This window comes from Eschrichtius robustus, chromosome X (genome assembly GCF_028021215.1).
Source record: "Eschrichtius robustus isolate mEscRob2 chromosome X, mEscRob2.pri, whole genome shotgun sequence".
Lineage (NCBI taxonomy): Eukaryota > Metazoa > Chordata > Mammalia > Artiodactyla > Eschrichtiidae > Eschrichtius > Eschrichtius robustus.
In genome coordinates, this window is record NC_090845.1 from 118,817,759 (window position 1) to 118,961,937 (window position 144,179).

The window sequence follows — 144,179 nt, forward strand, 5'->3', positions numbered from 1 at the left end:
TTTTTAAAAAGAAAAGATAAATGCACCCCAGGTTCACTGCAGCATTATTTACAATAGCCAAAATATGGAAACAACCTAACTGTCCATCAATGGATGAATGGCTAAAGAAAATGTGATTTATATATACAATGGAATATTATTCAGCCATAAAAAGGAATGAAATCTTGCCATTTGCAAAACATGGATGCACCCTGAAGGCATTACACTAAGTGAAATAAGTCAGACAGAGAAAGACAAATACTGTATGATCTCTCTTACATATGGAATCTAAGAAAAAAAACACACAAAAAACAAGCTCATACATAGCACTGATTAGTGGTTGCCAGGGGCAGGGGGATCGAAAGGTAAAAATAAACAAATTAATTTTAATTCATGTTTTTATTTTTGTTGCAGAGAATTATATATAGAGAGCGATCAGAAGCCAACTTATAAGCATAAAATATGTTACATTAGGACAAAATTCTGTGGGAGAAGTGGAATGGAGATATGAGTTTAAGGAGAAAAAAAGGAATGATGTAAAATTTCCAACTGTTAAAGATATTAATCATGTATTTTTAAAATAGCTGATGGTGGGTATGAAACGGCTATTGTATTCAGATTCAATTGGACAGACTCAAAAAGTGATGTAACCATTTTATTTTAGAATGTCAGTATTTACTTTATACCCCCAAATAACTTCCCTTTTAACTATTTAAACATGGGATGAAAAACGTTTAGATATCAACTTCCAATATGTGAGCGGGTAAATAGGTTTTCAAAATTATTTTAGGGAGCATGTGAGTAAAAAATGTTTTACTTAAAAATTTTTTTCTTTGTTTTTAACCTTTTTTTCTTTTTACTATAGTCACCAGAAGAAAGTTTGAAGACACCTGAGTTTATAATGTGCCCTGGGTCGTACAAGCAAGAGGTGGTCAAGCTCTCTAGCTACACAGCAGTGATTACAGCACTTACTTCAAAGAGCTGGAAACTTTATAGGTGAGATAAGCTGTCTTGAGTATATTAAATGCAATCAGAGCAAGAGACATTTATGAAAAATGTTATGAGAAAAGGGAGAGGTTATTTTCAGCTGGGGTATCAGAGAGGAGTCCGAACAGGTTCTGGCATCAGAGAGATGGGTCTTTGTAAAATGGGTACAATTTGGACCAGGGGAGACGTGGGTGAGAGAAGGTATGAAAGATTAACTCACCCATCCATTCATCCAAGAACCATTAACTAGAAACATATCAGCCAAATATAATAAATGAGCCTTGAAAATATCCTGATTGGAATAAACAAAGTGTAAAAAACGTTTGGGAGACATCTGGGAAATTCTGAATCCTGACTGGGTATTTGTTGATATAAAGGGATTTTAGTTAATTGCTTTGAGGTGTAACAATGATATTGCACTTATGTTAAAAAAAGAAAAAAAAGAAAATCTCTATCTTTTAGCAACATATACTGAAGTATTTCTGGATGGAATATGATGTGTTGCATTTGCTTTAAAATAGTACAGTGGGGCTTCCCTGGTGGTGCAGTAGTTAAGAATCCACCTGCCGATGCAGGGGACATGGGTTCGAGCCCTGGTCCAGGAAGATCCCACATGCTGCGGAGCAATTAAGCCCGTGTGCCACAACTACTGAAGCCCAGGCACCTAGAGTCCATGCTCCGCAAAAAGAGAAGCCACCGCAGTGAGAAGCCCGCGCACCGCAACGAAGAGCAGCCCCCGCTCGCCGCAACTAGAGAAAGCCCGCGCGCAGCAACGAAGACCCAGCACAGCCAAAAATAATTAATTAAATTGTAAAAATTCCTTTAAAAAAATAAAATAAAATAGAGTGTGTGTGTGCGTGTTGGAGGAAATGGATAGGGAAATGTAAATGAAATAAATAAAATTGGTGTTGATAATTGTTGAAGATGGATGTTGGGTACATGTTAGTTCATTATACTATTTTCTCTGTTTTGTATATGTTTATATTTTATAATGAAATATTTTTTTAAATGTGAATTTTATTTTAATCTCAATTCCCTTATGCTCTTGCATCTAATTTTTTTTCTTTAATTAATAGTAATCTTTTATTTATTTATTTTTATATTTATTTTTGGCTGTGTTGGGTCTTCGTTTCTGTGCGAGGGCTTTCTCTAGTTGCGGCAAGTGGGGGCCACTCTTCATCGCGGTGCGCGGGCCTCTTCACTATCGCGGCCTCTCTTGTTGCGGAGCACGGGCTCCAGACGCGCAGGCTCAGTAGTTGTGGCTCACGGGCCTAGTTGCTCTGCGGCATGTGGGATCTTCCCAGACCAGGGCTCGAACCCGTGGCCCCTGCATTGGCAGGCGGATTCTCAACCACTGCGCCACCAGGGAAGCCCTATAATGAAATATTTTTAAAAGAAATATTAATTGAATGCCTACCATATTCCAAGTGACTAGAGGTATAAACAGGAAAGACACATTGCCTGCCCTCAAGAAGCCTATGATCTGGTGGGGGAAACAGATCCCCCAAATCAACAGGTCTGTAAATGATCACCTGCTGTACTCACAGTATAAACCAATTGCTTTGGGAGCAACTAATTCTGACTGACTTGGTCAGGGTTTACTCCGAAGACGAGGTAAGGTTTGACTGTTTCACGAGTAGAATTTACAGGACTTGGAGACCTATTATACATGGAAGAAGGAGGAGAAGGAAATGGAAGTTTACCTTGGGCACCTGGGCGGGGGCGGCGCACCATTAGCGAAGACAGGGAATACAGAAAGGGAAATGGGTCGGGGTAGGGGTAGGCATCAGGGGTATACCTTTGAAATGTACAGATGTCCAGGAGGACGTTGAAACTGTGTTCTAGGCAGAAGTAACAAAGGTTTCCAAGGGGGATGTACAGGGTGCGTTTCAAGACCCTCCTAGACCTCAGGCTGATGGCCCATAGGGTCTGAGAGGGAAGAGGTGGGAGGCAAGGCTGGCCGCAGCGGTAATGTGCTCACTGGGAGTTAAGCTGGACTCCACCATTGCCACCATGTGTGATGATCATGAAATGGTGCAACTGTCAGTAGGCTTGAGGCCCCTTGTGGAAGAAGGGGCTTGAACTCTGTGGGTTACATGGATAGAGAAGTCATGAAGATGAAATATTCAGCATCACTTTGTAAAAAGAATCATTTACCAGAAAGAAGCAGCCACTTTGGCTGACCACAGCAAAAGTGATTAACTCTCTTCTTTCATTGTTTTGGAAGTATAGTATACTGATTTGGATTGTGGGCTCTGGAGCCATGCTGCTTGGTTTTAAATCCTGGCTCCAAAGTTTCTTAACCTCTTTGAGCCTCAGTTTTCTCACCTGTACAGCATGGATAATAGTGTCTAATGCAAAGAGTAAATAAAATGAGGAACAAATAAAATGATGCATATAAACTGTCAGGTATGTAATACAGTTTCAATAACTTAGAATCATTGGTCAGAATGCACTTTTTGAAGAGAAGGCAAAGGACTCGACTACTTCATATGCCGATAAATGCTTCATATTTCCTTCCCAGGGTGCTTTAAAATCTAAGACTCTTCTCCTCAGGCCTATTTCATTACTCAAACAGAAATGAAAAAGATCAGATCTGAGATCATACCATCTGATTTCAGTCCGTTTAATTTCTTTTTGCTTCTTGATGCTGAAAACATTACCAGAATGTGGCACACAAGTTCACAAGTTGGGCCGCCTCTTTCCTTTCATCTGTTTTGCTTATTCTGCAACACAGTCTTCCACATATTTTAAGTGGAACATTTTGTTTCCATGACCCACAAAAGTTGAGTTCAAATCCAAGGAGATGAAGTGTTCAGAGGCAGACAGGGCTGGCCTAGGGTGTAGACCAAGCGTGGGCAACGTGGGAGATCTGGGCCTTGCACCTAGTAGGAGCACGTCAGGAATATCTAAAGAAGGGAGGAAGGGAGGAAAGAAGGTGGGGGGCGGAGAGGAGGGGGAAGGAAAGATGGAGAAAGGAAGTGGGGAGGAAGAAAAGGATCTTGTGAGGAATGAACCACAACTAACACTGATGAGTGCCAAAGGATGGCCAGAAGGTTCCCTGGGAGAGGGCCCTTCATAGAGCCCTCCATCTTGGACGTGTCTTGGCTGTTTGGGGGCTGGGCGCTGGGCTGGTACTCTATTCCGGGAGTTGCCTGCAGTGGAGCTAATTGTTCAGAACCTTCTTGGCATCAGGGTCGGGCAGATCGACTTCTTTTTCTAGCAAGCCTGAAGCCACAGCCTCTCCTGCCAGCCAGAAAGACCAAACGTCAGTGCTTCTGAGGGCTCGTTATGAGAAAAGGGAAGGGCCACGCGCCTGGTGCCAGGGGGAGAGAAGGGAACCTTGCAAGGGCTTAGGCTCTTTCATAAGGGAGGCCAGCGCCCAGTTTGTGCACCCCTGGGGAAAATAGGAGTCATCAGACTGGATTTGCTTGGTCTATACTTACGGCTGGCCGCCCTCCACCCAGCCCCCTGATCAGCATCTTTACAGTGGAGAATTCCTTTCAGCAGATGGAGGGCCCGTCCTCCTCGTGGACCCCAGCTCTCATTTCCTCTGGGCTAGGCAGGCTTCTCTCATCAGCAATCCCTCCCTACTGATTATCCCTCCACATGCTCTCATCTCTCAAATGAAAAAGAGAGAAAGGAATCTTCCCTTGTCCCTAATTGTCCCTCCCGTTCCACTCCACTTCTGTGCCCCTTTACAGTGAAATATCTCAAAACAATTGTCTATACTATGCTGTCTCTACTTCAACTCCAATTTCCTCTCCGAACCTCTTCCATCAAATCCTTCCACTTCCCTTCACAGGCACCACCCTAATCGAAACCACCATCCGCTTTGATAGGGACAACTGGGAAAGCATCTTAACTAGTTTCCCTGTTTCCATCTTCAGTCTCCTCTGAATCTTTCTCCACATGGTAGTCAAGGTAGTCTTTTAAACACATGAAAGAATGCTCAACATCACTAATCATTAGAGAAATGCAAATCAAAACTACAATGCGATATCATCTCACACCGGTCAGAATGGCTATCATCAAAAAATCTACAAACAATAAATGCTGGAGAGGGTGTGGACAAAAGGGAACCCTCATACACTGTTGGTGGGAATGTAAATTGATACAGCCACTGTGGAGAACAGTATGGAGGTTCCTTAAAAAACTAAAAATAGAACTACCATACGACCCAGCAATCCCACTACTGGGCATATACCCTGAGAAAACCATAATTCAAAAAGAGTCATGTACCACAATGTTCATTGCAGCTCTATTTACAATAGCCAGGACATGGAAGCAACCTACATGTCCATCGACAGATGAATGGATAAAGAAGATGTGGCACATATATACAATGGAATGTTACTCAGCCATAAAAGGAAACGAAATTGAGTTATTTGTAGTGAGGTGGATGGACCTAGAGTCTGTCATACAGAGTGAAGTAAGTCAGAAAGAGAAAAACAAATACCATATGCTAACACATATATATGGAATGTAAAAAAAAAAAAAAAGGTCATGAAGAACCTAAGGGCAAGATGGGAATAAAGACACAGACCTACTAGAGAATGGACTTGAGGACACGGGGAGGGGGAAGGGTAAGGTGGGACAAAGTGAGAGAGTGGCAGTGTACATATGGACATATATACACTACCAAATGTAAAAGAGATAGCTAGTGGGAAGCAGCCGCATAGCACGGGAGATCAGCTCGGTGCTTTGTGACCAGCTAGAAGGGTGGGATAGGGAGGGAGACGCAAGAGGGAAGAGATATTGGGGATATATGTATATGTATAACTGATTCACTTTGTTATACAGCAGAAACTAACACACCATTGTAAAGCAATTATACTCCAATAAAAATGTTAAAAATAAATAAATAAATAAATAAAAATACAAATAGAACCTAGAATACCACTCGACAATAAAAGAGAGCAAACTATGGATACACACAACTTGAATGACTCTCAAGGGAATTAAGCTGGGTGAAAAAACCAGTCCCCAAAGGTTACAAACTGTATGACTCATTTACATAACATTCTTGACAGGACAACATTGTAGAAATGGAGGACAGATGAATGGTTGCCAATGGCAAGAGACTGGGGGGACTGGGGAGGGGGTTGAGGCTAAAGGAACAACAGGATGGATTCTTGTAATGATGGAACTATTTTGTATCCTGACTGTGGTGGTGGATACATGAGTCTACGCGTGATAAAGTTGGATAGAATTAAATACACACACGAGTACAAGTAAAACCAGGGAAATAATAAGATTCGTAGATCGTACTAATGTCAATATTCTGGTTATGATCTTGTACTATAGTTTTGCATTGGGGGAAACTGGGTAAGGGGTACATAGGATTTCTCTGTATTATTTCTTACAAACGTATGTGAATCTACAATTATCCCAAAAGAAAAAAGAAATAGGAAAGAAATATAAATCAGGTCATGTCATGCCCCAGGGGTGAAGCCATTCATTCACTAGCCTCCCATTGATTTTGGAATAAAACCGTCTGACTATGGACTAGGATGCAGTCCATGATCGGGTCCGTGCCAGCCTGCCCAGGCTTATGCTACCCTCCCCAGCTCTCCTGGTGCCAATCACAACCACCACCTCTTAGTTCTAAAGCAGCAAGATTTGCCCCCTCCTGGCTTTCATACGTCTGCTCCCTCTTCTTGCAAGGCTTTTCCCTGGCTCTTCCTATGGTTGCTTCTTTCATAACTTTCAGGGCTCAGCTTAAATGCCACCTCCTCCTTTCCTAACCACACAATTTGCACCCTCTCCTTTTGCTGCACAGGCCTAATCCCAAATTTGATTATTTTCTCACTTCTTAATCGTCTGTCTCCCCACTAGATTGCAAGCTCCCAGGGCAGGGTGGAGGGTGTCCTGCTCGACTCTGCCATGTATCCTCAGCGCCTGGCACTGTGCCTGGCACACGGTGAGGGCCCAGTAAACCGAAGGTTGAGTGAATGAATGAGTAGCCACGTGCCGCTTTGCCATCAGTGCTTTTTCGAATGATGCAAAGCCCTCTGTATGGTAGCTTTGGGCTCATGATGGGGCTCCTTTCGCTCCCCCGCGGCCGATTACTAAGGGGAAGGGTCGCCGGTGGGTCCTTCGGCGTCGCCCAGAACCACGGGGCTCCTGCAGTCAGGGGCCGAATCGGGGTGCGCTCCGGACGCGGGCCGCTTTGCAGGGGGTGCGCTGGCTAGCGTAGGCCCCCGGTGAGGCCACCTTCGCCCGACTCTCTTTGTTGCTCCCACCTCCCCAGCGCCGGCCGCGGCTGCCTGCAGTGACTCGTGACTCCCCGCCGGCCTCGAGGGCTGCGGCGCGAGGGGCGGGGGTGCCCCGGGCGCCCCCAGCCCGCCCTCCCCTCGGCCTCCGGGGCGGGAGCCGGCCCTCCAGGAAAGCGCTCGCCCCTATCTCCTCGCAGCCACCTTCCCCGCGCGGCCGCGCCTTGCAGTCAGCGGGCCGCCCCCGAGGCGGGGGCACGTGGCCGCGCGGGGTGCGTGGCGCCCCCGCCCCGGCCGGCCCGGCTCCCGCGCGCGCCCCGCACAGCAGCCCCCGCAGGCCGAGCCCCGGCTGGCGCACGCCCCGCCCCGCCCCGGGCCAGCCGCGCCCGCCCCCGCCCCCGCGCGCGCGCACCCTCCCTCCCCGCCTCCCCCGCGTGCCCCTCCCCTCGCGCCCCTCCCGCGCCCTAGATCCAACGCCCGGCCGAGGGGGCTCAGTCCGCAGCGCCACCGCCGCCGCCGCGCCTTGGCCTCGGTGCTGGCAGCGGCCGCCGCCGAGACAGCCGCGCGGGCGAGCATCCCCAGGCAGTAAGCCCGCTTTCTCTCCGCGTGTGCGTGCCTGCGTGTGTGCCTCCCGCCCAGCGGGCCCGCGTCCCGGGAGAGAGGCTGCCTCCTGCCCCGCAGCCGCCGGTCGCGGGCTGGCCCCCGGGGCGGGTATCCGGGGCCTCGGGCCTCGGCCGCCCGGCCGGGGGCGGGGGCTGCGGGATGGCCGGCCGCGGGGTCCCCTCCTCTGCCCTCCCGCCGGTGCGTGCCTCAGCCTCCCTCGGGCTCTCGCCGCAGGGGTGGCGGGCGGAGGGGACCGGGAGCGCCTGGAGGTGGGGGAAGCGGGAGGGAGGAGGGGGCTCTCCCTGGTTTCCTCTGCGGAATGGTGGGGAGTGGAGAGAGAGGGAAGGGGGCCCCTGGGCTTTCTGCCCGAGGATGGCGGGCAGTGGGGGGTTGGGGAGAGGTGGGGGGCACCTCTCGGTTTTCTCAACGAGGATAGCCGGCCGGGTGGGGAGAGCGGGTGAAGATGAAGTGGGGGGCTCCCCTCGGTTTCCTCCTCGAGGACAGGGAGGGAGCGAAGGGGAACCGGCCTCGGTTCGCACGACGAGGCGGGCGGGGGTGGGCGTGGGAGGGAGTGGAGGTGAGGGGCTTCCAAGGTTTGTTCGTCGGGGATGCTGCGGTGGGGAGGAGGAGGGGGAGGATCCGCGCTGGTTCTTCTCTAAGGGGATGGCGAGGGGTTGGCGAATGGGGGTGGGGAGTGGGGGGGTTTCAGCTCCAGCGCGAAACCTAGAGAAGCAGGAGGAAGGTTTTGTAACATGGGTTGAGCCTTAGAAGGTGGATTTTCAAAACTGCAGGGTGTGACCTTTCCGTCTCAAAAAGCGTGAAATCCCTACAAGGTGCCGTCTGTTCTAGGCTCTGGGAGAGAGGTTTCTGCTTTCGAAGTTTCTCTTTCTCTTCCATTCCTCGCGGCCTCTTCTCAGGCGTCCAGGACTAGGTGGAGGTTTGGAAATCAGCAAGGAAAGATTGTGTGTGGTTCGTGTTCGGTGCTGTATTATCTTCTGCGTTTGAGACTGTGCGGGATTCTCAGGTTTGTTTTGATTGCCCTTTACAATAAAAACCCTGTACCAGCGAGACCCCTTGGGAAAAGAAGAGAACAAGGTTTATTAAGGGGACTCCAGGTTTGGTTTTTGAATTTCCTGAAGTGCAAGAGATACGTCGTTGTAGCATTTTGCTTGGCTTTCAGAAGACGTAGAAATAGAATAAACGTATGTCTTTGCTGGAAGTCCCCTATATTCATTTAAATTATTCCATTGGGATTATCTGAGCCCCCTTTGATTTGAATTTGGAATAGATCCAGTTTTCCTAATTGGAGCCATCATTTTGTAATTGCCTGTAATTCGTTCCTGGGTTATCAAATCTGTGGCAAGCTTATAGAGCAGTAGGAATAATTTTTTTTTCGTTATCTTGATTGACAGTTTTAATGTAAATTTTATGTTGTTCTTTGGAAATGTGAACATTTGCAGAATAGCATACATTTAAATTATGAGCCCCTTGGAATTTTGCAAAGCCTTTCCCTCCCCAGCTCATCTCCAGGAACAGAACCCTCCCCGTTCTTTACACTGAGGAAGCAAGGGCTTCTGGGATGGTAGCTTTGCCTTTGGAAACTCATGCTCATATTTGCTTAGGAAGAATACATATTGAAAAGGTTTAGGCCTTTAATGTGGTGACGCTATACGTGCTTTCCCATTTTGGTTACATAAGGTTCCAATCTAGTCTTTACCTTCAGTCTTTAAAAATGCTTATTTAACATTTTTCAGAGCAAATATAATCTTTATGCAACAGGAGATTGGTCAGATACGCCATGATTTGTGTGAACCACCTACCAGTAAGTATATAGTCTAAGACTACCATATGGATTCTGTAACCATGTATGGTTTTTGAAATTCTAGGCTACCATTCCCATATTGAATTTTTGGAGAAGGAAAGCGTTTTTTTGTTTTTTGGGTTTTTTTAACCAAGTCTAGATTTTTGAGTGAAACTTTTAAAAAATGGTGCAAGATTTAAATTGGGAAAATTCTTCATATATGACACCAGGAAATTGAAGCTAATTTAATAGGGATCAAACTAATGGACCACTTAAACATGATAATTTATTTGTGTACTGGAAATGATAAACTGGAAACGTTTTAAGTGGAAATAGAGGTTTTGGTCTCAAAGGTGGACGAGAATGCATTTATTTTTTTTTATAAATTTATTTATTTTATTTACTTATTTTTGGCTGTGTTGGGTCTTAATTGCTGCGCGCGGGCTTCCTCTAGTTGCGGTGAGCGGGGGCTACTCTTCGTTGCGGTGCCCGGGCTTCTCACTGCGGTGGCTTCTCTTGTTGCGGAGCACAGGCTCCAGACGCGCAGGCTCAGTAGTTGTGGCGCACGGGCCTAGTTGCTCCGCGGCATGTGGGATCTTCCCGGACCAGGGCTCGAACCCGTGTCCCCTGCATTGGCAAGCGGATTCTTAACCACTGTGCCACCAGGGAAGCCCCGAGAATGCATTTAAACACTATTATTTGCACCATTTCTAATGTTAATGTGATACCCATTCTATATACTGGGCAATGATCTTAAAATAATACTTTAAAAATACAATTTAAATCTGACTGTTTTTTTCTCTTATGAATAGAATGCTGGGAGTGGTGAAATCTTTTGCAGAGAGAAGCATGTGATGGTGGTGGGCCTTAAGTTTCTCTAGACAAAAGGAGTAAATGGAGTGTCTTTTACGCAGCTTTTTAAGAACCTGTTGTTTGCCCTGCGGGACTGGAGAAGGGGAAAAAAAAGATAAGGAAACTTGAAAAATTAACAAAAATATGATCAGATATCTTTCTAAATATCCTTTAAATTTTTGCTCATATCCATTTGAAAAGTAATTTGTAAGTCAAGGCTTTGCGTAAGACATTGACTTTTACCTCTAACGTTTTGAGGTTAAGACAAAAAACTGTTCACTGAAGGATGGCAGCTAACCTCCTGAGGCTGATCCATCCCTCTTTTCCTGCTTCCCACCTCCCGGTTGCCTGCTTGCCCTCTTGTGCCAGCAACTTTGGCTTTTATAATCTTGTGGGAGTTGAACAAATGTTCGTGCTTGCTTGAACTTTGGGCCTTATCTGTTTGGCTGCTTTCCCCAACTTTTGCCTACAAAATTTTTTTGGTTAATTGAATTTTCCAGTTGTTTAGGTTTGGAGTAAAAGGGAGCAGACTGTAATTATTTTCTCTTAAAAGATCTTTTCTTTCAGCTCCTGTTGGACGAGAGCAAAGAAAGTTTCTTTCTTTCTTTTTTTTTTTTTTTTTTGTCAACAGAGTACTTAATTAAGCAGAATATATGACCATTTATTTATTCAACCAACATTTACTGAGTTACCGCCTCTGTTAGAGGCTCTGTGCTAGGTGCCGGGATGTACAGTGGATATGAAATGGCTCCTGCTTTCTGGTGCAGTTATTAAAATGAAAAGTAGACAGTGAATTCGTTGTGCACAATCAAGAGTTGTCCAGAGTCTTTTGGACTTTAACATAGCACTTTATGTACAGTAAACATGCTTCAGCCATGCAAACAGGGGAGCCGTTTCTTTCCAGGGTATTAGTCACTGCATAAATTCCATCTCACCTTCCCAATGAAGAAGACATACTTTGTCAGTTTGGGTAATAACATGGTTTATAAGTCATCTTAAGGTCAATGGCCTTTTAAAATTTTGTGTAAAGTAATTAGGACATAGCAGATTCCTTGATATTAAAGTTCAGCATTTTGTATGACGGTATAGAGTAGTGAAAAGACAACCAGGCCAGCATTCCTTCCTGTGACGTAAAGCAGCTTCTGACAGCAAATTGGGCCAAAAAATTTATTTTTCTATGGTCACCTTTGAACTACAGGTACTAACGAATGATGGAGCCCAGAGGAGTAGATAAGACTAAATGGGAGGGCGAGTAAACCTTTGTCCTCCTGCTGGGTTGCCTACCGAGGTGGTGGAGAATTCCCATCTGCAGATAGTGCTAGACGAGTGGTTTTTAACTGGGGCAGTTTTGTCCCCTAGGAGACATTGAACAATGTCTGGAGACAGTTTTGGCAGTCACAGCTTGGGGCGTGTCTAGTGGGTAGAGGTCAGGCAAGGGGCTTAAACATTCTAGGATGCCAGGGGCAGTCCCCCGCAACAGAGAATCATGTGACCCAAGTTGGCAATAGTGCTAAGGTTGATGTAATTTCCTCTATGAAATGCAGTAGAACTTAACTTCAGGAGAGTAGAGAACACTAACAGTGTCTTGACGTGACTGAGTTGTTGGCTGAGCTTACTTTACTAGTCTTTAAAGTGACTAGTACCTGAACATCGACCCAAATCACGAAGACCAGTAAAAGCTACCATTTATGGTACTTAGCTCTGTGCCAGGCACTTGTATACATTGTCTAGTCTCTTCATTTTTTAAATTAAGAACCAGGCTCAGAGAGGTACAGTAATTTGCCCTCAGTTGCACAGCTGGTCGCAGTTAGGAGACATCAAAATTAAGATTGTCTTACTCCTCAGAAGTTCATGGTTTTGAGCACAACGTCGTACTGTCTCCCTTGTGGTGTGCTCTATTCAAAGTCTTAACAAAATTAAAATTACTACATGTCCTATATACCATTGAGTTTGCTGGAGAGTAATTAAAACCATGAACATTAAACTTGATCATACTTGAAGTAAGTGGCCAGGAGTAGGGGGCAAAAGGGAACTGGTTACTTGAAGGCCTACTATAGTTCTAGAAAATATGTGAGTTGAATTTACACCCATTATGTAATTTGATCCTCAAAGGAACTCTGCAAAGTGGTTATGATGCACATTTCACAGATGAGGTTAGTTAAGTAACTTGTCTAAGATTGCACAACTAATAAGCGGCAGAGTTGGGATTTGAACTTCAGTCCCGTGACTAAGCCACTGTCCCTTGCTGCTTGGTCTGGAGCTTGGGGTTGCTGAAGGCGAGTGAGGCAAGGAGCCTGCTGCAGAGAGGTGGGTGACTGGTCCTGGGTAAAAAGTCACTTCGGAGGTAATGTGTTGTAGACACAGATCACATCCAGGTGGAGAATGGAGAGGTGAACTCTTATACTCTACCTTCCTCAGCTGAGGAGAATTCAGTTGAACATGAAGTTTGTTCTAGAGATCTACCCGCACTGAGCCTGCCGTTGTCATTTTGGGGAACTTTATTGTCTATCTTCCTTGAAAATTTTACTTTTTATGGTGGTAAAGCTGGAAGTTACCTAATTGCGTTTATATCCTTTCTGCAGCTTACCTTCAACCTTTTTTGGACTGTCGTATAGAACTTAACAATGATAGCATTTAGTTTTGTAGTCTTTGTACACAATTTAAACATTTGTTTTTGCTGTGGACGTTGTTTTTATAACAAGCGTCATCAAATTCATATTTGTGTTTTCCATATGGGGGGTGTGTTTTGTTTTGACAGCTAAATATTTATTTTAACTTTTGATGTGTTGTGTTTTAGAGCATAGCAAGAGGAAAAAAAAAAAAAAACCCAGCCCAATAGCAACCATATTTTGTCTGGAAAGCTTTTTTTTTTTTTTTTTTTTGTGGGTAGAAAAAGTACCTCATGTTTCATTTCATTTACTTTAAACTGGAAAGGAATTTTAACCATGATTCTCAAGGGCCAGGATGCTGGAAAAAAAAAGTTATTTAGATAAAACGTATGTTTTGATTTCCACGTAGGACTGTGAGCCATAGATTCTGATTATAATAATAATGTCCTGATTCTGACTACAGCAGCCAGCCACTTGGGTAATCAACCACTGTGTGCAGACACGCATTGCGATACTGTCTGATTTCGTACCCCCGCCCCATGATTTTAGAGTAGACTTGAGAGATCTGGTAAAACTTGCAAGAATGCACTAATCCTTTTGAAAATCAATTTTTTAAATGATAAGAGTGGTACTTTTTCATTGTAGGGAAATTTAGAAAATACAGACAAGCCTAAAGAAAATAAAAATCAGTTATAATCCACCACCCAGAAGTTAGTGACAATGTTTTGTATTTCTTTTTTAAATGCAGTGATCTTTTTCATGGTGGACTCAAGTCCATTGCAGAATCTCCAACTTATAAGTGTAGTCTAAGGTTTTTTAAAAATTTTACCAAAAGATCCTCTGAATTACTGTTGCATCTCTAGATAGAAGTCATGGTCATGAAGAGTGAAATGGGAACGCCACCTGAGAGTTAGAGAATGATCATGTGGCCTCCTCATGTAAGCTCCTTAAAATTCTTCCTCCTCCAACTTGAGTAGTAGAATTTCAGCGCTAGAAGGGACTGTCAAGACCCACCCCCTGCTTTGTTTTAGAGATGAGAAAACTGAGGCTCAAAGGGGCCAAGCACCTGATCCAAGGTCATATGATGTGTTAATGTCAGAGCTCCAATTAGAAGTTTTAGGTCCTCCATACTAGGTAAGTTTTAATTTCCTAATTAAAAACTTCACAGCCAGAACTTTTTGTTGCCTTGTCCCTCAAAAGAACAAGTTATTATGGTGAAAGTATATTAACTATGTACTGAAGGATACCAAAAAGGCCAATTTTTTCCTAATTTCAGAAAATCATCAAAACAGTTGTTTGCAGAAAATTATCATATTATTTGCTTTACTGAAATTGAACATTAGTGGTGGGGAACCTCTTTTTTGCATCTAACCTTTGATTTCCTCTGGCCTAGGGAGCAAGTACTAGTACCGAGGCCTATCGAATATGCCTAGAGTCACAGAAATTCAGCAATGACTTCGTTAAGAGTCTTTACACATACTAGCCTGAAAGACCCCAATTGGAGCCATCGCTGCGTGAAAGTTTTCTTTTCCTTTATAAAATGAAATGTCTGTTAAAATTGTGGTAAAGTTCAAATTGTGGGAAAGAAATGGTAAAGACTGCATTTGCTTCCAGACTCGGGTAGGAAGTTAAGTTGTAGCACATGCTGGCACAAGCGCATGCGCGCACACCCTCACATGCGATTGTTGTTTTAAATCTGGCGCTGTTAAAAATAAATACGTTCTTCGGCTTCCCGCCCTTTCTTTCTTCGCCCTCTTTGTTCTTTCTGTGGCTGTGTGGGCCCCTCTCTCTTCGTGTCTCCTTTGCCTGGGTGTCTATTTTACCCTCAGGGTGACCTTTTTTCGGTCCAGTGGACTCTGCCCACTTTTCTTTTTCCGGGCTCCAGAGTCATCATCATGTTTACCTGCCGCTGCGTCTTCCCCTTCCCGCATTTGCCAGTATTACAGTTACCCCAACCTGGGCCAGTTCCGTTTTCCAGCCTAGGATGGTCAGGGAAGCTGCTCTCCAGAACAGGTGTCGGGTGAGATCTGGTGTCCCTTGATACAGAAACGTCACTGTTCGAATAGAATTAAACAAAATACATCTGGAGATTACATAGGCTGTGTACACACGTAAACCTGTGAACGCAAAATCATCCCTTTTCTACGGCCAGGGCCCCAGCAAACACTAAAGCTTCGTGAAATAATGAATATGGATACGATTTGAACAAATGAGAAAATTGTACCCTTGCCTAGGGGTGTGTTGTGAAGTAGTTTTTGCTCCTGTTCCTCATTATTGCCTGCTAATGAATATGTGCATTGTCAGTGAGCCGCCAGCTCTTCCCAGCTTCCTGCAGTACACTGTATTTCTCTTCTGAAAATGGGTTTTTCTCTGTATTTAAACCAATGAGATTTGCTTGAGCTTCATTTTGGAACTACTATGGGTGTAAAATACACAGATAGAAGATACATGTGTACTGGCTTTGTAAGTGCAGTGAAACCTAGGAAAAGAAAAGAGCAGTCAAAGTAAGTCTTGGTTGCCAGCACTCTACGTTTTGTGGGATTTATATTTCATTCACGCACCTAAAAACTCTGGTTCTAGGGGCAGGACAGGAATAAAGATGCAGACGTAGAGAATGGGCTTGAGGACACGGGGAGGGGGAAGAGTAAGCTGGGACGAAGTGAGAGAGTGGCATGGACATATATACACTACCAAACGTAAAATAGATAGCTAGTGGGAAGCAGCTGCATAGCACAGGGAGATCAGCTTGGTGCTTTGTGACCACATAGAAGGGGGTGGGATAGGGAGGGAGGGAGGGAGACGCAAGAGGGAAGAGATATGGGAACATATGTATACGTATAACTGATTCACTTCGTTATAAAGCAGAAACTAACACACCATTGTAAAGCAATTATACTCCAATAAAGATGTTAAAAAAATAAAATTAAATTCACAAACCAGAAAAAAAAACAACCCTGGTTCTTACATATATTCAAGGCATAAAATGTTCCATAGACCTTCTAATCACAAGAATTTGCAATATCCACCGAGTTCTAAATGTGCTTTTCAATACTAAGGACGTGATAGGTAGGAATGTAGAGCTGTTACCGTCAAGGTTGTTTTGACGAGGATGGTACAAAAGTAAATTTCTCTACTCGATTAACAAGTTTTGTTATTCACTTTCAGTTTTAGAGTGCGGATAAGGCTGCTTGGCTCCTGTCAGGATAAAAATGTGTGATTTATTAGGAAGAGGTTAAGGACTGGTTTTTCAGTGAATCTCTGCCGGGTCTAGTATTAGACTTTATTCTTGTTTGGGAAGCTGATGGCCAGCATCTGTCTATAAACATAATCAATCATCTGTACTTTCGTGTGACCAGTTGAACTGAAGTAACAGGTGCCCCCCCCCCAGGTTTCTTAGAGACTAAAGAGTACACACACACACACACATAAATTCCAAAAATTTGTGTATCACTAAGCCGTAGTAGTTGATTTAGACATTTGAATTAACAAAATTTTATGTTTTTCAATAGTTTGTAAGAAACACCCTGTAAATAATGGTAGTTTCACATACTTAAAACAATTTTTATAAAAAGTCCTCAGGCAGATGGCTTCTAGAAGCTAAGGAGACACTTTAAGTTCCTTGTCAAAGATTCTATGTCTCCAGATGCCAGGGTCAGTTCAAATTTTCAAATTCTAGGCCCTTCCCTTCTAGGCCATAAGATGCAGAATTTTCCAATGTAGTAAGCACACCTAACCACACTAAGGAAAGAAACCAAGCAGCCAAGCTAATAGGAGGTGAAAATGTATACTTGCATCTACAGATAAAGCAGTCGGCCTTCGTTAGAGACACTTTTTAAATATCAACTCCCCCCCAATTTATTAAAGAATAACTAACAGATATAATCGTATATAGTTAAAGTGTACGGCATGGTACAATAAATAAATCTATTTTAAATAAGTTACAGTAGATAGATTAGTTTGGGATGAACAGATACACACTACTGTATACAAAACAGAGGTTCGGCTGAGGGGAGGGCCGCTTCAGGGAGGGGCTCAGCCTCGGTCAGCAGGCTTGTTGCTTTTCTGGTCGCCACTCCCCCGGCCAGCCCGACAACATGCGCCAGTAGCGGGGCACCGATTCCTCTCGGGCTCGTGGGCGCTGCTCTGAGCCCCGTCACCCTTTATACCAGAAAGCTGGAGGGCACCATGGGGAAAACAAAACAAGAAGAAAGTGGAGGAGGTGCTAGAAGAAGAGGAAGAAGAGGAAGTGGTGGAAAAAGTTCTTGACCGTCGAGTGGTAAAGGGCCAAGTGGAGTACCTCCTAAAGTGGAAGGGGTCCTCAGATGAAGACAGCACAAGGGAACCAGAAGAAAACCTGGATCCCCCTGGCCTCATTGCTGAGTTCCTGCAGTCACAGAAAACAGCCCACGAGACAGATAAATCAGAGGGAGGCAAGCGCAAAGCTGATTCTGATGCGGAAGATAAGGGGGAGGAGAGCAAACCAAAGAAGAAGAAAGAAGAGTCAGAAAAGCCACGAGGCTTTGCCCGGGGTTTGGAACCAGAGCAGATTATTGGAGCTACAGACTCTAGTGGAGAACTCATGTTCCTGATGAAATGGAAAAACTCTGTGATGAGGCTGACCTGGTCCCTGCCAAGGAAGCCAATGTTAAGCGCCCACAGGTTGTCATATCCTTCTGTGAGGAAAGGCTGACGTGGCATTCCTACCCCTCGGAGGATGATGACAAAAAAGTTGACAAGAATTAACTGTCCTGAGTACCAGCCCCTGTCACATCTGACTGTGGGTTTCAAGTGGGGAAAGAAAGAGTTCTACTTGTCTTGACACCATAGAGGTGGCTTGAGAAGATGTCCTTTGAAGAGCCAGTATAGTTTCTGTGCCCTACAGCAGCCCAAGTGCTTTAAAGCTGCTGCATGCTGTATAGTTTGCACACCCATCCCAGTGGAGAGGAAGGAGGGTCAGTGTTTCAAGGCAACCCGTTCTGAACTTTGCTGAGAAAAGCAAAGGACCTTCTATGAAGGACAAAACTTGCAGAATGGGATGTGGGAGAGCTATAAAGATACTGTAGATCTTCAAAGAGCATCTCTGCAACCCACAGCTTTCTTCCCAATAGTGTTAACTCTGCATTTTTACAGCGTAGCATGTGTGTAGTTTTTGGCTATTTCTGGTGTATTATTTGGGGTGGGAGGGATGGGGTGGGAAAGAAGGGAGATGGGTTAGGATCATTTTTGTTAAAATTTGGGGCCTGTTGGGGGGAAATGGTGAAACAAAGGAAAGAACAACTAATGATGATTTGGTTCTGTGTCCAGAATATTTCATCCTTTCAAAAAATGTCATTGGCAACCTAAGTGAGGACTGTGAGAGACTGTTTAAAAGCTGTGAATGCCTGAAACTTAGAAGCCAAGGTGTTCCCTGCCTGAGCTTAATGCTGTTCCCAACAAAGGACCAAGCCAGTTAAGAAGTTACCAAAGCTGCCATTTGGGGGATGGAAACTGGTTGAGGAGGAAAAGTCTTACTGGAGTGGATACACAGGCACATCATTCTGTCTTAGAGGTGATAATTCTTGAAATTGACAAGAAGACCCTTTCTTTTCCAATTATGAAGTTATAAATATCAGCTTCTCCATCCAAGCCACTGGCTGAAGTATTTGGGGAAGGGCAGAGGGTGGTATAGGAGGTGGGAGAGTAGGGAAAGACAAGGGCCAGTGCTCTTAGGGTGGAAAACTCTTGGAGCCTCTGTTTTTTGAACTTTGAAACCATTGGTGGCAGGGTTCAGTCACTGACAGCACGAATTCACTGAATCACTTGAGGAGCTGAATGATTTCTGAAGCCCTGGTCTCAGGAGAAGATTAAACTTTCATACTGGGGCAGTGGTTCACTTTAAAACAAAACAATTTTTTTTAATCCTAAGAATTAACTAAAACCCAAAATGCTGTCTTGAATCATGAGATCCATCAGTTCTTGACATCGTCTAGACCTGCATCTAGAACTCCATTGTAAAATCATTTTAGGCCTGTGTTAGGTTTCTGTGAAAACTTTTGTTTAACTGTTAAACTTCATACCAACACTGTCAGTTTTTGTCTTAATCAAAGTATAGATTTGTAAAAAAAACACAAAAAACAAAATAGATGAACAACAAGGACCTACCGTATAGCACAGGGAACTATATTCCATATCTTGTAATGGAAAGGCATCTGAAAAAGAATAGATATATTCATATATGGATAAGTGAATCACTTTGCTGTGTACCTGAAACTAACACAACATTGTAAATTAACTATACTTCAATTTAAAAAATGGTTTAAAAAATAACAAGAAAAAAGAAAATGAAGTGTACAATGTGATGATTTGATATACATGTACGTTGTGGAATGATTATCAAGATAATTTAATACCCACTGTATGGAGTATCATTTATGTACAGTAAACTGCATCCAGTTAAGGCACACAGCTTGACGAGTTGCGGCAGCGGCATAGAGCTGTGTGGCGCTCAGTCCCCCCACGCTTCCTCGTGCTCCTTTTGCAGTGCATCCTTCCCCAGGGAACCACTGATCTGCTTTTGTGTGAGAGCTGCTTTCTAAACTTAGATTTGAAAGTTTGTGGATCTTTCTCAATCCAAAGACCAGCTACAAATCCAGAACGCTGTTTTCTTCTCTACATTTAAGATCAAATAATATGACAAGGAGATTCCAGGTTTGACTTCGTAGAACCTTTTCCTGGTGGCCTAAAGACGAGTACTTAAGATTTTGCCTGCAAGTAAACCACAGTCTCTTTATTGAATAGCCTCATTACATACTCGGATTGAAGGGAAATCAGAGCCAAGAGAGAAACAATCCTGATAAAACAGAGAGGCAGCTTATGCTCTTCTGAAGTAGATAGGGTGAGATGTCAAATCCCTCAAGGACAGGACAAGTAATGTAATTTGAACTTTGCTTCACACTTATTCATAAATTAAAAATGAAAGCATCAGGATAAATGTTTTACACCTGTAGGTCTATACCTCCAGCTAGTGTGTGTATGTAATCATTATTCAGGAATAACCCTGTCCCTAGAGCCTTCCAAAAGATTTGAAATGGGTTTCAGAGGGAATTTTCAGTGGATGGAAGGTGTACCATCTTTACACACTTACGTGCAAAGCCGGCTTTTAACATGCTGAATGTTGCTTTCCCATTGATATATTCAGTTGAATGAACGATTAGGCAATTTAAGGGCTAGAGTATTGAGACGCAATTTGTCCCTTCCTCACTCACCCCCTCAAAATAATTCACGTCACCGTCCTTTTATGTCTAGCTGGCTCTCCTTTCCATTGCTGCCGCTCTGTCCTGCATCTAGTGTCCATCTGCCACTCCTGATTTCTACTGTTTCTGCCCTTCCCTGCTTTCCTTTCCCAGTTTTCTTCCTCCTCTTTTCTGTCTCCCGATGCTACTTCTCTTATGCTGCTCTGCTTTCTCATGACAAAGCTGTTTTTATAAACATCTCCAGACCAAGTCATCAGCAGACTAATTCCAACATGTCAGATGTCATCTTGGAGACTGTTTTTCTTACTTTTTGTTTTGTGGTCCAAGAATTTCTTCAGACTCCTTTTTTTGGGGGCCATACTGGAGGTCTGAGAGTTGTGAATGGTTGGTTTTCACATAATCAAAGTTGAATATGTTTGCAGGGCTATGTTATAGTCAGTCTTTGAAACCATGAATCATTGAAAAGACATGAATGATGTACATTACAGCGTTCCTGTGAAACTTCCCTTTACAAAGCTACAGCAATTAAAATGGTCTTGAGGTAAGGAGATGTATTGTGCCTCAGAATGTACTGGAAAGGTTTTTTTGGTTTGGTGTTTTTTTTTGTTTTTTGGGGTTTTTTTTGCCACACCATGCGGCTTGTGGGATCTTAGTTCCCTGACCAGGGATCAAACCCGGGCCCTCGGCAGTGAAAGTGTGGGAGTCTTAACCACTGGACTGCCAGGAAATTCCTGGAAAGGGTTGATTTTTTTTGTTTTGTTTTAAAAAACAAAAAAACTTCAACATTTGTCAAAATCTCTAGAATGCACAGCAGAAAGAATGAACCCTAATGTAAACTATTGACATTAGTTAATAATAATATATCAGTGATGGCTCATCAACTGTAAAAAAAAAAATACAGTAATGCAGGATATTAAAGATAGAGGAAACTGGGAAGGAGGTATTGTGGAGGTATGTGGAAACTACTTTCTGCTCAATTGTTCTGTAAATCTAAAACTGCTTTTAAAAAATCTATTATAAATATTATTTTTCACTTGGGATTCAGAAATACAATGACTATATCAGTCACTGTTTATTATTAATTTGTAGATAAAAGCACAGTGTTTGTTTTTAAGTACTAGTAACGTAAGAGAAGTGCCTCTTCGTGAATGCTGTAACTTGTACCATCGGTTCCCTGAATAGTGAAAATGTGAGTTCCCGGGAGAGCTGCCTGGCGCTGTTCACTACTGTCCGGTTGCACAAGAGTTACTGAGCAGGTTAGTGTGAGCACTGTGTTGGGGCTTTGTCTGTCTGCCACCACTGGGGCATCGTGCCATCTTTGTGGTGGAGTGGAGCCCTGGGCTTGACAAATCCCGTGCCCTACAACCCAGTGAGCCCTTTTTTGACCCTTGCATTTGTGGTATCCCTAGCAACAGTGACGATCGGTGAGCTCATGCCAACTCTTGCAGCCAATATCCAGGTCAGAGTTTGATTGCTTTCGGCCAGAGGCTGTTGCTTGGCTTGTCGTAGCATGGACCTGAGACCAGAACCTCTGGGCAATTACTCAGCGTGGCCAGTGTGACAGTAAAGCATGTGAAAAGATGAGGTCTTTTAAGGTCTTATTGCCAATGGTTTCTATATACTGGAACTGGGTGATTCTTTTTTTTTGACCTGGGTGATTCTTATGAGCAACTACAAGCACGTGTTGCTTACTTGAGTTGGCTGTGTAAACAGAACATTCTCTGTAGGTGTTAGTAGGTGCCGGGGGGCGGGGGGGGGTCAGGCCTGAGAATGACATTGAGGCTGAGGGAGACAAGCAAACATTGGGATGGTGTTAAAGTCACTGGAAGAGGAAAAATTGAGAAAGCATCAAGAATTGGAATATAAATGACGGCAGTCACTCAAGGAATCAAGGAATGGATGTCTTGGGGATATGGTTGTTCATGAAATGCGTCCATCAGGTCTGTGATTAGACGCAGGGTCAAAAACTTCATACAGTTAGCTGCAAAAATACTCATGAAGGGGGGAGTTGGTTATAGAGTTCACCTATTTAACTCATTAAATTTTATTGTATATTGGAAGAAAATTTTTAATGTATGGATCTGTTACGTATACTCATTGTTATACCTGTTATTAGAGAAGCTTTCACGTATTTGTTTTCTTGATTCGCTGCTTGACTGGTCGACTGTACATGCGGTCCTACCTCTGTTGGAAGCAGCAGATTTTAATGGGGGGAAGGGGAAAGAGGGGACAGAGAGAACCTCTCCCTTGAGTCAGAGTCCGCGATGGAGGCTGGGGATTCCAGTTTGGCTGCCGAGATCAAGGGTTACTCTGGGCTGGTGGTGAACCAAACGGTGGCACAGCCGCTGCATTCCTTGTGGTCACCTTCACGATTGACACCGGGTTCTGTGAGCTGACTTGATTGTACAGCAGTTCCTGTCCATTGTAGAGGCGGCAGAACTAACCGTCTGGCCGAAGCATCCTGCGTTTGCCCCACAGGTGTAGACAGGCCCGGTCAGTCAGGAGGCCTGCCCCAGTCATGCTCCTCTCGGCCACGCTGCTGGAAATAGCTAGAAGGCCTGTGGAGGTGCAGTGGCGATGGCAGGCAGGGCGGGTATGTCACAGCGTCCTCTTGCCCCCTGTTGCTCACCCAGCCACTGCTCGCTGCCCTTTGGCTCCTCTTCATCTCCCTTTCCCTCTATCTCCTGTTTACCCTTGATTCAGTTACTTGTGGATTTTCTGTTAAGGAACAAGGAAGCAGGACCTCAGCACCAAAAAGTCAGGGCCCCTTGGCTGAAGCAGTCAAGCCCAGACTTCCCCCACTGCCGGGCTGTTACAGCTGCGTGGGCCTGTTGGGTGTCAGGTGGAACTTGGGGTACTTGTAAAAGTTTCTAACATACAACTTGAAAGTTGATTTGTGTCACCTTATAAACTTATCGTTCCTTCCACTTTTAAAACCCTATAATTTTCCTTTATGTGTGTGTTATTGTCCCTATAGCAGACACTGGCTGCGTGCATGCCGATGTGAAGGGTTTATTCTGCGGCTAATTGATTGGAGCAGGGCTGCCCAGTGGCCAGCATGTAAGGAAACAGTTCATAGGGTACCAAAGGCAGCTTCTAGAGTATGAGTCCGAACACTTCCTCACATGAAATCAGCAAACGTTTATTGACTGCTTGCTCTATGTGCTAGATGCTGTGGGGAACGTTAAAAGCAAAAAGGATCTCTTCAAGGAAGGAACATCCATTCTAATTGGAGAAGCTGTTAGAGACGCATTAAGGATGTGGTAGAAAGAGTACTGAACTGAGAGGGAGGAGGAGGGAGTCGGGAGTGTTGAATCCCAGCCCGAGTTCTACCAATAACCATCTGATCCCTTGGGCAAAGTACTTCCCCTTAGTACTTAGTTTATAAAAAGGGAATCGGACTGGATAATCCCTAAGACTTTCTATAGATTGGTTCACAAACAAATGGGTTCAAAAGGTAAACAACAGTACAAGGCAGTAATAGGATTTCAGAAGACGGTACCTTCTCTTTTGCCGAATGGAATATGCATATAATAGTTACTATTATGTGTAAATGATGCATGTATTTATACTGTATAATTATCCTGACTATAGACCAGGATTTCTCAGAGTCGGGTCCTTGGACCAGCAGCATCAGCATTACCTGGGAGCTCGTTAGAAATGCAGACTCAGGGGCCCCATCCCAGACCTACTGACTCAGAAGCACTGGGAATGCAGCTCAACACTTTGTGTTTTAATAATCCCCACCCCCACCCCTGGAGGCTGTCATGCCCACTAAACTTTGACTGTGGGCTCTAGGAATTCGGGGCGGCGGTTCTCAAACTTGGCTGCACATTATATTCCTCTGGGGGAACACGGGGGGGCACCGAGACGTTACTAGTTGCTCTGGCTCCCCAGGTGCAGCCAATTTGAGAACCACTGGTGTAGGGACGGTGGCGTGCACCCGAGCACCTGTTGCTCAGTAGGGGTGACAGAGCTCAGAGGCATGGAGTCAGCCAGAGCCAGAGCTGAGTGTGGGAGAAGGGGAAAAGCGGGCTTGAGCGTGACTGGAAGGCCTTGAATTTCATGCTAGCAATTTGGCCTTTAGATTACAGTGGAGGAAAGTCGGGGGGAAAGGGAGTGATCCGTTCAAGCTGGTACATTTGAAAGGTTATTCTGGCGGTTCTATGAAGACGGGAGTGCGTCCATAGTCAGGAAGTCTGGTGAAGTAGTCTAGGTGTGAAGTAATCATGCACCAAACTAGGAATGTAGAAATGTGATTATAAGGAAGAAAAAGTATGAAAGCTCTCTTGCAGTACAGATGGCTAGGATTTGGTGATAGCTGTGGGGTGAAGGCACAGTTAGAATGAGTCTTTGGCTCAGGAGTTCCTCTCTTCTGGGACAGCCAGTGCTCTCCAGCTGCAGCTTTCAGAATCGTCACGTTTTCTGCATCTGTACTTATCCTTTGTCCCTCATTGCTTTGATTTTGGAGTTCTAATTTGGGGGGTGGGTATTCCCCAGTGACTTATAGAAAGACACAAATTATAGTCGTCCAGAAAGCTACCCATGGTCATCGGGGCGGGGGGGAAAAATCCTATTTCTCTTGACGAAAGAATGCTTGGAGTTGTGGGAAAGTTGTAAACTTGGCAATGACTAATTCAAGCCTATCAGTCAATTAAGTGAATTTTTATTTTATCATTTGTTTTATTTGGGAACTGTTGTTAATAGTCACTGAAAGAACATCAATCTCCGTATTTTTAAAACAAAACAAAACAAAAATACCATTGAACATTAGGGCAAAGGGCAAGAATTTCGAGGTTTTACCTTTTGACTTTAGCAAATATTTGCTGCTCCATTTTTCTTGCTGGATTTTGCCATTTAATTTGTTTTTGGTTTTTGGGTTTCGGATTTTTTCTGCATTGTTCCTACTTGTTCCTCACGCCTGATAATTTTAGTTCCCTTTATTCTGTCATTGATGGCTTTTTTATTCCTAAGTATTCTTAATGTTTTATTATTATTTTTTTTTGTTTTTCTCCTTTTCTTTAGTCTTATAAAGCTCATTAGCCAGCAGTTATGTAAAGACATATGCAGAAAATACGTATAGTCTGGGTTTTTTTAACCTTTTGTCCCCTTCACCCATTTCCCCACCCCCTGCCTCTGGCAGCTACCCATCTGTTCTCTGTACCGGTGAGCTTGTTTTTTGTTTTTTAATTTTGAGATGCTGTGTATAAGAGAGATCATGCAGTATTCGTCTTTCTCGGACTAATTGCACTTAACATAATGCCCCGGAGGTCCATCCATGTTGTTGCAAATGGCAAGATTTCCTTCTTTTTATGTCTGAGTAGCTTTCCATTGCGTATACATGTGCTGCATCTTCTTTATCCATTCATCCATTGATAGGAACGTGGGTTGTTTCCATATCGTGGCTCTTGTAAGTAGTGCTGCAGTGAACATGGGGGTGCAGATATCTTTTTGAGTTAGTTTCTTTGGATAAATACCCAGAAACAGAATTGCTGGATTATATGGTAGTTCTATTTTTAATTTTCAGAGGAACCTCCATACTGTTCTCCATAGTGACTGCACCAATTAACATTCCCACCAACAGTGTAAGAGGGTTCCTTTTTCTCTACATCCCTGTCAACACTTGTTATTTGTGGTGTTTTGATAATAGCCATTGTGACAGGTATGAGATGATATCTCATTGTGGTTTTGATTTGTGTTTCCCTGATGATTAGTGATGTTGAGCATCTTCTCACGTACCTGTTGGCCATGTGTTTGTGTTCTTTGCGAAAATGTCTATTCAGCTCCACTGCCCATTTTTTTAATTGGATTGTTTATTTTGCCATTGAGTTGTATGAGATCTTTGTATATTTTGGATACTAGTTCCTTATCAGATACATGATTTGCAAATATTTTTCTCCCATTCCGTAGGTTGCCTTTTCATTTTGTTCATCATTTCCTTTGCTGTGCAGAAGCTTTTTTATTTTATGTAGTCCCACTTGATTATTTTTGTGTTTGTAGCAAAAGTATTCTTAATGTTTTAGTGTGCCAGTTAAAAAGGAATGCATGTATTTTTATTTCTTATCCCCCCTTTGTGACCACAAATTCTTTAAATTTGCATCCAGAAATGGCCCATCGAAATTGCTCCTTAGAGCTTATGTGGGGCCTGGTGGGCACACTGCTTACCTTTCATCCTTTTGTTAGTTTACAGGTTGTGCCATATCTGGAAGGAAAGACCTTTTCTTACTAGTTGCAAACCTGTAACAGCAAATTTGATATTTTAAAGGGTTCCATATATTCCAATGCAATATTTTAAAATGGTCACCGCTCTAACTTTGGAAAAGTTGTGCACTTTTTAGTTTTCTGAAGGAACTATAAAAATCTAAGGATGAATCTAGAAGGATCACAACTTGAAATGCGTAGTATATCTAGTAGATACCTTTTAAAAATATAACCTCTCTTTTCCCAGACTGAGTAAAGATAAAACCTTTCTCTTTCCGAATTTTGAAGAATATTATAGCATATAAAATAATAAATGTAGAAACTTGTGTGGAATAAATGATCTTCCAGACATAGTATAGAGTATATCATACTCCGTCTAAGGACACAAAATTAGATTTTATTATATTTCTATAACATAATATCTTCTTGGATTTTGTTTATTAAGTTAATGTGCTGGGTAAAGACTCGATGATGTTGCAGATCCTGATTATGTTGAAATTATTAAAATGAGGCATCTTTTATCTGAACCATTTATTTATACCAATTAACTATTTTGCCGGATAAGAGCCACTTTATCAGTTCTTCTGCTAAAGGAAAGAAGCCAGTGGCCATCCTGTTTGTATTTCTTATTGCGTGTTATGGTAACATTTCAAATGTGTTTTTGGATGGTGCAAATGCCGATGTCTCTAACGACCATAGCAGCGTAAGCATTTGAATCGAAGCAGGATAAATGAGAAGTCTAAGCGGCTGCTCAGCACCATCACAACTGTACATAATTAAGAAGGTATTTGGGGTTCACTGCTCTTTGGTTTCTTAGGTAGGAGAGAATATTCTGAAGGACATGATTAAGGAACGGTTACCATGACAATCGCATTCAAAGAATTTAGAGGAGACAATGAATCTGTGGGGCTCATCCATTTTGATTGATTCAACTGGTCTTTTAGATTCATTCAAACAGCTGCTGTCTCTGGATTTTATTTTCCACGTAATTCACCCAATTGATTGGTGATTTGGGGGTCATTTAAGCTTGGCTGTCCATAGTGATAGGATTGCCAGTGTCTGTGACCAAAATACCATTGTTAAACCTGAAGGAGAATGATTGTGTATGTTAAATGTCACTAGAACACAGCTTCTGGCTTCTGGAATAACATAAATGGTTTGTCTAATTTCACTTATTAATTCTGTCAGGGTGGGATAAGATTAACGTGATTTATTTTAAAGCATGACTGACCCCGAAGTGTTTGGGTTTTATTTTGGATTACTTTGCTGTCATCACATTTTACCCAGTGTGTTTGGCTGCTGTTCTGTTTTTACTCTTTGACTTGCGCAATATCATCAACACAATTTGTGTTATGTCTGGTCAGAGCCACAGTTACACACTGCAGATTGAAAAGTGTACCCGACTCTACGGCTCTGAGTGCCTTTATCCCCAACTAAATGTTAAGCGGGACACAGTAAAGTGAACTGACATAGAAATGCTGTTAAAATCTTGCTGTACGTTTTTATCTTTCTTTGTGGGCTAGTTCTTGACGGTGAAACTATGAACCGTGCAACTCAAGACTCCTCTGGCAGGGGCCCAAGTTGGACCCCCATGCGAGAGCTCTGCCTGCTCAGCCTTTGGGCCTTTCTCTCTTCTGCCCTCTGGAGGGCATCAGGGAATATGACATCCAAGGACTTCCTCTGCGAGGGAGAGCCGGCATCTTGGTGCGGTTACTAGATGCCAAGTTCTCTGGCCTCCCCTGGCCCCATCAAAGCCTGAATTTGCAGAGGTAGGGAGCAGACAGAGAGAAGGCAGGGAAGGTACTGGCAGGGTTGGGGTCTCAGGGAGGAAGCTATTCTGGTTCTTTAGAGAACGGGATTCCTTCAAGTAGAGCCCAGCATGTATCAAATCCATCTCTAGGAAAAATTGGTTCTGGAAGGGTGAGTAAAATGGGCTAGTATAATAAGGCTAGAGTGTGATGGATTCAGGTTCAAAGTTTAAGTTGGGTTCGATCTAAGTAGGGGTATATTTGGGGCCAGGTGTCTGAGGCAGCATATGAAATGGTTATCCAGTTTTGATAACCTTTTCACTCTGTGCCTGCTGTAATAGTAGTGATAATTATATATCTGATATTCAGTGAGTACCTTGTATGCGTGAGGCCCTGTTAAGTGCTTTATACGCACTGCCCTGTTGCCACCTTACAGCCTCTCTGTGAGGTCAGCTAACATGAGGTTCACAGAGGTTGTAGTTAATATGAGGTGGGGCCAGTATGTGAACCCAGGCAGTCTGACTCTGGCGCCCTTGCTATGAACAGCTGCGCCATGCTGCATTCTCCCCGCAGCTGCATGAAAGGGTGTGGCACCTTCTAGAAACTGAGTTCTGTGTGAGTGGGGTGTGGGTGGTGGGAGAAGAGACTGAGCGAAACCTTTTGTGTGTACATACCATGCTAAGTCCTGGGAGACAGAAGAGAAGTCAGGGATTTCTGTCCCTGTCACCAAGAAACTTAAAGTCCTGTAAGACAAATGAGGTATAATATAAAACCAATGATGGATTATTCATATGATAGAATAAGAAAATATTATCTCTACTTAAGTATAGGTGGGAAGGGGACTAGAAGGTATTCGGTTGGAGTCAGTCACTTTCAAGCATTTGCTTTTGAAAGTTAGCTCTTCGTCGCTGGCACAGATTTGCCTTCCTCTGGGCTTTTGATCTGGCGGACAAGACCCCTGTCCCTATAGTCAGCAGACTTGTCCATTTCAAGTTTGGAAGAGTTGTCTTCAACTGTGACAGTTGTCATTAAGGTCTCTAAACAGATGAACCCATTAGCCTACTGAGCTAACTGGACCAGGTACTTATTTTCCCATTCATTAACAGTAAAAAAAAAAAAAAAAAAAAAAATCTCTCACCACTGCTTGTCTGATGATCGGCCTGGAACCGGTTGGTCGGGGCGCGGGGGGCAGTTATGAGCCTGGTTATAATCCTTGGTTTATGTTTGCCTTATTTCATTGGGTGGATGCTTCTTGAGCGCCTCCTGTGTGCCAGGCACTGTTCTGGGTGTGGGAATAGAGCAGTGAACAGAGGAGACGGGGCTGGGGGGGCCCTCCTCTCTGGGAGCTGTCTTTTCCTCAGATTTCATTTGCTCGTGTACATTTTACAGTTCATATAGAAGTGCCTTTGGTGTGAGTTTCAGGATTTCACGCGTTGGGGATGACACAGTGATCACACTGCCTTGCTCCTCAGCCCCAGCCAGTCCTTTCTGAATGATGGGGGGCGGCTAAGGGGGTGATGCCAGCGTGCCCGTGGGGAGGCCTCGCGGGTGCGGAGAGGGCAGCGTGTCAGGGTATACCGTCTTTGTGTCGTGATGGGAAAAGCACGGGGCACACCTGTTTCCTAGGCATGCCCACCAGCCTACGTCCTAATCCTGTTGTTGATTGGAGATAACTTCAGCGGTCGCAAGGCACCTCATCTCCATGGCAACACCTCTAAATATTCCTCTGGTGACTTGTGCTCTACATTCTTTCTGGATCTGAGCCCTCCTGTGGCAAAATATTCTAGAGCTGTTAAAAGAGGGGGAAAAAAAGGCTCAACTAATAAATCTATTCTAAAAGACTGAGTCATTTGTTTTGATTACCCGGGTGATTGCCAAGTGTTAATTTAAAACTGAAATAGGCCATGAGCTCACTCCGCTAACAATGCTGAGTGTTTGAGCTAATACAGCTTGATAATGAGGGGGCCAGATCCACTGCCGGTGCGAATGTTATATGATAAACAGACATTTGGGGAAATATGCAGAACATCTTGGCAGTTTTCCTTTAGCTCTAAGGGTTGTAAATACAAAGTAGAACGTGTTACCGTGAGCCATTTCAAAGGAAGTTGATTTTTGTTTTTGTTTTTTAGGAATTTCTAACTTTTCTTCTGAAAAGGTAACTTGACCTCTTGATTCTCATTGCTTCCTAACTTAGGTACGTCGGAGGTTGTTGTCAGCTGCGTCCCACCCTCACTGAATACATCCCGTTCTGCACACATCCAGTGTGAGGTAAGTTTTCCGAATCGCCACCCATTCTTACCACTGATCTCCACCTCCTGATGTGTGTGGTGTTAGGCTCAACGTTGTACAGAGATCTCTGTCTGTACCGTAGACTTTAAGGGGGTTTGTTTTAACTGAGCTGAGCGACATCACCGCTTACCCTAGATGCTGGGTCTCTGGGGAATGCCTTTTCAAGGGCAAACACATCTCATTTGCTTTTCATTTGGGGGCATGGAAAGTGAATGTGGCAAGCACAGCAGAACGGTTAGAGGTCTGCTTGAGGGTATAGATCTGCTCGTGTTGCCCGTGAACAGTAGGGAGCAGGAAAGCTGCATGGAGCAGACCCTGGGCCGGAGCCCGGCAAGGCTGGGCCGCCCGGTCAGCTGTCAGAACTCTCACGCCTGGGGTGAGCCGAGCCTAGGTGTGGAGCTGCCACTGCAGAATCTGGTGATTTGGAGTGTTTCCATGGAGCCACATTAACGTGGGCCGCCAGATCTTTTTCTCACTAGGACTAAAGTTCTAAGCGCAGCCGCGTGGGTGTGAGCAGTGGGGTGCGCCAGGCCTTCCATTTAACATGCCCTGGATAGGCATCCTCCGTCCTCTTCCTTTCGCCTCGGCGGCCTCTGGACACTCTGTGATGACGCCGGCTTACTCATTTCTCTCTCTTGAGAGATGGGGGACGTTCACCTTTGGATGTGGAAAGGGAGGGAGTCTGCAAGACGGTTCCTCCAGGCACAGTGTAAGGGGCCACGGTCTTTCTGCTTTCTGGGCCCCAGTCTCCTTGTGTTTGTAAGAGAGGTGGTGACAACTACTGAAGCCCGCGCGCCTAGAGCCTGTGCTCCGCAACAAGAGAAGCCGCCGCAATGAGGAGCCCGCGCACCGCAATGAAGAGTAGCCCCCGCTCGCCGTAACTAGCAAAAGCCCACGCGCAGCGACGAAGACCCAACGCGGCCAAAAATAAATAAATAAATTAGTTTAAAAAATAAATAAAATACTGTTTAAAAAAAAAAAAAAAGAGAGAGAGGTGGCGACATTTGCTGCACCGGACCACTGAGGATTTCCACTTGCATCCATCGAAAGGTGGCTGCGTTTTTGCCTTCCCCTCCACCCCGCCCCATTCCATGCTCAGTCCCACATTCAATGTAGGGCCTTTTATTTCAGTTAGGGTTGATGCTTCCTCGGAGGTGAGAGTTGCCTTTCTTACATCTACTTGATGCAGGATTCTCCAGAAATTTTAAAATATATATGCAAATATATTAAACCCTAAATACGACTATAAAATATAAACCCTAAAGAGTGAAAAAGTAGGACAGCTTTTTAGAAGTGTTTAATCTGAATTTGATCAATTTCATCCATTACGATGGTAGCTGGCAGTCGTTCCCGGGGCCTGGGGCTTTAAACTGGCCCTGTGACAAAAGCTTCGGCAGTTTCTCTCAGCTGTCAGCCTCAGTCGACTCTTCCATTTTCAGATTTAAGCCCTGGCATTACTATCATGCACAGCCTTTACCTAAAAGGGTTGTTTTCAGACTTTTTTTTAAATGATGAAAGCCCGTCTTCAAATAAAAACATGAGGTCTAAAACCCCAGTAGAGAATACCCAGCCAGAACTGCCTGGGCTCAAGTAGGAGGCTGCGACTCTTCTCCTCCAAGGAGCCCTAGGGCAGTTGAAAAGCAGTGCCCTGTTTAAGGAGCAGAGGTTTTCACTCTGTGCCCTTTCACAGCTCTTACTTTTATTTTTCCACAGCAAGAGAGACTAGACTGTTGAAGGACATACACAGATGAGTCAAAAACACCCTCCCATCAGCTGAGTTGGAAATGCTGGCCAGGTGAGGCTTGGCCATTCACATGCATTGTTTGCCCTTAGGAATTCCACAGCAATCTGCAGCCTTGACAAACTCTGTCAGTAAGAAAACTTTAATAGAAACTATGTGTACAAGACTGTATTCTTAAAATGGAACATTTTAATTTGAAGTCCTTTGAACACACATTTGAAGTGGTTTTGTGATACTAAGAATACCCCAATGACATCTTTAATTTGACCAAAACTTAGCATCTTTGGGTTTTCTTTTAGAGCAGTGAGTTTCTCAAGCGAGCTAATGAAATAGAATCCATTAAGTTCTGTTTCACCGTGACAGAAATCTGTGGGACTGATGTAAAACAGTTCAACAATCACGATGCAGTGGTATCTTATGATCTTTCTTCCTTTCTTTTATTCATTCATTCGTTCAGCCCTCCTGTGGACTAGGCCAGGAATGTAGGAGTGAGCAAAACAAAAAGAATGTGATACATTTTCATCTGATATTCTTCAAGTATAGGACATCCCTAGATTACTTTTCCTTTTGCAGAAGAGGAAACTGAAAATTGATTTTCCTTTTTAAATTAAATTGCCCAGTATTGAGTAGACCAGTATGGGTTCAGGGGTACAAACCAAAGTCCCTGTCTCCAGTCTGCTCCTTGAGCCTGTGAATTATGCCACCTCCATATAAGTGTGTGCAAATAATAAAGGATGCCTTAATTCCTGGGGATGCAGCTGTGCCTGGGACCCAGATGCCCCCAAAATGAAAACAAATGTAAACTGTATATTTCACACTCTAGTTTTTTAAAGTTTATTTGGAAAAATTGGACAGTTTAGGAAAACGGACTCTGCAGTTTCCACATGAGGATATATATATTTTTTAATGGTAATGTGTCCCGTTTTATGTTCAGTACAGTATTTATCACAGGTAAACTTTATAATTCAGGAACTTGAAATTGTTCCATTTGGCTGCCCTTTAGGTATGGAATTACTTGGAACAAAAACTTGAACACAACATAATTCTTAACGCGTACTTGAGCTGGGTACTCTACGTATTTGTTTTTGTAGTAGAGACGATGATGAGACATTTATTTCACATCTAGGAAATATTTGTATCATTGACATATGGTCACTTTCATGATTGATTTGGCAGTTTTTAATATTCACAAAACAAAATTTTTAAAAGCAGTAGTCATAGTTATTTGATTTGTACCATTGATCTTTTTTTTTTTTTTTTAACTTACTGGGTTGACTTTTTTTTTAACATCTTTATTGTAGTATAATTGCTTTACAATGTTGTGTTTATTTCTGCTGTATAACAAAGTGAATCAGTTATACATATACACATGTTCCCATATCTCTTCCCTCTTGCCTCTCCCTCCCTCCCACCCTCCCTACCCCACCCCTCTAGGTGGTCACAAAGCACCGAGCTGATCTCCCCTGTGCTATGTGGCTGCTTCCCACCAGCTATCTATTTGACATTTGGTAGTGTACATATGTCAGTGCCATGTACCACTGATCTTGACGTGACCTCTCTTCTTGGTGCACAGATGGGTCACACAGGCTTAAAGAGTTTGGAAACCGTCCATCTGGAGCCAAGGTCTGAAACTGGTGGGCTGGATCTGGCACACAGAGGGGTTCTTTTAAAATTTTAAGTGAATTGCCAAGCATTTAGGAATTGAGAGATTTCACATTTTTAAAAAAATGCAGATTTTCCTCTTCTCTTGAGATATCAGAAGATCTGGCAGCATGGAGCCTGCATTCCTGTTGGGCAACGCTAGGCTGGAGCCAGTAGCCGCTGGATCTTTAGATAGAGCATGAACTCTGAAACTTGCCGCGGTCGCCAGCGCTGTGTTATCTCCTTGACACTAAGGACAAGGGTCAGGTGCCATTATCTGAATGTCTTACTCATTTGTAAGACCTGCTTGGCTCTTACGTGCATGTGACTTTTCAATTCCAGGTGTGGGTGAAATTGCGACTACAAAGTTAGAGCCATCCTTCCTCTCAAAACCTCAGCATGTGAATTTTCAGGTGCATGATACGCTGGGTGATGTTCATTTGAAGGGGGTACCTTAAAAGGGTTGAGGGTAGACATCTGAGGGGAGGGATCCCTTCTGATGGCGCCTGGTTCAGAGCAGGAGCATCGGCAGAGCTGGGGGGAATCCCGTGGTCTGTGTCGGTGCTTTTCAGCCTTTAACATGTAGATTCTGGTGCAGCAGGTCTGGGGGCAGGCCTGAGGTTCTGCAGCTCCAGCAGGCAGCTGCTCATACCACGGCTGCTCTGAGGACTCGCCTCTTTGAGTGGCGAAGGGGACTCTACCCTAAAGCAGTCCTAAGAAAGAGCAGTCATGCAGTGGTGGTTCTAAATATCTCTTCCTTTGGCCCGAGAAAGAGAAGGAGATCTTAACCAGGCTCTTTGGGGTTGAATCTTCATTAACAAACCTGGGTTCACTTCTGGTTGCAGCAGGATAAATTTTTTTTAATTAATTATTTTTAATACAACATAGCCTGTGTAAAAGAGAAATCCAACTTTTATTTTAAATCTTGTTTTAAATTAAGTGCTTCTGATAAAAAAAGCTGGATATGTTAAAGGTCAAGAATCATGAAGTAGGAATTAGAGCTTTAAATTGTATAATTATAGGAGAATATATTTATGAGAGACTCCTAGAAACTTATTTAAATAAGACCACAGAAAATAGGATAATAATCAAATCCCTGGAAGTATGATAACCTTGTAACTATAAAATGATATAAGTCAGGGGAACTCCCTGGCGGTCCAGTGGACTCCGCACTCTCACTGCTGTGGCCCCAGGTTCAATCCCTGGTCGGGGAACTAAGATCCCGTAAGCCACGCGGTGCAGCCGAAAAAGAAATGGTAGACGTCAGAAAGGAAGAGATCAATGGATTCAAATATACAAAAATGTGCTGAGAGAGTAGATCTTAAGTATTCTCACTACACGTACACAAAATGGTAACTGTGGGGTAATGGCTGTGTTAACTTGATTGCGGTAATCATTTCACAGTGTATGCATATGGCAAGCCATCACGTTGTATACCTTAAATATGTACAGTTGTTGTAATTATACTTCAGTAGAGCTGGGGAAAGCACAGAGTAAGTGAATGCATGAAGAAATGTTCAGCCTCACTGGTGTGCAAAGATGAGCGTATTCAGACAGCAGTGAGGTACATTTTCCATCTGTAAAATCAACAAACACGAAAAGAAAGCCCAATGCTAATATGGTTACCTTGGAACCAGTAAACACTTACTCATTGCTGGTAACGTCGTAAGTTGGTAAAAAGCTTTTTGGAACATCATTTGGCAATATATGGCAAAAGTCACAAAGATTGGTACCCCTTGATCCAGTAATCCTATCTGGGGAAATGTGTTCGAAGAAACAAGCTGTTTGAAGAAAAGAAAAAAGCTGTGTGTTATGGATATTCCTCACAGTGTTATTTGTGAGGACAAAAAATTAGAATTTAAACATCCAACATTAGAGAAATGGTTCATTTATTCAACAGATAGTTTTGGCTAAGTAACTATGATATCTCTATGAAGTGGAATTCCATGAATTTGTTCAAAATTAAAATGTTGATGCCTGCAGAGCAGTATGAAAGAATCTGTATAATACAGCTTTACTAAAAACTGCAGGATGCAAAACGGTATACGTGCTCTGATTATTACCTTGTGAAGTGATGTGTACGTATGGACAAGACCTAGAAGGCACCTGGACAAATGTAAGTAGCACTCTGAGCTTTTGTTCGCATTGTTGTCCTATCGTTTGTACATTTTGGAGGTTGGGAGTCTTCAGCTTTTACCTCCTTAAAGCAACGCCACATCACAAGCGGTGATGTTTCCACTGATCACACAGTAGGTGCTTAGTAAATAGCTGTGAGACATGATGAGGACTCCTGCTCAGGGCCTGAACGCTGAGTTCCAATGGTATTGTTCCTTCTTGATTGCTTTGCTCCACCATCCCGAGCCCCCCTTTTGCTTCCTGTGGTCGGTGGGGAGGCATCTTCGTGTCCCACGTGACAAAGTGTACATGTCTGTCTCGGAGCTTCTCATTGACATGCAGCAGGGCTGGGGCCCGGACCTTCGCGTGCCCGGGTTCCGTGTTTGCTGCAGTAGAGCCTCGGTGGAGCCGCGAGGAAGGGCAACGCCCATTTCAGCTTCTGGTTTCCTTCAGAGAAGCAGCAAAACTCCACCTCAGTGTCCTGAGCCTTCTCCCAGCGCCCCCTCCCCTCCAGTTGTGTCCCCCATGTCCCTGCTCTCAGTATACTTTTCTCCTTTAATTAGGTCAGTTACTTCATGTCTGTTTTTCTTTTTTGACATGGTTTCCTCTGGCTGTAGTGCCACATATTTTCCCCATTTGTCATTGCCTCTGCAGCTTCGTGTTGCAATCGTTTTTCAAGTGGAACAGAGAGCACACTGCTGAGGGGGGCAGCTCTTGACTCTTTGCCTGCCCTTTGCCTGCATGAGTGTTGCTATTTCTTTTGGGCCTAGTTCTGTTTGGTTTTGTAGTCTTCATCGTCAGTTATGTTTGGACTGAAAGATACTTAAGTAAAAATAACGGTAAGTCAGAGAGATGTTTGGCAAAGGTGCAGCACATTTGTTAAGGTTGCTGGTTTATTTATCTCCCCTGTCTCTATGGTGACTAAATCCGGGGCTGGGGTTTAATGGACTTAATTTTGACCTCTTGTACATCTCCTGACTTTCCCAGCCTCTGATATAGAAGGAATTCACTTTCACTATAGGAGAGAAATTGCCTCACTTAGAGAAAGGGTCCTAACTGGACTCTGGAAAAGTGGTATCTCCAGAGTCTTCGATTCTTCTGCTGTCTTTAATCAGAGTTCATGTAGCACTTGTAGAGAAAGCGGAGAAGTCTTCTAGATAAATATGCACGCGCGCGCGCACACACACGCACGTTACCAGTGGCTCCAGTACAGCTCCCAAATGACCATGTGCTCTGCCACAAAGGGAGAAATGAATTCCTAATTTTAGTCACATGGTGTCAGATCATCGGTTCCAAAGGACTAATGGCATATGTTATGGACAACAGCCTTCAGGGGACTCTTTGAGTGGCCCTCACTTGCTTCCAGACACACCACCGTCAGCCTTCCTGGCCAACCCTGGTCCTCTTCATGAACGGTGTTTTCAACACCAAGTGCTCTCTGTCAGTGGGCCATAACTCAGCCTGCCCCCCTGGATAAGAGCAGCATCAGAGTTGGGTACGCCTCTTCTGTAGAGCCGGAAACTTTCTTGCTTTAAATAAAAGGCGTACACTTGAATCATGTGAGGCCACTGCCTGGTTCTGTGCTAGCCCAATTCCTGGAGTTTTAATATTCACGTAGTTGGTTACTGTCCAAAGCAAGCGCCATCCTTTTTTCACCTGAATGAATAGTCTTTCACGTCCTTTAAAGTGATCTCTGGGTGTTTTGTTAATCCTACTATAAGCAGTCTTTTAAGTTACTTGACCTTTTCTGTTTTTTTACTGTTAAGGAAATTGAGGTTCCCTGGGTCTCACATTGAAGAAAATATAGGTATCAATATTATTTCCCAGGGTCATGTCTTTATTGTTTGTTAATGTGGGTGAACTTTCAGTGAGAACTTTTTATAAGAGAATCTTTTCTAAGAATATTAAATCAATGGGAACATTGATTGGATATTACATTTTTTTTTTATTTTTAAAAAGTATCTCCTTTGGGCTTCCCTGGTGGCGCAGTGGTTGAGAATCTGCCTGCCAATGCAGGGGACACGGGTTCGAGCCCTGGTCTGGGAAGATCCCACATGCCGCGGAGCAACTGGGCCCGTGAGCCACAACTACTGAGCCTGCGCGTCTGGAGCCCGTGCTCCGCAGCAAGAGAGGCCGTGATAGTGAGAGGCCCGCGCACCGCGATGAAGAGTGGCCCCCGCTTGCCACAACTAGAGAAAAGCCCTCGCACAGAAACGAAGACCCAACACAGCCAAAAAAATAATAAATAAATAAATAAATAAATAAATAAATAAATAAAAAGGTATCTCCTTTATCCATTACAGGATTCTAAGTCTCCATGCATAGAAATGTTCGAACCATATATCAGAGTTCAAGTGTATTACACTGTGCCCATGGAAGTCCACAGTAAAGGTTAGGTTTGACTAGGATTCGCACGGAAGAAGTCAGGTTTGGACATTGGAATTCAAATCTAGTGTTCTGTCCATACCTAACTGATGTGAAATGAAGACATGGATCTCTGACCTCTAAGGCAGCTAGAGTCAAACCATCTTGAACTTGAGTTGGTTCAAATGATCCTTTAAAACTTTTTCTCCTCTTCCGTATGATGCTTTAAGACTCACAAGGACACTCCAGTTTTAAGAAGTTTAATAATATACCCCAAATCGAGTCAGAGTGCTTTATTTAATGCTAGTGTATACTGTGTTAGTTTACTCATGGATAATTTATCTGTTTGCAAGTCCTTTCATCCTCTCTAGGAACAAATTCACTTGTGTGAATTTTCTTTAAAACCAAAACAAAGGAGTTAGTAAATGATTAATAAGGATTGTACAAAGACTGAGACAAGAGAAGCGACTTAAGTGCCCTTACATTCTTATTCCTCAATAAAATATTAGAGTTCAGATCTGTCATCAAGTTCAGTTCAAGTCCAATAGGAACTTGTGAATACTCAATGTTTTTATTAAGATTTTGTAACATCGTAAGACTCAGTGGATATGGAAGTTGTTTGAAGATTTTCTCCATCATCAACTCTTCTATTAATAGTACAGAGACTTGAGAAGCCAACACCAGATGCTCACTTGTGAAAGAGATCCATACTTGTGGGACGGATGTTGGATACTCGTTAAGTTCTGGGGTTGAAGCCTTGCTCATGTGGCTTATAACCGTGAACTTAGAAAACTTGTGAGGTTAGGGCCATAGCTAAATCATATACATTTTATTATGGTCAGTACAATAAGCATAGCTCAGGTCCAAGCTTTTAGAGAAATCAAAACGTTAAGGCCCAAAGCTGTTAACAGTGCTTGAGGAAGAGCAGCAAGCACTTCTGTTCCCATCACTATCATTGTCATCATCATTATCATCATATCAACCTTGTGTGTTGAAAGCCCAGTGTGGAGAACTGTGCTAATAATAGTTATAATTTATTTCCTCATCTCTTTAAATCTTCATATTTCAGTTTTGTTTAAACAGCTCTAGGGATCGAATCAATTAAATTTAAAAAAGGAGAAAGTATATAAAAATGTACTTGGAATAGTAGCCTCATTCTCCTGTCCTGTCAACCAGATAAGCTTCCCCCTTTGTATAGCATCTCTCACTGAAGGATCTCCATTTACTGGATGAACAGTTAGTTTCTGTAACAGTTCTTCACCGAGGTAGGAAAGCAGTGGTCCTTAGGTAGCTTGGTGAGAATTTGTGGTCTTTGCGGGTCTGTGGACACCTCTTAAACCATGTGATACGTGTGTGTGATATGACCATTTTTATACCTTCTTCAGGGCTATGAATTAATAATTTACTTAAGATATTCCAAGTGTTTCTTTCCCAGAACCAGTGGAGTTTTTTTCTGTGGATTCTGGTGACGGGTTTGTGTACGTAGTTCTCAGTGTACGTGCCTAGGGGATTCATAATCCATAGTGTCTTTTGCTCACTAAAGTGGTTCAAGTGCTAATCGGAGGGGCTGAGTTCCACCCTTGGCATTGGGCTCACGTGATGGGTTTGAACCTGGAAGCAGTACAACATATTCTGTTATTTGTAGCCTGTCCTTTATGCTCCCAGCTGTGTCCTCTGTATCGTCAGTCCTTGTAGACTTTACATAGGATCTTGACCCAACTCCTTTGGTCCTCTCCTGTGCGCTCTTTTTTATTACTAGGACAATCTAAGGCACAAATTGAGTCAAGGATTTGGTTGGGGTTACTGCCCTAAATAGTGCTCTCCTTCCCCAGGAAGCTCCCTGGGAGCAAGAATTACTGATGATTTCTCTGGTGTCCTCCAAGTCATTTATGATTTATGCCAGAGGCATTTACTGGAGATAGTTAATTAAATGAAAGGCATTTTATAAATTACAAACCATAGCATTACCGTAGTGTTACATAGGACACTCTTGGGATCTTTGTTTGACTTCCTGTTCCTCTAATATCAGTATTCCTGACATGGTTGGAGCATATTCTTGAATAGAACAGTCCCTCCTGCCTAATCCCTTATAGCATAGCATCACATTTTCCCAGCACTTTGTTATGAAGTTTTTCAGACAGACAGAAAAGTTGAAGTTACACAGTGAACGCTCCTTGCCCACCACCCGGATCCTATAGGTAAACATTTTGCTAAATTCGCTTTACTACGTACCCCTCCGTCCGTTGGTCCCTCTTCATTTCTTGGCTGCATTTCAGAGCAGCCTGCGGGCATCCATACACTTTACCCCTAAACACTGCAGCATGCGTATCATTGTGTGGTTGCAGTTCTGACATTCTTAGACCTGCTGTCAGATTTGCTAAGATTCTGACATTTATTTTGCTGGTGGCTAGGAAAAGATGGTAAGTTGAATGTGAAATAAGCTCCATTTTCAGACCCGGGAGAGTTTTTGTTTCTAACTACCAGCAAGTGAGCAAACACTTTGTATCACTGCCCTTTTTCTCCCACTTTACACGGTCACATTATTTGTACTGTTGACATTTGGAAGGCCAGTCTAGGAAATAAAGTTGAGAGTCTGGTTTATATGAGTAAAAGCGGAGAATTGGGGTTGAGGATAGCGGGGCAGGAGGTTACCAGCGTGATACCGCTTACTTATACAAGGTCTCGAGAGGGTTTAGTGGCTGTTTATATCACCCAAGGGTGGTAGATTTAATAAACACTAACAGTACAAATAGAGGGTCCTTCTAACCTATTGGTTATATTCCGTGGAGGCCTAGAACTCATAGAAATGTTTCAGAGGTTTCACCAACATTTAAAAATCTAACATGAATTAGATTTCTTTAGAAGTGTATCGAGCTATTTAGGAAGCACTAATAAAAAACGACAGACATACTCAACCGTGTTTTGTAGTAAATTTTAACATACTGGAGAACACTTACTGAATGACTTTAAAATAAGTAAAGGTTATTCATGTCAGCTTAAAATAAAATTTTGAATAACACGTGTCATTCATCAAAGTCAGGATAATATTTCTGTTGTGGGAATAAAGACAAAAGGTCTTCAGTGAGACCATTACACTAAAGCCATGGTGTTAGGGCATCGTCCTGCAAAAGCTGAAGTTACATTTTGGTTTCCAGTTACAGTGAGCACTTATCCATCTGTTATATTTAGATTTTTTTTTCTAGTACCTTTAGGAATCTGGAAACAGACAAGTATATGCTTTCAACTTGAAACCACCATAAAAGGGGAGAGGTAGCGAAGAGGCCCGGAGGCTGGCTCCAGTGTCATCCCTCAGATGGGGCTGTGTGAATGGATTAGGGAACCTTTCGAAAGGTCTCTCTCTTGGCCCATAGCTCAAACCGCTCAACACAGGTCTGAAAATGCATGGGTGCAATAGTACGGTTCGTTATGAGATTTTCAGGGCTTCTTTGATTACGCCCGAAAAGCCTTACAATGGCTCTGGCAGATTTCTTTCACTTGGAGGCCGCCGGTCTCACTTTGGTCCCTTTGTTCTGGGTGGTACCACATTCTGTGCCTGTATCTAGGCCAGTACCTGCTTGTTTGTAGCTGCAGTTGATTTTTAAAATGTTTGCTCATCTATATTTTATTTTCGCTTAACATTTTATTATGAAGATTTTCAAAGTTGAAATGATGTTGCAGTGAACACCTGTATCCCCAGCATCTGGAGTCGTCTACCATTAACATTTTACTCATCAATGCATATGATTTTGGGATGCATTTCAAAGTAAATGTGGTAGATTTCACCAGTCAAATAAGTTCATATATTTTACACACTTTGAGTCTGGCTTTTCGAACATTATACAAATGTGCCTAAATTGGCATCGAGTCCTGTGAAAGACGCTGTCAAATAAATGCCCCCTTTTCACTGGGAAAAAATTCCGGAGCCTTTTTTAAAAGTCACAGATTTTCTGGGGAACTTCCCTGGCGGTCCAGTGGTTAAGACTCCACGCATTCACTGCAGGGGGCACGGGTTTGATCCTTGGTCAGGGAACTAAGATCCCCGCATGCTGGAGCACGGCCAGAGAAAAAAGTCACAGAGTTTCTGGAATTCTGGCATGGAGTTGGAAAAGAATACTGGCTTATTTTGAAATCTGAACTTTTTTGTGACTCAGACGTTGCTGACCTCTGATAGAGAAGGGGGTTATACTTGTAAATTTTGTTTTCATCCTTGAGACAGGAGCCAGATAACTTCCAGTTCTTATAGAGAGGCAGGAAGGATCATCTTTTAAAGTGTTACAAAATACATCGTGTTGGTCACTCCAACAACATCTGTTATATTTGGAAAGCAGGGGAGCAGTTAACTAAGGACTAAATTTGGTCTATGCTGGATCCCATCCCAAACCCTGCTGTCAAGGTGTTAAGTGCAAATTATTAAAAAAAAACACTCTTGTTACAATTGGAACCGTGAGACGGTGATGGAGATGAGAGATTTTAGTGTGTGGCTTTTGCCCCCTTTATGCGGAAAGCACTCCCTCCATCCTTGCAAAGCTGCGTCGTCGTTCCCTTTATTCTCAATCCCCAGAACCTTGTCTAAACACTCTCCCTTGGCCCCGGGGCTTGGCTGGGTGTATTTCCTTCTGGAAGTCTTCCCTCGCACTCCTGAGTTAGCTGGCGGGAGATCCTTTAAAAGCATTTCCCCCTATAGGGGCTAATCCTGCAGTTTCCACTTCAGTTCCAGCTGCTATTGCCTGGGTAGAAGCAGATCTCCGCGATGCTTCCAATCTCTGGACCTTGCAAGAAAATTTAATGTTTAAGAACAGAAAGTTAGGAGAGAAACTCTTTGGGGCAGGGACTAGGTGGCGGGCTGTGGGTGAAGAACTGGGCGGTTAGATACATCGTAAACGTGTCAGTAGGACATGAATTTAAAAATTACCTATAGGGAGTTGTAAAAGCTTAAGCAGCGCCTTCAGACAGACGCACTACTCTTTAAAACCTGTAAAAAGTCCTTGGCACCGTGGAAGGATAATGCCCTTTGGTCTTGGAAGAGACTGTTAGGTTGCAGAGGTTTCAGTTCCTCTACCACCGACTTGCTCTTAGATCTCAGAATGTGACTGACTTGTTCTGTGGTGGTTTCTTTCATAAGCACTGATAATAAAACTGATTTACTGTATATAGTATAATAGGGACATTTAAAACTATATCTAGTTTCCGTTATAGCTCAAGTTTTTGAATGATTAACATTTAGGTATTAACATTACTCCGATTTAATTTTGTTTGAAAACTGTTGTTTCGTATATGAATACATTATATTCTGTCATTCATATGTACAGTACCACCCTTAAGTAAATGATATGTCCACAAATCAGTTTAGGAGGTTCATTTCCTGACTGCAAGACAGATGTCTAAAACACATAGAAATTGATTAGACTCTATACCTGTTGCTGGCAGGAAGGTGGAAAGTTTTCTAGATTTATGATTACGACAGGTGACAGTGTGAGCTTCTATTCTTAGTTTGACCTTGTTCCCCTCTCTTAAGGCAAGACACTTAATCTTCTTAACGTCTCAGTTTATCCATGTGTAACACCTGTACTCTTCTTTCATGAAAACAGTACCTGGTTTATATTTGATAGCATTTGAGGACTTGATATAGAAGGTGGCATCAAGGTTCAAATTACTCTGTAGAAACTATTTGTATGTTGAATGATAATCTTGACAAATTACTAATTACTACATTTAGAAAGTTACAACTCTGGAGGGAATTGATATTTGATATTGTTGTCCTGTGTGTTCTAAGTTACCATCATAACAGTAGGAAAATAAACCCTGTCTTGGCTGTGTTACAAAGGGATAAACTCACTTCTTCAAGTGGTTACTAAATCTCCAGCCCTTTAGACAACAAATAAAAAGTGCTCCTTGTTTTATTTAATTTTTCTGGGAAAAAAGTCTTCTGACTAACCTTGGCTTAATTTTTTCTTTTGCTGAGAGCTTGCCAAGTTGTTCTCTTTGTAAAGAATGAAGGATAAACCATGTCAGTTACTTAAAGCAGCAAAAATTACCCTCTACAAACGGGCAGGGGAGTATGCTTTTGATTTTCAGATCAAAGCAAAGAACCAAGATTATGTGGAGCTAGCTTATAATACATTTGTACCCAGCTACTTGTGCCTTTGCAAAGAATCGAACGTTAACTAAATAGCAAGAGGATTAAATAGCTAGATGCTGAGTAAAACTAAAATACCCATATGACTATTTTTTAAATTCCATATCCTTGGAAGTTTAGGCTAATGTGAGAGAGATCGCCAGTGTTTTCACAATGATCTTGTACTAGATTTTGTGGTGTATGGTGTATAACTGTGTATGTGTTTACTGTGAAAATTTTGTAAGTCGTGTGAAAAATGAAATCCACTCGAAAAATTAGAAGACACTGTCTACTTAGGTACAAAGCCTGATTTTTATATATATTTTTTTCTTTTACAGATATTTTATTTTGACATTACTTTTCAGTTCATACAGTACTTGGACACACATGATTTAATTTGGTTCCCAAAACCAAATTAAATCCTATAGGGAGAGCAGGACAGGTATTCATGTCCGCATTTGATCGATGAGGAAGAAAAAATAACTTGGCTTGTGAGTAGGTCAACAGAGTCAGGGATTCTACCTGGGATTTTTGATTCCATATCTGTTGCTCATTCCTTGAGTTACAAAACAGTGAAGCCAACCAAACGTTCACTGTTCTTTTCATTAAATGCCAGCTTAAAATGAAGTTAACTTTTATAACGTTGTCTCTGATTACTTTGACAGAGTTAACTTGTAATTGATTTTGCACTTGCTAAAACTTTCAGAATTAAATGTCCTGTTTCACAGCTCCTGAATTCGTCTCTTCTCTGTACACTTCCTTGTCCAATATGATCATTGATGTAGCATGTATTTAGCATGTGTTTCTGACATTAAATGAGTAGACAGTTGGAAGGGAATTGAAATGAATTAGCGGTATAATTTTTATTATACCCCTGGTCCTCCACACTGACCTGCTGCAGCACCATGACTGAGGACCCCTATTTTAACACCTAACAAAAACTGCTGGTAGACATACTTTTTAATGATTTACGTATATTATGCTGATTTATAAACATGAACCCCTTTTCCCGAAACCCAAAGAGTTAATTTTTTAAATGTTCACTGTGAGATTGGAGTCGGGGTACAAATGACACTTCTGTTTCTTGTTTGTCGGAGAAACAGGGAGGTACAATCTAAGTTGCGAAATCAGTGACACACAGAGCACGAGTCACCTGGCTTCCGTTAGTTATGCGACCTTTTAAAAACCAAGTGCCCGTTTCAGAAAAGAGTGACTTTTGAGACGACAGACATCAAGCTACTCTTCTTGCAGGGTTCATTTAAAGCTCTGATGCAGACAGAGCTGGAAAATCCCTGACAGGTTTCCATAAGGAAGGTGTGCAGTGTTGCCTTCCAGGCAGGCGAGGTGAAGGTCAGCCTCGTGACTCAGCTGCACCGGCTTGGTGCTGAGCATGGGCACCCGTGCCCAGCCCAGCTGGCTCCAGACCCTGGCTGAGAAGCCACCTTTCATCTTGTTCAATAGATAAAGAAGAGAATGTGAACACTTGAAAGTCAAATACCATAGGTACTTCATAGCTTGTCCACCTAAAGACTTGATGAACGCTAAGCGCCTCCTTAATCTCAAGGGGTAACGTCTCCGTTGTCACCAGTGCATCACGGTGCGCCACAGTGAGCACGTGTGTACGTTGTCAGGATAAGCGTTTGACTCAGTTTATTGTCTTGTAATTCATTGGCCAAGACTTGTGGTTTGGTGCAAAGAGCACTCAACTTGGAATTAAAAGCCACTTCCTGTCTGGGTGGCTTATTAGCTGAGGGTAACCTTAGCATAGTTGGCATGGGATTTCCAGATGGCGTCTTTGCTGCCTGAACGAAAATAATCTACCACTTCAGTAAGCCTTGGTGGGTGCTGCCTGATCCACTTGAGATCCCTTCATCCTTTTCCTTTCTCTGTCTCTCTTTCCTTGTAAATAAATCACAGCTCTGGTTCTTTGAGTGCAGCTGACCCTTGTCAGGTATTAGGGGAAGGCAATCTGGTCAGTACTTTTTTTAGTTGATTCATTCCATCGTTTTAAACTTTGTGTATTTCTTACATCATTGTTTGTAATAACAGGCTGGAAACAACTTAAATGTCTATCAGTAACGAACTGTAAATTGTGGTCCATCTACACAGTTGAATACTATGTACCTGTTACAAAAGTGGAGGCTCTTGATGTACTAACATGGAAACTCTCTAAAATATATTGAATAGAAAAGGCAAGCTGTAGAAGAGTATGTATAGTATATCACTGTTACGTTTTTAAAAAAGGAAAAAGAAAAAAGTGTACATGGCCACCTACTTTTCATATGCCCAGTACCTCTGGAAACATAAGACACCGGTATCATTGGTTCCTGAGGGAGAGGGGGGAAATAGGTGTCTGGGGCCGGCAGGAGAGGAAGACTTTTCACTACCTTTTCATCAATAGATATTTTAAAAATGCAATAAATCCACGTGCAAAAAAGAATGTTCACAGCAGCATTTTTCATAATAGCTAAAAAGTAGAAACAATTCATGTCCATCAACTGGTGAATGAATAAATGGGGTGTGGTATATCCAGACGATGGAATATCATTCAGCAATAAAAAGGAATGAAGTACTTACACATTTACAACATGCATGAGCCTTGAAAACATGCTAAGTGAAAGAAACCAGCCACAAAGCGTCACACATTGTGTGATTCCATTTGTATGAAAATGTCCAGAATAGGCAGATCCCCAGAGACAGAAAGTAGATTAGTGGTTGCCAGGGGCTGGGGGAGGGGGAATAGGGAGTGACTGCTGATGACTATCGGGTTTGCTTTTTGATGATGAAAATGATCTGTAATTAGATAAGGCTGATGGTTGCACAACTTTATGAATGTACTAAAACCCACTGAAGTGTACACTTTAAAGGGATGAATTTTATGTTGTGTAAATTGTATCACATTAAATAAAATAAAAAACAACTTGGTGAAGTCATGAACATGGAAACTTTAAGAATCACTGTGAGCATATTAAACAAGGAACAACTTTCTTAAGTTTCCACCTAAGAAATCTTTCCGTTGTAAAATATTTTACGTAGTATCGCTGATGACGCCGGAAGACTTCGTATCCTTTAGCTACTTTCACTAACACCCACCAGGGATCTTTTTATTTTCTAGGGGAATATTGTTAACCCACATGAAGCCCTGGTTGATTGAATTTTAAGCAAAATAGCCCCAAAAAAGGATTTACAGGTTATATGAGATGGAGAGATTGTGGCTGCAGGCCTTCCCCACTCCCTGCCACGAGGAGAGAAGGTTATGGGAGTTCTTAAAGGAGCCTCAGAATCTTTGGAGCAGCTGCCCTTCCTCTCCCCGCAGCTGATGTCAGAGCAACTCCTGCCCCTAGCCTGCCTCGCCAGTGAGCCGCCCCACACCCTTCCTTGGGTTCTCCTGGGTCAAGCTGAGTCTCGGGGTTTGAGGAGCCATTCCTAATAGGAGGGGGTTAGCCTTAGGGCTCTCGGGTGAGATCGGTGGACCTGACTCTGTGACCTCTCTTCCCCTAGTCACGGAGTGTTCACAGGTGCTGGGCCGTTGCCATCATAGCATCGGCCTGTCCGTAGGTTGGTCAGATAGCAGTCTTCTGTCAGTCTTCCCAACTCCAGGTGCCTAAACCTGAGCTCGTCTTGGGGTTGGGCATGGGGGGTTGAGCACAATGTATCTTTGCTCAGGGGTGGGGTAGACGACGCACATCTCAGTTCTGCCGCCCTGAGACTTTCGGCCTGACTGTGCTCACTCAAGCGAAGTCTCTCCCCAAGCAGCCTTACCTCAGCCGAGCTGCTGAGTTCTCCTTGTAAGTGGCCTAAGAAGATAGCGTCTTCAGATGCGTGTCCTTGGCATTCATTCCGAATGAACTCACGCGATCCAAGACTAACCTGTGTTCTGGCCGGAGCTGTGGCTCCCAGTGATACAGGCAGCCTCTTCTCACTGTTGATCTTCACAGGCCAACTGAAGACCAGAGATGTGAGCCGCAGGGGGCCTACCTCATTAATTAGTCTCATCGAAGCAAGGCCTTATTCATCGTGTACGAAGGTCTGATCATCCATTGGGCTCACTGGGCCCTTACTTGTAGGAGGGATGTAGGGAAGATCCCTCCCCAGCCCAAGACTGAGCAGGAGACCTAGACCTAGTGGGTCTTTTATTTTCACTAGAGGATCGAAAGGGCAGAGTTTTGTTCTCTGTAGGTCTCCGTCATGTGTTCATAAACCCTCCTTGTCCATATGGGAGGTACAGCTCTCCCCTCTGGGCTGATTCCTCTGAGTTCCTAGGACTTTCAGAATTGTTCTTGGGTGCCCCAGTCATTCTCAGGCCCGTAATCCTCGCAGCTGGGCTCTGGGCCAAGATCCTGAGCTCTTGTCTCTTTCCACGTATCCCTTGTGGATTGGTAAACTTGAGGATAAATTCCTCTTTTGCAGGAATCTGCTTCTTGGGACATCCGTAGTTTTAGAGTGAAATGGAATAAATAATAACACATTGTGCTTACTGTGTGCCAGTCACTGTTCTAAATGTTGCCAGTATTTACTATTTCTCATGACAGCCCTGTTAAGGTAGGTACTCTTGTTATCCCCATTTTAAAGATGAGCAAATTGAGTCACAGCGAAGTTAAGTAATACTTACTCGCACACAACCACTAAGTGGTGGAGGCAGGAGTCGATTCTAGACATTCTGGCTCCAGAGTCCATGCCCTTAGCCACTATGCTGTATTCCCTTGAAACTTTATAAAACAACCCCATATTAAACCCAGGGCAAATTCTATGTTATTTGTCTTAGAACAATGTTGGTTGCTCAAACAATCTCATATGAAATTAAGGCTTGAATTTCTTTCGTGGAAGCCTTCAAAAATAGTCATGGTCCAGTCTGAAGCATTTCGCCTGAGTTCCATTGAATGCAGTGATCACCATCACTGTTCACTGGGTTTCCCTACCTCCGACAATCTGGTCTTGTTTACACTCGGTCCGTAGTCACATGCTTGTTCTCTTTGATTATCACACTGCTGGAAAACCAACAAGAAGCGTTGGAGTTTGAGGTGAACGTGATGTAATCTCTCCGAGTGCGTGACCTGTGGTGGCTTCTGCCACTCCAGCCACAGACTCCTTCTTGGGCTGTGTTTGCTGGACCTCGTGTCCCTGTCGTTCTGTTCGTGTGCTGCCCGCCTGGCACGGTGAACGTGCTGCTTGACTTCCAGAGCTTTGAAACGACTCGCTCGTGCTTCTGGAGTGCCAGCTGTTCCAGGGAGACCCTCTGCTCCTCCATCGACCGGGCCCTGCTCTCTCGGCCCCGTATCAGCTGCCGCTTCCCACTGAGCTCGGCTGAAGTGTACGGTCACTTTGACTGGACCCTGGCTGTAGCGTGAGAGAACCTACGAGGTGTTTTCATCCACAGATCGTAGAGCTGTCCCTTAGTCTCGGTGTTGGTGACTCAGGCACCCAGCCTCTGCCGATGATGACCAGAAGTCAAGGGACCGTGACCCCCATTGAGCATAAATAAACCCGCGTGCAGGTTTTCCGGCGACGTGAGTAGAGCCCTTGCTGGCGGCAGCGTGACGTGCCCGGAGCGGCGCCCTGGGGGGCCCGACACCCGGGTTCCAGACCTGAAGCTGCTGCTAATGCAGTGAGGAAGTCACCCCCCGTCTCTGGGCCTTAGTTTCCCGTCCGTAAGATGAGGCCTCTGCGGTCACTTCCGACTCTGTCATCATGCGGTCTTGATGAAGGTGGAGCCCGTGCCCCCGTGCCGCGTCCTCCCCGTGCACAGACGGACGGGGCAGTAACCTCACGGCAGGGCGCACTGGCCTTTACCCCGTCTCGCCACTGAGTTTCCCGGTAATAGTGCCTGTCCTCGCCAACAGGGTAGCTCTTCCCGCAGAAAGATCTTCACGTTTGCTCTCCCAGACATGAGTCACCGTGGGCCAGCACCCTCCTGGGTCAGGCAGACGAATAATGGCCCTCGGGGAAACTTGGCAGATGGGGACCAAGTGAGGCTTTCAATCCTCCAGAAACCCGATTGGCCCTGCTATCAAACAGTCAACCCTGTTGCCTGACAAAATCTAGACTTCCTGAGTGATGCCCAGATCGCGGCTTGACGCCCTTCCTCCCCCTGTGCTCCCACACCCACTTCTGTGCCCCATGACCAACCCCAGAGAACCACTTGTGTTTCCAACCTCTACCCTGAATTCTGGGGCTTTCCCCTGTTTCGGAGTTGAAAGCACCAGTGCATAATGAGGGGATGTAGTAATTCCAGTCCTTTGGTACATGAGCACAGGTTGTATGTTACTAGTTGAGATCTCACACCCCAAAGCAGGGCTCGTGAGTTATTATGATCACACCTCTGGTCAAGGCAGTCGGTCCCAGGTAGCAGAATTAAGAGTAAGGAGATGGAAGCTTATTTGATTTGCTGTTCTGTCCTGTTATGGATATTAATCAGCTGGCTAAATTATAGACTAGGGTCTTGGAATGTTTAGCTCTCAAGCATCTATCAGAGGCTTGAAATGTCCATAACAGGTGGGCTTGGTGAATGCCAGGAGTTAGCATGATTGAAAGGGTGTTTTGAGTCATGGCACATGGCAACGTGGAAATAAAACAGATATATCACAAGTGGGTGGTGGTGGTAGAAATAGACTGGAAGAGAATTTTAACACCTAAAATATGACAAAGATTTATCCCTACAAGCTTCTCCGTTTCATGAAATATTCGTTTTCCTCTGATCTGAAATTCTGTATTTGTATTGTGTATTTCCTTCTAAAACTATTTCTGATTTCTGTTTCGTTTCTCTTATCACTTTCTCTTTATTTCCTCTTTTAAGTGCCACTTCAAATATATATTTTTAAATCTGAGATCATCATAGTGGCTAACTTTGAAAGTCATTTGTTCATGTTGTCCTGATGGTGATTTCTGGTTAGAAGCCCACGGAAATATCTCTCGGGTGCGGTTGGTACAGTTCCTACATCTTGGCAAGAGTCTAGGAGCGGTATAGGAAGGGGCAGGCTTTGGGGACAGGAGACATTTAAAACTGTTACTAATCATGGAATGACATTTTCAAAAATCAAATGGCAGAGGCCACGGCACGTGTTTAAATGCTTAATCTCTGAGTCTTACACGGAGATTTTCTAAGCCTGGGTGAATTGTGAAATGAACAGGCCTTCACTGGAGTGAATTAGCACTTCCAAGGTGCTTGGCCATTTCCAGGGTCTTCTGTTTCATGTATCTTATCTCATTTGTAACAGGTCTTCCCCTTTCATAGCCACCCTTTCTCCTTCGCTCCGAGATTCAGAGGCCCTTTGGGGAGGAAGAATTCCAGGTTTGCTTTCATTCGGGCCTCACCTGATATAATTGCCCCTCGTGTGGTTCGAGGGGGTCCCCTCGTTTTATTCTTTGACTGGTGGTGACACTGAGTTGTGACACTTAAGCGGTGACTATGCAAAATTTGGCTACTCGGTAAGAAAAAGTACCCTTTCCCACTCTGAAGGTTGACAGGAACATGAGATGGCAGAAGCTGTCCTGGGCTTTTTCTGGCAAGAGCACATAGGACAAGAAATACTCTGGAGTGCTCAGCGTGGAATCGCATCGTGTCTCGGTGCATTACTAGGTGCCTTAATCTCGCGGTTGGAGTCGCTCGGGAAAATTGTTGGTGGAGGGACTGGGGAGTCTGACAAAGTTATATTGAGAAAACACTTGCCGTGTGTTAATGCATTAGTAGTAGGCATGGGGAGAAGAGGAAGAATGGAAGAGAAAAATTAAGATGAAACCACTGGTAACATCCACAAAGACTCCATTCCAGCTTGTTATCATTCTCTTGCCTCTGGCGGCGACTCACAGCCAGTAAGTGAACCTGAGTAAGTTTTCAGATTTCTTCGGGAGAAGAAAACTACAGTCAGGGGAGAAGGGTGACCACAAGCCAAGCCGTGAGTGAGGAACTCCCAAGATGTGGGCCAACTAGGTCACTGAATTTGTCATGTTTGACTCTTAGGTTGCACCCCTTTGAACTTTGGAAGTTTGATCCTCCCAGTGGTATTTGCGAGGTAGAGATTCTGAGGTTCGATTGCAGGGCAAGAATCCCCACAAACATGATTCCACTGGGACCTCACCCTCATCCCTGTTTCTCTCTTGGCTTGACAACTTGGACCCTATTAAAGGGGCTTAGTTGTTGACATCTCAGAAGAACCTCCTTATAAAGCCCAAAATAAAGTGCCGTTTTTCCCCACACCGGCTCCGCCTCCCACGTCCCCCATCGCTTCCCCGATCACCCAGAATCACGACCTCAGAGGGGTCACGGCTCCTCCCCCTCTGACATACCTAAGCCGTCCTCTTGGTCCTGCCCCACAGTGTCCCTTCCAGCTCTCCTCTCCGTGCCCACTGCCCTGGGTGCCCTCATTCAGGCTGTTGCCCGCGCCATTCCTTGCCAGGCTGTGCTCTCCCCTTGCATGTGGCTGTGTGTGCCACCGTGCTCTCGTCCTGCGCTCCCGCCTGCAGGGGATTGCATCCTGCCTCTGGAGCGGGCCCTGCTCTGCTCGTACCTTTGCTCACACTGTACCCTTTCTTGGAATGGCCCCTGCCCTTCTCTGCGTGCTGCAGTATCCCCCGTTCTTCAGGGCCCAGGGCACGTACCATCCCAGCCATCTAGTCTTGTCCGATCCCCCAAACCCGATGTGATCTCTGCCTGTGATAAATCTCGGCACCACTTTCCATCTGTCTTGTCATACTCACCGTGCTGTGCCTTGCGTGCTAGTCATCTGTACGTTGATCTTGGTACACTGCAAAGGAAGGACTGTCTCTTATTCTTTGTGACCAGCAAAACATCTTGCACTGCACAGTGGGACATGTGTTCAGCAAGTGTTCTTATAAAATCAACGAATGGGTGGGGTGGTACTATCTACAGGTCGAGCCAAAGGCGGGTTAAATGTAAGTGCAGCGTGGTTGGAGGACAAGAGTGTGTAGATAACCTGAGGCAAGTGGAGTCTCGGGGGTTCTCAGGCGAGAGGGGGCCGAGGAGCTGTGATGCCCGGCGCTCACTGAGAAGTCATCCTGATGTTCGCTGGAGCAGGGGAGGCCAGAAGGCCCGAAATGCGGCCTTCAGACGCTGAAGAGATTTGTTCCTGAAACACCAGCCAGCCCCACCAACAGCATATGAAGGTGCTTTGTAAACAGTACAGTGATTATTAGGGATGCTGGTACACACATAACGTGTGATGTGAAATGAAGGTGGCTCAGACGCTGATGAAACTGGTGCCCGTTCGGGTGTCTGCTGAGGGACCGTCAAAGTTTCTGAACCACTGAGCCCCCGACTCTTCTTGCCGAGAAATTGATTTTCAGCTGACAGAGGGCCTTCTCTGTTTTGGTTTTGTGAAAGTTACAGCTTTGTGACTTGAGGACATGGGCAGTGGGGACAGATGTCAGAGCAGGTGCTGGTCATACCGCATGAAGTTCTTCGGGAGGCCGACTTCACCTGGTTGGTGCAGACTGCAGAGTGAATGCTGTCGTCGTCGTCCGGGCTCCCGGCTCACCCCGGCTGGTCGGAGTGGCTAACTGATGAATGGTCAGAAAGCAGTCCTCTTGTTTTTGTGTTTTTCCTCGTGTTTCGGGCAAAAGAGATTTCAGTTTATTTGCTCATTTTATATGGCTCTCGGTCTGTCCGTAGTCCGTTGTCACCTTTCACTTCGTGGAGGAGAGCCTTGGGCGCGCTGAGCTTATCGTTCGTGGCACGGCGAGAGGGGCGTTTAAAAACACCTCAGCTCTACCTAAAAATACACCTCACTAAAACCGAGAATTTAGTAAAGGTTAATCCTCTAATAAATTAAGAGCGTTTCCTCTGGGTGAAAAGTTTGAGTTTGTTTGAGGGGCGTGGCGTCGTTCAGACTGGCCGGTCTCCCTGCCAGAACGCAATCAGCCGAGATAAGCAAGAGGCTGCGGAGGCGCGCTGGGAGCGCAGTGCCCCTTCCCTTCTTTTCCCAGGCTTTCTCTCCTGTTTTTTTATTTTTATGTTTTTGACATGTAATAAATCTGCCTGTAACGTCCGGGGTTTTACTGTTATATCATTTTCCAGCTAACTAGGAGTTACCGACAGTTTTAGCTATCTTTTAGAATAACTTTTTTTTTTAAGTTGAATGCATACCATACTTTAATAATCCAAGACAGTTCAGCTGTTTCTCTTGAGTATGTTTCATATAACCCGTATATAACAACATTGCTGTGTTTTTAGTCAGTTTTACATTTAAGGGTCCAAAATATATTTAGAATAACTTTTCATTAAACGTTTGAAGAGCATAAGAGCCGTGAAGCGTGTATCGCTTACCTGCTGGTTCTGGGAGCAGGAAGCCAAGTAAAGCATGACCCCGGCCCTCAGCCTGGGGGGAAGATGCATGAAGAGGGTGACACCAGTGACAAGCGCTAGGCGAGACGTGGCCTGACCCGGAGCGCAGGTCGTCCCCTTTCCTTGAAGTTCAACGGCTTGAAGCCACTTTTGGGTTCCAGGTGGGACCACGTTTCCGTTTCACATGTGACTTGATTAACACTTTCCACGTCTTTTAATTCATTTTTTCAACATAGAGTTTTTGCGGGGAACACACTGGGGAAGAGGTGGGGAGAGCGGGGGCGGGGAGCATGTTTGCGATGTTAAACAGGGTGGCCGAAGAAGACGGCACTGCAAAAGCGGCTTGGAGCAAAGCCTTGAAGGAAGCAGAGGAGCAGCCGTGAGAGGCTCCGTGCTGAGGGGATGGCCGCCAGGACCCTGAGGTGGGGCGTGTCTGGAGGGCGCAGGGGCCAGCAAGGCATGAGGGCGAGGGGGGCAGGGATGAGGCTAGAGGAGGACCCGGACGGGGGCTGGTGGGGGGGGACTCACAGGCCCTCCTCAGAACCTCGGCTCGCCTGGAGCTCCATCCCGATGACCAGCCTCCGGCCACTGGATGACCTGTTGAGCCGTTACAGCATGTTAGGGCGCCATGTTTTCGTCCATATTTTTAACATTCATTGTTCCTGACAGTGAAGAGCGAGAGATTTCGTTTGTGGGACAATGTCTCTTCCTTGGTGTACATAGCGGGCGTGTATGTCTCTCCCTCCTGCCCTGCTCTGACACTAAGGAGGTACGAGGCTAGGATTGCTGTCTTCAGTATTCTCCTGATCTCTGGTGCAGACCAAGTAGGACAGAGATAATGCCCTTGATCTGTATATTCATAGTGTCTAATCGCTTTTAATTACACTGGTAGCATAAGTCTGTCTCTTATAGTTACTTTTATCATTAACAGCACAAAAATGAATTCTTCAAAGGACCAAATGCAAGCTCTTTAGGCATATAAAGTGGATTAATGAGGGTGGCTCAGCGTTACGGTATGCCAGAGCCGAGTCCAAATTTTATTCCGGTACAGGGATCACTTTCTATGTGGCCTCTCTGGCTCTGGAGCTAATTTGGATGCTGAGTAGCCCCACAGGTATTTATATGTAGTGTTTGGTATTTTTACTGGGTCCTATTCTTCTCCCTTGGATCACCTAAAATGGTTAAGAATTTTCTAGTGGGATTAAGGTTGTGATCTCTGGGGAGGGGTGGGCCATCTGCTCTTGGTTATTTTTGTGTTAGCCGCTTCCCCTTAAATGTATGTTCACAACTGAGCCACAGCCTTATCAGCTGGGCTTGAGGGAAGACTGGTCTAGGTGCTGCTCCTGAACTTGGTCTCTAAGCCATGGCTTCCCATAGACACTCAGGTAAAAGCTTCATATTCTTTATCTTCTAGGAAGCACAATTTTATTTGGGCGCTGAATCTTATGATTTGTCTAAAAGATACTTTTCGACAAAATGATTTTAGCCTTGTCTAAATAGTAAATCATAGCTCGTCTCTGTTCTGTCCTTGCCTTCTTCGAATGCTGTTTCCAAGACAAAAGATTATCCTTATTCAAGTAAAATCAGCAGTTTGAGTGCCTTATTTTTTTTTTAATGTATAAACATACTACTGTATTGTACATTTTCCAGGACATCTTATGAAGCTGAAAGAGACTGTATGAGGAAGGAGGTTTTCTTTGCTGTTTTAGGAAGTTTTTTTATTATTTATAAGATACAAATCTTCATCTTGACAGTGCTATAAATCGAATTTAAAGTGTTTAGAAAAGGTCAATCGAATATGGAGCTGGAAGGAGGAAGATTTATAACTAAGAAAGTCCATACTGACTTAACCACATCTTCTCCTTTTCTCAGAAAAGGAGAAGAACATCTTTTCCATGTTTTTTCTTCCTGAAGAAATTGCTATGATACTTTTGATATGACACGTAGGTTATTAATTGTTCTGATCAGAAAAAGGGGCGAAGGTTCGGAACTTCTAGACCGTCATTACCGTGAGAGTCTTCCTGACATTGAGGAAGCCCCTGGGCCATGGCCAAGACTCCCCCGGGATGGGGGCCGAAGGACAGCCAGTTTCCCCAGAAAGCCCGGTTCTCCGGAGTCAGCCTGCTGCCGCTCTCTCCTGCGAAGCCAGGAATGTCGCCGTGGCTCTGCTGCCCTCTGCCTAAGTAACAGTCCCCTTTCGTAGCAACCAGGCACTTCGTCCCATCTCCCAGCTTTCAGATTAAGGGGCAAAGTATTATAATTATCAGCGGCAGTCTTTTGGAAAAATTAATTTTGAAAGCTTGTAACTGCTTGTCAATATATATTTATTTTTTGCCTGTCAATACTTACACAATGGAAATACTTTGAGAAATTTCTCTTTCGTTGTTTTAAAACAAATAGGCTGTGATGGAATGCACTGCTTTAATGAATCAGTGTGCAATGTCTTCTCTGTTCCCAAGTGTTCAAGAGCTGTCTGTTTTTCTCCCCACCCCCCAGGAGCCATTTAACAAACATGGCACCACACGCCTGAGATTGTGGTAATCGGCTAACATACATATTCTCTGGGTGTAGACAACAGTCAGCTGTAGCAGTTGTTCCAGTGGACCTTGAACTCACGTTAACTCCCCGTTTTATTTACTAATTAAATGACAGAATAGGGAAATGTATCTCAAAGGTGACATATTTATAACACACCCGACCTTGATTTTTAAAGTGCACCAAATCGTGACATTATTCTTATAGTAAATCTGGAGGCTATAACTGTGACTAGACAGATTACTGACACCTTCTAGATGATTTTTAAAATCAGGAACTATCATCTTGTGTTACATTAGGTTCATAGGTCCGTGAAAGCAGTTGAGAAAGAAGTGCGCACAGAAAGAAGCCCCACAGTACCCTGACATGGACTTTGTGTGGACAAAATAGAGGCTCGGATAATTGGATGGATGAGAACCATTTTTAGGGACCGTCCACATACTTGAGAGGACGTTTCAAGGACAAGAATTGATCCTTTTGTTATTGAACACTTACCATCTGCAGAGTTGTGCAGATTTCATTCCTTTACCCTTTGGCTTTTCAGGTTGAGGACGGGGTGGGTGGGAGGGCAGTGAAGTCACCCAGCATCCTCTCCAGGCAGGGGTGTGACGGGAACGGGTGGGCGAGGGGAGCAGACCCGGTGGACTGACTTCCCGAAATAACTGGAAAGTGGTAGTCAGAAGCCTTGGTCGAGGGTGAAACTGAACGTCTTGTACTTTCAATGACCACCAAACGACCGCCTGCTACTTTGCCACAACTAGAAAAGCTGAAAACACATGTTGTGTTGGCTACCAGGTCAGAAGCCCTTTCTCTGCGGTGCGAGAGGCAGAACGTGCTGCACGTATTGTGTGCGACGTTCAGAAAAGCCCTGTGTCAGGACAGAGTGGCTCTGGCATAGGATCTGCCCGGGGTAAGTTCAGGCGCACGTAATGTTTCGTTTGATCATCTCTATGCAGCCCTCCGGATCCCGGGTGTCATCTAAACCGGGTTACCTGTGACCAGCAAGCCAAAGGAGAGTTGGCGGGGGTTTTCCTAAACGCAGCGTACCGGCGAAGTTGCTAATAACATGGAACTGTTACCTGGTCTGTTTGTAAGGGAAAAACCACTTTCCGATTTTCTGTGCAATTCTCTGAAAGCCCACTTTTCAGTGACTCGTGAGCCCCTCCCTGTCGCAGCTGTGCAGGTGTTTATCCTCCGCGTGGGGCGGCGCCTCCAGGTGCGCAGGCGCGACTGCTGCGCAAGCCTCCCTTTCATCAGCGAAGGCTTCGTTCCGTGTGTTGAATGTTCTCATACGTGGAGTGACTAACGTCCTGGTATGTTGCACTTAGCCATTAACAGACCAGAAATAACCTGCATATTTTCCCATTTGAGTTGCTGTTCATTGTTTATACTGTACATTATACCACTCGGGGAAAGCACATAGTTAGAAAAATGCTACCTAGTCATAATACTCACTTTTCCCCTAAATATTCTTATTTTGAGCCACCTGGGCAGGAGGGGAAAAATGAAGATTAGCAAGAAATCCATGAGAGAATACATATAAAGCAGAAACAAGATTATTAAATACAAATTGGATCTTCTCTAATGAGGTTTATAGTAAAAAAAACAAAAAAAACAAAAAAAAACACAGATGTTGCAATGTTATATTTCTTGTATGTGTACATGATTAAATCGGAAGCCAAAACTTTTTACTGAGATACTGAGGTTTATATAGGCCCCTCTTAGAATGTTGGATGTACTTCAGGAATTTTCTGAAAGAGGAAGCTTGTTTATTAAGTGAAGAATGATGTGTCTTTTGAAGCAGGCATAGCAAGAAAATCAGGCTACCATCTTGGAATAAATACCTAAAATTTGACACATTTCCAACTGCATTCCAACCAGTGAAGTCTTATAAAGGACTGTCAGTTAGACAGCAGCACCTTAGGGTCACAGGCGCTGCCCCCTGATTTTCTAAAACAGAAATCTTTGTTATAAAATGATTAGTCAGAGAGCTTCCCTGGGGCAAACACGTCCTGGACAAAGGCAGGAAGGGAAGTAGTGTCCTACTGGTATGTATCCAGTGTTTCATCTCACGATTGATGACGCCCTTTCCCAGATAACAGCAATAGGTCAAGGCAAACAGATCTGGAAGGTTTGGAAGGTTGAAAGGTTTTGTATTTCACGTACCTACAAATTGCTAAGGGGGTAAAAAATTATTCCCTAAGAGATACACCTAAGTCTATGTCATTCACTAAGATTAAAGAGAGCCCCAAAGAGGACGTGAAAATGCCGCCTTCATTTTTTTTCTCTATTCTTTTATTTCCAACAAGGGGAAAGAAAGGAAAGCGTAGAGCTTTTCTCTCCTCATGAAGTCAGTGCTTAACTGTGACTCATTTGGTGCAGCCCACAAATCAGGGTATTTGCTGTCTTTTAGGAACCTCTGTCAGCGTCGTCATTTATAAGCCGTTTTCTTAGAGTTGTTAACCTCTTAGAGGATAAGTAGTAACGAAATATTTTGCTCTTCTGCACGTTGTCCATATTTTATGCAGAGGTCTGATGTGGTAACTATCTCATCAGCAGGAATGTATTACTCCAGCTTCTTCCTAAGTACACTGTGTGAAGGTTTGAAATAGTTTTGGACCAAATAATCATAAGGTTAGAAAACCACAAGGTAAGCTCATTCCCGTTGCCCAAAGTTCCACTTACTGGATTTATTGCAAAAAAAAGTACTAAAGTTCATGAATTTGACATCGACATTGTTAACATGCTTTAAGTATTTCCAGCCTGTTTACTTATTAGGCAATAAAGCCTGCATTCCTAGAAGTGCCTATTTTATCTTGACAAATAAGTGTTCGCACACACATGAAAGAGGCTCGAGGCAGCTGTGGAAAGCTGTTCTAAAGGGTGTGCCCTTTGAAATCTGTCACTCATCTGGATACACGCTCTCTGGGTTTAAGTATGCATTGGCGGGGAATATGAGATGACCCTGGGCTTTTCATACTGAAGAAAGAAAAAATAATAATGCCTACAGCTAGGACTCAAAAACACCAAGTGGTGGGACCTTCCTTAGTGGTATTCACTGAATTTCCCTTCTGCTTGGTTTTACGACCCTGCACTGTAGGTGTGATAAAGTGGTGAACAGATTCAGTGACTCCATTTTCAACACTCTCTGGTTCTGCCATGTTCATTGCTGAGCCATGGATTAGTTCATCGTGTGGATGCCTAGAAACTCTTGGGCGAGTCGTGTTCTAGAATGATGAAAATAACCAATGAAGAACTTGGCGTTGGTAAAATAATAGTTTGAAAGTATGTGGCTTTAAGGTGGGAAAGGCTTGGCAGGTAAGGTCTCTCTGGTAGTATGAAACCATAGTGGTTTTCCTTCTCTCCAAAAGCTCTAAATGGAATCCACTGTGTCTTCTGGTAGTTTGTTTTTTTGTATGACATAAATACCTGTATTTTTACCATAAAGCTAGGATTCAGAAATACCATGAGACAGAACCATCCCTTAGGTGGGTCTCTGTATGGTACTCTAGTATAGAAATATTTAGAATCCATTTCTTCTTTGAATGACATCAAAAGAGAGTGATATTAAAATGAGTTGGGTTCAGACTTACTCTAAATAGAGACTTCGGTAAGAGAGGAGGGATTTTCAAATGTGGTCCAAGAAGATAGTCTCTAGCCACGCAGGAAGCCAGCGCTGTCTAATCTTACAAATTCTGACTTCCTGCCAAATGGCATTTAGGACCCACTGATAATTTAATTTCCTGGCACTTACTGTTACCGGAGATTTATTTGGTTTCTCTACACAGCTCTAAACAAGAAAGTAAATCTTCGCTGAGTGCACAATTTCAATATGGAAGAGCTAGTAAGACAAGGATTTTATGTGACATGTGAAAGGCCAACAAGAATGAATTAAGGAGAGTGATTTTCAACATTCTATCCCTGTGACAGGCGCTCTTTCCAGCGTACACGGGGGCTAAAGACAGTTTAAAAGCTGCCTTAAGTAAACAGCGCGTAGTTCAAGGAGATAGACCCTGGTTTCATCATGGCTCTACTTTTCCTTTCTAACCCAGTTATGTAAGGGAACACCCCGGTTTTCTTTTGGGGGAAAAGTGCCAGTAAGAACCGTTCTGTAGTCTCAGTAAATCTCTGAGCTGGGACACGACTGTCCCAAGCACCTGTCTTCGCACAAGACTGTCACTCCTTGGCTTCAGTGCTCAGGGGTCTGGAGAGGAGGGTCTGTGTGCGGGAGCAGGAGCTGGCGGGCCTGGGGGTGCTGCCCACCTGCCCTGGTCGGAGGCCGGTCTGAGTGCGAGTCCGCCGCCTCAGCCCAGCCCCGGCGGTGCTCAGACACAGGGTGTGGTTTCCTTAGCTCACTCTGCTGTTTGGTTGCCTACGGCAACAGGAGCCAAACAACTTGGACATGTGTTTGTATTAAAAAAACTGGGAATGGGACCCAAAGTGGGAGTCTGGGGCTGGCCAGTTAGTGGAAGAGCTGTGGTGAGTACCGGGCAACTGCTCGTTTCTTTTCCCTCGTTCTTTCTCTCTAAATTACTCCTGGGGTGTTCGCTTGCACAATAACCACGTTTGTGGGTAGTTGGAGAAATAGTCTCTGTTTTCCTGTTTCCTGGGCAAATTAAATAATTGCTGTCTATTTACCCGTGTAAGTTTCTTTCTCAGGGAGAGAGGAAGAAATTAGCGTCTGCTTACAGAAGTTGGGAGCTAATAGAAACTCACATTCGGTACCTCTTTGGTGGCAGGATTAACAGAGTGCTTTTTAGTCCCTGTGATTCCGGGGGTGGGGGCGGGGTGGGACGGAGTAGTTCATATGAAGGCGATGGAGGGGGTTCTTGGAATAACCATTTTCCCCCAGATTACACTTTAAAATTGCAAATGTCCTAAATCGTATAGTTCATTGACTGTATTGACCCTTAGTTGCTTAAACAAAGGGGGATTTGATTTTGGCGCATCACAAAACCGAATGTCACTGTGACAGATAGTTCACATTTGCAAAACTGGCCGGTATGCGTCAAGAGTGCCTTTTAAATAAGTCCTCTCTTGCCTGATTGCTTGGGCCTCAAAAGTCAGTAAACTATCTTGGAAATAATTCTTTAGGATCTTTTCAGGGATTAAAAAGTGCTCTGGCAGATTTAAAATAAAAGCGGACATTTAAAATAAATTAATAAGCATTGCTTACGTGCCTAGCGTGGTCCAGAGTCAGCAGTAAGTTTCTGTTCAGATGAACTGCATTTTGCAGGGAGGAGGACAGCCGGGCGTCCGGAGGATGCTCTCCCGCTGAGGAAGTTGTAGGCGGGGGTTCCTGGTTCGGCCTCTAGTGAGGGCCTGGGCACCTCCCTCCCTGCCAGCTGGGCTGCCCGCCTGCAGACTCGGCCCAGAGAGCTGTGTCCTTGTCCTTTGGTGTAGGCTCGGCCTCCCCTCCTGCCTGCCCCGTCCCAGCCCTGCCCTCACTCACCCCACCACTTGGGGCCCCGTGCCCACCAGAACCCTTGTCCCCCTCCCCCAGTGTCCTCTGTGAGGCAGCGCTGTGGTGGGATGGCCCAGCGGGACTCTCTCTCCCGGGGCCCCGGGGCCTCACCGCGGGGCGCTTTCATCGCAGGAGTCACGGTGAAGCGCCTGTCACCTGGGTCCCGTGGTGGCCTCCCCAGAGCCCCTCGGGCCACGCTCCGGCCTCCCCGTTGGTCATTTGTCCCACCTGCTCGTCCCCCGCAGGTCCCTCCAGCTACAAGGTGGGCACCATGGCTGAGAAATTCAACTGCCACTACTGCAGGGACGCCCTGCAGGGAAAGAAGTACGTGCAGAAGGACGGCCACCACTGCTGCCTCAAGTGCTTCGACAAGTTCTGCGCCAACACGTGCGTGGAGTGCCGCAAGCCCATCGGCGCCGACGCCAAGGTAGCGGCCGCGGGGGTGGGCGGGGCCGAGGGTGGACCTGGACGGGGCGCCGGCCCTTCCGCTCGGGCTCTGGTGTGAGGGACCGTGTCATCTTGACGGGAGGCCCCGCTCACGGCGTCCGGCCCCCTGCTTGGTTCCCAGGAGGTGCACTACAAGAACCGCTACTGGCACGACACCTGCTTCCGCTGCGCCAAGTGCCTCCGCTCCTTGGCCAATGAGACCTTCGTGGCCAAGGACAACAAGATCCTGTGCAACAAGTGCACCACTCGGGAGGACTCCCCCAAGTGCAAGGGCTGCTTCAAGCCGATCGTGGCAGGTACCGGCCGCACTCAGCCCCAGGGCAGCCAGGGAGGAGGCCCTGAGGGCAGACGTGGCGTGGGGTTGCTTGCGGTGATGGGGCTGGTGCTGCTGGCAGCCGCGGCCGGAGTTCAGCGTATATATGCACGCATATATATACACGTATATATGTGTACACATATATGCTCGCACACACGCACACACTCGGCAACTAAAGAACACTGGAGAGAACTGTCTGTGGCAAGAGAAGGAAGTGAAAAGTATGTAGCGCTTTCTCACTTGGGATAGTAAGTGATCGAAGCATGCTTCTTCCTTAGGGTGTAATTCTGGGTCACGTAGTCCCCCGTTGAATCTTGGAGTCCACGAAGGCCATGGGGGTGGGGGGGTGGGGGTTCAGGCATCTGACCCTAAATCACTACAGCCGGGGTCCCCTCCCTGACAGAGTCTGGGTTGGCATGACCACAGGAGGACGCGGTAGAGAAGCCCCTGCGGGTAGGTGAATGGAAGCGTGAGGCCAAGAACTGCAGGGCCTGCATTTCCTCCCCTCTGGAGGGCCCAGGACGGCGCCAGCGGATGCAGCCCCCTGCAGAGCACTGTCAGTGGGGCTACCCCGTCTCTTCCCCCCGCAGGAGATCAGAACGTGGAGTACAAGGGCACCGTCTGGCACAAAGAGTGCTTCACCTGCAGCAACTGCAAGCAAGTCATCGGGACGGGAAGCTTCTTCCCTAAAGGGGAGGACTTCTACTGCGTGACTTGCCACGAGACCAAGTTTGCCAAGCATTGCGTGAAGTGCAACAAGGTACGTGTCAAGGGAGTTCTGCGCTGACCATTGCTTCTAGAGGCGTTTGACAGTTTGCAGAGCACTTGCACACACACTATCCCATTCCATCCTCACGACAGCCCTGCGACGTAGGAATTACTATTCTCGTTTTACAGATGAGGAGACTGTGGTAGTAGAAAGCCGTGCCCAGGCCCGGGCAGGCTGTCCGTGGGCACACTGGCTCTGGAGGCCGGCCTCCTCCACCCAGTTGCTGTGTAGTAACCTCGCACAGGGGCCTGCCTTCTCTGAACCTCAGTGTCTTCATCTGTAACTGGGGGATAATAATAGCGCCTGCCTCCCATGGCCGTTGTGGCGATTCAATGAGATATTGTAGACCAGAGCGCCCAGCACAGTGCCTGGCACGTAGTAGGCATTCAACAAAATGGTTGTTGAATCTGAATCCGGTGCTACACTCCCTGGTCTAGGCCATCACATCTGGAGGAATCACTTACCAGGATCAGCCCTGGCATGCCGAGTGCTTTGTGTGTGTTACCTGCTCTAAGAAGCTGGCTGGGCAGCGTTTCACCGCTGTGGAGGACCAGTATTACTGCGTGGATTGCTACAAGAACTTTGTGGCCAAGAAGTGTGCTGGATGCAAGAACCCCATCACTGGTAGGCTAAAGAGTCCTTGCTAAGTCTGCCAGGCTAGGTTTTGCGCATGGTAACCATCTCTCATTTTCCTACGTCGTCGGTTTCATCCACAAAGGCCCCAGAGAATGCCCTCTCCCCCTGCCACTGTGGTCCCGAAGGCCCCCAAATAGTTTGGATTCTCCCCCAGGCCAGGTTAGCCTTTGCAACACAGAACACTTCTGACGACTGCCAACTAACTAACGCTGCTGCCGGAGATCACGAGCCTGAGACCCACGGCCACGGGCAGGCACTGCGCGGGGATGCTGGGGGGAGGGGTGGGGGGGGGAGAGGAGCGGGATGGGCTGAGGTGGGGGAGGGGAGGGGAGGGGAGTGGGGGGAGGCCGGAGAGCGAGAAGCTGGGATGAGAACACCCCATAGCGGAAGGCTAGCTCAGAGGTGCCAGTGGGCAGTTCTTTTGCGATCAGGAGCCGAGCTAATCACTTCATTCCTCATCTCGCGGCCGCGGTCCACGTGCCCTGGGCCCTCTCCCCACCTCCAATTTTCCCATCTCCCGGGGAGCCTTGAAATGTACATTTGAGAAGACTTTTGCCATCCTCAGGGAAAAGGACTGTGTCAAGAGTGAGCCACCCAGTCTCTAAAGCTAGGAAGCCCCCAGTGTGCCACGGGAAACGCTTGCCTCTCACCCTGTTTCCCAGCGCCAACCTCCGGGGCAGGCATCCGGGTGGAGAGAGGACTTGTCCCTCGTGGGTGGTGGTTCTTTATAGAAAAAATCGAAGCTTAGCAGCTCCTCGAGGCCCGGTAAGTGCACACCCCACAAACAGCCCAAGTTTGCCTCCTGGTGGCCACTTTGATGCCATGGCCCTGACCTAAATCAAAGAAACTGGTTGTGCTGGGAGGTCGGTGCGCGTCAGTCACAGGGCGATGGCGGTGGCAGGGGATGTGGGTTCTGGAGAGCAGGGGGCCCTCGACTGAGCTCTGGCATCTTCTCAGGTCCCGGCGGCGCGGGGGACGGTGCGCGGTGGAGCGGGGGGCCGGGCTCCGGGCGGACGCTGCCCGCGTGCTTGTCGGCTCCGTGAATGGGCAAGGCGGCGGCCTGGCTGCCACCTGTGTCCACTCAGCTGTCGCTTTTGTTTGCTTTTGTTTCCTCCACAGGGTTTGGTAAAGGCTCCAGTGTGGTGGCCTATGAAGGACAATCCTGGCACGACTACTGCTTCCACTGCAAAAAATGCTCCATGAATCTGGCCAACAAGCGCTTTGTTTTCCATCAGGAGCAAGTGTATTGCCCCGACTGTGCCAAAAAGCTGTAAAGTGACAGGGGCTCCTGTCCTGTAAAATGGAATTTGAGTCTTGTTCCTCGTGTCCTTGCCCTCTGCCCAGCACCACCCATAGGGCGAGAGCGGCCTTTCACCTCTTCAGGGTTGCTCCTTCTGTCTTTCCTCCCATTTTACAGTTACTACTCAAGTAAGGGCACACAGTGATCATATTAGGATTTAGCAAAAAGCAACCCTGCAGCAAAGTTAATTTCTCCATAGCTGCAATTAGCAAACGAACACTTAGCTAGATTGACTCTTCTGCATGTTTATCATAGAGCAGAAAAGTGCTGACCATGTAGCTGCTTAGTGATGTAAGCAAGAAGCCTAAGAGATTAAAGCCCCCCACTGAGATGCCTCTTGTGGCTCAGCTGGGACCCACCGTGTCGGTTACGCGACACATCAGAGTTGCAGCGGCTGCTCCAACTCGGCTGCTCACCCTGTTCTGTGAGCAGAAAGAACTTACGAAATGCATGGTTTAACTTCCTCATCAAGACCTTCCTTCTGTTCTTTTGTGCTTTCAAATGACTAACACGGATTTCCAGAAAATTAACAAACAACATTTGAATTTAGCTGTAATTCTCAACTGACCTTTTCCCTGTACTAACTAACGTTTGATTTCCCCGTGTGGCGTGTTTTCTGAGCGTTCCTACTTTCAAACATGGAACGTGCAGGTGACTTGGAAAGTGTAGGCAGATCTGAGAAAACAAGCCTGTTTCAGAAGAACGTCATCACAGTGAATACTTCTGGAAGCTTAACAAAACTAACCCAGCTGTCCTTTATCTTTTTTTAATTAATAATATTTTCGTTTTAATTAATAGCAATATAGCTTATTGGGTTTGGAGACTTGCATGGAAATATTTTAGCCCCCTCAGACGTTCCTGCAGTTTTGAAAGTCATCCTACAGAAGTAACCATAAAACTCGAGAGGGATAGGTGAGCAGGCGCCAGGACTGTCATTGACACGGATATGACATTTCCCAACAGTGACAAGTGGAATCCCTTGTAACACAGTACTTGTCTGCTCTGTGTCCGTGTGTTAATAAACAGGCCCGCCAAGTCCCTTCTCTTGGGATTCTGAGGACTGTTCCTCAAGAGCTTAGCTGGCTCTCTGGGGGCATGCGGAGGCCACTGTCCCCGCAGGCAGAACCGGATTTCCACGTAGCGCTTACCTGAGATGCAGGATCACCTACTTACTGTATTCTAGCTACATTGTTATATTACATAGTATAACGAGACGATATCAAGAGTACACATGTAATGACAGTGCATATTAACATTCTTGTAGGAGTGCTTAGAGAAGCCGATGCCTCATTTCTACATTTTGTCATTAGCTATGATCATCTGACAGTTCAGTGTATCCTTACAGAAATAAAGCAGCATATAAATAACTTGCCTCCTGACTTCTGATTCTGTCCGGCGCAATTGTTCTAAGGTGATGATACTGCTGATCCAGAAACCGGAATACCTTTTCCTTCCTTCGAGGAGATGCTCAGTTCAGTGCGGTCGAGTGCAACTACACGAATTACAAACAAGATAAAACAAACCTGTAACAGCACTTGGATCCAGTTAAAAACAGTACCAAAAAACCCCATTCTGACCCCAAATAACATTTCCCAGATGTTCATATCCCTTAAAAAGAGCACACTGATTTCCTTTGGCCAGGGGGTTGGGGGTGGGAAGGGAACTGCAGCTGAAGTTTTGTCATCGAGAGGTCATCCCGTCCCTGTTTTGTCGGCTGCCCTTTCCCTGTGGCCCCTGGAGCCCCGAGCTGTGGCGAACGCTGCTGTGCCCTCCACTGCCGCTCCTCCACCGTCGGGCCTTCAGAAGAAGGCGCCCCCCCACCCCCACCTTGAGGCTGCCGCTTATTTGGGAGGCTGCTCACCGGGGCCCCTGTATCTCAGGGGTGGGGGGCATGGGGACGGTGTGGGCAGAGGTGGAGGTAGCTTGTAGATCATCACGGCCACACCCCCGAGGCTCAGGTTCTTCGGGCGTCCAAGCCGTCCACGCCATGTGGTCGTTTCGGGACGGCGTTGGGTGCCCAGCGACATGGGTGTCTGCTGCAGGCTCCTCAGGTGGAAGGGTCCCCAGGATACTTCAGCTAAAGGCAGAGGCGGGAGGAGAGGGCCTCGTCTTTGAGGAGCCTCATGCCCAGGGTAATCACAGGACAGAACCCCTTTGGGGCTAACATTTGCTGTGTTTGTTTGTTAGGAGTCAAAACCTGTCTATAGGAAACCGTGAGCATTTCTATGAATGGGGAGAGTGTGAGTGAGTGTGTGTGTGTGTGTGTGTGTGTGTCTGGTCATCTCCTGGGGTACCAAGGAAGTGGGGGTGGGGTAGGGAGTTGGGATGGCACCCCTCTGCTTCCCAAGGGAGCTGGGTGACAGGCAGTGGCAAGGGACGGAGCCTCTGCGCGGGCAAGCCCTGGACCTCGGCAGCACCCAGACCTGCCTCTGTGACCTCGTGCCTTCCCTTCCTGGTCCCCCTCCTCATCGCACTGAATTTATTACTTCTTCGCTCTCCAGTCCACTGATGGCTCCAACTACCTCTCTCAGCCCCTTCTCCCGCTTTATCTGCCCGAGATTCTACCCTCTATCACTTCCACCATTCTTGGCCCCCTCAATCCTGTCACCCTTTGATTCCCATCCCACTCAGCCTGCAAAACCCCGGCCCACGCCAGGGCCGAAGAGCTCTGTGGAGAAAAAGCTGCACAGCTAGACTCCAGCCCTCAACCCTGCCTGAGATGGCCTGTATCCCCGAGCCACCACCTTCTTCCCCCAGCAGCAGGCCCACCAGCAGTGGGCCTCTAGCTATTGCTTGCCACGAGACACCTGCCCTCAACGCTGAAGTAAGCGCCTTACACAATTATACCTAGTCCTCAAACAGCCAACACGGGCACTGTTGCCCCATTTTCCAAGTGAGAAAACTGAAGATCACACAGCAAGTAAGTGACAGAACACCACCCTGGGCACACCTCTAGCCCAAGCTAGAAGGCTTATGACACTGCACTGTCACAGAGCGGGGACGCCGTCTGTTCACCGCATCACAATGAGGAAAGCATCACGCACAGCGCTCAGGAGTCAATTTTAAGAGTGACAACCTAAGACTCAGGAGGGGAAATTTCTAGTTACCAAATTTTCAGCTGAGAACACTTCTCTCCCTCATAGTGAAGGGGAATCAGAGTATCACGAACATAATCTACTTTGGGGTAACAGGGTGAGTTCTGGAGCTGTACTGCCTGGCTTCAAATCCTGGCTGCACAGCCACTTTCCAGTTATGAGACCTTGGGCAGGTCACCTAACCTCTCTGAGCTGGCTTCCTCGCCTGTAAAACGAGACAGAATTCCTATCTTACAGAATCACATGCACATTGCGTGATAATACAAACGCTTATTTTATTAAACACAGCAACTGACCCAAGAAAAGCGACACCCAAGAAAAGCATTCAATAAACATTAGCAGTTATTTTTATCTCTAGCACCAAAGATAGTATGTTATGTTACCCACCATGCAAGCCACAAGATACTGTTCCCACCCCCAAAGCGATAATGGGGTGTGACTTGAGAATCAGACTTGAATTTGAACACCAGGTCTGCCTCTTTCTAGTTGTGTAACCTTGAACAAATGCCAATCTCCACTAATCTGTGTCCTAGGTAAAAATGAATACCCACAGCTCACAGGGTTGTTGTGAGGGTTTAAAATGATACCTATAAAGTACCTGGCACATAGAATGTGTAAACATAACTACGGTTATTACAACACAATTGTTGGGGAAATTATGAGACGGGCCCATCTGGAAACAAACACTGGAACTGGACTGGTGGGGAGGGAGACCGAGGGCAAGGCGGCCTTTCTGGGACCTGCTTCAACTGACCAGGCCTGCAGGGTGTGCGGGGATCAGACTGAGCCCTGATAGGACGGGCCGGGGAGTCTGCCTCCAGCTGTGCATCTTGGCACCAGCTGCTGCTGCGGTTCTACGCCCACCTCCCGACCCTCTAGCTCTCGCCACAGTGAGTTAGCGACTCCTGAGAACTGAGGGCCCTCCGAGATCCTAGCGCAGCACCCCAGCCCGCTCACCAGACAGGCACGGCTCAGAGGGGCCATGACGGGCGCAGAGTTGCTTGGAGGGCTTGCAGCCCCCTCGGCAGGAATTCGGGTCCTCAGACCTCCTGTCTAGCATCCTTTCTAGTGTTCTTACCGCGTTTTTCTGGCTGCCGGGGACTGGAGCTGTTGAAAGGCTTCACTGCACACAGGGGCAGTGGGGGGATGCGGATGACACGGGTGTGGGAAATGTGCTATCTGCAGAATCCACCGGGAGAGGCGAGGGGCCTGCCCTCAGCCTACGGTAAGCACGGAGGCTGGGTCAGCGTCCATCACCTCAGGGCTGTCAGCAGGGTGCTCTGACCGTACTTCAGGTTGTCTGCGCACCAGGGAATGTCCTGGATCAACAGCCCCAGTGGATGGCCCGGTACTGAATGCCAAGTGGGGAATGGCTGCCACTGTTCTCAAAGCACCAGGTGCCAAAGATCGGGGATAAACAAGGACCTTACCTTATCAAACACAAAACCTAGTGCAGTGGAACATGTTTCCAGATTAGAAACTAAACATTTATGGGCAGATCAAAACACTGGTTTGGCCACACACCGTAACAGTGATGTCATGAAGGGATGCACATGTTAACGGAGCACAATTACTGCCTGAGCGCACGCTCAGACTTTCAAAAGCAAATGTGTTTTCCTCATGCGCAGCCAGCACCAAACGTGATGTTTAAAAGGGCTTCCCTGGTGGCCCAGTGGTTAAGAATCCGCCTGCCAATGCGGGAGACATGGGTTCGAGCCCTGGTCTGGGAAGATCCCACATGCTGTGGAGCAACTAGGCCCGTGAGCCACAACTACTGAGCCTGCGCTCTAGAGCCCACGAGCGACAACTCCTGGAGCCCGTGTGCCACAACTACTGAAGCCCGCGTGCCACAACTACTGAAGCCCGCGTGCCTAGAGCCCGTGCTCCACAACGAGAAGCCACCGCAATGAGACGCCCGCACACCACAACGAAGAGTAGCCCCCACTTGCTGCAACTAGAGAAAGCCCGCGTGCAGCAACAAAGACCCAACACAGCCAAAACTAATAAATAAAATAAATAAATTTGTAAAAAAAAAAAAAGGGCTGTGGGGAGAGGGAATGGGGAGTGACTGTTTAAAGGGTACTGGGTTTCTTTTCAGGATAATGAAAATATTCTGGAACTAGATAGCGGTGACGGTTGTACATTGTAAATGTACTAAATGCCACTTATGTGAATTTTACCACAATAAAAAGAAAGATACTTTAATCACTGGCCTCAAGTATAAGTCAGAGCCGTCACAGGGAAGAGTTAACAAGCATTGAAACAGGTGCAGGAAGAAGACCAGAGTTCAAAATTCACATCTTAATGTCCCACGGTGGAATGCCGCCAAATCACCAAGTGACTGCAGAGTGGCATCAGAGGATTTGATTACTTATCGAACATACCTGTTGCCTGTGTTCATAGCTTGGTTAACAACTGGTGTCACCTTTATACCACCACCAGTACATTTTTTATTATTAAAATAAGAAGAAAACTTGCTTCACCTGCAAAGTTTATTGCATAGAGCACACACATTTATATGAAGGCATAACAGTGTTTCAACATGTGAAATCTGTACAGAAAAATATCAGAATCACATCTGTTAAGATGACTGTCTCTGCCTTTTTTATAAAAGAGCTAGTGTATAAAAAGTTTTTAAATCTAAGGCACCAAGCTCTATTCTATAACAAAGATACAGTACTCTGAATAGCAAAGAACTAGGGAATCAGAAAGAATAACTACCTCCTTTTACTAATCGAAGACTGGTGGCTACAAAGGAACACAGGCCTGCTTCAAACTATTTGTGATTCACCAGAAAACTCATTAGCATTAGGACCACTAATTTGAATTCAAGTTTTAGTCAATGGTTTAAGCAGGATTCAATGGATTTCAGGAAACATATATCCTGTGTACACGTGTGTGCGTGTACACGTGTGCGTGTACACTGTGTATGTCTCTGTGCCTATCAAGGGGGCCGAAGAATAACACTGCTCCTGTACTCACTCGCAGCCAGCCGCTAGAGAAAGGCAAGCAAATTTTGATTCCACATCTCAAGCCTGAGTGTATACTGAAGGGCAGGCCTGGAGAGCACAAGCAGAAAAAGATTATACACAGTAAACATTTAGAGGAATTCAACATACCCCTTGACAACAGCCAAATACTGCCCTATGTACACAATAAAAATAATAACATGTTTTTATAGATAAACCGCAGTATGTACTTCAAAATGAAACACTGACAAAAGCAGGGAAGATGCTGAAGATCACACCTTCTAGGACTCCCAGTATTTGGGGGTATCAGTGCCTGTGTACGGGGCTGGCAGACTATGGCAGAGTTAGAAATATACGTACATAGCGGTAAAATGTGATTTAATATTTTGCAACCTTCTGTATTTGTATATTAAGAACAATCCAAACAAAGCTCTTGTGAGGAATCGTGAGGCCCTCAAATAAGCCATCATGTCCTCTACAAGATCGAATGTGAGTTTTTATTGGTAAATTAAAGTAATTGTTAAATGGAGTAAACGTGATTTTAAGATTTCAAATATATACTGAGAAAAAACTATTCCTCTGGTAGAGATTCTCTTAGAAACTCAAGAGTTCGCATTTTATAAAGACACCCTTGATACACACTCAAACGTGTTGGTAGGAAAACACAAGAACGAGAGACATGAAGATTTTTACAGGCAAACAAAACGACTCTTTACTCAGAACCCTTGCTTATGGGCAAGAGTCAAGATGATATGAGCATCTTCTGAGATAAGTTAAGATGACGTTTTGATGTTTCCCTTTTTTTTTTTTTTTTTTTTTTTTGAGAGTCATTTTCTTTGCCAGGTTCAAGTAGGAGGTGGAGAAATTTTGAGAGATGTGCCTGGAGGTCAAAATCCAGAGTGGAGAATGGATTCTCTTCCAGGCTGGATGAGGTTTACATATCTGACCAGAGGGAAAAAGAAAAGAAAGAAGGTTAGTAGAGAAAATGCTGGTTCCACACCAAGTGGGCCCTGGCTCCCCTCTGAGGTGGGCCTGGGACCCTCAGTAGCACCCCCGGAGTGGCTGACACACTGGTGCTCTTATAAACGTTCCCCAACCCCCAAATGGGCCCAAGCTGCCTCTCAATTTCAGAGAGCTTCTCAAGGAAAGAAAAACACAGGCCTTTTGGTTTTGGAAACACAAGTTGAGAGACTAATTCCAAAAAACTCACTAACCCTCTGCCCTAAATGATTATCTGTGTGCTGTAGAGCAGCCAGTGGATCAGGAGCGCAGAGGAACCTGAGGGGTCTGGGGTTTGAAATGAACCCTACTTTGTATATCTGGCAGGAAATGCAGGACATAAAAATTAGAATCAAGTCATTTACCCTCTCAAAACTAACTTAATGGAGGGCTCTTCGACATCAACCTAGTTTTGGACCAACCACTGTCTTCTCCCTCAGCAAGACAACCCTGGAACAGCTGGAAACACAGGAGGGTTCAAGGTCAACTACCTTTCAAATGAAGTGAAGATGGGATGAGGCCTTACCTGATAGAGCAGAAACAGATTTGCTTGTTTTCTTGTTGTCTATAGGCAGCTGGTGACTTAGGCAGGATGTCATGGGACCTTTCAGATGGTGTTTTCGGCTATCAGGAGGGATACTGGACTTAGGTGGTTCTATCTCGCCTGTGATGTCAATAATCTTGTCACAGACCCAATCCTGTGCCTCTGAATGTAAGCTCTTGGAAGGTCCCACGGTGTTGCTGGTTTCTGCCTTTCCGGTTTTGGCTGCTCGGTTGGCTGTTCTTTTGGTGGAGGATCTGGAAAAAGATATTTTAGTTATAATCCGGATTATCCCCAAACCAAGGCTTTACCTGAAAGAAGCTTTATTATTTAATTCTAAGAAATGCCTTGGACATAAATAAACTTTCAGAATCACAGAATGGGAAGGCTGGATGGAAGGGACCCTGGAGATCACAGAACACACTGGTTTCCAAATTGTGTCCTCCCAGGTCCTAGGGTTCCATGGGAATGCTGAGGGGGACGAGGAGCTAAGCACGCAGGGCTCTGGGGACGCCGTCCCTACTTCAGGCACATCCAGGACACGGCCAGTAAGGCGGAGTGAGGACTAATGTGGGTTTACCAGCTCCAGTGCTCTTTCCACGCCATCACTGAGTCTCTTAGCAGATTGTTTCCACAGGCCTTGCAGGTTAATGTCTTTTCAGGCCATCGCCCAAGGAGCCTTCCTTTCCAGGAATCTGGTCCTGTTCTTCTAACCTAACCTCTGACCCTCAGTTTCCCGTATGTACAGTGAAGACTTTAATATCAAACTCAGAGTTGCAGTGAGAATTAAAATAGTTAAAATGCCTGGTATACTGCAGTCACTCAATCAATGTCCCCTTCCCTGACTGTATGAGACAACACTAACCAGCATGAATAAAAGCAGTTTGGAGTCAGATGTATCTGGGTTTGAACTTGGGCTCTGCCCTTGAACAGTGGGATGCTGGGCAAATAAGGCCCATAATCTCTGCACGCCTGAGTCTCCTCGCCTGTAAAAATAGGGATGCTCATCCTCACTAGGCAAGGCTGCTGTGGGGATTAGTTTGTTTCTATAAGTCGAGTGCTTGACACAGTGTTTGGTACAAACTAAGAGCTCAGTCAATAACCTCATGCATCATTCTAAGAATGCCAATCATAACCCTTCCAACTGTATTCTGATGAACTCACCTAGGGACTCACCTGGCACTCTTTGTCTGATTCAAAGGGTCTTTCACTCTTTTTTGTCGGAAGGTTTTCATGTCACAATTGAAAAGTGTTTTTGTCTCTTTACGGATGTAGCTAGAAGTCGCATCTAAAAGCACCAGCTTGCGAGTGTTCTTCACGTTTTTAAAATGTGTTTTTGGTTTTGTGGATGACTCCGTGCCGTTTATAAAAGCTAGAGGAAGAAAAAAAAAAAGAGCAACAAGATTAAAACTGGAGTTTCAACAACAAGACAAGCAAAGTGCCTGCCGGCTCGGGAGGGAGCCTGCCTGAAGGCCAGAGCAGTCTCATGGCAGCACTTCCCGGAGCCACGGCCTGGGCTACTGCCCAGGGCGCAAGCCCAGCCGGCCCTCAAAGCACAAAGCACCACCTTTAAGGAACCTGCCCTCTCTCCTTTGCCAGCAAAGAATGACGGCCAGAGGGCAGGATGGCACCACGCTCCTTGCCCCTCCTCCTGGTGACCCTCTATTCTCGCCTCACCTCCGACCTCAGCCTTTCCCAGCGCCCCGAGGTGCTGCGCCTACCGCTCCGTCCTCGTGGATTCTGGCCAAAGTGCTTTTAAGTGCGACCAGCTTGTGGCAGCACCACGGTCTGTTCATGCCTGGCTCCCCACTGGCTGTGGTTCCTCGAGGCCCCAGTAGCTAGCAGAGCGCCCGACTTGTGTGTCTGATGCCCGCTACGCCATAAAGGGTGAACGAATCATGTTTTCTCAAATGCCATTACTGTGGCCATCAAGTGGTTCCTACTCACCAGGGAATGAACGAGACTCAAAAATACACCTTAGGGGCACTCATATCACGACATGATTCTCATTCTCTCTCAGTGAGGCGGGGAGTGGCGTTCTACCCATGGTCAGTCATGAATGCGCCACAAGGTCCTGAACTGCGAGATGCTAGTAAGCCTCACACTGAGCTGAGAAAGAGCTGCCACTTACAGTCTCTCAGCACAACCTGAAACACAGTAACAGCTGCAGCAGCAGCTAATATTTATTGAGAGTTTGCTATGTGTCAGGCACTATTAGCACTGCATGATCTCACTGCAATCTCATGCCCACCCTAGGGAGAGAACAACATTGGCTTCCCCTTTTTCAGACGGGAAAACTGAACACAGAGAGGTTGAGTAACTCGCTCAAATCCACACAGCTCAGAAGTGGAGAAACCTTTGGATGAGCCTAGACAGTCCAGCTTCTAAACAGTGACTAACAGAACTCAGAAGGCAAGCAAACCTGATGGATGCATGTCATCAAAGGAATCACTGTCACTTTCCGACTCGTCCTCATCGTCTGCCTCGTCCTCCTCATATGCATCGTTGCTGAATGTTTCTGTAGCCTACCATGAAAAACGAAAGTCGTGATTACATCTAACATTCAATCATCCTGACTTAGTTATTTCAAAGAAGACAGATTTCAGGGCTTCTCTGGTGGCGCAGTGGTTAAGAATCCACCTGCCAATGCAGGGGACACGTGTTCAAGCCCTGGCCCGGGAAGATCCCACATGCCACGGAGCAAGTAAGCTCGTGCGCCACAGCTACTGAGCCTGCGCTCTAGAGCCCGTGAGCCACAACTACTGAAGCCCATGCGCCTAGAGCCCGAGCTCCGCAACAAGAGAAACCACTGCAATGGGAAGCCCACACGTCGCAAAGAAGAGTAGCCCCCGCTCGCTGCAACTAGAGCCCATGTGCAGCAACAAAGACCCAATGCAGCCAAAAATAAAAATAAATAAAATAAATAAATTTTTTAAAAAAAGACAGATTTCACACCTGGATTGATGGCTAATTTTTGTCATTTCAGTTAAAAGGTAAAAAAAAAAAAAAAAAAATCTAACCTCTTTGGCCCACAGAATCTACAGAGGACAGGACAGGTGGCCCGTGTCTTGCAGCTAGGGAAAGCCACTCAAGAATGAAAGACTTCCCTGAGTGGGAGCCAAGGGGCAACAGCTTTGGGCTGGCATGGGGGCTCTGCCAAGGTGGGGCCTTGGCTAAAAAAGTTCTTGGCTGCTGCTTGAGGCAGGGAGTCTCAGGCCAATGGGCTAAATGATCCTTGAGATGGCGACTCCCAGCACTTTTCAGGAATGACATTTCTATTCTAAATTTTCATGATATGAGTGACCACAACTGGGCAACTGTAAATAGGCAAAATATCAGTTTTGTAGCTCAGAGGGTAAAGAACACAGAATCTGGGGGAAAAAGACCTTAGATGCACGCAAACCATCAAAAGACAGGACACTGGGGCCGGGGAGGGAAGGGTGGCGGTAAACAAATACTTATGAGATATACCCTGAAAGCACTAACCATAAAGGAAAGAAACTGCTAAATTTCAGTTCATTAAAATAAGCTTCTGTTTATCAAAAGACATTATGAGAGTGAGAGGCAAACTACTGCACGGGGGCTAATAACTGCAATACAAATGTCCAAAGGGCTCAGAAGCAGAGCAGGTAAAATCTCCTACAGATCAATAGGAAAAAGGCAGGTGACCAAATGGAAACAGGGGCAAAGGACTTGAAAAGGCACTTCACCAAAGTGAATCTCTAAATGGCCAATAAGGCACCCGACTCCATTAGTCATCCAAAAATACTGATAAATTCAGCGATGTGAAAATCAAGAACTTCTATGTAGCAGCAGACAGCAAGAAGAAAAGACAAGCCACAAACTGGGAGAAGATATGTGCAACACATACAAGCAAGAAAGGAGAAGTTTCTAGAACATTTAAAGAACTACCAATGAGTAAGGAAAAGACAAGTCAGCCAGAAAGTTTTGGGCAAAAGACCTAAACAAGCGTTCCACACAAGAAAAAACATGAAAGCTAACTAAAGGTATGAAAACATGCTCAACCTTTTTAATAAGCAGGGAAACGTCAATGTGATATGTTATTTCATTACCACCAGAGATTGGCAAAAATTAAAAAGTCGGCAAGAATGTGAAGCAACAGGAATTCTTATACACTGCTGGTAGGAGCACACAGACTACCTTTGAGGTATTTGAATCTGGCCTTCTTGTCCGCTTCATAATTTCCTCAATTCTCTATTTAAAGGAAAATAAAAATTCAAACATGAAAACAGATTAAAAACAAAACACTGGTCCTGAAGAAGTTGATTATTTCCATGTTCCAGAAGCGGACAATATCAGTGACTGCTCCAACGCCACAGATATAACCGACGCAAGACCCTGGGCCGGCAGCTGGGTGCCTTCCTTCAAGCCCAGTTTCATGATCATCTAGAAAACACCCTGAGCAGTGACAGGTGTACTTGTTATCCTAACACAGAAATCCAAATGACTTCTCACTCCTGATTTTGCCGACATGGAAGTTTATTACTTAAGACTAAGCACATATTATTGCAAACCAATTAGAACTTGTGAACATGATTTTAGTCTGAACAGACCACGAGTGAAGCCGAGTTAATGAAAAGAATGCACCCCAACAATGAGACCCCGTCAGAGGCTTTGTTACTAGAAGGAGCACAGGCAGGAGGGATAAGAGCTCCCTTCTTTCCTGAAGGCGAGGAAAGCTGCAGCTCTCTGGCCTCCTCAGGGTGACTGATCTCCCGACAGAGACGCCGTGAAGTACCTTGGCCTGGTCCAGGGCCTTCCTTGCTCCCAGACAAGCCACGTGGGTTGCACAAAGTGAGGTCCTACCTTACAAACAGCCTGCACCTTGGCCTCTCAGGGAAGCCTCCACCTTCTGCTTCTTCCCACTCAGTTGCTGCAATTTCCAGCCCAGTTTAGAAGAAACTCTAACTTCCACCAACCCCTACCATGACCTGAGTGACTCTGTTCAAAGGAGCTTTGTTCCCAGAGATTTGCTGTATAGAGATATCCCTGTAATGGTCATCAGTGGTCCATGAGGGAGAGGTATGATCAATAAGAGGAGATCATTCTAGGGAGAAGGGATCAGATCCTTGGATAAGAGAGTACAGAGGGAAAACAACCAAGGCTAGCATATCACTTACTTGTCATTTTCAAAAACATGTTTTGATATCATGTGCCCAACATTGTTTTAAACAAAGAATCAAACCCCCCAAACAGAGAGAAGGAGTACCTTTTTTCTTTCTAATCTCTCCTGCAAATTCTGTAACATAATTCTCTCGTGCTCCTTCTTGCGTTTGTCAGCCTCCTCCTGAGCTTTTATTTTGGCATCACTTTTCTAGAAAATTTGTATAAAAATGTCATTTAGTCTCAATATATCTGAGTGACATCAGTGAAACAGTAAGATGTTGTCCAGGATAAAATAATGTAACCTTTTGATTGAGAGTACCCACATATATAACATTCAAAGCATTAGCAAAAATGTACAAAGCTAGCCTATTACCACAAGGATTTACAAGCCATGTTAATCCCCTTCAGGACCTCAGGGTTGTCAGACCACGATCGTTTCAAGTATGTATGTGATTGTGTAGTCTTCCACTGACACAGGCATCAGAAGCCAAGTCTTATACTTCTCAAAAGCAGCAAGAGGATTCCTAAAGGTACTTTCTCGAGGAATGCAAATGCATACAATCATTTATGTAACATATTAATTGATTTTGATAAATGATACACTAAAACTGGAATATAAATTAGGCTACAACAATAATTTAAGCTGAGTATAGTCTGAGCTCAGTTTGGGGGTTTATTTACCTGGTGATTTAAATTTACATGGGTGACATTCTCATCGGTGAATCTGATGAGGCATTCATAATTTGTATCTTATCTGTTGTGGCGCAGGTGTTAAGTGTCACCACAGAATGCAGGGCTGGGAAAACTCACACAGGATGTTTAATCTCTGTGAGCGATCTGGATTTCCCGAAACCAAGCTGTAATATTATTTATGGAGACAAACTAAAGGACTGCTCATCTGTAATTTGCTGCTTTCTGCTTTTGTTTCACTTGGAAAACATTCTGGGATTCGGCCAAGGGTGGCTGAGAACAGCTCACAGTGACACTGGTAACAGCGAGGCTGTGATGTGAATGCAACCAGAGCGTGCAGCATCTGCTGGTTTTCTGTCTTGGAGAAATAGACTTTTGCTTTGGGTTTCTACTGAATTTTAGAATCTGGTTCTCATCCCTTGATCAAGTGGGGAGCCGGCAAACCTGGAGTTCTACTTTTTGGTCTTCTTGTTCTTGACTTCCTTTCTTCTTTTTTATCTCCTTTGGTGGTTGTCCATCTCCAAATTTTGAGAACTCCTCTTGTTGGCCTTCATCTGCTTTCTTTGCTATGTCTTTCATTTTCCTGATGACACAGAATAATTAAATAACTCTTATTATGTGCATTTTTATAGTAAAGCTGCTTGTGTACAGTAATACAATTTCTATTTACACCAGATTCACCACTTTTTCTGTGTTGTTACTACACAGGACTTGCATAATTTCATATTTTTTTAATGGGGAAAACTAGCCCTTGGGAGTAGAAAAAGATTTCTATCAAGTAGTGGGCTACTTTGTGTCTTAAAACACAAACGCGTGCGCGCGCGCGCGCGCGCACACACACACACACACACACACACACACACACACACACACACACATATATAAAATCACTCCTTCTTAACTGTTTTAGACGTATGCTCATACCCAGTCTCACATGGGGGTGTGACAGACGGAATTTAGAGGAGGGTCTGGTGGTGCTCAGAGGAGAAAAGCCCAGTCTACAACGACTGGTATTCAGGGCTTTTAAAATGTTAAACTAGCTCGTTTACATGAAGCAATGAATAATATTCTTCAAGTTATAGGGGTGTTTTTTCTATTCATAATGTCTCCTCCTCCTTTCTCCCAAACCCATATAAGGTATATAGAAAGCATGTGACTGTGATTCAAAAACACTGAATACTTAAAAACACAGTCAGGACTGTAGTTATTCTTTGCAGGCAGTGGACAGAGGTTTACATTAGAAGGCCCCAAATCAAATGGGCCTTGAGATCGAAGATCAAGAAACCTTTAGATTGAGGTAGAATGCACACAACTGTACATGACAATGGCAGCCCACAAGTCATTGGAAACCCAGTAAAACACAAGAAGTATCCCTTCCAGGTTTACAATTTTTTTCTTTTTTTGGTAACTTTTTATTTTCAAACTTACAAAAAAGTTTCAAGCAAAGTTGCTTTACCAGTTACTAACTCTATGTGTGTGTATATATTATTTTTTATGAACCGTCTAAGGATTGAATTCTGAACTAAAAAAAACTGTATAAAGAATGTCACTGGTGCAAGAGGGAAGAGATATGGGAACATATTGTATGTGTATAACTGATTCACTTTGTTATAAAGCAGAAGCTAACACACCATTGTAAGGCAATTATACTTCAATAAAGATGTTTAAAAAAAAAAAAAAAAGAATGTCACTGGGACAAATGGCAAATTGAACTGCTGACTCTGAATTAGAAAATAAAATAATAAATTTCCTGATATTAGTTATTATACTCTGGTTATGTCAGAGAATGCTTTTGTTCTTAGGAAGTATACACGGAAGTATTTCGTAGGAAAGGGTCATGATGTATGCAACTTATTCTTAAACAGGTTTACAAATTCTAAAGTTATAAACGACCTTTGAAATAAAGAAAGGGGCTGATGCCAGTGAATGGCAACAGAAAGAGTCTTGTGTGATCACTCAGGTGCTCCCACTGAGATCCAGGCCCCTGACATGAGTTCAGGTCTCTATGCATCTTTACAGCACACCTGACGGCACATGACACATAGAGACTAAAAAGGACCATACACTCATCTACACACCAGCGTCCTGTCTGCTTGAAATGCTCCCCACATTTGTTTAGAAGGCGACGAGTCATTTCTGATTCACACTGAAGAAAAAGTCAGTTACTATTTGAGAATTTATAATACATCTAACTTGAGGATAAAGTCTGACTTTCAGAATTCAGGCCCCAGCCAAGATTTACAGTATAGAAAGGATGATTTTGTGCCAACCTTTGTTCCATCTCTTTTTGTAGTCTTTCTTCCTCTTTTTCTTTTTGTTCACGAGCAAGACGTCGTTTCTCTGCCAAAATTTTTGTTGCCTCCTCGGCATTCATAGGCCCTGGTGTGCTTTTATTACCAGACTCTAATTTAAATTAACATGTAAAACAGTTAAGTTTAGGGAACTTACTGCCTCTAAGTCCAACAAAGAGGTACAAGACAACCTGTGATGTTAAAAAAACCAAACAGTATGTTTGTGGTCTAAAATGTATAAATAAACTATAAGTGATTTATGTAACAGCTTTTGTTCAAAAGCCCAACTCCCGCCCCCTCTCACCCCCACCCCCCAACAAAAGAAGTAGCATATTGTTGATTTTTAACAACTACCTGTTCCAAAATGAAATAATGTACTCCTGCTTTGGTTTAGTTGTTTTGAGATACCTGACTGAATTGCCTCTATGGGAAAAAACTTAAGATATACTGAATATAGAGGAAGACAAGCTTATGCTCGGTCCAAATGAAGTGTACAGATCTTTTATTTTTTAAGTTATTTTGTCATGCCATGCAGCTTGCAGGATCTTAGTTCCCTGACCAGGGATCAAACCTGGGCCCTGGCAGTAGAAGTGTCAAGTCCTTAACCACTGGGCCGCCAGGGAATTCCCTGAAGTGTACAAATCTTAATTACTCGATTAAACAAAAATATATCCAGCGTACATTGTGCATCATCTTTACTAAATAAGTACTGTTTAGCTAACTGTTGATAATCGTATGTTAACATATTTGGTTGATCATAAAGTGGCTAACTGTAGATAACCAAAGAAACCAAGACTATCAGTAAAATAAGGTGACCACATGGAGGCATAACATTTTAGTTCATGTGACGAATTTGTTTTAAGTATGACGAATTTGTTTCAAATAAACTACATACAAAAATGAGGATCTAAAAAAATCAGGAATAAATAATTTGTAATAAAAAGATCGTTTCTGTTACAAAGAATTCACAGTGGAATTCCTTCAAAAAGCAAAATTCATGAGTGTATTTAAAATTAAGTAATGTCAATGGATATTAAGAATGCATTTAATACCAAAAAAGAAAATTACAGGCCAATATCTTTGATGAATATAGATGCAAAAATTCTCAAAAAAATGTTAGCAAACCGAATCCAACAACACACAAAAAAGATCATACACCATGATCAAGTTGGATTCATCACAGGGTCACAGGGATGGTTCAACAAACGCAAAGCAATCCATGTGATACCTCACAACAACAAAAGCAATGACAGAAACCACACGATCGTCTCAATAGATGCAGAAAAGCCTTCTGATAAAATTCAGCATCTCTTCATGATAAGCTCTTACCAAAGTTGGTATAAAGGGAACATATCTCAACATAATAAAAGCTTTGACAAACCTACAGCCAATCTAATACTCAAAGGTGAAAAGTTAAAACCCTTCCTGCTAAAATCTGGAATAAGACAAGGATGCCCACTCTCACCACTTCTATTCAACAACAGTATTGGAAGTCCTAGCCATAGCAATCAGAGAAGAAAAAGAAATAAAAGGTATCCAAATTGGAAGCAAAGAGGAAAATTGTCGTTATATGTAGTTGACACGATATTATATATAGGAAACCCACACAAGACTCCACACAGAAACTACTAGAACTGATAAACAAATTCAGCAAAGTAGCAGGATACAAGATTAACATACAGAAATCTGTTGCATTTCTTTACACTAACAATGAAGTGTCAGAAAGGGGAAAAAAATCCCTTTTAAAATTGCATCAAAACCAATAAAACACTTAGGAGTAAACCTGACTAAGGAGATAAAAGAGTTATACGCTGAGAACTATAAAACATTGATAAAGGAAACTGAAGATGATTTAAAGAAATGGAAACATATCCCATGCTCTTGGATTGGAAGAATTAATATTGTTAAAATGGCCACACTACCCAAAGCAATGTACAGATTTAATGTGATCCCTATCAAATTACCCATGACATTTTTCACAGAACCAGAACAAATAATCCTAAAATTTTTATGAAACCATACATAAAAGACTCAGAATATCCAAAGCAATCCTGAGGAAAAAGAACAAAGCTAGAGGCATAACCCTCCTAGACCAGACAATACTACAAAGCTACAGTAATCAAAACAGTGTGGTACGGGCACAAAAACAGACATATGGATCAATGGAACAGAATAGAGAGCCCAGAAATAAACCCACGTATCTATGCTCAATTAATCTTTGACAAAGGAGGCAAGAATATACAACAGAGAAGACACGGTCTCTTCTGTAAGTGGTGTTGGGAAAGCTGGACAGCCACATGTAAGTCAATGAAGTCAGAACACTCCCTCACACCATACACAAAATTAAACTCAAAATAGCTTAAAGACTATTAAAATATAAAACAGGACACCATAAAACTCCTAGAAGAGAACATAGGCAAAACATTCTCTGTCATAAATAGTAGCAATGTTTTCTTAGGTCAGTCTCCCAAGGCAATAGGAATAAAAGCAAAAATAAACAAATGGGACCTAATCAAACTTACAAGCTTTTGCACAGCAAAGGAAACCATAAGCAAAACAAAAAGACAACCTATGGACTGGGAGAAAATATTTGCAAATAATGTGACCTACAAGGGCTTAATTTCCAAAATATATAAATAGCTCATACAACTCAGTAACAAAAAACCAAAAGCCCAATCAAAAAATGGACAGAAGAACTAAATAGACATTTCTCTAAAGAAGCCATGTAGATGACCAAAAGGCACACGAAAAGATGCTCAACACCACAAATTATCAGAGAAATGCAAATCAAAACTACAATGAGGTATCACCTCACACCAGTCAGAATGGCCATCATCAAAAAGTCTACAAACAATCAGTGCTGGAGAGGGTGCGGAGAAAAAGGAACCCTCCTACACTGCTAGGGGGAATGTAAATTGGTAGAGCCTCTCTGGAGAATAGCATGGAGGTTCCTTAAAAAACTAAAAATAGAGCTACCATATGATCCTGCAATCCCACTCCTGGGCATATATCTGGAGAAAACCATTAATTCGAAAAGATACATGCACCCCATTGTTCACAGCAGCATTATTTACATTAGCCAAGACATGGAAGCAAACCAAATGTCCATCAACAGAGGAGTGGATAAAGAAGATGTGGTACATATATACAATGGAATATTACTCAGCCATAAAAAAGAATGAAATAATGCCATTTGCAGCAACATTATTAGGACCAAGACATTATCATACTAAGTGAAGTAAGCTAGACAGAGAAAGACAAATAACATATGATATCGCTTATATGTGGAATCTAAAAAAATGATACAAATGAACTTATTTACAATACAGAAATTGACTCACAGACATAGAAAACAATCTTACGGTTACCAAAGGAGAGGGGCGGGGAGGGATAAATTAGGAGTTCGGGATTAAAATATACACACTACTAAATATAAAACAGAAAACCAACAAGGACCTACTGTATATCACAGGGAACTATACTCAATATCTCGTAATAACCTATAATGGAAGAGAGTGTAAAAAAAGAATGTGTATATTTATATATATATATGTATAACTGAATCACTTTGCTGTACACCTGAAACTAACACAACATTTTAAGTCAACTGTATTTCAATTAAAATTAAAAAACAAAACAAAACAAAACAGAAACAGACTCACAGACATAGAAAACAAACTTATGGTTACCAAAGGGGAAAGGAGCAGGGGGAGGGATAAATTAGGAGTTTGGGATTAGCAGATATGAACTACTATATATAAAATAGATAAACAATAAGGTCCTACTGTATAGCACTGGAAACTACATTCAATATCTTGCAATAACCTATAATGAAAAAGAATATGAAAAAGAATATATATATAGCTGAATCACTTTGCTGTATACCAGAAACTAACACAACATTGTAAATCAACTGTACTTCAATTAAAAAAAGAATGGCAAAATACCAATATGATACTTTTTGGAACCCACGTACTGACCTGACACATGTATGGTCTATGTATGGAAACTGCCCTACAGCTCCTGAAGGAAACCTGCTCAGCCACAAATGGCTGGAGTGCTCTCTCCAAGGATGGAAAGTACCTTAGGGCCATCCACTATCAGAGCTGGAAGGAAATGCAGGGACCACCTAGACCATGGCGCTCATCCAACCCATCCATACTTCCAATATCAGTTCCAAAAATGGGGGTAAGAAGTTCCAGCAAGAAAAAAAAAGCAGTGTGCCAGCGTGACTGGTGAAATTCTCTTTATTTAAAAGAAAGTTCGCTTCTAAAGTTCTCTGAACTGGGGAATAAAATGACGTTGACAGTTCCCAAACTACCTTAAGATTTTCTGTGTTGCTGAAATGAACTTCTTAGTGAAGGAACTCACCTTCACAGATCATATCCTTTTGGCTTGCAGCCTCAGAGCTGTTAATGGTGTTAGAGATGGCTTCACTTTTCATTCCAATAGTACCTAATGCATTTTGTGCAAATACGGTACGCTGCATAGGAATTGCTCTACAGGAAAAAGAAAACTGTGTCGACTGTTGTGACGTGACGGGTGAAGGTGATGGGGGGCGATTCTTTTGGATTTGCCTGCTGGGAAAAAGTAATAGTTAATAGGGGAAGTCTGGTATGGTTTCGTAATACGTATGTGATGATTTTTAGTGTACCATTTCATAAACTATAATGTCTTGACTTTATGATATAATGATATTTTATAACAGACCAAGGTAAATCCATTTTTAAAGTCTTTTCCCTTTATATTTACATTACCATGCATACTACATTATTTATGAAACACTGATGTGAAGTTTATCCTGGTAAAATACGTATCAGAACAGTGGCAAATAAGCTACTTACCTAGCACTGATGGGAGATGGAGGACACCACCTGCTTGTAGGAGAAGATGACCATCTATAACACGGTATCTGCGATGGTGGTAGGCGCTTCTTCGTAATCAGGTTTGAGGCCTGTTTGTCCGTTTCTGATTTCTGAACAGATCAATACAATCAGATAAGAAATTACTAGCATTACATTTTGCAGCTGGCTTTTCAAGAGAAAAATATTCTGAATAAAATATAATTATAGCTCCTTAAACTCCCAATTTTCCTTTCATGCATGAGAATTAGGTACAGAGATACATTCTTCCAGACTAACAATTTATATTACACAATTCAAGCATGTCATAGAAATAATTTAAAAGAATTCTTTTACTTCAAAACCTGCTTTTATTTTTAAATCCTAATTGAGGTTTGCAATAGTTCTCAAAAACATTCCTTCAGAGTTTAGAAACACAGTTCATATAAACTGCTTTATTTTGTCTCTTCTACTAAAAATTAACTAATATTCCAGCTTTGGGGGGGTAAACTCTGTGACAACGAATATCATATAATTTTAAATTATTAAAGTGAATTTATTTTATCACAGAACGCTATAAATAAGGAGTTGCTTATGTTGTGAAATCTGACCTATCATAATCTATACAACAAGACATACAGATTTTAATAGAAAATTTCTCAATGAAAGGCACTTGTCAAACCTGTGGAGAGTCTTTCATTTTCACCTTGGAAGACATTCCCATGGTCACCTCAGGGGAGGCCTCGGGGGGCGCCTCCATACTTGCCTCAGAGGGCACTTCTGTGCTCTCCTCTGGGGATGCTTCCACGCTCGCCTCAGGAGATGCTTCCACACTAGCCTCAGATGACGCTTCTGTGCTCACCTCTGGGGACGAGTCCACGCTCACCTCTGGGGATGAGTCCATGCTCACCTCTGGGGACGGATTCACACTCGCCTCAAGGGACAGATCCTCGCTTGCCTCAGGTGATGTTTCCACACTTGTGGGGGGTGTTCCTGCGCTCGCCTCGGGGGGTGCTTCCACGCTCACCTCGGGGGATACTTCCAAGCTTGCCTCGGGGGGTGCTTCCACGCTCACCTCGGGGGATACTTCCAAGCTTGCCTCGAGGGGTGCTTCCACACTCGCCCCGGGGGATACTTCCAAGCTTGCCTCAGGGGGTGCTTCCACGCTCACCTCGGGGGATACTTCCAAGCTTGCCTCGAGGGGTGCTTCCACACTCGCCTTGGGGGCCGCTTCCACGCTTGTCTTGGAGGGTGTGTCTACTTTCTCCTGGGTAGGTATTATCACTGTTGACTTGTGAGGCACTATGGTACTCTTCAATTCATCACTGCTATGCTTAAGCAGGGGCATGTTTACATACTGGAATATATTGTGGATGCCTGTAGGTAAATGAGGACAGAGAGTGAAATTCCACACAGCTAGAAATTTGATAAGACAGAAATGCACCATGTAACAATATAAAAACAAAAAGAGACTGCGTTTATTAGGAAATGACAGGGATTACACACAACACAGAAATGTTTACTGAAATGGATCACAGACACAGGACAGAAGCATTGCAAAGTTGGTACTTCAGAAGCAGCACCACCACCAAGAGAGGCATTGTGAAAACAACAGTCCACTCCAGATGAAAATAAGATGCTTCTCCAAAGCTGATGTTTGCCGTAAGCCATTTCTATTTTAATCACACTATAGTTCAGAATGATTTTCATAGAAAATTACAAGACCGTCAATGCTTTTTTTTTTTTTAATTTTTATTTATTTATTTTTGGCTGCGTTGGGTCTTCGTTGCCGCGCGCGGGCTTTCTCTAGTTGTGGCGAGCGGGGGCTACTCTTCGTTGCGGTGCGTGGGCTTCTCATTGCGGAGCATGGGCTCTAGGTGCGTGGGCTCCAGTAATTGTGGCACGCGGACTCAGTAGCTGTGGTGCACAGGCTTAGTTGCTCCGCGGCATGTGGGATCTTCCTGGACCAGGGCTCGAACCCGTGTCCCCTGCACTGGCAGGCGGATTCTTATCCACTGCGCCACCAGGGAAGTCCCTCAACGTTTTTTAAAAGTAATCTAAACAACGTCACCAAGGCCAGGGATCTTACCATTACAGGTGATTACATAAGGCATTCTATATATGATTGTTTTAAAATAGAGTATAAAAAAGAGCATTTTCTCACCCATACTAAAAATTGTAATAAGACATTAATCAGAATGGGCTGGATCTCCAAGGTCTCTTCCAGCTTTAACAATCTAAATATTTTTAGCCTAACAAATGGACAAAAATTATAATATCCGGTACCAGCTAAGATAGAGGAAAGTGATAATACCAATGTTGGGAACCAGGCAACCTCATGCCCTGCTGGTGGAAGTATGGATTGGTATATGCTCCCTGGGAAGCATTTTGGCAATAGTGTATCAAAAGCCATTCTAAAAGGTACACACTCAGGACTTCCCTGGTGGTACAGTGGCTAAGAATCTGCCTTCCAATGCAGGAGACAAGGGTTCGATCCCTGGTTGGGGAACTAAGATCCCACATGCCGCGGGGCACCTAAGCCTGCACGCTCTAGAGCCCACGCGCCACAACTAGAGAGTCTGCATGCCGCAACTACTGAGCCCACGCGTGCACACCAGAGAGAAGCCTGTGCACCACAACGAAGATCCCGCATGCCGCAACTAAGACCCGACACAGCCAAATCAATCAATCAATCAATATTTTTTTAAAATAAAAAGTCCACACTCTTTGTTCTTGCAATTTCACTTAGGATATTCTGAAGAAAAAATGAGATAAATAAATGAAAATGTATGTATGAGATTACTTACTACAGCATTGTTTAATAATATAATTTAATAATTATATTTAAATATAACCTATTCAACACAAAATTTGGACTATACTAAGGCAGTCATTAAGAGTAATAATATACAATTTTTGGACATAGAAAATGGTATATGTCGAGTTTAAACAAAAGCAGGTTATGATCCCATTCTATTAAAAAACATGTAAACGCAAAGAAAAATATTCAGTTATCAGTGGGTATTGGAATAACAGAAAATTATATTTAAAATTTTTCTACACTAAATATTTATTGCTTTATAATAAAGTGAGCTTTTTTTTCTTTTTTGCCGTACCACGTGGCTTGTGGGATCTTAGTTCCCCGACCAGGAATAGAACCCGGGCCCTCGGCAGTGAGAGCATGCAGTCCTAACCACTGGACCACCAGGGAATTCCCTAAAGTAAACATTTTAAGGAAGGTATTTGGTGGTGGCTTTCTAAAGACTTGGTAAATATAAGACTCGGTTATTTTTTAGTCCCTCACTTTTGGTAGAGAAAGCATTTTACTTACATACTTGTATGTGCCTAAACAGTCACTTATTTAACACTGACTGTGCTACAGAAAATATAGTAAGTATAATAACTAGATTTCTAATAGCTACAGAAATTTAAGACAAAATATTGAGGTTTTTGATGGGAGTAATATATTAAAATAAAATGAAAGTAATTAGAATACCTTACAATAGACTGAGGGGAGACTGGTAGAAAATAATCTGACACACATACAACTAGGCATAAACAAAGTTGGGAATTTGAACCAAGAGAAGTAAAGCTGCACTACCACAAAGTCTATGACAGCACTTTGGTTTACTAATCATATGGATATTGACATAAAAATAAGCAAAGGGGGTGGGATATATTCTGGAAAGGAAGAAGTGGAGAAAAAAAGACAAAAAGGATGGGAACAATGCACTAGAGCTCTCCATTACTAAGGACTTACTAGAGGCATGTCTAACATGATATGTAATCTATAAATGAGAAAATCCACATAACCCTGAAGATCTGTTTTATTTTACTAACAATCTTTATGTTCTTAATTAAAAGCTAAAGAGCCACTCAGTGTTATTCTTCCACATTTTAAGAAAAAAAGAAGGGTGGAGTAGGACACTTTCTCCCTTGATATTATTTAAGTTTTTCTATATTTTTAAAATCCAGTACTTTTTACAGTACTGTGATACACTTAAGCACAGGTTAAGAAACCCCCAGTTTTACAATTTAACAACCAAAGGTCCCTATCTCATCCTATAAATTACACTGATAACTATTCTACCCTGCTAGAAATCATAAATATGCAACATAAAATGTTGGGTATAATCACTCATTTGCAAAGTACTGATTCAAATTATTTTTATGTCTTACTGTAAAAAATTAAGTGATACAACCTACTTTTTAAGCACAAATACTAACACTTTCAGGCACTCTACTCTATGCCTGTTACCTGGAGTACTGCTTCCAGAAATTAATAATGAAGCAGTACTTTTGTTCCTGGCTACTGACGCTTTTGTTGGGATGAACAGGCGACTGATTAAATTATTCTCCCAAAGACTAGTATATAGCTGACAAACTAAATGATGAGAACAAACAGAAAGGATTTGATTTGAGGTCTCACAAATAAATGCAAAGCAAGAAGGAGCAATGTGAACTGCTGCAAATGATAACTTTCCGAGCCTAAAAGCAGAGGCAATGAGAGCCACACATATATAACAGGACTGAAAACTGCCACCTGATGGGACTACACTGTCAGGGAAGAGAATACCTGAATAGAGGGGCAAAGGCCCCAGCATACCACAATAACCCCAAAGCAGGAATCCAGGTAATGTATCTAGCAGAGCCATACCCAATGTATTGGAGTCTCTACAGAGGAACTCACACGTGGAGAAAATAGTTGTACATGACAAAACAACTCTGACATGGATTCCTCCAGATGTATGTCACTGACAGTCATATTGGTCAAGTCAATTGCCAGTAGCTCCAAGAGACTGAGTGAATTATTCTGTTAAAAGTAAATCTTGTAAATAGCTTGCTCCAATAAATTTTTATGTTCAAAAAGATCCCTGTGGGGACTTCTCTGGTGGCGCAGTGGTTAAGAATCCACCTGCCAATGCAGGGGACACGGGTTCGAGCCCTGGTCCGGGAAGATCCCACACGCCGCGGAGCAACTAAGCCCGTGCACCACACCTACTGAGCCTGCGCTCTAGAGCCCGCGAGCCACAACTACTGAAGCCTGTGCACCCTAGAGCCTGTGCTCCGCAACAAAAGAAGCCACTGCAACGAGAAGCCCACACACCGCGACGAAGAGTAGCCCCTGCTCGCCGCAACCAGAGAAAGCCCGTGCACAGCAATGAAGACCCAACACAGCCAAAAATAAAAATAAATAAATTTATATTAAAAAAAAGATCCCTGTGACAATGACATTTGTTATAACAGGATGTGACCTGAATCAATTAAATGGAGAGTCTTCTGTAAGTGAACAGTTTGTTATGGAAAAAAAGGAAAATCATGTCTAACAGGGAAAACTTAGGGGGGGTGTTAGAAACAACTTTACATAAAGAAGTACTTCAGTAATAATTTTGAAATCTTGTGTGTAATCATCAGCAGTGAAAACACGCCCAAAGGATAGATGCGGATTATGCTGTGAAGCAACAAAGCAAAGCTTTGAAGTTCAAAATGTTGCCGATAATTTAGAACTTCAATGCGCGAATTGATGAAACGTTTGAAGGGAATCAAGTGCTTCAGGACAACTCTGTCTATACCAACATTCTGTGATCTAGCTCCTCAGCTTCATTGCAGAATTATATATTTCATTTAAAAAGACTCTTCTGGCTTCAGCCAAATAAGCATGGCACCAAAGTACATTTTTTAGTTAAAGAAGGGAAATTTTGGCTTCCAATGTTTTGGAATGGCTTTTCAAGCAGCTGAATGTTGACATAAATATAACACTTTTAAACCACCATTTAAGATCGGTACATAGAAATAACTAACCAGGTGTTTTTTCTTCCACTTGTTCTGTAGATGAATGCAGTTTGCTACATCTTCTATTCAGAGATGAGCTTCTCCTCTTTTCTGTTGTTTCTGGAGATCAAGGGCAAAGAATATTACCTTTTACAAGCTGTTTATATATATTATTTCAGGGGTGAGCCACCCGTTTCCAAACATTTTTTATCTTATTTAAATTTCAAGTGTTATGTAGAAATTTTACATGCCCAAACTTAAAACTAGTTTACTCTTTAAGTAAGTTATCCGAAGTGAAAGAAAATTATTTAGGAAACAGTAAAAATTAAGCGGGAAAATCTGATACTGACAACATCAAAGTTCCCAAATTAGGAATATACAACATTTAATTTTGGACACAGTCCATAACGTCTATTACTAAAGTAATTTATAGTTTAGTTTTAACTCGTATTTTTTTTTTTTTGGCTGTGCCACGTGGCTTGTGGGATCTTAGTTCCCTGACCAGGGATTGAACCCAGGCCACGGCAATGAAAGCACCGAGTCCTAACCACTGGACTGCCAGGAAAGTCCCTTAACTAGCATTTTTTAAATAAAAATGATCATTAACATTTGGTATAGATGTCACAATTTTAGCAACCCAAACCAGTCATATGGGAAAAGACACTTTTGTGTCTTTTCCATTTCACTTGAAATATTACGGCTTTTGTGTAGACACTTTTCCATTTCACTTGAAATATTATGGCTCAGGATACTGATGAAAGTCTTTAAAGAATAACTTCTTTTTTGGGAACCTCTATAAATTAAAGTACATATTGACAATATAGCGTCTTGTGAAAATTCTTGAATTGATAATGTAATTGCACAGCATGAACCACAGAAGTGTAATCAATTCAACCATGTGATGAAATCACCTATCCCTCATTATCACACTGCAAGAAATGACAAAACAGTGTGAACAGTTATTATAAGTCAGCAATGAGCAGGAAAAAAACAGACTATTTGAATCAGTCAAGATTTAAAGCAACGCTATTTAAAATATCACAGGTTAGATTATGAACTTCATTTAAGTTTGAAATGTCCATCTCTCTGGATCGAACAGGTTTTATTTCAATTTGAAGGGATTTTACAAAGGTAAGCCACTGACAATATTGATTTTATTTTTAATAAAATTATTGGAATCATTAATTTAACGGCATTCATCATTTCAGAGTGTGCAATATACTGTAACTTTAAGCAAACTCTTTCATAAAGTATCTTCCACACATACCTTCTTATATTAAAAAATTACTTGGAATTGTTCCTTCAGTGCAATTTAACTAATTATTAACTTGAAAGTCATCACCTGTCCCTTCTCTTTACATGTCTCATTGATACAGCAGGCACACATATTAATGAAAACACACTAGTGTTTGCTCATTATATTAAAAATGTAATAAATGTCTGTGCAAGAAATCTTTGCTAATTCCTCCAAGCAATTAGATAGTAAAACATGGCCAATGCTTATGAAACAATTAAAATAAATTAAAATGAAAGTATATAAATATAACATTGCAATGAATGTTACCTAATTTTTCTAAAGGATTGAGTTTGTGAATAATAAATTAATTACACGACAAGCAAGGTGCTAGGGAAAATCTTCCCACATTAATCTATGAATGAACCTGGGCTATACATAAAAGTGCTCTGGGAAAGCATATTGAGGGTAAGGGTGGAAAGTGGATCAACTTTTGTTGGACCATTACAAGAGAAAACTAGATGCACCAAGACACAAACAATGAAAGACCTCTCAAGTTCATCGTTGGAAACTGTAAGAGTTCTAAAAGTACAAATATCGTAGGACGAACAAAACAAAAATCCTTTTCAACATATTGAAACTATAATATTTAGACAAAAATGGAAATCTTTCCTACTAAGTTAACCACTGCTACAATTAACTAATTATACTTTAAATGAGGTCCAGAATCTTTTGCTGTAGTGGAATTTTAGAGCAATCAGCATTGCTCAAAAAACTGCCAAGGCACCTAATAATACAAAAGAAACATTTTTAATTCAAACTATAATTATGCCTTTGTCTCAATTCACAAGGTACAAAGGTGGTATTTCTTCTTTTCTTATGGCTAAGTTCGAGGGAATCATGTGGAATATGCCTGCCATGTCTTTTTCCTGCCCAGATCACTTCTGTTTTTTTCTCCGGATGGGTATGGTTGTCTAATCCATTTCAATTATCAATGAGAAGCACCATGTACTACAAGCCAGAAATGGTCACTGACACACACTCTGGTAAAGATTTTTTTAAAAATAAGGAACTCTAGGGAATTCCCTGGCTGTCCAGTGGTTAGGACTCCGTGCTTTCACTGCGTAGGGTACGAGTTCAATCCCTGGTCGAGGAACTAAGATCCCAAAAGCCGGGCGGCCAAAAGAAAAAAAAAGAAAAAAAGGAAGGCTAATTAAAAGTGCAAACACTAGGAGCAAAAGGTATTTGAAGTATCCATAGTAGATAACTTTGTTTTATTTTAAAGAATACTGCATTACCTCTAGGAAGAGTTGTAAAGTGGAGCTTAGCAATACTTCTCTCATTAAACACTGTTACCACTTTATTTGCTTTGGGGGAAAACATGGACTTGCTAGTGGAATGTACAATTTAAATACCATGATCCATCTATCAAATGACCAAAATATAAACCATAAGTAAGTATGACGGAGTGGAAATCACCGAATTTCTTGGGGTCTTAACTATACAACTAGGAAGGTAATTATACTTGCCTGTCAACTTTCTATATATGTGAAGCAGATCAACCTGTCCACTGCTATATATATGCTATTATTTTACTTAAATGAGGTAATATTCATGAAACTTAATGAAAATTGAATGACTAGTCTAGTCCCTAGAAAAAGTGATTTCATTTATAGGTTAGATAGAATATGAATTAATTCTAAAATAAATTATTGTGCCACCTAATGGCAATGTCTTTTGGTCAAAAGATGTTTCATATTTGTTGGGCTACCTAAGCCCAACAAACCCATCTGATATGATTAGTACACAAATCAAGAAACAAAGATTTATACTGATGAAAATACAGGATAGTAATGACCATCTCTACTGTAAAACAAGGTGGTGCTCTTCTGAAATATTTAAATGTCCTACAATCTAAAGAATAAGTGGTACTGTGGAAATACATATAAAGAATTGATTTCATTGGTTTGAAACTCAGTAGAATACATGAAATAACTACTTACTCTTGGCAATAGAATTTTGAGAACTTGCAGATGACATTTGTTTATGTAATCCAGAAGTCCCCTGTTCAAGCTTTTCAGTAGATATAGAATGTTTGTTGGCTGAGAAAAGATATAAGATTTACTGTACTCATATTTAAAAAAAGCATCATTAGCTGAAACAAAATGAGTTCATGATGTACTTCTATGGAGCATAAACGTGTATTAATTAGGTACACAATGCTCACTGTCAGTCATTCCTTACAAACTATATAAATTTAACTTACATTTTATGCAACTGTATAGAACTATGTCCACACATAGGAAAAATTTACAGTACATCAATATTAAACAGGACTATTTTAAAAATATGCACTGGATAAAGCTGTGTAAAGCTTATCAATTATTATTCATTTTTACACTGATTACAAGTTTAAATGGTAAGACTTTGGATATAGTGGATAAAATAAAATTACTGTAAAATTTCACCTGGTTCTTTGGCGATCTCACATGACACAAATTTAAACGCATGCCAAAGAGTAAGTACATGGCAGTGTTTTCACCTAGGATACAAAGCTCAAAACCTTTTGTAGTAAATGCAACCTTATACTAGTAGCCAATATTTACATGTGAAAATGAATGAACTTAAAGTTTAGCAGTTGTATTAATTACCAGTTTTATTCTGAGAGTTTACTGTTGTAGAGCCTTCCCATGACCATCTTTTTTGATGATCAACACGGCTGCTCCGTTCCAGTGTACGATGAAGGACAGCTTTGAATCTCTCCTATTTAAAATAAATGCCAACAAATTTTTACATATGCATTATATTGGTTAGTATAATTTTGATCTGTTGGTTATAAAATACCCCCACCACCAAATTTTTCAATCAGGCAAATTTTTTTTAATAAAAGAATAGAACTGGAAACATCTCAAGTAAAAAGTTAAAGTTCAATACATCTCGGGTATCAATCCATGTTCTCCCGAATAACTAGGTTTTAATCTTATGGACATGAATCAAGGAACTGACTGTGCTTCCACCTTTGCTTGTATCATTAGGAAATTTAGAACCAAACATGTAGCCTATTCTAGCAACTATACAAAGACTGAGTGGTACACTTTGGTGTATGCTAATCATACCTTATGTTTTATTATTTTCTTACTTTAATTTCCCCCTCTGCTTGATTCCCTCAACCACTTATTTTCTCATCTGGTTGTGGTATGGCTTTTTAAAAATATACCTTAAATTCTTTGCAGAATGAGGCAGGAAAAACAAATCAACTAATACACATATGTGAAATCTATGCCAGATCATCTGTTATACCCACATTTGTAACATCGGAAATTCTGGTGTTAACTAATCAAATTTTTAAAAAGAGGTGTGTTTGTCTTGACCTCAGCTTCAATTTGAACTGGGCAGGATAACAGCTCTACAAATGTAAATGCTACACTGTGGCGAAACAAGGCCACTGCTGGAAATGAGAGGCAGTTTTCTTTTCTCAGCTATTCCTCATCCTGTGCTGTAACACATCATGGACTACACTCAGGTAAGCAAATCAACTCAGGGCCAGAAGGTTTTCTATTCTTCCCTGACAACAATCGTTTCATAGCAACATCATCCTTACGATGTTCCCACCGTTTCTCTGAGGGCAAATAGGGTAAACATACTAGGAAAACAGAGAGTCACCCATATCCTCTGAGGAGAAAAGCAACTGCAATTCTTAAAATAAAACTTATCTAATGGCAATATTTTAAAATTATATTTTCTGACAGAAAGTAAGTTGTTCTAAATTACTTAGACACCTAAAAAGTATAATAAAGACTAAAAACAGAGAATATCCTTGTATTATTAAAACATCTCTGATTCCTAAGCATTCTAACCTGCCGTTTCCAGATGTGCTGACCCGCTGTGCTCTTTCAGGTTCCTTCCTGCACCTGTGGCTCACGTGCAAGCTCCTGTCCTGTCCCCCATGTAGCCCCGCCCGCACTCACCCCCGCTCAGCACCACCGAGTTTGGGCTTTCCCCTGCTCTACTGAATCATTCTCTCTCTTCTTCTCCGCGCGGCCTCCTCACAGTGTCGGCCTCCTCACAGTGTCGAACGGTCCCTGCTCTGTCTGGGACGCCCCCATGCTGGCTCCCTGGGGTCGGTTCTCTTTTGCCCTTTCTCCTTGTCTTCCGGCCTCTTCTCCTGCCCTGTCTCTGGCTCCCGCTCTGTCTACAGTATCATTTTGTTGCTTCTTCTTTCTCTGTGTTCTCTCTCTCAGGTTCCTCTTTCTCTAAGATGGTCTCTTTTTCTCGCAGTCCCCGGGACTCTCTCTCCTCCAGGGACCCTCCCTGACTCTGCACATAGTTTTCTATTTTACTTTCTTTGGTTCTCTCTTTACCTAGTTCAGTCTCTCTGGCCTTCACTCTCTTTACCACAGAGAAGTAAATTGAGATGTTTCACAGAGGAAGACAGAGAGTGACACAAGTTCTGAATGAGAATTCATTAAATACTGGAATGTGCTGAAAAAAAAAGACAGAGAAGGTGCTAGTGGACCATGGACAGGGAAGAAACAGCCCAGGAATAGTCCTAGAATAAGGAAGATTCGCCAATGGGGGTAAGGGCTGGGGGGTGAGGCATTTGCAAGAGCCAACTGTGTGCAAAAATTAGAAGGAAAAGCGAGCACCACAGAGAAAGACACAGAGAAGGGGGCTCTTGGGGAGAAATGAAACCAAAGAGAAAAGGAGAGAAAAAAACATTTAAAAATTGGAGCAACAGAAAAAAAGAGAGGGAGATAAAAACCCACATACTGAGAGAGGCAGAAACTCTAAAGATGGGGAGAGAAAAGAGGGACAAGCTAAGACAAAGAAAGCAGAAAGAAAAGGGAGGTGCCTCGGGCAGAAAAAGGCCAGAGTCAGTCAGACAGAGAGCCGAAGACAGACCAAGACTCACTCAGGGACACTTGAGAGTCACTGGAACAAAGAAAAGAGAGAATGACAGCAAGGAACAGGACAGAACATGTGAATTCAGAAGAAGCCAAGGACACTCAGAGTAGAGCTGTGGAACAACCCACAGGAGAAAACCTTGGTGCCAGAGAGAATCATACAGATTGAGACAGGCAGCCAGATGCCCACACAACAGTCAAAGACAAACTGAATGAAGAGGGACAGAGCGGGAAAGAGAGGGCACAACAGAGGCAGTGACTCATACCAAAGACACCAAAACAGAGTCCAGACAGGAAAAGAGAGAGCAGGGCTACGAAACAACAGAGAGAAAAAAAGGAACAAGAAGGGGAGCGGGGAGAGAGCGCAAAGGAGAGGGAGCCAGGGCACCGTGGGAGAGTGCAAGGCTCTGGCGGGGCTGGGCCTCTGCCACTCACACAATGAGCCGAGTGGTGAGAAGCAGAGCAGAGCAGTGAGAAGCACAGAGGGTCAGGGTCAGACGGGGGCCTCTCAGGGGGCCTGGGACGGTGGGTAGGTGAATACTAGGCAATGGACAACACCTTTTGTAGGAGAGAAAGCCGCTCAGAGCAAAGCCCAGGCCGCAGGCACCCTGCAAGTGGACAGGGTTCTCTCCCTGGACGTGCAAGGCTCGGATCAGGATGGGGCAAGAGGCGCTAATGCTGAAGGAAAGACGAAAGAAGAATTGGGATTGGTTCCCGTAAAAGCAGAGAAGGGCTACGAAAAAAGCACTGCAGAACCAGGCAACACAGTGCATCATCTGATTAACAGGCTAGAAGAACATGTACCCTTTCTTCCTGTAACTTTTCGTTTCTCTTTTTTTCTGCAGATATTCTCCGTTGTTCATCCTTTTCTTTCTGTTCCCTCAGCTTTCGCTGCTTTTCTTCCATCTGTTTTTCGTATAGGATCTTAGACTTTCTTTCTTTTTCAAGTAGTTGTGTCTCTTTATTAGCTGAAATATTCCAAATGCAAGGTAAGAGCCAAGAAAATATTTAAGTTTTCCACATTACAGACAGAGAAGGAAAAAGTTTATATTTTATTCTCTTTCTTAAAAATAACATAACCTGTGCTAATGACTAAAGACTTATTATATAAGTGAACAGAGATGGCCACAAAAGAATCATTTCCACTGGGTGTTCATTTAACTCCTGAGAACTGAATTGGCTTAGATGACTCTCCTCCTGTCCGAACTAAAATTCCAAATTCAGAAGAAATATTTTCTTTCATGTGATGTTTCTGCTGACTTGAGCTGAAGTCAAACCCCATCAGATTAATATGCTATACATTAAAATAAGACGTAAAAAAAACATATGGCCAGAATATATGTTTTTCTCCCTTGTACTAGGAAACTTCAAAGGCCTCATCTAGACAGACCATATTAAGCATGCCAGTTTGACCTTCGTGGGCTTTAGGCACATACCACATTACTGACCAGCATGATGTTTTCCTGCGTTCAAATTTCCCCTCACTAAAGCCTGCAGAGCCACCTAGGCAGTTGTAAAACACTCTCCTAAAGAGCTACAGGAAGACACAGCTCCTCACCAGAACAAAGACAATTGCTATTCTTTTTGAATGAAGTTGAGCACTAGTTTTGCAGTGGATTTACAGGGCCAGATGGGAAAAATACATAGTTGAAAAAGCATTCTCTCAAGGTGTAGAAAGAGTATTCTTCTAGATCCTAATTGATCCAAAGTTACACTTGAAAAGCATAGCAGTCAGTGAAAGATACCGTATCTATGTTAGGATTATTAGCAACTCCATTTTTTGTTTTTTTGTTTTTTGCTTTTGTTTTTGAACCCACCCCCGGCAGTGAAAGCAGACTGCTAACCACTGGACCACCAGGGAATTCCCTCATTTTTGTTTTTAAGTCATTTTTACTGAAATCTCATTTTGCTTGTTTCTACAAATGTTGAAGACATTTTCATACCTTCATTTTCAGAAAATTAAAGCTAACAGAAACTACTAGTTCAAAAATAAAACGATTTGGTCAAATATTTTTCATGGACCTTCTTTATCTCATTTAGTATAAGCTTTTAATCCAATATAACACATACTGTAAAATGTGTAATCTATCATATGAACAGATTAAAAAGTAAGTAAAACCACTTTGGAAATATACAACCTTAACATAAAATTCATTCATTTTAATTTTTTTAAAAAGTCTAAAATATACCATCATCTTGTCTTTTTTTCTCCTCTCTGCGCTCCTTTGCTAATCTTTGCTTTACATCATTTTTAAGCACAGATCCATCTATTACTAAAAAAAAAAAGAAAGAATACAGTTAGACATAAGATATCAAACTTCAAGGACATAACACTTTGACATCTATCAAAGCATTCTAGAAATTATACCTGGTTTAAACGCTGATTTTATATTTGAGGGCTGTGATGGAAGAGCGCTAAGGCTACCCTGACTCCGTCTTTCTTCAGCAATGGCATTAGCAGCAGCAACTAAAATACAGGGAGATAAAGGAAAGGGGTTCGATATTAAGAATACAAACAGCGGGACTTCCCTGGTGGCACCATGGTTAGGAGTCCACTTGCCAATGCAGGGGACGCAGGTTCGAGCCCTGGTCCAGGAGGATCCCACAAGCCGCGGAGCAAGTGGGCCCGTGTGCCACAGCTACTGAGCCTGCGCTCTAGAGCCTGGGAACCACAACTACTGAGCCAGTGTGCCACAGCTACTGAAGCCCGCGCGCCTGGAGCCCGTGCTCTGAGACAGGGGAGGCCACTGCGGTGAGAAGCCCGCACACCACAACGACCCAGCTCGCCACAGCTGGAGAAGGCCCACGTGCAGCAATGAAGACCCAACACAACCATAAATAAATAAATAAATTTAAAAAAAAAGACAGAATATGAACAGCTAATCCAGGGGTGGCAAAGCACAGCCAATTATATCTTCGATGATAAAGGACAGAGGTCCTTCTACAAGGCAAAATCATGACAGACTCTGGGTCAGGAAAGACATACTGAGTACCTATGATGTTCAACAATAATTCAACAAAGAATTAACAGTGTTTACCGTAGACATGCCAGCCTATCTGTGCACACAGAGTTGTCAGTAGAAGTAGCAGCACGAGCTGGTGGGTGAGTAAGAGCTAATGATTAATAGCTTTCAAAAATGCCTCAGACAGACATTATAGCAAGTACTAGAAAAACTGAGCTGGCAAGGATTTGGAAAAATGTTTCGCCATAAATTGGGGGAATTTAGAAAAGATTTGGAGTTTATGGATCTGAATTTGGATGCAAAAGTGTCAACGTTGAGAGCCTCAGAGATTGGGCCCAATATAAGGAGTACATTTATAAATTACCTAGATCTGGGGCTTCCAACCCTGGCTCCACAGGAGAGTCACCCAAACTGCTTTTAAAAAAAATTAGCAAAGCCTTCCCCTCCCCACCTCCACTCTCTGAGAATGGGGCCCAGGCCTTTGCAGTTGCTAAAAGCTCTATTCTGATGCACAGTGAAGGTGGAGAAAACACTCAAGGAATTGCCAATGTGATGGTATTTTTCTAGGTAGGAAAATGTCAAGCAAATAAATATAAATTATATAATATAAATTTACACATCTTGTGTGAACAGGTAGAAAATGGCAAATAAACTTCAATAAGGGTGAAATATAAGAGTATGGGAGCACAATTTGAGGGAAAGTAAGAAAAACTAAAATTCTAAGATGATACAAAAACAAGTTCTTGGGGAATTCCCTGAACTCTAATTCCATATACGGCTGTATCTAAAATGCCCCATAGTACCAGGCATCTTCAGGGAGGAGCTGGAGAATAACACTGAAAACTCTCTTCTACTCTCGTATAAAAGCACAGGAAATATGCCCCTGTGATACTGCATACAATTCTGGGTTCTACATATCAAGAAAAATATAAAACAGCTGTAGATGGGCAACTATAAAATAAGGGAATAGAGGGATTGTGGTTGTACTCAGAATGAATGGACTTTGAGATGTTACTTGCCGCTGAGGAAAAATATCTGGGAGCCATTTTATAGAGTAACCTTGAAAGTGACGTCACAATTGTTGCCATAGAGATCGCCATTTCAAAAGGGAAAAGGATTTTTTTTTAAATCTCAGAGACCTAACAGCTCAGATAATCCATGATCTAGCTATTTGAATTGAAGATTAGATTCTTGTCAGCTTCTTCAGTTACTTAACTAGCATCAATTTTGTGGACCACGATTATCCTCTGAATTTGAGTACTAGTGTATTAAGAAAATTCTTAACTACAGTCTACAAGTTAATTAAACCATCCTACACACCCTCCCTTCCACTCACAACATTTCTATGTGAGCATAGAGAAAACCACTGTTGCTTCTGCACATTCAGTTTTCCTGCTTAAAAATCCTAAGGAAAGTCCATATTTTGGCATAATTTAGTTGGCCATAAGGACAATTCTTCTCAAAATGTACAATTTTACCAGATTTAAGATCTTATTACTCAGAAGTAACCTTAGAAATAGCTGTGGTGGCAATAATGAACCAAATCATATAAAGGTTATAATATCAAATCTGATTTTTATTTATTTTTTTAAAATTTTGGCTGTGCCTCACCACTTGCGGGATCTCAGTTCCCCGACCAGGGATTGAACCCGGGCCACGGCAGTGAAAGCACTGAGTCCTAACCACTAGACCACCAGGGAACTCCCCTCAAATCTTATTTTTAGATCTTTACATCCAAATTCCTACTGGCAAGAAATACATTCACCAAAAGAACAGGCTCTAAAAATGTCCACACAATGGGAGAAAGCCTTTATGTCTGGACTTAACAAAATGAACATTTTATTCAACTCCATTCAATGAGAGAACTTACTTAATTCACTTTCAAGTAACAGGTGCAATAGAGTACTTCTATAGTTCTTATACTAACTCTAAATCCAAAACTAAAGTTAAAAGTTACCTTTTGCCTGGAGATTGCGTAAGAAAACATGTAGAGTTTATTACTAAAACTGAATTATGAATCTTAATCTGTACTTCCAAAAAATTGCCATAACAAATAATGTATACCACCATCTATGAAGTTGTTTTCATTGGTTATTACCCTCATTTAATTCTCATAACAATCCTATAAAGTGGATATTATTATTTTCCTCATTTTTTTTTTTTAACAGATGAGAAAACTGAGGCTAAACATAACTTTCCCAGATCACACAGGTAGCAACTGGTAAAGCCAGAACTTAATTGTAGATTAAGAAGCAACTTAGGGCTTCCCTGGTGGCGCAGTGGTTGAGAATCTGCCTGCCAGTGCAGGGGACACGGGTTCGAGCCCTGGTCTGGGAAGATCCCACATGCCGCAGAGCGACTAGGCCCGTGAGCCACAATTGCTGAACCTGCACGTCTGGAGCCTGTGCTCCGCAGCAAGAGAGGCCACGATAGTGAGAGGCCCGCGCACCGCGATGAAGAGTGGCCCCCGCTTGCCGCAACTAGAGAAAGCCCTCGCACAGAAACGAAGACCCAACACAGCCATAAATAAATAAATAGATAAATAAATAAATAAATAAAGAAGCAACTTAACTTTGAAACATTACATAATTATCAAGGACCAGACTGTACAAAACCCACATCAACCTTTATATGACTTAGTTTAATATTCCCACCTCAGCTACTTCTAAGGTTACTTCTTTTTAAAATACCACAATGAAGGAATTAAGATCTAAATGTATAAAATTTATTCAACAATAAGTAAATGAAATATATGGGCTTTGGTTTAAAATATACTTTGGAAATACAGAATGGAAATATTTTGGAAATGGAAATATTTTAAAATAAAGCATTTACTTTTTTTTTTTTCTCTAAAGTAAGCACTGTTATGCTGTGGCTAGAAAAAGCCTAAGTTTAGAGAAAATGTGTAAAAGACATTACAAAAAGAAAATCAGTCTCCATTTTTTTTTTTTGGCTGCACCTCGAGGCTTGTGTGATCTTAGTTCCCTGACCAGGGATTGAACCCGGGCCCTCGGCAGTGAGAGTGCAGAGTCCTAACCCCTGGACCACCATGGAATTCCCCCATTCTCCTTCTATTATGGGAAAACAACAAACTCAATCATCCTAGCCATCTAGCCCAATAAAAACCTCAGAATGAAATGAACCAAAAATAGATGCCACTAGGATGCCAAAATTAAAGAATGCTTTACACTTGATTTCTAAAAGATGTCATTGAAATTTTGAGGCCCCTTCTGGACATAAAGCATTTTAGGTCACTACTGACTTCAACATAGTGGAATATTTCTGCTTCTCTCCAGAAACACCACTCCCCCTTCCTCAACACACACACACACACACACACACACACACACACACACACACACACGATCTGTGTCACAAGAGCTCTGCTCCACTAGGGCAAGCTAAATGCAAGAAAGGAAGAAGAACACTTTTCCATGACAATTAGTTCAAGAATCTTCCTAAAGCTGCACCCAAGCACAATCACCCCAAAATGCTTAATCCCATGAGATGCCAATGATAAATACTCATCCCAGTACTTATTAGCAATTCTGTATTGTCTGCCTCAGCTGTTGCTCTAGACATCACTCTCAGAGTTCGACCTAAAATCTGTAGCCCCACCTCTCCATGACCTTTCTTCTGTACTAATTAGAAACATTAGATCACACAAACTAGTAAACTAGTATTTCTCATTAGGTAGCAAAGGGCGTAGATTGCCAAAAAAAAAAAAAAAATGATTGAAAGGTTTTTAAAAAACTATTATAAAAAGGGCTACGGTTGAGGCAGACAGCAACCGTACTAGGAAACTAACTGCTACAGATTAGTGGATACAGTGCTACTCACCATTATTTGGATAACAGAATAAAAAGAAGCAATTGCTACAAAGCCTTATCTTGCACTCTTGCTGGATGTAGCCCTCAAAGTGTAGGCTGGGGGGTGTCTGGCAGCAGACGGTCTTCCAGCAGCCCAGTCCCAGACCCTTCCGCACAGTTGCCGGCCCAGACCTGGATCCACCCTCATTCAAAGCTGAGCAGTTGGGAGTGCAGATCCATTCCGCCCACACCAAGGGTCTCTCTTCATGGCCTTGTTACAGTTTGCATGTCATTAGGCCAGGGAGAGGGTGAGAAAATATTTAGAAAAAAATAGAAAACCAAAGACATTTGCAATCAGGGAACCACAAAAATAAGGCAGATTCAGGGAGCTTTGCCTAAAACAGCAACGAAGTCTACTCACTGTTATTTGGATAACAGAAAAGAAGCAATTGCCACAAAGTGGCAGAATATTTCACTGACTCTTTGTCCCCTTCAGGAAAACGCTGAGACCATGAAGTAAGTTCTTTCTGGTCAAGGTGGTCCTCTGTAAAAGTTTAACATGGGATGTTTTCCATTCCTAATACAAAATGGGCAGCAAGGAGGTCAACTAGGGTTCTCGGTTAAGCCTTTTTTTGCTTAAGTTTTTAGTTTAAAATACTGTGAATTCAAGCAACTGTCCCATATAAAATTTAAAAATACTTTTCAACATTCAGTATGCAAATACTTTGGGGGGTTATCCAGAAGGCCGGTCAGTTTAAATCAGTGAAATAATTCAATGTCAGAGGACCTTAGGTGTCACTAAGCAATAAAACAATGAATTTACTGCAAACTCTCCCTGTAGGTGAACCATAATAAGCTAGAGACTGAAGAGTTTTTCACCCTGTGCAATAATGAAAGTGTTTTTGCTTCTGACATTATTCTCTGGGGAGCTGATTCAAAGCGTTCTGAAGTAACATAAACCCTCCCAATCGCAGCCGGTCTAATTTTTCAACTGCAAATGAAAAAAATCCCTAAGGATTTCAATAAAATCATCAAGGCTGTTTTATTCAACCTCATATAGGAAGAAACTAGCCCGAGAACTAAAAGCAACCTCCCACAAGCAAGAAATACTGTCTCGCTCAAGTAGTGAAGCAGTCTCCTGGCCTAAGCAATGCCAAATCCTGACAAATTTTATAAAACTAACGATTTTGGGGGGGGGGGACTTTTTGGCGATGGGACCAGTTTAGAAGAAAGCACTCCGAAGCGCTGAGTCCCGTTCAGTTCAGCCTAGGGTCTGCAAGATGTCCCACGGAAGGTGACATCCTGGCGAAGTCATGTGCTGAGGCAAACCAGGAGGAGCAGGGGGACCAAGTTTCATCCCAAATTTCAAAGCCAGACCCCCAAGGCCCCCTCCTCACCGGACCTTAACCAGACCTTGACCAGGAGGATGCGGGAGAGACCGGGGTTGCGACCGTGGGAGAGGATGAAAGCGCGAGCGCCCCGGGCAGAGGGAAGATTCCAGGGCTGCCCCGAGCCGCGAGGGCCGTCCCGGCGCCCGCACCTCCCGGGCAGCGGCGCGGCCTTTCCGAAGGCTGCGAGGGCGTCCGCCTCTCCCCAACGGCAGGCGGGGCTCGGGACCGTCCGCGGGCTACGGGGTGCCAGGCCCCCGCCCTCCCGCCCCAGCAGCGCCCGTTAGTTCTCTCGCGCCCCGCCCGCCCGCGGGGGTACGGCCGTTGGCGGTGGCAGTTGGGCCGCGGGACTTGGGCCGTTGGTGGCGCGGGCCGGCCGTCTCCCCTCCCGCCCGCGTCCCCTCTCGGCGCCCCGTCCCGTCCCAGGGCGCTCCGGCGGGGGTGAGGGGAGCACCCGACGGCGCGCGAGGCGACTCCGGAGTGAAGTTTTCCGGCGCGGGCCGCGCCGCTCCGACAGTCCCCGGGGCCGCGGGAACCCCGCCTCCCGCGCGGGCCCGAGCCCCCCCCGGGAGCCGCCGGCCCGCTCACCCATCCGTTCCCGCAGCCCCCTCAGGGATGTGCCAGCACCGGCGCGCTCCGCCATCTTCAGAGCAGCCGAGCGGGGAGCCGCCAGACGCTGGGGCCCCAGTGCGCAGGCTCTGGCGTGGCCGCCGCGGGGGCCGGGGCCGTGGCGCCGGGGGGCGGGAAGGGGCGGGGCCCAAAGGGCCGCCGCGACCGCCTCGCTTGGACTAGCGATTGCCGCAGCGCTGCTTTTTGCGCACCACGTGGTGAGCCGCTGGGCGGCGACCACCTGGTGTAAATAAACCCTCTCCTATGTCCCGCGTTCTCCCCGCACCCTCCATCCTGGATGCCAGCCAATCATCAGCCGGCGTGGCCCTCCAACATTCCTTTTTTCTTTTCATCTCTTTTACCTAGAAACGCAGTAACGTTCTTTCCTTTCTTCATTCGTTCACTTAGGGAGCACTTCCTGAGTGCCTCCTGGGTGCGCTTGCATCAAGAGTTTGCTAGTCTTTGAAACACGACAGAAAGGCCCAAGTTGGGTGAAGAGGCCTAGAGAGGGGTTGGGAGAGAGAGAGGTTCCTGTGAGGTGCTAGGGGTCCCGATCATGAGTAAAGACTTTAAGTTGTTGAGAATAAATCGTGACACTGTTAGGTCTCAAAGTTGTGTGAATTATCTTAGGGTGTTTGTGGGTCTTTAAAGTGAAGGAGAGGACTTATTGGTGTTAATCTCGCCAGATAGATAGATATATAATATTCATAAATGATTAGTATCCAGAATGCATAAAGATTTAAAAATTACTTAAGAAATAGGCAACCCCCCAAAAGTGAGCAAAAGGCATAAAGATGCCTTTCACAGGAAAGAAAACACAAATGGTCAATAAGCATAAGAAAAGATGCTCAAACTCTTAAGCGCTCAAGAGAATACAAATGGAAACCACAGATATCATGTTACACCTACAGATTTGGCAAAAATTAAAGAGTGGAAAATAAGTTGGTTAGGATGTAGTTTAATAGTAGTGGAGAAAAATAATACTGTAAATCAACTATACTTCAATTAAAAAAACACTAGTGGGGGGGAAAAGTTTGGCATTATATCACCTGAAGCCCTGCTGCTGCATATATACAGACACCAATGCTTTGCATGATATACATGATGGTAGCTATGATTATTATGACACACATGATTAGGGCACCAGCGAAACACATATACCTACACACAAATTCAGCTTTGATGAATTTATCTGGAACTTCACAGACAGAAAATCTAGAAAAATGCAACATCACCTTTGTAGTTTCTTGCAAAACTGTTGAAAATGTTGACCCCCACTGTTAGATGTTGAACCCATCTAATAATAAGGAAACATTCACCCAAATCCAAACTGTGGCATATTCTGCAAAACAACTGACCTGGATGCTTCAAAATGAAAGATTAAAAACAAACATCAGGGAAGTGTTTCAGGTCAGAGGAGGCTACAGAGACCAAGTGTAATCATGCATGATCCTTGATTAGAACCTAGATTAAAAAATTTTTTTACAGGGCATTCATTATTGGAACAATTGGGAAAATTCAAATATGAACTGTATATTATATATTATTGTATCAAAGTCAAATTTCTTGGGTGTGAGAATGGTATCGTGGTCATGTAGGAAAATGTCCTTTTTCTTAACAAGTAACTGCTGGATAAAGCATCATGTCTGAAACTTACTGTCAAGTAGTTCATAGGAACAAACAGAGCAAATATCACGAAATGTTAAAAACTCGTGAATCTAGATGGTTACATAGAGGCTCATTTTACTCTTCTTTCAACTTTTAACATGGGTTTGAAATTTTTCAAAATAAGTTGGAGAATTTATTTTAAATCTAGAAAGATTGTCTTCAGCTTATTTCTAAGCATCACCACTTTGAAAAATAAAACTTGATTTGGCATTACGTATACAGGGAGGCACCCTCCATAATCTTTGCAGCATTTAGAACTTCTAAAGGTCTTAATCCTGCCCAGGTGTGTGTTGGGGGGGAGGAGTAGCAATAAGAGGTCTACAAGAAAACAAATACAGGCGGCATAGGCTGGGAGCTGGGTGAGTAATTAAAATGGGTCCCATCAACAAGAACCTACTGTATAGCACAGGGAACTCTACTCAATACTCTGTAATAACCTACATGGGAAAAGAATCTAAAAAAGAGTGAATATATGCATATGTATAACTGAGTCACTTTACTGTACACCTAAAAGTAACACAACATTGTAAACCAACTCTACTCCAATAAAAATTTTTCAAAAAATAAAAAATAAAATGGGTCCCAAGAGCTCAGAGGGATGAGAAATCACTCATGGTTGGAGTGATCAGAGAACTCTTTGTGGAAGAATTGGCACTTATTTTGGACCTGAGGACCAAAAGAGAGGTCCTCGGGTAGCTTAGTGAGGCAACGCACCCGTCTGTGGCTAGATTGCACTATTTCTCAAAATAAGATGGAAATCTAGGTTTTAATGTAAAGTCTCTTTCTAAACAATGATGACAAAGTTAAAAGTTTTGCAAAACAGGGTGCAGGGCAAATAAAATCATCAGATAGCTAATCAATATTCGACTTTCCCAATTATCTCATTTTTTATGTTCAAATGAAAATCCAAACAAGGTCCACACATGGCATTAATTGATATGCCTTTTAGGTCTCTTTTAATCTATAGATAAACCCTTCTTTTTCTCTAACGTCTTTGACAGATCACTGTGAAATTTACAACTCATTCATTCATTCAGTATTGGGGAGAAAGAGACAGGGAAGATGCCCTCAGATGTTTCCTTGGGGCTAGAGCAGCTCCCTAAGGAGCCCCCCACGGGACTGTCTGTACATTTCTCAGAAAAATATTGGAACTGAAGACTGCCAGCTTGGGGAGAGTTAGTCTATTCTGGAGCCAACTCAGACTCAGAGCTGGGAAAGAACCCAGGTGACTTGACTCCTCTCTGCCCCTGTTTGGAAAGTCTATGTTCCCCAGTGAGCAAAAAAGAACTGGAATCCTGCTCACTATTTTTTTCCTACTTGGCTATTTTTTCCCTTCAACCTGACACCAGCAGGAAAAAATATTCAGAAACCCCGCAGTCATAATAGGTCTGGGAAGCGTCACTAAAACATTGAATTCACATGTAATAAACACCCAGTCGACTTATCAAGTCTAACAAATTTGCATTTAAACTGCCACCATCACAGCTCTGTAGTAAGAGTTTTAAGCTTCACAGCCTTGAGATGGCTGTTCCTCTCCATCCTTAACTAGCTGTCGGATTCATCCGTCACACACACAGCAGAGTCAGGGCTCTGGTTTTTCATTCTCCTCTCATTTCTGACTCTTGACTCGCATCTGTTGCAGCTTGGCTGGGATGCAGGGGGAAGAGTGATGTTTCATTCTGGGCTCATCTCTTGCCAATTCTACTCACATTTTCCTTTCTTTTCCCAAATCTGCACTTTCCTTCTCTCCTCAGTTACAGACTCACCTCAGGCTTTGGTCATTTCTTGTTTGGTTGATGGCAGCTTTCCCAGCTCCGGAATTCCTGCTGCAGCACCTCGCCGTCCGCCCACCCCCCCCCCCCGCCCCGCTCCCCACAGTGACCCTTCACCACCCCTCCCCCCTTCCCCTTCCCTTTGCACTGAGGACCAGGGTGACCTTGCTCTCTTTCCAGGGATAGGGTGGGGGGCTGGGAGCTTCCGAGGAGAGGAAGAAGAGGCACCACTGTCAGTTGGATCACACAGACCTCAGAGGGGAAGAGCACGGTGGCAGCGATGGCAATCTGCTTGGAGCAGTAGGTGCGTCTTGGATACTCACAAGTAAACAGTAAGAGATACGTCGTTTGTCCAGTGCCTACACACTGGCAGGCACAGTGCTTAAGGTTTCACATGGATTGTTTCATATAGTCCTCACCACCGCTTCATTAGATAGCTTCTGTTATCATCCTCATTTTACAGATAAGGAAAGGGTTAACCTCCCCAGGGTTAGCACAGCTAGGAAGTGGCAGAGCCAGAATTCAAAGGCATGTATATCTAGTACTCCTTCCACTGTGTCTCCCAATGTACCAGGTGATGAGCCCTAGTCCACTCAACTCCTAACCCATGTCTTTACTTCTCCATTGATCCAGTCCCCACACTCAGGCCACTCACCTTGTGTCACGTGGGATCTTAGTTCCCGACGACCAGGGATCAAACCCGTGCCCCCTGCAGTGGAAGCTCGGAGTCTCCACCACTAGGCCACCAGGGAAGTCCCGAGATGCACTTTTTATCAGTGGTAACGTCTTCGTACAGCTACATCTCTTAACCCAAGTATCACTATAGCAGTCTCTTAAGTCTTTACTAGGATTGACTCAAACTATTCCATAAGAAACCATTGAAAAATGGGTGTTCAATATGTCTGGCAGTAAAGATAAATAAGACTCCTCTTAAGCAGCCTTCCTTCTAGAAAGGCTCACAGGGTCCATAAATGCCAAGTACTCAGGACTGACTTCAAAATGCATGTGTAAAGGAAAATGTGCCACATCTAGTGCACTGTTTATCCTGCAATGAATATTTGTTGAATGAATGAAAGAGTACTGAAAGCCTCCACAGTACTGAAGGAGGAATTTTCGATGGCCACTGGGGTGTTGAAAAGGTCTAGACTTAAAATTATTAAAGGGCAAGACAATGTCCTCATTTTTTTTCCTTAACTTCAAATAAAGTAGAGCAAACATGGGCTGTGCCTTCTCATTCTAAATACAAGGCCTATCATATAAAGGAAGCTTCAGGGGATGCCAAAAAGCATAAAATATCAAGGAATGCCCTTTAAAGACACTTTGGAATTTCTAATAGAGCTAAAAATTGGTAAAATCTAGATGGGGGAAAATGAGAAGGAAAGAAGAGTCGGGATGGTTTGTTAAAACACAGATTGCTCGGCCTCATTCCCAGAGTTTCTGATTCTATAAGTGTTATTAGTTGTATAACTAACATATACCACTAAGGAAATGTACCGAATGTCTACTGTGATGTCAAGTACAGCTGAGTGCTTAATATCATTACACTCTGATGATGATAAACATTTAAAAATTCTAGTACAGATCTAGTGTCGTGTACATCCTGACACTTGACATTTGTTTACTAAGGGCAGACAGATACTTTGCCCTAGGTTTCACTGAAAGTCAAGATCTGGCCAAGGCCTTGTGGGTGAGCATTGCAATGGAGGGAGGGGTATCACAGGCAGGGAGCTGCCTGCAAGGATGCCTGAGAGCATTTTGTACTGCAGCTTCCTGTGAAGCGCAGAGTGCAGTACAACTCACTGCATACCCGGTTTTCCTTCTCTTCCCCACTTCCACCTGCACAGGACAGTCCACGCGCATACACACCTACATTTGAAAAGGAGTTAACATAGGTACAGGGAAAGTAAAGACATCCAGATCACAGACAGGAAATGAAATGCAGAAGAAACTCCTCTCCTCACGACCCAAGAGGGGAATGTTTCCCAGGGTCAGAATGGCTAAACAATTGTGTCCTTAACTCTGGCTCTTCTTGAGGACCCCTTTGCAAAACTCAATTGTTTGTCGCTGCACTGATACAGTTGCAGAGCAGAAAGCCTGCACTGCAGACCTCATTGTTTGTTCATGGCCAGCTCCCAGATCTATTTAGAGAATGTATACTTTGAGAGACAAAAGGACCCGAGAGGACAAAGGGGAACTGTGTGCACACTCTTCGGGAAACGTGGGTCTGTGGGGATGCACACGTGGGCAGCGGAGAGCTGAAGCAGGCTTCCAGCAGGGCTCTCATCTCTACGCAGCTGGGGTGAAGGACTCAGCAACAACACGGAACAAAACTTCTAAGGGCCAGCCCCACAGCCAGCTCCTCGACAAGAAAACCCTCCAGAGTTTTCAGAGAAGACTCTTGGGGTGGATGGGGGAGAGAAGAGGAAAAGAGGTTATCCCTGAGGCCAAGTGAATAGACCATCTTTCTCTGCTCTCAGGAAAGACACATACCCTTGACTTTGCTTTTCTTTAGCTTCCAGATGTTAGTGTCTGTTGAGGACACATCACTGAATGTGAGAGCTGGGAAGGAACGTCAAGGCCACTAAGTTGAGTCCTCTCATTTTCCCCTGAGGCTCAGAGAGGCGTGTTGACTCAAGTCCCCACTGCTGGAACCCAGGTCTCCCTACACCCTATCTAATGCCCTTACCTCTGCCCATAAGTGAAAGGCTGTCCAAACCATCTTTTGGAAGAAGAAAAAAAAAAAGTGAGAATTGCTGACCCAGTGCTGGGAACCACTATGTAATCCAGCTGGAATTTGACCTATATCCTCCCAATGAAACTGAAACGGACATGGGAGGGAAACAGATGGAGACCCCGCTAAGTTGAGAAAGACACACTTAAAGGATGTTGAACAACCGTTATTTTTGCGAAGGAACCAATGAGCTGGTCCCTACCTGCTGCCCCACACAATTCTCATTACTTCCTCTCAGGAACCCTATTCTGCAGCAGCAAGACCAGGCAAACGCCTGGGCTCCAGCTGGCCTCTCGATCAATTCTTCCCCCACCTCACGGAAGTGTGATTCAAGTTCAGGATAATCTGACTCCAGACTTCTCTCGAGCTTTCCAGAGGTCTGAGGAGCCAGGGCAAGAGGGGGCTGCTCAAAACAGTGCCTGGTGGTCTATGCCGGGGCTACAAGCGCGGCCGTATCCAGCTGCTATTTGAATCTAGGAGTGGAGGTGGGGATGGAGGAGACGGCCAAGCCCCAACCGAGCCCGAGAGGCTTCATGGAAGGAACGGCTCTCAAAACCAGGCTTTATAAATGGTGGCTATTTATTGGCTAGTACATTCTTATACGTGTTACCCTCAGAACCCTGCGCAGTGCTCTGTAGAGGGTTTGTGTTCAGTATGTTTTTGTTGTCAATATTATTATGCCTGGAGATAATTCATTCAACTGAAACACACCCAGGAGGAACTGTTCAGAACGTGTGGGTCTTCGTTTCTGTGCGAGGGCTTTCTCTAGTTGCGGCGAGCGGGGGCCACTCTTCATCGCGGTGCGCGGGCCTCTCACTATCGCGGCCTCTCTTGTTGGGGAGCACAGGCTCCAGACGCGCAGGCTCAGTAACTGTGGCTCACGGGCCCAGCTGCTCTGCGGCATGTGGGATCCTCCCAGACCAGGGCTCGAACCCGTGTCCCCTGCATTGGCAGGCAGACTCTCAACCACTGCGCCACCAGGGAAGCCCACCACCCAGTTCTTTTCTCTCTCTCTTTGGAAGGAGAGTGTATGGCGAATTCTGGTTCCTTCTGGATGCGCCTGCCCTGGGAAACTGCCGACGAGGCTGCCTTCAGAAAGAAGGTGTGAGGAATAAAGCACTGATTTCAATTGTAGTTCTGTAGAAATATTTGAGCAGTCTGCTTGGTGGTGTTTTCATGATTAAAAATGACCCCGTGCGTGCACTCAACAGGAACATGGGCCACAGCCGGCCTGACATATGCTTTTTCCCATCTCCATATGTTTCATTTATATCTTAATCCCCAGCCTGCTGGGAAAGAGCCGGGTAGGATGACACTTTGGGGACCGCTGTCAGTTGGTCTCAGGCTATTTTCTTAGCCTATGGTTTTCACACATCCTTCACTATGAGCTGGAATCTGGCACCGCGCCTGTGGAATTGCCATAGGGCTGACTGCAGGGGAAAGAAAATTTGAAATGTGAAATGACTTTGTTCACATGTGAGTCGGGGATGTGTTTGCTCTGTTTATAGAAGGAGGAAATGACATTTGAAGAAAATTGGTTCAGGGAGAAATGCTGTCATTATATAAGCATTCGAAATTTAGTGACTGACTGGCATCCTCATGAAGTTCCCAAACGTGCCCTTTGCCCGTTGCCATGTGGCGAAAAGAGCATGGGCTTTGCAGTGCAGTACCTCTGGGCTTGCTTCCCAGTCCTGCCACTTAAAGACTCTTCGACTCTGAGCCTCAGTTTCCTCATCTGTAAAATGAGGATAATAACAGTTGCTTAAACTGTTTTATTGATCTTGAAATCAGTTGATATAAAGCTCAATATACAGTATGAGCTCAATATAAAATAGTGGTAGGGGCTTCCCTGGTGGCGCAGTAGATAAGAATCCGCCTGCCAATGCAGGGGCCACGGGTTCAAGCCCTGGTCCAGGAAGGTCCCACATGCCGCAGAGCAACTAAGCCCATGCACCACAACTACTGAGCCCGCGTGCCACAACTACTGAAGCCCGCACGCCTAGAGCCTGTGCTCTGTAGCAAGAGAAGCCACCACAGTGAGAAGCTCGTGCACTGCAACAAAGAGTAGCCCCCGCTCACCGCAACTAGAGAAAGCCTGCGCGCAGCAATGAAGACCCAACGCAGCCAAAAATAAATAAATAAATAATATAATAAAATAAAATAGTAGTAATAACTATAGCAAATATTTCAGAGGCAGGTACTGTGTGCTGGGTACTGAGTTATGCACTTGTTTTTTTCACATTGTCCCACTTATTTTGACAATAATGCTATGAGGTCAGTAGAACTATCCCCTAAAATGCTAGTACTGTTAATCGTGGCCATATACCACACAGCTCAGATTGGGATAATCGCATGCTTTCTAATCTTGTTTTTTCTCCCTCATCTGCCCTCACACCTCCCCACCCCCGTCCGCACTGGTTTTCATTTGTGGTCAGAGGGCTGGAGGTGTCTCACCAGGTGATAGGGGAATGGAGACAGGAGGCCAAGGGAACAAGCATTTTGCAACCCAAATGCTGGAAGAGGGCTTTGCAGTCAGAGACAAGAGATCAGATTTTCATGCAAAGAATACTAATTGTGTGGAACTGTCTAACAAAGAGGCTTGTTTGGGGGGAAACAAACACGAGGGTCATTCAGATACTTGAAATCTTTTTTTAAATCAGAATACTGGAGCTTCACAGAGGCCAGTACCCTTTGTGTTCCTGCTCCCCGCCCCCCTCCCTTCTTAGCTTCCCTCAGCGGCTGGGGGGCGGGGGAGAAGGCGTGTTTCAGAGCGGGGACCAGGTAGGGCCTATTCCCTTCAGGTGGCGGCAAAGCCTGAGGTGCAGAGGCCCAGCCGCTCCCTCCCCCGGGCACGTCCCCCTGTGGGGAAGGCACAAGGCGGGAGCAGATACATGGCAGCCACGAGGATGCTTTCAGCCCCCTCATTTCTTACAAACGGAAACGGCCTTGCTGGAAGTTAGCTCTTGCGATCTCTCTCGAGGGTAAGGCAAAAGCTGAGGCAGCATCAGATGAGAACCTGCCTCAGGAGCTCCGAGTCAGCCTCAGCGGCTTATGGCACAGAGGGAAGCACAGGGGCCTTGAAGGTCTAGAAGGGGTTAACCCAGGTCACGTGGCTGAACACACCGCCCCGCCCACCTCCGAAGGACGGCAGGCACTCGGAAGTGAAGCCCTCCTGCGTGAGAAGCTCATTTAAATGCTAACTGAAAACAGCAGATTCTGTTTTTCCCTTTGGCCTCCGGGAAGCCACAGCACAGAATTTTGACATTTTTCACTAACGCTGTCTGTGCATGGTCCCAAATTCTCTCTGAGTACGTCTCCCCCCTCCCTGCCACTTCTGCCACATTTCTGAGTGTGGTAGAAAAGAAGCGCTTTCAGTCTGGTCCCCAGAATTCATGGAAATATGAAAAGAGAATATTATAACATTTTGTATTGTGTCTTGTTCTAAAATCGAAAAGTCCTGGTTTTCTCCAGTGGCGTTTTACATCACACTTCAAGACAACCTGTTGTGAAGGGACACTTTTGGGGTAAGGCCAGGGACAGAAAAACTCAAATTAGGACTTCTTAGATAGCTCAAAGACAATTTTGAGAGCTTAGAGATTTACAATTTAGTCAGCTTCCCTCTTCGGTTTACAAAGGAAGCAACTTAGAGAGAGTGACTTATCCAAGGTCACACAGTGAGTAAATGGCAGACCCATATATTTTAAAGTCCCATTTTCAAAATGCTGTTATACACAATCCAAAGTATCATCTCAGCAGGGGGCATTTTTGTGAGTAGAAATTGACAAGCTGATGAGTTGTCCAGAGGATTAAGTAACAAGAACGTCTGCAAAGTGGCATGCACAGTAGCTAAGCAAAACGAAATTAAAATGTTCTATCCATTACACATTTCCTTTCCTTGATATTTATGTCCACATACATTTTGAGTTTACAGAGTTGTAACATTTGTGTCTATATCACATCTTGATCTCTCTTTTTCACTTAACACAGACCCCATACTTACCATTTTAATGCCGAAAGAACATTCCATCTGGTCCGTAGACTCTACTTTTTTTATACACGCTACCATTATTGAACATTTGGGTGGTTTCCAGTGTTTCACCGTTATATATAGCAGGGCTTGGAACAACCTTACATAGCTTCCCACCCCCCCCCCCACCCCGTGCTCCTTTTTAGCTGATTTCTTTGGAGAATGTTCTCAAAAATGGAATGAGACATATAAAGAGCTTTCAAAGCAGATTGCTCTCCAGAGAAATACCACCAGTTTACTGTGTTTGTGTGTCATCGGTGATGGGAGACTGTAGCATTGGAGAAAAAAGTGGTTTAACTCTTCTGTCTGGGCCTAGAAAAGGAACTTGGGGGTTCTTGACTGAAACTTCCTAGCCTGCCCCTGGTCACCCCACCCTTCAACCCTCAGCAGTGTTAGTGCTTTCCTGGCCTTTTTTTCTAACTTCCCCCTTCTGCACAGAGTCTTGGAGCAGAAGCAACCATGCTAATAGAGAAGAGGATGAACAGTTTTGAATCAATAAGAGGTAAAATCTAACAAAAGCAACACACGGAAGTGTGACTGTCCCTAGTGCTTCACCAAGTAAAATGTTGGGGATTCACTTGTAAATTTCCATCATGGACAAAAAGGTGATTTTAGTTTCAAAGATCAGTTGATAAGAAAAGTCTGCCCATTCAGAGAGAAAAATCTCACTGTGGATCTATGTATCCATGTGTTTGAATTTGAACATTTGGCCCAGTGGACTTGGGGTGTCTCTTCTGACTTCTGTCACTCACAAACTGTCAATGATTCAATAATAACAAGTTACATTTTTGAGTGTTAAGGCCCTTTGCTTCCATGCATCATCTCATTTAATCCTCATAACCACCTTTGGAGTGGATACTATGATCATCCCCATTTTACAGATGAGGAAACTGAGGTTTAGAAAGATTAACTTGCCCAGAGTCACACAGCTGGCAAGTGCCAGAGCTGTCATATGAACTCAGGTCTGTTTGATTCTAAGGCCTTTGTGCTTGATCTTGTCCTGCCTCCCATACTTTCTTGGTTTATGTGATGGTGACTTATCTGCCATACTGACTCCAGTGTTGTTTCAAGGATCAAATGAGAGAAAAATCCCAAAGTGCTTTGTAAAGAGTAAACAAAACATTGTATAGATGTGCAGGCATTTTATAAATGTGAGGCATGATCATCACTTGGATTTAATTTAGCTACTGTGATGCTATAGGACTCTACCGGGCCACATTACCTGACCCAGCCCTAGGCTTTCCGGAGAGACTCCGTCATTTCTGTTTTAAGAACAATTTCTGAGAAGTGGGTCCCCAATTATAGTGGCACTGTGATACTTGCAAATGCCGTGCTCCCCCCACGATAGAGCTGTTAGGAGAAAGACGAGACACACAGGTGCTGGCGCTCCCGATGGCCTGATCCGTGTTTCAAAAGGAGTCACGTGGACTAGATGGGGGCGTGGTACTCATCTGGCCCAGGTCTTACTGGAGTGGGTAAGTCATGAAACTGGCAAGTTAGCGAAGGAGCTGCTGCGTCTCATTTCCTCTCCTGAGGGAGAAACCAGGAGTTAGGCACAGTTCACCTTAATACCTGAACCAGAGACCGTTGGGAGGCTGTTAGCCGTGAAAGAGGGCTTAGATAGCCTCTCACCGGACACCGACCCCTCCCATTTCTTATTTCCTGAATAGAGCTTTATTGTTTTTGTTAAAAATGCATGCACTGTTCGTTGACTTTAATGAGCTCTGATGTGGCACGGTTGTTATTTCTATCATTCTTCTCCCACACATAATGTGTTTCATTATTACGGTACTAGAAGGTTTCCCCCATGAGCCTACAGGGGATTTGTCATGACAGCTTTAAAAAAAATTTCTACTTGCAGGGGAGGGGGCTGCAAGATGTCAGAGAGTAAGGGTTGGGAAATAGGAAAGATGTGTTGTTTCTTTGTGAAATTATATGCTACAAAATGAGTGATTATTACATATACAATGTCATATATTAACATGAAAAAAAGTTCAGTTCCCAAGCTTGCAAAAAAATTTACATGAGCTCTCTAGAGTCCATGTTTCTAACGGAATGTAGAGTGGTAAACAGATCTTTTAAAGATAAAGAGAATTTTTAACAGAAAAAAATAACAAGATCAATGGATGAATGTTGTTTGTCATATGCTCAATAAATTATGTTAATTCTTTTTTTTTAAATAAATTTTATTTATTTATTTATTTATTTATTTATTTATTTGGCTGTGTTGGGTCTTTTTTGCTGTGCGCTGGGGCTTTCTCTAGTTGCGGCAGGCAGGGGCTACTCTTCACTGCGGTGCGGGGGCTTCTCATCGCAGTGGCTTCTCTCATTGTGGAGCATGGGCTCTAGGCATGCAGGCTCAGTAGTTGTGGCACATGGACCCAGTAGTTGTGGCTCACGGGCTCAGTAGTTGCGGCTCACGGGCTCTAGAGCACAGACTCAGTAGTTGTGGCGCACAGGCTTAGTTGCTCCACAGCATGTGGGATCCTCCCGGACCAGGGATTGGACCCATGTCCCCTGCATTGGCAGGCGGATTCTCAACCACTGCAGCACCAGGGAAGCCCTATGTTAATTTTTAATTAAAAAAAAATGCTTGCACTGTCCCTATGCAGAAAAGAGAAGGAAAACTGTGTATGTCATGTGTTGTATCAGACTCTGTCATGGGAAATTGTGGAACAACATGCCTTTGGGCATACCTGCGTGTGATGCAGCTGCCTGGGTGACATGCCTGCCTGTCTGTGACACGTCTCCCTGAGTGTGCTCTGCTTCCCAGTCCCCTACATGCCTGGTCTCTAATTCTAGTAAAACCCGATGAGGTAGATGCTATTATTATGCCCATATTACAGACGAGGAACTCAATCTGCCCCAGGGTACACAGCTACTAAATGAAACTATCAGCATATTCACCTCCCAAAAGAAGGAAAGGAGAAGACATGGGGATTGTGACTTAAGAGACCCGAGTTCTAGTTCCCACAGTGCCACTACCTACCTGGGTGACCTTGGCCAACTCACTCCAGGTCTATTCCATCCTCTACAAATTAAAGGCTCCTACTCCCTCATGGCTTTGGTTCTTTCCTGGCTTTACATTCTATGTCTTCTTCTGAAGTCTGTATCATTATTTGCGATTACTTGTAATTGGAATGAAACCTGTTTAGTTGCTCAGGAAAATAGAACTAGAAATACTAAGTGTCAAGGTCTCGAATCCAACATATAGGTGAGGAGGTCATCATAGAAACGACAGTAGAAAGGACACTGTTTCTATTGATATTTGGCAAAGCTGAGTGTTGCTGCCACCTAGTGGGGAAAAGGAGCGTGGCTTCCAGGCAAGGCCTGCTCCTTCTGTGCTGACCTAGGGAAAAGCGAGCAGAAATCATCCAGTTGACCAGTAACATGGGATTTCACAGATACGTTAAATCTTACAAGGTTTCTACAAGCCAATCACTTTCCCTTTGACTAAAATGAAGCTGGGAGAATTGCTTCTCTGGGCATTATTATTAAGTAGATGTGATATTGTGTATACACTGGATCCTTTCCCGAGGTCCTCTGTCTCTCTCAGGTGGAATCCCAGAACCCTAGAAGGTCTGAGCAGGAAGGAAACATCCTCAAAGAATTTCTAGGGCAACCCATTTCATAGTACAGAGGAAAAATGTTTTGGCCAAGGTCACACAGGTAGTTAACATAGGCAGAGGTGACAAGAGACTGGTCCCAGAACTCTGAAAACTGATCTGATAAAATCCACCCCAAATGGACAAGATTAGATATTTGTAAAATCACCTTTTGAGGTGCATATAGCTCCCGGGCCTGGAACAAGATTAGGAGATGTAATCAACGATATTTACATATTTAAAGAAAGCCTGAGGGTGCTGGTGCGAAGGCAGGGGTGGTCAGGCTGGAAACCGGGAGGCGCAGACCCTGAGGGGAGCTTTAAACACTAGAAGGCACTCTCTGTGCAGGGAGGAGGGAAGGGCTCGGTCCCTGGGACTCCTGGAAGCCCCCAGCCAGCGATCTCAATCTTCCTGAGAGGCAGTCCCACCCTTGGGGCAGTGACCATAGCTCCCAGGAGACCAGGCTTTATCTTACCTTTTCCTCTGCCTGTAAGAAAGAATATCAGAAGTGAGAGTGAAAGCAATGGTTATTGCTGGATAACTTGCCTCTGCTAGAATGTATTTAACAAGTCAAAAGCTTTTGCTACTATTATAAGAAATCACTTGCAACAAACTCATAGGCCCTAGTTGAAGTGGCCCACGTACTCTTGTAATGATCCTCTGCACAGTCAACCACCTTTAATGATGATGATGATGATGGCTGACATCACCAAGGGCATCCACTGAGGCAGGGCCTTTGCCTTTATTATCTCATTTACATCTGACAAAAGCCCAACGAGGTAATAATTACGATCCTCATTTTACAGCAGAGTAAAATGCGCTAATGCCGAGAAGCAGCAAGTGTACACTCTGGCTAGGGGACTTGTACCTTTCCATCTCTAGGGCAGGAATCCCTTCTCGCCACGCGGACCCCATTGTAAATGTGCGCAGATGCATTCTAGTAATCCAGCCTCTCCTCAGGGAACTGATCCAGCAGTTTGGTAGGCTAGTTGCCTGTAGGGGGAGAGATTACCTCGGAAAAACATTTTCCTAATTTGCAACAAATTGTTTGCTGGGCGGAGGTGGAGGGGGATTTAGATGTAGGAAGACAGGTGATTAAGGGGAAGAATTTTTGATAATCTGTTGTTCAGCTCATCAGAACAATTGCTGCTCGCTCTTAACATGGATTCTTAAGAATTGGCTGTATGGTTAAGTGATTCAAACCTTCCTTCCGCTCTCACACAAAAGTCCCTTCAGTAATCAACAAGCATGCCCAGAATTATTCACTAAAAGGGATGGACTTCCTTCCAGTGTTTGTTGTGAAATATGAGCCTGTCTTCCTCCCATTACATTATCAATTAGGTGAAGAGTTTCCATGAACAAGAATCTATCATCTATTATATATAAATCTATGTAATATGAACAGAATATGCACAATAGTAATTTTACTCTTGCACCACCCCTCCTCGCTTTTGATCTTTTTTTTTTTTTGGTTCCTTAGGCTAAGAATACATGCGAAGGCTTATATAGCATTTTATGCTATCTCTCTATGGATTTTTGTTTTTAAGGCAGAGAATAATAAACAAGAGCATTTAGAAAAGGTCAACAGGAAATAGTTGAACACAAACTGAGAATGCTGTTAAAAAAAGAGGAAGTGAGTCGGGGACTAAAGACAGCCTTGTGTCGGGAGGGTCATCAAAAAAGAAAAGAGAGGCCTCACCCCGTGCCTAGACTCCACACACCAAGTCTAGACTATCAGCAGAATTTTCCACTGTTTCCTGAAATAAACCCAAGCTGCCTGTAGACTGACCACAAGTTGCCTCCAGGGGTTGAGATTATGTCTTCTATACTGTTAAAATCCCCCAGATTGCCTACTCTAGTTTTAGTATGTTTTAGATCCTCAATAAATACTTAGTGAGTCAAAATGGACTTTGTAATCAGATTCCAGGCTTCAAGAATCAAGGTGCTTTTTTTGGCGAAACAGCAAAAGAAATGAGAAACTACAGATTTCATTCCAGAGTGTGAAGGGGAGACTGTAAAGGTAGTAAATGTTCTCATCTCATTGTATATGAATCATAACTGTAATAATGCAGCCAGCAGTGCGTATGGGAAGTTTTTCAGTGACTTGTTACAGCCGCCTTCCAATTTAGCTGTTACCTTTACTGAACGATTCAGTGAAATAATTTTTTGATTAAAAAAAACTCCCTCCAAAAAACTCCCTCCGTGGTGTGCGTGTGTGTGTGTGTGTGTGTGTGTTGTTTAATCCAAAGAAGATAATATTGAAAAGCATTTTTAGGATTAGGGCAATTCTTACTACCAGAAGTCTGCGGTCACTTACATGGTGTGGTGTGTGAGAAATTCCCAAAGACAACCCTTTCTCTCCCTAGCTCTCCCATGCTTTTCTCCTCAAAATCCTGAGGGGGTAGGTAAGGTCTTATCTCTTGATGACCTCTGTTAAAATCATGTATTTGGGAAGAAAGGGGTAGAAACCACCTGAAATCTTGGAAGGGAGCAATGATTATGTGCCAGGCATAATGTTGGCAAATATGCACATGAAAAGATGCTCAAACCTCATTAGTCATTAAGGACATGCAAATTAAAGCCACAGTGAGATAACACTGCATACCAATCAGGATGGCTAAAACAAAAAGCAAACCCAAAACTGATACTATCAATTGCTGATGAGGATGCAGAGTATCTGGACCTCTTGTATATTGCTGATGAGATGAGAAATCTTCAAGGAAGCAGGATGAAAATGTGTAATATTTGGTCTCTTGTCTAGAATGGAGCTTTTTTTAATTGGGGGCTACAATGAAGTATTGTTATGAGCAGGGGCAGTAGCTAAAAACAGTAGTGGCCAAGTGTTATGTGGCGACTAAGTCATTCCAGAGTGACATGAAGAACCCTAGAGAAAGACTTAAGTTCATTATATCAGCCTGAAGCCTGGTCCAAAGTGGGGAGTTTATTTGACATTCTTTCTATTAAAATTACAGGGTCTCCAGAGGCCAGACTAATTCAGTGCTCCCTCTAATGACTGCGTCATGCTGCCTTTTTTAGTCCTCAGGTTTATGTACAAATTTGCTGTGTCCTGAATTAGTTGCAGCACCCTGAGCTTCCCAGGACTGGTGAGTGTTGGAGAACATCTCCTGATAAGGGGATGCGTGTGGTCACAGGATTTGCTGTACCTTTCACTATCAGTACTGATTACTTCCCCTCATTGATGGCTTCGGCTTTCATTGAGCAAGAGTAGGGCACTTCCCCCGTTCTGTCATTTCCCTGACAACTACGAAGGTTGTCAAGGTTACCTGCTTATCTACACCTGACTCAAATCACCCTCCTGGCCTGGGAGCTAGGGGCAGCTTACTAGACAGATGTTGTCACGGTTGTGTTTGCCTGACTACCTGCCAATTTGGTGAAAGTAGGCAAATAAATAATGCTCTCTGCCTTTTACCTCAGGAAGGAACCTGTCTGGAGTTAATTGAAGTAGAGAGCATCAAATAATCTGAATAAATATACATTGTGTTATACAGGGCCACTAAATCAAGCTGAAGAGTAATCTAAAGTGACAACTACTATATATAAGCAAGAGTGTGTGTTGTTATTACATCCCTGGATTGCTCATGTGGAGGTCATTTTTTTGGACTAGAGATTGCCATCTGGTTGATTTTATTCCAGTTAGTTTGGCTGAATACCATTGACCAGAAAACAATTCATCTGACTGTGGTCATTTCTAATCTTTCTGATAGAACTGAGGACTTTTTCAGCCATGGAAACAGTATGGCTTTATATTTAGGAATTTGGAGTCCCTTCCCTCTATAAAGGCTTCAAAACTTCCATTCTTTTTCTTAAAATAAAACACACATCTGCCTGAAGGCTGAAAGTTTATAATATGTTACCTATTATTTGTATAATGAAATCACTAAACACTCTGAAAATGATCTTCCTCTTTACCTCCAGTCTTTCATCATCTTGGGGGTGACTTTAATATCTATATCTCTTCTCCATCTAGAACACTCTATGACTCCCAGCATCTTACAGGGGACCGTTCAAGTGAGGGGCCCTGACATTTACCCGAAGCTTCATTAGCTTTTTTAGCTTAGTAGACTAAGTTCTGTTAGAACAGGGACCATGTCTAATTTTGCTGATCATTAAATCTTTAGTATTTAGTGTGGTGTCTGGAATAGAACAGGCGCTCGCTAAATATTTCTTTGTCCAGCACAGTGCCTGATGGGACCCGGGGCTGGGCTGAATGAAACAGAGTAAAGCCCTATACTTCTCAAACTTTCTGTAGGCACAATGCCAACCCCTAAATAGCCTGTGTAAACGATAGGATCTGGGCAGATTTATGAATGGGGGAATGAGGAAGGAAGCAAATCACATGCTCACATTGCCCTAGACTAGGAAGCCAGGGGTATTATGTGAGTGGGGCTACCTACCAGTATCCTTCTGAGCCTTACTGGGGACGAGCTGTTCCCCAGGAGGCTGTTCCCCACAGCCAACAGAAGGGGAAAGGAACAGGGAATCAGAAAGCAGTCAATAAGCATCACTAGAATGGCCTAGCACTAATCATCATAACTGCCATTTGCCAAGTTTCAGGCTCCGTGCTCAATATTTTCCCATAGATTATCTCATGTCTTCCTCATAATCAGTCTCTAAGAGAGATCTCACCTCCATTTCATGCTGTGGAAACTAGGCCTCAGGTTGGTCCAGAATTCGGCAGCATTCCCACACAAGTCCAAGGCGCTCTAACCCTGGTCTTTCTGAGTTCAGAGCCAGAACTCCCTTTTAACCACTATTGGCTGGAAGAAGAGTCTAGAATAGCACAGAGCCTCCCCCAAGTGAGGGTCAAAGTAGCTTCCAGGGTACACCTGGGTCAGCTGCTAGAGAACCAGATAAACAGGTTTCTCGCCCATTGGTCAGGGGACCCGTGGGAGCAGGATTTGGTTTGAGCAGTGGCTAGGGCCGGAGGCAGGGTAGGACCAGGGAAGGACAAGGCCAATACAATTAAAGGGAAATATCCAGCACCTAGGAGAGCTCCAGGTTTGCTTCTCAGAGGGGCTGGACCTGGCCATGCTCCTGGCCTTCTCATTTGCTCAAAGAGCTTCCCCAGATCAAGCAATCTGTTCAGTGTGGTGGCTGGGTGGCCTGGGCTGCTGCTGTGTTAAGATGAGACGTGCGCCAGACTTCTAAGCTGTAGCCCAGCTAAGCCCCTGAACCCGGCCCCTGCCCTGAATTCTTGAGCAGTGGAAACAGCAGTGACAGCTGTGAAAACACGCAGCCTTGCTCATCTTGGCATTGAGTTATAGGGCACATCATCATTATAGAGGGAATCAGTAACATCTGTCTTTCCTGGCCTTTATTTAACTTATTCGAGTTATGAAACCTCTCCATGTTCCCACTCTGTAACTACTGTAAATGATGCAAAAGAGGAGAGAGAGACTTGAGACAGAAAGAGGGAAGGAGAATTAATTTACCACTGGGTGAAATGAAAATGTACTGAAGTGTAATGGAATTTCATTAACTTCGGAAATGATGATGAATGCTGTCCAAATAATTCTTACTAATGCATAATTCACAGCTGAAAATAGAGCCAAACTCTCCTAAAAAGCACATCCATTTATGCCCCCAAGTTAATTTGGTGTGTTATTCAGGATGGTTGACAGGATAAAAGATCTACTATGAAATGTAATCATCTATTAAGATTGGGAACCTATGAGTCTTTCTAGTTTAGTAGATGATGGTAGCTGATAACAAGTGGCATCTTCAGAGGCAGACACCCACAGTCCTCATTCTCATAATTTGAATCTCCCCAAAGACATCATTTTAGACAGAACCACAGACAAGATAGGATGAGCTTTGAGATCTCCATAGCAACCATGGCCCAATTCATATATACCCCCAAAGCAAATTAAAATCAATTTCAAAAGATTCAAATGGGGTCAGGAAAAGGCCTATACCTTTTCTGACTGGAAATGTTTTTACATTATATGGTTATAGAGTATATAAATTATATAGACCATATATTATGTACATTTACATATAACTACGCAGAAAGATTTAAAAATTCCTTTCCCATTTTGTGTAATACTGTATATCCTATTTCGCAAACTCTCATCGACATTTATCTCTTAACGTTTCAAGATATAATAATCCCTTCATTAAAACTCGCTTATGCTTTTTGTATACTCAGGAGAGTGGTAATGGGAGAGAGACCTTTTCACCTTTAGGTCTAACGGAAACCACCACGTGGTTGGCAGAGTGTAACTATATTAAGTAGGAGGACAGCTATTGGTCCAGCTCCCACCAATGGGAATATGTAGCTTCAGAGGCCAGTTGACACCTCACAGTGGAGGCATCATGGTTTCTCCCCCGTGGGACCCTTCAGCCAATTAGAGAGAACCTTGGTAAGACATATGCACAGTAATGTCAGGGATGACTTCTGGGAACCCTCCGAACTCCTTTCCCAGGGTGGATTGCGCTGTGTAGAGGTGGAGGTGTGATAGGAGGAACATTACCTTCCAAGACCGCCCCTATTTGTCTTAATGGCCAGACCTTATGATTTGGGGCACTGGGGTGCTAAACAGCACCTCGGCTGCTGATACAGGATATGTGATTAAGTAGGAGGCAGCCATTGGCCAGCTTCCACCAATGGGAGACCTAGTTTGAGGGGTTATCAATGCCTCACAATGGAGACATCATGGCTCCCCCCACCCACCCCCTGCCGGCCTGTGGGTCCCTCAGCCACTCAGAGAACACCTTGTACTCACACATGAATATTGATGTCAGGGAATGTATCTCTCCCTCTGAACAACTTCCCTTGGGGCAGAAATGCAAATATAGAAGGCAGTTATTTACTAGGAGGTCCCTGAATTCTCCCTTCATCCCTTTTCTTTCCCCTCATCCCCTCGTATCCTCACCCAGTTGCCCTGCTGTTATTCTGTAATGTCATAGTCTGCCTTCCTCACAGGTAACCCTTGGTAAAAACACTTGTCCCTGCTGGTTCCCATACCTAGGTGCACTCACATCGAATCACTCCATTTACCTAATTATCCAATGTATTTTCTGAGTCATATCTAAGTTTTCCACACCTCAGAACTTTTGAAAACTGTTGAGTGCTTGAAAAGGAGCCCAGCCCTGCTCCTTACCAGGCATTCAGGACCCTGTATGACTTGTAGCTGTTCCCCCTCCAGCCCCATCCATCTCCCAAGGCTTCTCCCCATCACCTCTGCTCTAGGTATTTTACCTAGAACTAGTGTCAGTATTAGAGCTCGCCCTCGGCCTGAAATGCCTGTTACTTCATCTTCACCCCTACAAAGGCCACTTATCTTTCAAAGTCCAGGTCCATTATCTCCTTTGAAGCCTTCTACCCTCTAGTTTAAATGCTCCTTTTGCTGCTAGTTTGAATTGAGACCCAGTGTCAGAACTGCATCTTTCTCTTGCTCCTGGACTAGCTTACCTGCTTAGTACCTTTAGTCCTTTGCCCTCTATCTTACTTTATTTAAAATTTTTTTAGATGCCTCTATTGAATGAATCCTTATAAGCTGTCTCCAAATCTTCTTGCAGCAAATAGAATAAACAGTAAATATACAGTCTCTCGGAGAGTTTCACCTTGAAACCATAGCTTGATGACCACTCTGCTGCTTGTTCTATATACCCCATCCACCATCCCTCCCACTACCTTGTTCTTTTTCGGGCAAGCCTGCTGCTTCTGATGGGAATTGATAGATGTCAAGTGCAAGTGTTCTCCTGGTGGGTGGATGGATGTTGGTAATTCTCTGGATGTGAGCCTCGCCACGAAGGTGGGTTTCTGATGTCTTCACCTAGGCTCTTCTCCAGAGTCTGAGCTGTCTCAGGGAGTGAGTCTGTATTTATACCCTGCCCTGCCCAGATTGCACTACTCTGTGCTAATCAACCTACTATGACCTGGCTTGATCTGTGACGTAAGTGGACCAGGACTAGGTTATATATGAATATATTTCAATGATTGAATACTTTTCAAGGTAGAAGACACATATTTATATATAAGCACAAAGACTAATACAATAACTGTTAACCACAAAATTTTTTTCCAGAATTCTAGACTCACAAACCCACTTCCCCTCTTGTTCATAAAGAGTGTGAACAGGCACTAGGAATACTGCCTTATCTCCATGGCACTCATCAGAGGCCTATTGCTTACTTCAGCCTTTGATTAGACCCTGTAGCCAAGACATATCCCACTTCTTTAAAAACTAAAACAGCAGTAGCAAAAGATGGGACATTTTCAGGGAGTTTAGTTCTAACTAAACTTCATGGATCTCCATGCTGTAAAACCTCTTGCATTAAAAAAAAAACGCTCACCACTTTTTACTTTTATATATATATATTTAACATCTTTATTGGAGTATAATTGCTTTACAATGGTGTGTTAGTTTCTGCTGTATAACAAAGCAAATCAGCTATACATATACATATATCTCCATATCTCCTCCCTCTTCTGTCTCCCTCCCACTCTCCCTATCCCACACCTCTAGGTGGTCACAAAGCACTGAGCTGATCTCCCTGTGCTGTGCGGCTGCTTCCCACTAGCTATTTTACATTTGGTCATGTATATATGTCCATGCCACTCTCTCACTTCGTCCCAGCTTACCCTTCCCCCTCCCCGTGTCCTCAAGTCCATTCTCTAGTAGGTCTGTGTCTTTATTCCCGTCTTGCCACTAGGTTCTTCATGACCTTTTTTAGATTCCATATATATGTGTTAGCATACGGTATTTGTTTTTCTCTTTCTGACTTACTTTACTCTGTATGACAGACTCTAGGTCCATCCACCTCTCTACAAATAACTCAATTTCGTTTCTTTTTATGGCTGAGTAATATTCCATTGTATATATGTGCCACATCTTCTTTATCCATTCATCTGTCGATGGACACTTAGGTTGCTTCCATGTCCTGGCTGTTGTAAATAGAGCTGCAGTGAACATTGAGGTACATGACTCTTTTTGAATTATGGTTTTCTCAGGGTATATGCCCAGTAGTGGGATTGCTGGGTCGTATGGTAGTTCTATTTTTAGTTTTTTAAGGAACCTCCATACTGTTCTCCACAGTGGCTGTATCAATTTACATTCCCACCAACAGTGCAGGAGGGTTCCCTCCCTTTTCTCCACACCCTCTCCAGCATTTACTGTTTGTAGATTTTTTGATGATGGCCATTCTGACCGCTGTGAGACGATACCTCATTGTAGTTTTGATTTGCGTTACTCAAATAATTAGTGATGTTGAGCAGCTTTTCATGTGCTTCTTGGCCATCTGTATATCTTCTTTGGAGAAATGTCTAGTTAGGTCTTCTGTCCAGTTTTGGATTGGGTTGTTTGTTTTTTTGATATTGAGCTGCATGAGCTGCTTGTATAGTTTGGACATTAATCCTTTGTCAGTTGCTTCATTTGCAAGTATTTTCTCCCATTCTGAGGGTTGTCTTTTCGTCTTGTTTATGGTTTCCTTTGCTGTGCAAAAGCTTTTAAGTTTCACTAGGTCCCGTTTGTTTATTTTTGTTTTTATTTCCATTTCTCTAGGAGGTGGGTCAAAAAGGATCTTGCCCTGATTTATGTCATAGAGTGTTCTGCCTATGTTTTCCTCTAAGAGTTTTACAGTGTCTGGCCTTACATTTAGGTCTTTAATCCATTTTGAGTTTATTTTTGTGTATGGTGTTAGGGAGTGTTCTAATTTCATTCTTTTCCATGTAGCTGTCCAGTTTTCCCAGCACCACTTATTGAAGAAGCTGTCTTTTCTCCACTTTATCAAAGATAAGGTGACCATATGTGCCTGGGTTTATCTCTGGGCTTTCTATCCTGTTCCATTGATCTATATTTCTGCTTTTGTGCCAGTACCATACTGTCTTGATGACTGTAGCTTTGTAGTATAGTCTGAAGTCCAGGAGCCTGATTCCTCCAGCTCCGTTTTTCTTTCTCAAGATTGCTTTGGCTATTCGGGGTCTTTTGTGTTTCCACACAAATTGTGAAATTTTTTGTTTTAGTTCTGTGAAAAATGCCATTTGTAGTTTGATAGGGATTGCATTGAATCTGTAGATTGCTTTGGGTAGTATAGTCTTTTTCAAAATGTTGATTCTTCCAATCCAAGAACATGGTATATCTCTCCATCTGTTTGCATCATCTTTAATTTCTTTCATCCGTGTCTTGTAGTTTTCTGCATACAGGTCTTTTGTCTCCCTAGGTAGGTTTATTCCTAGGTATTTTATTGTTTTTGTTGCAATGGTAAATGGGAGTGTTTCCTTAATTTCTCTTTCAGATTTTTCACATTAGTTTATAGGAATGCAAGAGATTTCTGTGCATTAATTTTGTATCCTGCTACTTTACCAAATTCATTGATTAGCTCTAGTAGTTTTCTGGTAGCATCTTTAGGATTTTCTATATGTAGTATCATGTCATCTGCAAACAGTGACAGTTTTACTTCTTCTTTTCCAGTTTGGATTCCTTTTACTTCTTTTTCTTCTCTGATTGCTGTGGCTAAAACTTCCAAAACTATGTTGAATAATAGTGGTGGGAGTGGGCAACCTTGTCTTGTTCCTGATCTTAGATGAAATGGTTTCAGTTTTTCACCATTGAGAACAATGTTGGCTGTGGGTTTGTCATATATGGCCTTTATTATGTTGAGGTAAGTTCTCTCTATGTCTGCTTTCTGGAGGGTTTTTATCATAAATGGGTGTTGAATTTTGTCAAAAGCTTTTTCTGCTCACCACTTTTTAACTTGTTACCTACTTCCTGTAAAGTGTTGCTGTTTTCTCCTTCAAGCATCACCGTCCATTCCTGCAACACTATAAATCCAGCCTCTTTCCTTTGCTTAAAAAAGGAAACCTCAAAAAAAAAAAGAAAAAAAAAAAAGGAAACCTCATAACCTCTGTCAAAATAGCAACAACAAAAAAGTATTCATTGTTGGGGCCCAGGGCAGGCTGCCCCAAAATATGCTTTATTAGCATGTTGATCATTTTGAATTAAAGTTCTTTAGGAAATGGCTGATGCAGGAGGGGCACTTTGACCCTCCTTTCTCTCTCCCTGAAAGCGGGAAATAAATCTCTCATGTGAAAAGTGCAACTCCTTACATCTGGAGGTAGAAGGACCCCCTTATCACCAGAGACGGGGAATTCACTTCTTTCATTGACTACCCCAAGTTCACACTCTGTTTAGATTCTTCTCTAATTGAGCACCCCAAATCTACCTTTCTTTGTCCTGTCAATTCCTGACACGTTTATTGTTTCTTTGTCTAAAAAGTATAGAAGCTGCCTAGCTTTGGCTACTTCTTGGGTCCTATTTCTAAGAGACCTTCGTGTGCACAAATTAAAATTTGTTTCTTTTTCTCCTGTTATTCTGTCTTGCGTCATTTTGTTATTAGTCCAGCCACAAGAACTCTAGAGGGAGAGAGGGGGAAATTTCCCCCTCCCCAACACCATACACTGCACAGAACTTCTAGAGGCTTCCTTGAGTAACACTAATTTAATTGTGTTTGTTAATTGCTCACACATAAAAAGTAAAACCAAAATTGACAAACAGGATACGCTATCACAGAGTTACATTTACTTTTTAAAAAAAAATTTTACTGGAGTATAGTTGATTCACAACGTTGCATTAGTTTCAGGTGTACAGCAAAGTGAATCAGTTTTACATATACATATATCCACTCTTTTTTAGATTCCTTTCCCATATAAGCCATTACAGAGTACTGAGTAGGGTTCCCTGTGCTCTACAGTAGGTCCTTATTAGTTATCTATTTTATATATAGTAGTGTGTATATGTCGATCCCAATCTCCCAGTTTATCCTACCCCCCTTACATTTACTTTTAAAATATAAAGCTCTCATAGAAATTAAATCAGTTCAGATAGCTTAATTGGTTGCCCTCACCTAGACTTACCTACTGACAAAGGAGAAAAGAAGAAAATATTTATATTTGTTGTAAGTATATGGCTTTAGGTTAATTTGACTTCAAAATGCTTTGAAACAGAGAGGTTTTCTGACCTTCACAGAAACACTTATAAAAATGGACTAACTAAAGAACCTTTAGATGCTGTTAACTTAAGGGAATAGCTATAATAAAGGTGGCGCATCTTTCAAAGTGCAAGGACCCAGCATCTCACGATAAAACCTTAGCGGACTGTTTCACTACTAAACAAGCAGCTTTCACCAAGATAATTGTTCCTGTAATCACTCAGAAAGGAGAGGCCTTAGAGGAATTAATAGATTCCTCTAAGATTGTTGTTAACTGTTGTTAACTGTCAGAGAGAAGCCTTTAATTTGGAAAAAAAAAAATAACTGGAAAAATTTGAAGGCTCATTGCATAAAGATAGTATTTGGCACTCTCAGTATGGCTAACTGGTAGCACCAAATCCTTTAAAATGGATTTTAGCCAGATTTCTTCATGGTATTAACCACAACAGCAGAGATAAATTGGCCATGATGTTACATTTAACATTGGTGGGATGGGGTAATTTTAGAGGCATTGTCAAAGATGTTTGCACAACATGCCCTACCTGCTAACAACAATCCTGGTTAAACTCTAAAGGTGAGTCATGGAGAGGAACGGAAGCTTGGAGGGCCCTTTGAATACCTCCAAGTGAACTTCTGCAAATGTCTCCTCACTAGGCTATAAATATGTCTGATTATTGTTTATTTTCAGGGTGGGTTAAAGCTTTTCCTGTCAGAGAGCTACAGCCCTGGATTAGTTTGCTCAGGCTGCTGTAATAACGTACCCCAAACTGGGTGGCTTGAACTACAGGAATTGATGGTCTCACAGTTCTGGAGGCTGGAAGTCTGAGATAAACGTGTGGGCAGAGTTGGTTTCTTCTGAGGCTGTGAGGGAAGGATCTGTTCCAGGCCTCTCTCCTTGGCTCATGGTTGGCTGTTTTCTCTGTGTTTCTTCACATCAATTTCCCTGTTTGTGTGCCTGTTTCTGCGTCCAAATTTCTCCTTTTTATAAGGACACTAGTCATACTGGATTAGGGCCCACGCTGATGACCTCATTTCAACTTAACTAATTACATCTGCAAAGGCTATTTCCAAACAAGATCACATTCTGAAGTACTGGGTATTAGGACTTCAACATATGAATTTGGGGGGTACACAATTCAACACATAATAGGCTCTGTGGAAAAATAAAATCTTTTTGTTGCCTTTTTTTTTTTTTGGTTATGCCACGTGGCATGTGGGATCTTAGTTCCCTAACCAGGGATCAAACCAACACCCCCTGCAGTGGAAACGTGGAGTCTTAACCACTGGACCACCAGGGAAGTCCTGGAAAAATAAAAACTTGATCTCATTTTTTGCCAACCCGGGGCATTCCAAATTATGTCTGTAGTCACAGGGGAACTCATTTTACCAGAACCGTTATTAAAGAGCTCTAAACTTCTCCCTTTTACCCAGAAACTTCCACTGTCCTTATCACCCAGAGTCCTCGTAAAAAGTAGAGAGAATTAATGCAATACTTTAGTATTTTACTTTTAAGTAAAGCTAGCAATGCTGTCAGAAACCCTGAAACTTCTATGGCCTAAAGTATTACCGTTAGCTTTAATGTCCATAAGATCAACCCCCTCAGGGACCCGCAAGTTAGCTTATGAATTAATAAGGGTTAATGAAGTAATAAACCCTATGTGTTTGGGAATCTCACCCTCAGCCTTCGATTCTACCCTATTACAAGCAGATATGATTAGTTAATGCAAGGGACACATACAATACCTCTGACTTTATCACCAACATGTACCAGTCACATTTCCAAAATATCTACCTGAGCAGCCTCAACGCGCTCTGGCGATTTTGTCTTCTGGAAAAGACACTGGAGAAAAACTGCTCTTGAGCCTCAATTAAAAAGACCTGGGGCATCCCTGGTGGCGCAGTGGTTGAGAGTCTGCCTGCCAATGCAGGGGACACGGGTTCGAGCCCTGGTCTGGGAAGATCCCACATGCCGCGGAGCAACTACGCCCGTGAGCCACAACTACTGAGCCTGCGCGTCTGGAGCCTGTGCTCCGCGACTGGAGAGGCCGCGATAGTGAGAGGCCCGCGCACCGCGATGAAGAGTGGCCCCCGCTCGCCGCAACTGGAGAAAGCCCTCGCACAGAAACGAAGAACCAACACAGCCAAAAAAAAAAAAGAAAAGACCTTATCAGGTACTGTTGACAACTGTCACAGCTGTATGGCTCCAAGGTATTGATCCTTGGATTCATGGTTCCCAACTCAAAAGATATATGTCAGTTCATCCTGATTACCGGACATCCGTTCTACTTGGAGAACTGAAACTTCGGATTCTTAGGAATCCTACAAAGTCTGTTGACTTCAGAGGTGGACAGCTTCTACCCAAGATGACAGGACAAATTGCTGACCTCAAAAGTGAACAGCTTCTGCCCCAAATGACAGAACAAGATGAATTTTCTGATTCTCCGACAATCTTTTCTATTCCTTTACTCTTCCACTAAACTTGCCTATTATTCTACTTCGATGCCCCCTAGAACACTAATGGGATATCCCTTATCTCCATCTGATTATTTTCGTTACCCTATGCCTCCTTCTACTACTTAAGAAAAAACAAAACTCTCTTACGTGTTTTTCCCGTAACCAATGCTCTTAATTTAACTGACTGCTGACTCTGCTGACAACAATTTAATAGCTGTTCCTTGAAACACTTCAGGAGGTAGATTCCCTTTTACAGGTGCCTTCTGGTACTTGTTTTCCTCACAGCGTTAACTTCAACCTTTAGTCTTGAAAAAACCGGACCTTGACCTCACATCAACAAAATGTTTCTGCTGAAGTCATTATCACCCTATCAGCAAGGCCGAGTCAATCAGGAGTAGACGCTAATATGGGGGATATTGTGACTGCAGCGATCTGTTTGTTCTCTTCAACCTGCTTTGCACGAACTATTTAATTCCACTAAAGAGATATGTCCATCTTGAGAGACACAAATTGGCTCACTTCTGTTGTAGTAAATGATAGTTGCATTCCTAATACAATCTGTGCTTCACTAGAGTACGACTTCTTACGTGGACATCAGCCTTATACCTTGAGGAGGACACCCAGAAGCCTCTAAAATGAGGCAAACACAAGTTATTCAGGAGAACTTCCAAGAGGGATAATTGATTTCCTCTTTACACCTACACTGTGGGCTGCAATTCCCATAATGGGGATAATTCAACCAGAAAGGGGGTCTGAAACTTGTCTCTGCCACTAATGGAAGTTATAAATGATACACTTCTGCTCTGGAAGCTCAACAAACTCATCTAAATTTATTAGCCAGAGTTGTCCTGGACAACCACATAGCCTTTGATTTCCTCTTAGCCAGCCAAGAGGAAGTTTGTGCTGTAGCAAACATTACCTGTCACACTTAGGTGAATACTACAGGGCAAGCAGAAGAGTTTGTGACTAGGTTAAAAGAAAAAGCCACCTGCTTGTCTAAAACAAACCTGATTGGTTTCTGGAACATGTTTTCATTACCTGGGTTTTATATTCTAGGCTCCTGACTTCAAGACCTATTACTGATCAATGATTCTGATAATTGCTTGTTTTGCAGTTGGCTGATGCAAAATGCCCAGTGTTTTTTTATATTGACTTCTTACTGTGCAGCCATTTTCATCTCAGAGAATGCAGCAATTCATCCTGCAGCAAGCAGGAGAGTCAAACCCTAGTCCAAGAACAGACTACGTGTTCTAAACAACCACCCCATCAGCAGTGGGGAAATCTGGGTATCATGGAGTCATGTCCTGTAGCCTGACTTCACCTGCCCTGGGCCAAAAGAGAAAGGAAAGAAGCAGCACCTGACAACCAGGCAGTGGTCTGATGCTCACAGCTGGGCCTCGGTGTTGGTACAAGCTGGTCTGGTGCTCACAGCTAGACCATGTTCTTCTCCCGTGAGACATAAACAACCTTATAGAACACCAGTGTCAGACAAGGTTACTCCAAGACCACGATCAAGTCAGACAAAACAAGGCCACTTCATAATTTTGTCTAAGCACAGACAAAAACAAGGTCACTGCGCAACCCACAAAATGCCAAACATCGCCCTCTCCTGGCTAATCTCGGTGACTGCTGCTTCTCTACCAATTGTAGCTTTCGCCTTGCTCTAGTCAGATTTACTGAGATACCCAATGTTATACTTGTCCCCGCTTTCTGACAGCAGCTCACCTAAAGCAAACCCTTGCTTCCTTAAACTCTCCCCAAATTACCGAGCCAAAGACCAAATCCTGTAAACGGTCTTTTCTAACTCTCTCTGAGACACCTTATGGCTCCTCATGGTGTGTGTTGTCCTTTGCTGCAACAACTAATAAACTCAACTTGCTCAACTGCGGCCGTGTTCCTGGTGGCCTTTGGCTGGAGGGCATTGACATTAGAGCACTTTGATGGGGACCCAAGAGCTGCTGGTGAGACTCATCTCCAAGACCCTGAAGGAAATGTTTCAGAAAGCTAGACCCTTGCAGAAGGACTAACTTGAGGCATCTTATGGTTTTCCAGCTGGCTTAAAGGCTGTGACCTACTTGGGTGACCTTTGCTCATTGTCAGATAACAAGAGGAAGAAAGTTATTGCTGGGCTTCAATAAGATTTGGAGGGCACTGAGGGAAGAAGGCTCAAAACTCAACTGAGTTATTTCTTCTAATTAGTCAATTACCTCCCTCTTCCCTGCGCCCCAGGCTTCTTTAAATTCTGGCCTACCCATATTCCCAGGGTTGTCTGCGCAGGCCTGTGCTCTCCTGGAAGTCCTATTATCCCTAGTTAATCTCAAGGATTCCAGCATCCCAGCCTTGGGGCTTCACTTGTATTATGGGGCCAGGCCCTAGTGAACCTGAGCTTCCTAAGGCCTCATACCAAGAGCGTCAATCATTATCCTTGATACATTAGGACAAAAAACCTGAAAAGGTGATTTTTATCTCTCCTGGGAGTCTAGAAATGTGACTGAAGGAGAGGCATTATGTTCCCATGATGGTCTGAATGATCGTTTATACCTGGGACGGGATGCAAGTGGAGGGAATAGCTCAGGGAAGGCTTCACAGAGGGAGAAAATAGCTGTGTTGAGTCTTGAAGGATGAGCAGAAAAATCATCAGATGGTCAAGGGGTAGCAGGACAGGCTGTGGAAAGAATATTCTAGGCAAAGGGAACAGAGTTTGCAAAAGCACAGAAGAATGAAACAGAATGGTGCCTTTTGGGAATTCTAAATGCTTCACTATAGGAAAAGTTCAGGATTTGAGGAATGGGAGCCATTGGGGATGAAGAAGGAGAAATCCACAGGGATCAGGCCATGGCCTGAGTCACATGCTCAGATTTGCATTGTAGAGAAAGCAGTCTACTCTGTCAACACCGATGCATCTTCCTGCTTTCTCCCTCGTCTCCTTAGAGTCAATTTTTAGCACAGCACTCTGAGTGATCCTTTTAAAACATGTCAGATCATGTTATTCTTCTACTCAAAACTCTGTCATGACCCAGATCTTGGTTTCTAGACACTATTATGCACTAAATGGAACCAGGGGTCCTAAGAGAAATGGTGGATTCTAGGTCTGAGGCATGGAAAATGCAAGATAAACCTGGAGTATCTTTGTGCAAGAAGGTAAGAAAGTGCTCAAAGAATCATAGGGATGTGTCAAAAAGGACACAGAAGCCAGCTTGAAAGGGCTCCTGTTGGGAAACTTGTCCCATCTAGGACAATTTGAACATCAAAATAATAATAGATTGCAAACCACTGAATAAAATAAGAATCCATGAGTTCGTACTGATAAAAATGAATGAATGAATATGGAAGAAGGGAAAACCCTTTCTGTAGAAAGCTGGCTAATAAATGCAGGACAAAGCATGGAAATAGAAAATTGCCATTTGGCAACCATCAGGCAAAAATTAACAATGACTGCTAAAACTATTGGTTGAAGGTTTGAGGAGTGCTATACACTGAATGTTTATGTCCCAAATTCATATGCTGAAACCTAGTCTCCAACGTGATGGTATTAGGCAGTGAGGCTTTTGGGAGATGACTGGGTCATGAGGGTGGAGCCCTCATGAATGGGATTAGTGTCCTTATAGAAGAAGCCCCAGAGAGCTCCCTCATTCCTTCTGCCCTGTGAGGACACAGCAAGAAGAAATCTGTCTGTGAACCTGGAGGTGGGCCATCACCAGACACCAAATCTGCTGGTGCCTTGGTCTTGGACTTGCCAGCCTCCAGAACTGTGAGAGATAAATGTCTCTTGTTTATAAGTCACCCAGTCTATGGTAATTTGTTCTAGCATCCTGAATGAACTAAGACAAGGACGAATAGGATATTTACACAGACTCTAAGTATTTTCCCACAGATCACTTACAAATTACAAATGGAAAAATTATAACTTTACCATGGAGAAATTTGTCAGACATCACCTTAACCAAGTTATCACAGTTAACATCCTCAATAATGGGACAAAATGACATCATGTGTGTCCTGTGTCATGCACTGCAAAGGACACAACATCATTTCTGTGCTATTCCTGACAAAATATATAACCTGAACTATGAGGAAAGATTAGACAAACCCAAATTGAGGGACATTCTATACAATAGCTGCTGGTACACTTCAAAAATGTCAGTGTCATGAAAGTCAAAGACAGGTTGAGGAATATTTCCACATTAAAGAAGACTAGGGCTTCCCTGGTGGCGCAGTGGTTGAGAATCTGCCTGCTAATGCGGGGGACACGGGTTCGAGCCCTGGTCTGGAAGGATCCCACATGCCGCGGAGCAACTGGGCCCGTGAGCCACAACTACTGAGCCTGCGCGTCTGGAGCCTGTGCCCCGCAACAAGAGAGGCCACGATAGTGAGAGGCCAGCGCACCGCGATGAAGAGTGGCCCCCGCTTGCCGCAACTAGAGAAAGCCCTCACACAGAAACGAAGACCCAACACAGCAATCAATCAACCAATCAATCAATTAATCAATAAAATAAATCTTTAAAAAAAAAAAAAAGAAGAAGACTAAAAAATAACGACAGCTAAAACCAGTGTGTCATCCTAGATTGGTCCCTGGATCAAAGGGGAAAACCAATAAAGGACATTAGTGAGACAGTTGGCTAAATGTGAATATGAACTGTATAGGAGGTAATAGTACATCAAGGTAAGTTTCCTAATTTTGATAAGTGTACTGTGCTTATGTAAGAACACTTTATCCCAAATACCTAAGCTGGCATTTTCCTAAAAATAATATTACATGTTGTCAAGGAATGCCTACATAGGTAGCAAAAGTATGAAGGTACGCACAGAAACCACTACCAGCAGGGAATTTGTTGGATGGTAGTGTTTGAGGTAGCAATCAAATATAATCAAGATTGTCCTTGAAAATCTCTTAGGTAGTCACCAAACCTTCCACTGTGGTTGAGCCCTGAATTCAATAGCGTGCTTGTGGTTGGGGGGCCATGTTGTATGGAAATCATCAGACTCCTAATTGGTCTTGTGGAATGCTCATAGCAGGGAAGGGAAGAGGGAAAAATGACAGCCTGGACCTTCACCAGATTAAGGGTCTGTTGTATTGTCAGAAACGGGGACAAAGTCTCACCAAGCTCAGCACTCTGTGTGGGAGGATACTTCAATCAGCAGAGCCATATGGCTGGCTATCTAGACCTTCGAGTTTCCAGGGATGGATGGCTCGTAACATCCCATGATAGCCTTTCCTGGTGTTTTTCAACCCCTATCGTCAATAATGACTTATTTATGTTTAACTCATATCTCCCACTGCAATTTCAATCCATTTCCTATTACTCTATAGATACAGAGAACAGATGGTCAACATTCTCCTTATAACCTTCCTGAGAATGGAAGATAGCCATTGAAGTCCTTCCTCCTCAGGTGGTATTTTTTTCTTGACCAAAGTGTTCCGACCTCTTCATTTTTTTGCACATTTCGTTTTCCCGTCAATTATTTCATTTGCACTACATTGGATTAACAAAAACCCAGTGTTTTTCTTTGAAAAAGCAACACATACAGATGATTACAATTCTAATAGTACAAAGGTATATGCAGAGAATAGTGAGTTTCCTTCCCATCCAAGACCTCTCAGTCTCCTTTCCTAGAATCAGTTATTCTCACCAGGGTCTCCTTTCAGAGAATTTTTAAAACATATCCAAGTATGTATGAATATATTCTCCTCTAAATTCTTTTTCAATTCAGCAAATATTCGTTAAGCACCTACTATGTGCCAGGCACTGTGCTAACTCTCGGGGCATGAGAAGAGAGATGTGTTTTCCTGTCCTTAGGAGGGGAGAAAGATGTAGTTATTCATTCATCAAATCTTGATCGAGTGCTCTCTGTGTGCCAGGCAATGTGTGAACCCCTGAATAACATGGAGCCCCAGCCCTTCCAGAGCTCCTGGGGGACGGGGAGAGGCAGACCAATGAGCAAGCATGGTGTGAAATATAAACTACCGCCAGGGGGCGCCAAGATGCTTAGCAATTGCCCCACATCCTCTTGTAAGCTGCATGGCCCCATGTGGGGAGCAGACCTCAAAAGCTAAGCCTTGTTCCTAGTGAAAAGGGGAAGCGGTGGAGTTCTACGTAGGAGCAGGGGGCACTGACACCCGTGCCAGGCCCTGGCCTAAGCCTTTACACACACCGTCTCACGTAATCTTCACAGTGATATGAGGTGAGTGCCATTATTCACGTTTTACAAGCGAGGACACTGGGGGCTCCAGAGATGTTAGGGAACTGGCCCTAAATCACACAATGGAGATTCAAACTCAAGTCTATCTTCTGCAAAGCCTGGGCTCTCATCCACCATGTTGATCACAGTTTCTAGGCTTGGGGGTGAGTAATGGGTGATTCTGATACACCCCTTCTCCCCCCCTCCCCCCATGGAGTACCTACAGATAATAGGTTGACTCAACCTCTTATTTTATTTTATTTTATTTTTTGGACTCAGCCTCTTTTTAGACTGACTTTTTCCATTTAAGGTGTGAGGTGGAAAGGAATATACATTGGTCTGGGAGTCAGGAGCCTCGGTTCTAGTTCCTGCTCTGCCTCTCATAAGGTCCATGACCTTGAGCAAATCATTCTACCCTGTGGACCTCAGGGTCCTGATCTTGGAAATGCAGAGGGTGGCAGGAATCATCTCTGGATGGTTGATGGGATTTGATATTTCCATCATCCCACAAGGGCTGTAATGACACATTCTGGGACAAAAACTACATCCCCCATCTTGAGAATGATACCAACAAACCAGTTCAGTAAGTCTACTTCTTTTTTATTCTTTTGGCCACACCTAGCGGCTTGCAGGATCTTAGTTCCTCGACCAGAGATTGAACCCAGGCCTGGGCAGTAAAAGCGCCGAGTCCTAACCACTGAACCACCAGGGAAGTCCCTCAGTAATTCTACTTCTTTTCAAGGCAATTTGAAGGATGGATCTGCAGTGACGGTAAACTGCTGGCTCCCCCATACTGACAGCGTGAGATGTGAACAAGTTAATACTTTCTTGGCCTCTGCTTTCTGCTCCTAGTTCTGAACACCACCACACCCCCTCCCCACTTTCTCAGTGAAGTAAAATGAGCTTGAGTGAAGTGAGCAAGTACCTGTTTAATAGATCTAATTTAATTAAAGCCAAAATCAACTGGCGACTGAAGATAATCGTTAGTGAAAACTGGGAAAGAGCCCTCAAATTAATGGGTTATTGCAGGTGTGTAATAACCTGAGAACTTTGCTCATGCTGATTTCATGCTCGGGAGAGCAGCCCCATGACGTGCTACCAGCCACGAAAAGAGGATGTGCCCGACCAACAAGCCCCATAAAGCTAAGAGCAGAGAGGCTGGTCTGATCCACAGAGGAAGGTGACTGAGGCATGGCCAGCAGATAATGAGCCTCCTGCTTTTTTTTTTGCTTGTTTCATTTCACATCAAACATAGGGATTCAGAGACCAGATCTGGTCATTGGAAAAGCAAACTCTTCTTCTGGACCCCACGGTGACACGGGGGTGGGAGGCTAAGGGAGTCTAGTTCTCAGGTAAGCGTCTTCCTCTCTTCCTTCCTTCCTTCTTTCTTTCTTTTTTTCCTTCCTTTAATTTTCTTTAAATTATAAAAGTAACAGATATTCATCATACATAAACCAAATTGCATGTAATTGTATGAGGCATAAAAGTCCTTCATCTCTACCCTCCCTTTCTCTCTTTCCCTTTTCTTTCTTTCCTTCTTTCCTTCATTTTTAAAAAAATTATGGGAGTAATACAGGTTCACTGTAAAGTAATCAAGCAGTACAGAATGGTATGAGACATACAGGAAACTGATTTCATTCCCATTCTTCCTTCCTATCTCTCTTGTCCCCTGCCTTCCTGTTTTCCCTCCCTTCCTCTCTCCCTCCCTTTCTTTCTCCTTTCCTTCAATTTTTAAAATCACATAATTATAAAAGAATCAAGCAGTACAGAATTGTATGGTATATAAAGGAAAAGTCCTCAGTCCCTGCCCCCTTTCCCAACCCACCTTTTCATGCCTGATAGACACAGAGACTTACCTTATTCCTTTTAATGACTGCATAGTATTCTGTAGTGAGACTGTCCCATGATTTATTTATGGGGTGCGAGGTAAGTTTCTGAAACATACCGTGAAATTGTTATAAAAGTTTAGAGGGAATTCAAGGAAGGTATAAATTGGATTGTTTGCTGCTGAAAATTCCATTTTATAGATAGCAATCATATCCATTTCTATAGCACTTTATACTTTGAAAATTGCCTTTGAAATATCACCTCATTTGATCCTCTTTTATAGCAGTTCTGGGAAATAGGCAGATTATTATCTCTGTTTTTACAGATAAGGAAACTGAGGCCCAGGAAAATGAAGGAACAGCAATACGGTCTCAAAGCTAGTTAAGGATTCTCAGTCTGGTCCTCTTCCAGCACTGGAAGTTTAAGCTGCCTTTCATCTTGCAAGTTATAAAAGATTTAGACATCCCCTTACTTC

General features: G+C 43.6%; 2 protein-coding genes and 1 pseudogene across 10 annotated transcripts; 2 read left to right on the plus strand and 1 right to left on the minus strand.

Annotated features, from left to right (window-relative positions):
- Positions 1-7,885: 7,885 nt before the first annotated feature.
- Positions 7,886-67,623, plus strand: FHL1 (four and a half LIM domains 1). Of its 5 annotated transcripts, none has more exons than XM_068533273.1 (7): positions 7,886-7,982; positions 30,422-30,495; positions 63,034-63,215; positions 63,357-63,531; positions 64,142-64,311; positions 64,758-64,944; positions 66,076-67,623. In XM_068533273.1, exons 3-7 carry the CDS (start codon positions 63,060-63,062, stop codon positions 66,228-66,230), a joined length of 843 nt encoding a protein of 280 aa, XP_068389374.1. In that variant the 5' UTR covers positions 7,886-7,982; positions 30,422-30,495; positions 63,034-63,059; the 3' UTR covers positions 66,231-67,623. The 5 variants fall into 5 exon arrangements, with proteins under 5 accessions (XP_068389374.1, XP_068389377.1, XP_068389376.1 ...); XM_068533276.1 differs by lacking the exons at positions 7,886-7,982; positions 30,422-30,495 and adding exons at positions 56,110-56,174; positions 65,522-65,721; XM_068533272.1 differs by lacking the exons at positions 7,886-7,982; positions 30,422-30,495 and adding an exon at positions 56,119-56,174.
- On the plus strand, positions 16,156-17,900 carry LOC137756438 (chromobox protein homolog 1 pseudogene; annotated as a pseudogene).
- A 3,913-nt stretch (positions 67,624-71,536) lies between the features above and the next one.
- MAP7D3 (MAP7 domain containing 3) lies at positions 71,537-107,569 on the minus strand. 5 transcript variants are annotated; one of them, XM_068533499.1, is made up of 18 exons: positions 107,468-107,569; positions 101,088-101,186; positions 100,909-100,992; positions 99,524-99,687; positions 96,467-96,578; positions 95,819-95,917; positions 92,612-92,701; positions 87,720-88,186; positions 86,813-86,943; positions 86,340-86,548; positions 81,948-82,080; positions 80,122-80,260; positions 79,091-79,195; positions 78,022-78,075; positions 76,283-76,385; positions 75,037-75,232; positions 73,846-74,117; positions 71,537-73,262 (listed from the first exon to the last, which is right to left on the minus strand). In XM_068533499.1, the coding sequence occupies exons 1-18, from the start codon at positions 107,520-107,522 to the stop codon at positions 73,255-73,257; spliced, it is 2,520 nt and encodes an 839-aa protein (XP_068389600.1). In that variant the 5' UTR covers positions 107,523-107,569; the 3' UTR covers positions 71,537-73,254. The 5 variants fall into 5 exon arrangements, with proteins under 5 accessions (XP_068389600.1, XP_068389598.1, XP_068389597.1 ...); XM_068533497.1 differs by having other exon boundaries at positions 86,340-86,545; positions 87,576-88,186; XM_068533496.1 differs by having other exon boundaries at positions 87,576-88,186.
- Positions 107,570-144,179: the final 36,610 nt, after the last annotated feature.

Bases quoted from the DNA above. Each gene is read 5' to 3' on its own strand.
- MAP7D3 (XM_068533494.1), bottom strand. From the start codon at position 107,522: ATGGCGGAGCGCGCCGGTGCTGGCACATCCCTGAGGGGGCTGCGGGAA. The intron at 75,233-76,282 runs GTTTGCTTGCCT...TTCTTCCTCTAG, and splicing joins TGATGACATGCATCCATCAG to CTTTTATAAACGGCACGGAG. The intron at 74,118-75,036 runs GTGAGTCCCTAG...ATCTTTTTCCAG, and splicing joins AATCAGACAAAGAGTGCCAG to ATCCTCCACCAAAAGAACAG.
- FHL1 (XM_068533276.1), top strand. From the start codon at position 56,153: ATGGCTTCCCATAGACACTCAG. The intron at 56,175-63,033 runs GTAAAAGCTTCA...CGTCCCCCGCAG, and splicing joins GGCTTCCCATAGACACTCAG to GTCCCTCCAGCTACAAGGTG. The intron at 65,722-66,075 runs GTAAGTGCACAC...TTTCCTCCACAG, and splicing joins TAGCAGCTCCTCGAGGCCCG to GGTTTGGTAAAGGCTCCAGT.